Here is a 144,179-nt window from a genome sequence, read left to right on the forward strand (position 1 = left end):
AACAATCCTCAAGGAACTTGGAGGTTTCAACCTAGGCAGCATTGAAAAGATCAGCACATAAGACAAATGGCTGCTTCCTAAAGTAAAAATGAAACAGATATTCACAAGAAGAAGAAGGAGGAGGAGGAGGAAGGGGGAGGGGGAGGAGGAAGGGGAAGGAGGAGGGGGTAGGAGAAGGGGAGAGGAGGAGGAGAAGAAGAAGAGGAAGAGGAAGAAAAACTACTTAAATACATTTAAAATGGAAATCTGAATTTCCTAGTAAACAACAAGAACAAAACAGTTTGATAGGATTTCATGAAATTAGAACCCATTCACATCAAGAGCATCATAGTGAACAGCAAAGCACCTTGCCTTTTTTGGCCTCCCTAAGGAATCTGCTTCAACTTCTCATAGCTAACCATTCTCCTGGAGAGCCTACCTTATCAGCTGCCATGTCCCCATCCTCCGAGGGTCCCACTCTGGCAGGGAAAGACTTGCTCAAGTCCCAACATTGTGATTTTGAGCAGCCCTCCAGCATCACTTCGGTCAACCTCATGAGCTCTTGCATCTATAACACAATCTATGTTTGCACTTGTCAGTTACTTCGCATCGACTAATAAGAGTTCACGTGGATATTTTTAAAAATCCTAGGAGTCTAAATAGCAAAGCCATTCATTTAATTTGTGAAAACCAACACCAATAAATAATGTTATTGAAGAATACTTTTAGGATTGATTCACTAGATAATATCTTTCTTTTAGTAACTCCCTGTGTGACTAAGGACAATGGATGGAAAGGCCTTATAATGGATTCTGATAGCAAGGATTCCCTTGGTAGATAACTATATCTGACAGATGTAACTGTAACTTGATGCATGATTTTCACATGACTGTAAAGAGCATCATGTTCAACAGCAACCACAAAACATGTCAGTACATCATCAGCTCCTTGAGGAATTTACTTCCACCCCTGACATCTAAATACTCCTTTGGAGTGCTTCGCTCACTTTGAGGCTGAGTACTAACTCCAGCAACTTGTCCTGTGGTCTTCCTGAAGTCACTCTGACCGCCAAACCTAAAAAAAAAGAACCATTCAGGGCTCCAAAGAACTCTGTGCATACTTTCCAAGCTCACGGTCTTAGGGAAGAAGGCTATGTGTTTCCTGGGCTTTCCAGTTTAGCCTTCAGACCTACAGACCTCACCAGAACTCAAAAGGTTGCTAACAGTACCGCTAGTGTTCACACCCCAATTCCTCACCGGGAATGAAAGTGGATGATTGGATCAGACCAAAGGGAAAAGATTACCAACTATTACTTATAATCAATGCTAACGAATCAATAAGTAATACATGTGTTCTAGCAGGCAGCCTACTTCTCAGAAGTCTCCTTGAAACTTATTTTGAGAAAGACTAAAGATTTTCTTTTGAGTGGATCGCTTCAGATGAAGCAAAGCTGCATTCGAGATCTAAGGATGTGTGTGCAGCTGTGACTCGTGACAGAAATACTGAGCATACAGCAGAACAGATTTCCAAGCATTTGAAGGGCCGCAAAGTTATTAGGATATTATATATTAGCAATTGTGACTGAGTCATGGCAAATTTTCAGGGCTAGAAAGACAGGAAATGGCACGTGTGATAACAGAGCAAGAAGTCTTCCTGTGAAGAGCAGGACCTGTTGCTTTCTGAACCTTGAAATCACCACAGCTACAACTTTATTAAATACTAAATGTTGAGCCAACTCTGAAGATACCTCAATGTGATATTCTTCTTCTTCTTTTTTCTTTATTTTCTTCTTTTAGTTTTTCCAGACAGGGTTTCTCTGTGTAGCCTTGGTCATCCTGGAACTCACTCTGTAGACCAGATTGGCCTAGAACTCAAGAGATCCACTTGCCTTTGCTTCTCGATGTTGGGATTAAAAGCATGAACTACCACCACTGCCTGGCCAAATTTGAGAATTTTAAAGAACTCTTGAGAGGCCACATGTGCTAGACTAGTACTGATCAGAGCATAGTTCTCACATATGGGCTGAATGTATGACATCTACGAGCTGTGAAAGAGTAGTAAACTCAGTGCTCCAAGGTATGCTAATCATAAAACAGATAGTGACATTCCTCTACCCACCCACTTCCTGAGTTCAAGGAGTATTCATTCAAAGAAAGTCACCCTGACCATTACCGGAACCTGCAATGCAAATGTGCTATTGTTAGGGGCTCTTAGAAACTGTCTTGAGAGTTAACAATTACCAGGTATTCCTTGTGACACCTGTGACTTTGCACTTCCTTGTGACTCTTAACTGGTATCTTTGGTATCTTCCAACAATGCCCTTCCCACCTCCTTGAGTTGTGGTTTCTTCCTTTAAATACCCCCTTATCCAGCTACTCGGGGCGCCACGGTCCTCTACCCCTGCGTGGTATATGACCGTGGGCCCGAGAGCGCTCTTGAATAAAAATCCTCTTGCAGTTTGCAGCAAGACCGTTTCTTGTGGGTGATTTTGGGGTGTCGCCTCTCCTGAGTCAGAACGTGGGGGAGTCCTCACGTTGTGGGTCTTTCAGCTGCAGGCAGCACTGGAATGTTCCTGACTGACAGGTAGCCTTGTAGAATGTGTGGAGGTAAACAGAGCTTGGTTTTCGTGGCTGATTATGTGCTTGTCTGTCTTTGGATGAAAACTAAATATAAATATTGGCAACTGACAATAAGAAGGGATTCCTTTCTCTGGCTTAACTGAACTTATGAAAATATGTTTTCAAAGATTACATCATAGTGAGGACTGGAAAGCTGGCTCAGCAGTTAAAAGCACTGGTAGGGTGGCTCACAACTATCTGTAACCCCAGTTCCATAAATTCCAACTCACACAATGCACACGTAGGCAGGCAGAACATTCACAGCTCTGAGAGGAAAGATTTTCCTCTGAGGGGAAAGGTGGCCTGACAGTCAGAAAAACAACAAAGTCATACTGGCCAACCTCACACAAGAGGCTGACACAGAGAGTAATTACCTCTGCTCAGGGAGACGCAACAGAGAGCTGCATGGGAAAAAGGCTTACACAGGGGTCCTTAGGGGCGGAGTTTTCTAGGTGTATATTTCCAGGGTAGGGATGGGTGGGATGATTTCAAACCCTAAACTTGGCTGGACTCAGGGATTGGTGGGTTTTCAAAACCCAGAAGTGAGTTCAAACTTTTTGTTTGTTTGTTTGTTTGTTTGTTTTTCGAACCAGGGTTTCTCTGTACAGCCCTGGCTGTCCTGGAACTCACTCTTTAGACCAGGCTGGCCTCGAACTCAGAAATAGGCTTGCCTCTGCCTCCTGAGTGCTGGGTTTAAAGGCTTGTGCCACCACGCCCAGCTCGAGTTCAGACTTTTTAAGCCTATGAAAGTAAAATAAATAAATCTAAGGGAAAAAATATATATATATATATATATATTTTAAATCACATCACAGTGACGTTACCTGGGGAATTTGCAGATTATTGTGACCTTTCCCAGCATTCGCCTCTTCCACTGACTCCATCCCTTCCCCACTATTAGCAGATAGGACTTCATGCAAGCATAAACACCTGACTCAGCATTGGTCACAGCACTCTTTAGTCACTGTGTCTCTGAACGGAATGGATGTGACCAAAGCAGGCAGTGGTTTAAGTGCAGGTGGCTGAACGAACTCTTTTTAATTTCAACCTCACAAGGACGATGAGGATGGAGCTGTAGATAACTGCCATCTTGAGAACACATAGTTGACAGTCATTCGAAAGAACCCGAAAAGACGCATAACTGAAAATTGAAGAGACACTGAATCTTAGAGACATCATTAAGCCTGGCACCCTGGCATGCCTGGAGCAAGCTGGTCCCAGGCCACCCAGCTATGGAAGCCTATATGTCCTACTAAGGGCCACCTTGGGTTTACTGGTCTATCTCTTAGGGCTGAATAATCTGCTTAGAGCAGCAGCAGTGGCTTTTGAAGAATGTGTTTCAGGACAAGGACACTAGGCAGCTGCTCTTTGCTCCTTTTCAAAAGAACAGATGAGAATTACAACCTCAGCCCAGCTGAATCACAGGACCTCAGGGCACCACGCGGAGACTACTGTACTAATGGTTCACTGCCCTCAGACTTGATTGGAGAGTACGTACCCTCATTCTCCGGGATCTAATTCTGGGCAGTGAGACCTTGAAAGGGAAGATTTCCAAAGGAGCCATTGATGTTAAATGTGGACTCTCACGGCAAATCAAGCCCGGAAATGCCTGAAAAAGATCTCATGATGATTTTAGTCTGACACTATTCCCAGTCAAAGCAGACGGGCAGCTAGCAGGAAACCTATAACTGTAATTTCGAGGCATTTTTTGTTAACCATGTTACAAGTATGGATTTTAGATTAACGGTTCACTATTTTAGTAACATGGATAGCTTTGTGTTGCACAACGCTGACGGTGTAGAATGTGGATAACTAAGTTTACCTCTAAGAGATTAAGTCTTCTTGCCGGGCGTGGTGGCGCACGCCTTTAATCCCAGCACTCGGGAGGCAGAGGCAGATGGATTTCTGAGTTCGAGGCCAGCCTGGTCTACGAAAGTGAGTTCCAGGACAGCCAGGGCTACACAGAGAAACCCTGTCTCGAAAAACCAAAAAAAAAAAAAAAAAAAAAAAAAAAAAAGAGATTAAGTCTTCTTAGAGTCTCACAAAGTTGATCCTCGCTGGTAGGTTGGGAAACTTGTTGTATCTTCTGACTTCTTCCAGGGTATCGAGGAATGTGGGGGGCACTGTGATGACCAGATCTGACCAGAGGCTCCTAGAACTTTCAATAGCTTTCTAACTTCTCCCCTATGCTTGCCACAATGCATAATCTCCATACTCACAAAAAAGTCTCTTGGGTCCATCCAGCAGGTAACTGGCCACACCCGAAGGCGATGCCTTAAGACAGCTCATTTAATTAAACCAGGAGCTTGAGACATCGGGAGGAGGACATGTAGGGGCAAAGGCTCCTCTTTGGAGAATGTTAAGTTGGGCCAAGGAGATCAATAAGTGAGGAAGAGGCATGTCAAACCTTTGGGGCTACCATGCGGAGGCATTTCATATTTTGTCACTAGACCTAAGTGGCAAACCAGTCCTTTGACATGCACATTAGTCATTCTGTGCTCACAGACGATGTGTCCCTTGTGATCTTGTCACAGGATTCAACTGCAATACATCAGCAGCCTTCACTGTGGCCATTGGGTTAGAGCAGGAAGACTAGATGTGGTACCCTATCCCCTGCACAAACGAAGGGTCTTTCATAATAAGAGAGTGCTAGTGGCTGGAGAGCCGGCTTAGTTGTAAAATGCTTGTTGCACAAGCATGAGGGCCTGATTGTGCTCCTCAGCACTCACAGAAGAAGCAGGGCCTTAGAATTCCAGCACCGAGGAGGCAAAGACAAAGTAGTCCCTGGGATTCACTGGCTAGCCTGCCTAATAAGAGGTCCCATCAGAGACCCTGTCTCAAGGACACAAGGCAGATGGCTCCTAGGGAATGACTCCCAATTTTGACCTCGGGCCACCACACATATGCATAAAACACTAGTATATAACACACACATGTACACACAGAGAGAGAGAGAGAGAGAGAGAGAGAGAGACAGACAGACAGACAGACAGACAGACAAAGAGATGAGTGGACATGAGGCAATGAACAGAATATTAACAACTGAAGGACAATTAAACCATGACCTAAAGAAGACAACAACAAACCCAAACCAAACAAGTAAATGAACAATAACCAAAGGCAGGTTTTTGAATCCTGTCCTGGCCCCGAGAGTCAGTGTTCTCCCTTGTTTCATTAAACAACTGTGGATGAGCTACCACACGGGGCAGGGGAGAGGGGGGAGGGGGGAGGGGGGAGGGGGGACAGGACACGAAACCACAGGGTATAAACCTACAGGAGAGCAAATCCATTTCCACCTTCCTCCTTAAGGGCAGCCAGTGACTACCACCACGATGTCCAGCGCAAGCATATCCAGTTTTCGTTGTGATTTTCCCCTGGTTTGGTCTTGACGGCTTTCACTAAAAAGTGGCTATACTCCTCCCACCCCGCACCCCCACCCCCAGGACTCCAGGGGAAATGCTTCCGGACATCCGCACCTTCTACTGGACGGTTCCCCGTGCTAGCTGAACTTAGCATTGACTATGCCCTAGCCTACCTGAGACTGAACTCAAACCCAAAGCTATGCTCAAGGCAGGCAAGTACTGAATCACTGATTCCAGGTTTACGAAGCTTGTTCGCGCTGGCGCGCGCACACCTTTGCAAAAGATATCTTGTCTGAGCAAATGCAGATACCATACCAGCCACTCTTGGAGGGTTCCGGCCAGGAGAATTTGGATTTGGGTGTGTTAGGCCATACAGGCAGGGAATCACAAAACTATACACGAAAAGACAAGAACGGTATCACTCACAGGTCCAGAGGAGAAGAGGGGTACCGAGAAGGAGCTCAGTGAATGGGGAGCTTAGATGGGAGCCATGTCTGTCCCTGTCCTTGGTCGCGTCCATGAGCTTCACTCCCCGGGTTCCCCTCCTTGCCACGCCCAAGCTTTCCAATTGGACAGCAATTCCAATCGGAAGGGAGGAATTGGTTAATAGGGCTCTGGTACAGCTATTGGGCCTGCCGCAGGTCACAGCTGTGGGGTGTGCTGGCGTGGGGCTGCCCTAAGAAACAAGCAGACCCTGTTCCAAATCTGCATTCAGGGAGAGTATGTTTTAAGGGCGCCAGGTGTGGCTGGGTTTCAAACATCTCCTGTCAGGTCTAAAAACAGACGCTGAGGCAGCAGCTATATTAAACAAATTTATGATACTCGCCTACCATAAAGTTTAAAGTCTCATCTTTCAAGGGAACACATTTGCATTGACTGGTGTTCGGTGCCAGCAGAGGTGGGCACGGGGAGGTGGGCATGCATTCCCTTTTATACAAAAGACCAACAATTTCCAAAGTTTACAGGGAGCTAGGGAGGTAGCCAGGAAGCCACCCAGGAGAGGCATACACGTTTATGGAAAAAAAGTACCTGCCTGCAAAACATCTTGGTTAAAAATGTGGCCTTTGAATTCCTGTGTGAATCAGGTTTTGTTGACATTTTTAAAATGTGTATGTGTATGATGGTGGTGGTGGTATGTGCACATGTGTGCTGGTTATGTGTATATGGTGGTATGCACATGTACGTGTTAGTTGTTAATGTGTGATGGTCTGTGCAAGTGTGTGCTGATTGTGTGTGTGTGTGTGTGTGTGTGTGTGTGTGTGTGTGTGTAGTGGTGGTGGTGGTGATATGTGCATGTGCATGCTGGTAGAAGCCAAAATGGACCCTATAGAGGAAGAATCTCAGGTAGTTGTGTGTTGCTTGATGTGTGTGCTGGGAACTGAACTCTGGTCTTCTCCAAGAACAGCAACAGCAATCACTGTTAAGCCCAGAGTTATCTCTCTAACCTCTCACCCCACTTTTGCTGTTACATGGTGTGAACATCACTGTATTTTAGCTCTGGGGGAAGTATGATTAGGAGAAATTATGACTATGCTGCTCTTCCTAGTTTATTAATCTCTCTCTCTCCCACTCTCTCTCTCTGTATACACACACACACACACACACACACACACACACACAATTTTTTGTGATGATGGGAATCAAACCCAAGACCTTGCAGATACTAGGCAAATACTCTAGCTCTCAGCTATGCCTTGCCCCTTTAATTGCATTCTATTTCAATAATAACATGATGGCAAATGGCTCCCACGAGCATTGGACATTTCCTCTCTGAATTTTCAACATGGTCCAGTCAAAAATAGATTTAAAAAAATGAGGTAAGAATTGATAAAATGTATTTTATGCTAATTTCCAAACTTTGAGCCAATCACAAACATTGAGCATATCATAAATAATCCTATTATCTACATCTATTTGTAACTTCCAACGTATCACCCCTAAATGCTTTTAAGTATGCATTTCCTACATATGAGCGCATTCTCTTATACAACCACAGTACAAGTGTCAACAACCAGGAAACTACCTCAGATCCATTGTTAGCATTGACTCCTCAGCCTCTGAGAGTTGAGTCTCCTAACTGTGGACCCACGGCTAAATCAGACACTGGTTTCCCCATCACTGGTCCCTTTGGTCTGAAATCTTTGGTTCTTGTGAGGTCATCCTGTAGGACTTGTGAGGTCATCCTGTAGGACTTTGGTTCTTGTGAGGTCATCCTGTAGGACTTGCCTTGGGTTGGGCTTTTCCTGAGGTTTCCTCAGTTATAGTGGGGCGGTATGTCTCAAGGTGGAACTGTCACGAGTCCTAAGTGCCAGGCTGCCCACTGCATGGCTCAGGATTTCAGAGTGACTCAGACTGTGACGTTTCTTCACTGTGACCATGTGAGCAAGGGGTGTCTTAGTTACCTTTCTATTCCTTTGCAGAGACACCATGACCAGGAGAGCTTATAACGTTTAGCTGGGGGCTGGCTTACAGTTTCAGGGGGAGACAGGCAAGGCACCTTCTCTGCCCCTTGTAAGCAGAAAGATAGCTAACTGGGAATGGTGTGGCATTTTGAAATCTCAAAGTCCACCCTCCAGGAGACGCACCACGCCCAGCCAGGCCACACTTCCTAATCCTTGCAGAACAATCATTCAAATATATTCACCTACGGGGGCCATTCTCGTTCAAACCACACAGGAGGTGTCTGCCAGGTGTTCTCCCTTATCCATCTTTATCCTTGTGGGCTTAGTAAGCGTGGGGAATTTTTAATTTTATATTAATATCTCATTCAAGCTCAATTATCCACTTATTTATATCTGAATAGATTATTATTTTGTTATAATGGTTTATTGTTACTTTTTAGCTCCACCTACAAAGCGCTCCCACCTTTGCCAGCAGGAACTCCCTCTAGGGTACTATTTCATCCTTTGGTCATTTCCTTTCCTGATCCAAGATGTTTTGGATTCAGTTTCACCCAAACCTGTAATCATCATTTTTTTTTTCAGTAAACTGATTTCTTTCAGTGCAAGCTGGTTCTCACAGGCTATAACTGTCACAGACTCCAGGCAACTCAGCAAATGGAGGCAGAAACTGCCTGTGTGTCTGTGTGTGGGGGCATGCATACCCAGTCTATATTTGCATATATGTTACCGGAGATCATGAATTCACACTGATCCCCTTCCAGCTCAACAGCCCAAGGCTAGTTTACCCCCTCTCCACGTTTGCAGTACCCGCGACTGATAATGAAAAATAATAATCACTATTCTACATCATTAATACATTCACTCACTTCATCAAGCCCCCTGCACTGGGCCAGCCTTCCAGCCTCTGCCACTCCCAGACACTCCCCTGCACTCCCTTCCAAACAGCTATGGCTTTTGGCGCTGGGCTGCCCTGGGTGGGGTCTGCTTCTTACCCTCACATGGCTCTAATGACCTGTGGTGGGATGTCCTCCGTGGGGCTTGGATGGTGAGCTCATCTCATATGTATGGGGTTAACCTTCTTTCCTTACCTCCTGGATGCTGGGTCCAGCCTTGGACTCCCTTGGCACTGGTATACAAACCCACCCTGTTTAGTGGCTTTCTGTCGGCACTAACTTGTTCAGTAAGGAAGGAGAGGTAGTCTTGTTTATCTTTTAAGGTAAATTTAAAATTTAAAAATAGATTTGGTGTTGAATACGAGTCACATTTTTTGTAAAGTCAGAAAGGGAGAGAAGGGGCTTTCTGGTCAATGGCCCTGTGCTGTTTTGTACTCCTGGTTCTGGGCAAGCGATTAAGGGATTGTCAACACCTTTAAAGGAATATACTGCAATCTAGTAGAAGTGGCTTTCCTTAATGGGTGAGGGAATCAATGGTCTGAAGAAGGACTTTTATTGGCCTAGCCTCGGCACAATAGAGTGACTTTATCAGCCTGGCCCCTCAAAACCAACTGCACCATCCCATTGTGAATGACAGCACATGTCCTTCCCCATGGCTTCCTAGTGCCTGACTCCCTTGGCAGCCTGAGCAACCTGACCCTCAAAGATATTTCTCCTCTACTGCATAAAAGATAACCTCGTAGGAGGCTTCATCATTTATTTTCAGAGCTTTGAAAATAAATTTGTGCTTGCGTTTAGAGTACTATTTAAATTGAGGCCCTGCTGCTTAGGAGAGTGGATTTAAATATTATTCATGAGTTCTGTGAGAATCTGGGTGATGATTTTATCCTGGGCAGAAATTTCGAATGATTAGAAAGGAAAACATGAGATTTAAAAAGGAAGTATGTTTACTCACGGGCTCAGGGAGTGAAAGAAGTTTGTGTTAGTGGGCTGTGAGCTTCATTTTGGCAGAGCTTGGCTCACTAAAACCAGGTAGGGACTTCACTTAGGGACAGGCTCCTCTTTCAGTCAAACCTATCACAGCCTCATGATCTTGCTCCCCAACCCCAAGAAACAGTAACCAAGAAAGACCTGTGGAACACCTGAGAGTTTAGAAACATTCTTACTTTTTTAAAAAGATTAGTGAAATTCTTGACTTTAAAAAACAAACAAACAGGTCTTGAGACCAAGTAAAATACACAACTGTTGTTGGGAGATCATTTAGAGCCCCTAGTTTCTGCTGAGTGAAATTCTGGAGGCCCAGGGAATTCCCCGAGGTCAGGAGCCCTGTCTTTCTCTGTCTCTCTAAGTGCCTGGGTTGCTACCTGGCCTCTAGACTGGACAAGCAGAAGTTTCTGCTGTTGGTTTGACATCAGAGGGGGTTACCAGGCATGGAAACAACAGAGAATGTAGGAAAACGGGAGCCTTTCATCAGGCCCAGCACCTCTCACTGGCTTCACCCTCATCAAGGAAGTAAAAAGTGACTTTTCAAGCCAACCAGCCCTGAGAATGGCAGGACTCAAAGGGGTGGGAGTGGGGACACACCAGGAATTCTGACAGGTCACTCTGTGTCTATTAGGAGGTCTTAGAACAAAAACTACTCGTGAAAATTTCTAGAAAAGAAAAGAAGAAGGAAAAGCCACTGTGTTGAGAGCCTTTGAAATACAAACACACAAGACATAATTGCAGTAGACTAACTGCGCTGCAAGAAATAAGAAAGAGCATAAAAATCCCTCTGTGGTTTTCTTTCTCATGACTTTGGTAGAAAATCAAGCAATCTTTTCCCAAACTGTAGCGTGTATGAGAATCTCCCAGGATCCCTGCTTAGAATGCAGGCTTCACAGCTCCATTCCCATTTCAACCGCAGCATCAGTACTAGAGTAGCGGGAGGACGGAGGCACTTCTGGAAAAGGCAAGGGTTGCTTTGCAGAAGAGTAGGGTGAACGCAGAGCTTACCCGGATAGCCATGGCCGCTTAAAGATAGGCCACGCGTAGGCCACGCTTCTTCTGGAAGGATAAAAACCCCACAGAACGAAGTTACCTGCAGCTTGAGGTGAGCAGCACATGTTATGTATAATCCAAGCCTGCTGTGAAATCCGGTTATTTTATCCCCGTCTTCTGCTGAGATGCCCAATTTGACAAGCTATAACTGCCGGACCTGTGTTAACTATGTGTCTGCGCCTCTCCTCAGGGTATTCAACCCGTCCAGCTCTCTGTGTCTCTCTGGTCTTCCGGGACACAGCTGTGTGAAGCTCCCTATTGTTTGGTTCCAATGATTTTATCATCATACCGCTTCTGGTTTTGCTGGATATCCCTGGAAGCCCTGTTTCATCTATGACTGCTCTCCTCTTGTAACCTTCCTCTGAAGCTCCGTGGACCAGCCTCTAGGGTAGAGCTGGTCAGGGTGGGAAAGCCGTGGGACTTCATCACTCCGAATATTGGACTGTGTGCGAGTTCGTGCGTGTTGGTGTGTGTGCCTGTGTGTGTGCGCGTGCGTGCGTGAGTACGCATGCATGTTCAAGAATCCATGCTTGTGAAAAAAAACATGCATAAACAAGAGTAGGTCTGAGCTTAGAGCAGAGTGAGGAAGTTAATGTTTGATTTCCTCTGGGGACTAGGGACTGAGGTACATATTTTACATATCAAAGCAGACCTGGCCTCCAGGATATCCCAGCATCCCTCAGTCCCTACCCAGCATACCCTGCTCCCAGCCCTGAACTTTCCATCCCAGGGGCTGGGCTGCCCTTCTCTCAGAGGCTCTTCCCTATATAATCCAGACATTTTGGTCTCTCTTCTTTTTACTCCTTCTTTTCTCTTTGCACGAGTGCCCCACCCCCACCCCAAGGCGACTTCCTTGGGGCCACTGAGCTCGCTGGAGAGTAGCTTTCAATAAACCAGCCTTTAATATATTCGAACCGGCCTTGAACTGGCTCATTCCACCAGCGGAGAAATAACCTATCGGTTAAGGGAAGTAGGATCTGAGGACTTTTGAAGGAAAAGATGGAAATGACAGCAGCTGCTATTATCAAGTGCCTACTACTGACACCCTGGGGGAGTCTGAATAAGTTAACACCTCTCTGTCCTTGCCCGTGCAGTAGCTTTGCTGTTGACCAAACCTGATGGCCTTGGTGGAAGTGACATGGAAATAAGACAGAAGACAGGCATCTCCGGAAGTAGAATTGTTCTGTTAATCAGAACAGTTGCAGAGAACAGGGACTTTAGGGATGGGAGATTCCACGTGCAGGTCAGTCCCCTGCAGTATCCCAGTGGTAGACACCAAAGGAGGTGGGGGGTGGGAGTGGGGGAGTTGGGATGCTGACCAGAAGCTTCGGGGGCCCTGAGTTCTCAGTCCAGATTTTCTCAGCCCACCTGTGGCCCTTCAGACAGGACTTCCTAGGCCAAAAATTTGTTGATCTATTTGATCTAATGATCTATTTGTTTCCAAAACACATGACCATGTGAGGTATTATGGAGACCTGGGACAAATAAAGAGTATTTATGGCCTCATCAGCACACAGGAGGAGTGAGCATGCTGGCCAGGCACCAGCGCTAGCCCGTCAGGGTCCTGGAGACATCCACCCTTGCTTTTCACTATGTGCACTGTTCCTGGTTAATTTCCTATTAGTTCACCTTGGAATATGTAAGCCTTCTTGACTCTGTAGTTCTGGGATGACTTGATGCTGGTTACAGTATCGCTCATAGCCCTTATAGTACCCTGTGATCTTTGAGTAATGGCTTCCACAACTCTTATCAAAGGCATGTGGTGCTTCAGTGATAATGGCCACCTCTGCAAGTCTTATCCAGACCGCGCTGGAAACTTTGTGCAATCTCTCATACGCCTCACTAAGAGAATTCATGCTAAGACTCTGAACACACACACACACACACACATACACACACACACACACACGCCTAGCTTCCAGCCACAGCCTCACTTCAACTTCTGGTCTGTGCTCTCTTCTAGCATGTGATTCTTTCCCTCGTGGGCTGCCCCTGCCTTCCGCATGTGTCATCAGCACCGTGGAGAGCTGGACTAGAGAAGAGTCATCCTTGATGTATAAGAAGTCCTAGCTAAGAAAGCCTATGAGGGGGCAGGAGAGGAAAGACAGACAGACAGACAGGGTCTGCTGGTAAGGGAGTGACAGGTTTGTGTAGCCTAGGATGGGTCAGGCTCATACACTGGCCTTCTTCCAACAGGGGTGGAATCACAGTTGTTTAGGGGTCGTGTGTCAGCTTCTCAGAGCTAGCACTGGGAGTGTTACCACAGGGCACAGAGAAGAGCGCCTTCTGTCTCTGGAATGCTACACACTTGAAGTGGGACTTGTGTGACATGGGTCTCCACACAACTCCAGCTGAGCCTGAGACTGCTCTGTGTCTGACATGAGAGTCAGTTCCACTCAGTGTGATTCTGGATCTTGCCATTATGTGATGGATGGATGCTGCTGGTCAGCAGTGGAATTCACTCTCTAGACTAGACCCTGGCTGGGGGGGACCTAGAGAACAACCCTGTGGACACGAGCCCTGGCCCTTTGTGGGTGGATGGCAAGAACACCCTGCCGGGGAGACAGATCCTGGGACTTGCTCTAGCTCTCACACCGACCCCCTGATGGGTCCCTGGCCCTGGACAGAGACTAATTATTGTAAGGAAACGATTCCAAGGCCCAAGAACTCTGTGGCTGGGTCTTAACAGTGCGCTTTCCCCTCAGCCATTCAGGCTAAATGGCAAGGCCGGAGGCACGAACTCACTCACGAGACAGCAAAGGATCTGAGACAAGCTTTCCAGAGGACACCGCCAGCCACTCCCCAGAAGACAAGGGGTAAGAGAGAGGCTGTTGTCCCAGCTGAGGAACGCCTGCCTCATGGAAACAAACCTGAAAGGCAGAGAAGTGTCCTACCCTGACCTGACTAGGTGCCAGCTTCTAAAGACACTGTTCACGTGAACACAATCCTTGCCACCCTGAGAGAGCCCTTCTATCCCCACTGTACTGGAGAGGCAGGCAGCTCATGGCTCATGGAGGCTGGTATGAGGCATAGTGAGAATTTAAGCTCAGCAAGTCTGGCTAGTGAGTGAAGGGCAGGAGGAAAGAAGGACTGAGATGTGTCAATGTTGCTCTTCGCAGACTTGCAGAACAACTCTCTTTCTACTTGAAAAAAAAAAAAACAAAAACGGAAAAAAAAAACCCGAAAAAACTAAAAACCCTCTTCAAGGATGGGGTGGGTGAAGCTCAGAGAGGCAGTTACTCAATTTACAAGGCAAACCATGCCTTTCCTGGCCTTTTAAAGAACCCAGTAGGGTTCTTACTTCAGGAAGGTGAAACGTGTGTCTCTCTCTCTCTCTCTCACTCACTCTCTCTCTCTCTCTCTCTCTCTCTCTCTCTCACACACACACACACACACACACACACACACACACCAATTCCCACAAGGAAGTGGAGCAAGAGGTTCCCTAAGGCTTTAGGTACTTATTGTTGTCCTACTTTGTCTCAGAACAGGCTGTAGGTAAGAGCAAACTGGGACTCTGGGGCCTTCTTTCTCTGATCTAACCATAGCTGCTTCTTGGCTCATCAAGAGGAATGCAGTGGACAGAGTGGACTTTTGACACAGCGGAAAAGATCCGTCAGAGGCTGTAGACCAAGTCCTAGCTCCAGAATGGAGCTACAGCTGTGATCTTAGGCGAGCCACTATTTCCCCCCTAAAGCGAGCTAATAATAAAGCAGTGTTTTGTGTCTTTTTGTTGTTGTGGTTTTGTTTTTGTTTCAACTAGTTCTAAGGACAAAGCAGTTCAGGAGTAGACAAATACCTTCAGCCACGTTGCTTTGGTACTACACTCACGGCCTCCCATGGTATCTGTTACTGGATATCAGCAGGCTCTGGGTATCCGATAACCAAGGACTAAGCTGCCTGGGACAGAGATCAATTGGGGCAGGGCAAGAATGGATTTCTTAGGCAGGAGGCAAATACAAGGAAAGTTACAAGCACTAGATGGACTCCTTCCTTGAGGGCTACATGACTGGCGGTGAGTGCCTTTTGGAGATCATCAGATGGCCTACTTCTAAAACTTTCTGTTAACATTAACTAAGATGAAATACGTAAATAAAAACAACTCCAAACCATTCTCATAGTCCATACCCAGGGTCAGCTATTGTTTTTCAACTTTCCTGATCTTTATAGTCAAATAGCTAATTAAAGAGGGGTTCAGCCATCCTTTCCGATAATGGCTTGCTCCTGTGTCACGGTATTTCCACAGTGACATGGCTTCCTTCTCTCTCACCACTGCTGGTCTTTAAAAGTACCCTGGCATAGTGGCTTTTTGAGACCTCTGCAGCATGCATTAGCAGAGTGGGGTGCTGGGGAGCAACTGGTCAGGAATTTGTTTCTGGATGTCTTCCCAGCAACAAGCACGGGTAGCTGTGTTTTGTATTGTCTTTTCAAAGACGGCCATTTTAGAAGCAGTCTTAAGCATACATTGTTCCCCTTGGGTCAGAAGACAGACCTGTGTCCTGCTCTAGATAAGGAAGATAACGCCATGCTCTAAGGCAGGTTTGCCAGTAGCTTGCCAGAAGAGTGGGGTTCCCTAAGCAGACTTCCCTGGTTGTGACACAAACTATTGACTGTACGGCACTGACTGTCAACAACCTTTGCATTGTCCCCGAGTCCAGATGGGCAAAAGCAACTGATGCACTTAGATTGCTTAGGCTAGGGGAAGTTAAGTCAATGTTCCAGGTGTCTCACATAGTCTGCGGGACTCCAGGACCTTTAGTAGCTCCCGACAGGGTGTAGGGGAGACTTTGCTGAAGTAGAAGGGCTGTGGCTGTACTGTGTCGAACCTATCTTTCAGCTTTGTGGTGTGCTGCCACAGGACCAGACTTGACAGTTCTGAGTGATGCACAAGCTGATGCAGGGAGGAGCTGTCCTAGCATAACTACGCACTGTACAGCACTTCATTCCTCTGGGGCTCAGTGTGTGTTCATGTAACTTCTTCAGAGGCTGTGAGAGCCACAGGAAGGAAGTCTAGCAATTTCATTGGTGTTTACTCCTTGTGAAGCCTTTAGGGAAGGCCGTCTGCAGTGAACTGCTGTGTTTGGGGTCACCAAAACTTACGCTTCATTTCCCGCCAGAGTGTTCTGCCAGCCGTGCTTCAGAGCCGTCTGGTTTATGTTCCATTTGGGGTGAGACTGTGGTGGAGGCTTATGTGAGAATGTCTTAGAGCAAAGGGAAGTGGGAAAGAACTTCCTAGAGACCCCCAGCCCAGCAATGGTTCTTTTAGCTTCAGGTACTCTCTGGTAGCTAACGGCCCCTGTAGGAAACAGCAACTCAAGCTTTCTCCTTCCTTCGGTTGATTCTAGCTTCAGTAACCACACAGCATCCTCTAAGGCCCTGAGCGTCAGGTACTAAGACGGAATTCTTACAGATGAAATTCCACACATGGGGGCAAGAGCTGGGGCTAATTGCAGTGAGCTCCCTGCAATGGACTAAGCATTTGGTAGCTATATAGTAAATGGCTCAGGTAAGGTTATGTAGATAACGACTTGTTGGCTTTGGTGGTATTAATTGGCAGATCCAGGTAAGATGACAATTTGACATGGTCTGTACATTATTTTCACACATTACTTTAACAGTCTAGACCCATTGTTTCAGTACATCTATTCATTTAGATGTGGGTTGCAACCAAGTCCCATTTTTGCTTTCCCTCAACATGATCAAAACTGAGACAAGAATTTGCTTTCCAGACAAAACTGACTTTGAAAGCTCTTCACTCCCAACTTTATCTGCTTTAAGTGTAAATTTAAACTAAATTACACCTCTGGTATTCAGGAAAAACCAAACCTAAACTGAAATACTGGGTTTGGAGGTCCTGGGCCCAGCTGAAGAACAAGATTGCAGTGAGCAAGCTCTGGGTTTCCCTTCAAGGTCCTGCCTCAATGAATATGATGGAAGAGCAACTGAAGGTGACATGTCCCTGTGAAGTTACACATACAAGCCCCCCCCCCAAACACACACACACACACACACACACACACACACACACACACACACACACACAAGGTGGACCGTTTCTGCAAAGATCCTGAGTCATGCAGACAGTTGTTCAATACACTGTGGTGTGTATTCCCATACTCAACTGTCCAGTCATCTCTCTGGGCCCACATTTTTTTGACTTAAAAGTTTTCCTGTCAAAATTTCTCAACCCCTGGGGTGATGATGGCACATTTACAGTTTTATATGTACAGTGTTCGTCAAATGCCAAAGGCATTCATTCCTAAAAGCAATGATGGAAACCAAACACTTAATATTCCCCTTTGGACAGTACGTAACAAAAAATTATTTCAAACTTACTCATGAGCAACTGCACAGAGCCTAATTAGATTTATCACTTTGTAACAAAATTAGAAGCAGAGTAATTATATGATTTGTCAATGTATTATTTCAGACAAAGTTTGAACAGGGGAAAAGGTAGGTTCCAGAAACTGGGATGAACTTGACATTGAAGTCTTATCAGACCTAGAACAGCCTACTTAGCAACAGATGGCAAATGAGCAACAGGAAAACAGAGCTTGCACAGTTTTGTTACGAAGGAAGCAGTTCCAGGATTTCCTTTCCTTTCTTTCCTTAATACACTAGCAGATTTAACCATTTTCAAAGACATATCTGTAAAACCTGGCAAGAGATAAAACGGGGGCCCACAGGGTGGCTGGCAGTTACGTGAACTGGAAGTACTAGCCGGGTGGTGGTGACGCACGCCTTTAATCCCAGTACTTGGGAGGCAGAGGCAGGTGGATTTCTGAGTTTGAGGCCAGCCTGGTCTACAGAGTGAGTTCCAAGACAGCCATACTAACCCATCAACCCAGAGAGCTGTCTATAGTGCTACCCTAGGGCTTTGTATGCAGTCTATCCTCAACACTTACTTATCAGTGACTTCAAAAACAAATTCCCCACCAAACATGGAAAGTCTGCTTCATCAACGCTGGAGCTAACAGTGTCTGGGAGGATGTTTATACATTAAAATCATTGTGGATGGGTGTGCTCTTCAGTTAGGCTATGAAGAAACTCTGTCAGTAAGTCAGTAAGTTAGGAATAGGTATGGGCTCAAGGACGATGCCCGTGGGGTTCTTCAGCCAGCAGCTTGCCGAAGAGTGAGGATAGCAACTAACTGCACCTACCCTTCAGAATGATTTTGAAGTTGGAAAAAATGCCTCTAAGCCCTCTACTTTAGTTAGATTACCGAAGTCCTGTTTACCTTATGAGGCAAACACTTTAAGAGAATGACTAAAAGAGCCAGCCTTAGACTGGTCTGACCAGATATACTGTACCATTTAAAACCGTGGAGCCTGAAGGAGGCTATGAAGGTGGGAATACAAGAGACAGAATTTTTTATTCTAATCTTATATGTATGCTATCTATACAGAATCTGAATGACACTTTTTATAGTGAAATCCTGCCTTTGCAGGAGGAAAAGGTGGCCGTAGCATCAATGGCTAGACAAAGAAGATGCCAGCCACTTCAGAAGTAGTTTTGCATTGCTGCGGGGGGCATAGGAACACTATTGCTATTCTTAACTCTAAGACTATTTTTCTCACATGTTTTATTAGGAAAATTAGAATTCTAATCCTTCTAAACAAAATCAGCTTTTGTTTAATTTAATAATGTGAGTATAACCTATTACGTAACTGACTCAGAAACATGCCTTTGAGGCCTTTGTGACCCATGAAAGATCATTCTTGATGGGCATAATTGATAGCAGTCCCACGTTAGGTTAGGAGACAGTCAACTGAAGTGAGGCATCACAGAACATCAAGCGTTTCCATAGTCTGAGTCAGCCCAGGAGCCAGGCTCCGCAGAGGACTGTGGGATTGCTGAGAATGTCGGGCAGGAAAGGGCAGCTCTTAAGTCAGAGCCCCTGCAACAGCTCAAGCTTGCCAGCCGCCTCTCTAAGTGACCATGTGGTCCCTTAGGAAAGACCCCACCCTGTCAGCTCAAGCTGCGGTTCTTTAAGAGTTCTGTCCTTTGTTACTGACTCTAAATCCTTCAGGGTTATGTTATAGAAGTGATAGGGTCACACAATTAAATATTAGAAATGAACACCGAGTATATCCTGTTTATTGTTTATGATTTACACGGAAAATGCCAGGCTGGGATTGTAGACCAATAAACCAATCATCACAGTTAGACCTGGGCTTTTGAAAACCTTGCATTCCGTTTTAACAGTTCATATATATTTAACAGCTTATATATAAATCCATATCACAAATAATCTTAAAAGTTAGTTAGCTTAGAGATAACAACTAAGAAACACAAAAGAAATCCACATGAGTTGAACTTTAAATATCAGCATTCACATACGAGAAATAAGAAAATGTTCAAAAAATTAAAATTAATAGGCCAAGTAACAACATAAAATAGAGAAATAAGATAAATGACATTTTATCAATATTTTCACTATTTCTAATTTACCTTCATATATTCTTAACTTTTCAAAAGGATCCAAGATAAGATCAAATAATATACTGGGGTCTGAACTTGTCAGGTTTGTTACCATGAAAGTCCTAAAACTTCATTTTCTTTTCTAAAAAAATTGAAACAAGTCTCATTCAGCTTTCTCCCCACAGCAGCTGTGTATGCGTAGTAAGGAGCCAACAGTGAGGGACGGTAACAGATGGGAAGCAAAAAGTACAACAGCTTTCTTACGTTCAACTCTCTGGTTGAGTTTGGAACCAAACCCCTTTAACAACTGGCAGATAATAGCTACATCTTAATAGGCAAAGAAGAAATATTTTCTTTGGGACAGCTGCTATCTAGAAGAAAAACCAAGGTCCCATAATAGTGACTAAACATAACATGTGGCTTGTTACACAGCAATCTGCAGCAGTGTAAGTTTAATCAGTAAGTGCCATAACTAGTCAACAGTACATAAAAGAAAACAAACAAACAAACCACACAATTCACAAATATCCACAGTATACACATAGGAACTAATGTTACTCTGGTATGACTTCTGACACTAACTGATCAATGAAATACGGTATGGAAAGATCACAGAGTAGAAAACAAGCAGAGATTAGTTTATACAACGCTGACTATATACATCAGGAGGAAACATGCTAGCTAGAGCAACATTAAGGCCTCAATTTAAGCATCCAAAGTCACAGAAGCCCCAGAAAACCTCTAAATTACAAATTCACCACATTACTTGCATGCAATGTTCACTTGTGTTTTACCCATAAAAGGATACACAGTATTTGCTGTAAATACCAGCCACATTTACAATATATGCAAAAATCAGAAAGCAAGTGTTATGTTTCTTATATTTAAGCCTCAAATGTGCCAAAAGTGAAAATTCATTTATTTTTAAGACTGGAAAAAAAGAAAGAATATAAAATGCTCAGAGATATTACACAGAGCTATTAAATGAAACTGCATTTCGGAAGCTACATAAACATTCCCGACACTATGAGCAGAGGAGCAGGTGGGTGCACACTCGCTCTATGCCGTCTAAGCCATTGTTCCCCAGTGCTGATGTCTGGTTTCACTCGTGAGCGACCCGTTACACCGATGTCTATACACACTTGCCCACTCCTGTGATCACCTAAAAGCTGTGCACCTCTTATGGGGGTGATATAGTTATGAACATGACCATGTGCAAACCTTCAGACCTTCTAAAGTAGAACCCAAACTACTTTAAGCTAACTATATCCAACTTCTTAAACAAACATGTCAAGAGTGTCCTGGACCTTCAAGTATTTAACAAGTAGAAGCAGACTGGATCGGGGCTTAGACAGTGCTTCATAAGGCCAAACCATGAACTGTGCCATGCATGGAGCACATCCGATTATTCACATGTTTTACTCGCCGTTAAACACATCCAGTGCTCACTGAAGAGTTTATTACGTGACCATTTCAGGAGGTTTACATCCAAGATGTATTTTTATTATTATTTTTTTATTTTTTGGTGTTCTGGTCAAAACTTTAGTCTTTGTTTGGCATTCTGAAAAGCTCCAATCTTAACCTTCTCAGTATTGTTATAAACCAAGAGGTTTCGATGTAGCAAAAGCAAAGGGACCAGTGAGAAAGCATGCTTTAGAATTCAGTTTATTTTCAATGAAACCAAGTTGTACTACTACTGTTGTGACCACAGTCTTCACATCTCATGTGGGAAGGGAGCGTAAGGATGATCTCTTAGTGGCAGCACTTTAGACAAAAGGGAAAGGTGTGCCACAGAGATGACTGCTGACGTCACAATCAACACCATGGTCAACCGAAGAAAAGGGATGCACGGCTTCAACACTCAGCTGGAAATGTTTAGTGTGTTCTGCAAACCTAAGTTCAGTTTAGAAAGGGTAATATTCTCTTCCTAAACTATGGCATATACTATATAGAGCATTTTAAATATATTTATATATAATTATTTGCACATCAGATTTAGAAGGAATTTGCAGATTTACTGTGTAGGATTTTGATCTCATTTCCACGTGATGGTTTATGGGGCTTCTTCAGCATTGTCATTTGCAGGCGAGGCATCAGGGTCAGGGTCAGAGGAAGCAGCTGCAGATGCGTCAATAACTGCAGGTGGGAAGTGACGGCGGCACACAGGGCATGTTCCGGACTGGAGAGAGGGAACAAACCAACCAACCAACCAGTCAGTCAGTCAGTCAGAAATCATAGTATCATTATCCTCGAAGCAAGTCAAGTGTCTCTTAAGAAAAGATTTGTTTTAACTTGTGTGTGTGTGTGTGTGTGTGTGTGTGTGTGTGTGTGTGTGTACATCAGGTCAGGTACCCATGGAGCCACAGTGTGTTAAGATTTACCAAGAGCTAGATACAGCAACTGTAATTCATTTGACCTGGCTGTTATGAACCACACTCAGCATCTCTGTAAAAGGCACATGCATTTTTAACTGCAGTTATCTTTCCCCCCAAATCAAATATTTACAAACAAAAAACACACCTCAAACCCACTGACGTAGGACAACACTTTAAAGCCTTCTGTTTAACGCCATCTCAACATTTTAATGCCAGACTCAAATTTCTTTTAGAGAAAACTGTGTATGTTTGCACCATGGCTTCTCACATTCTCTTATATAAAAAGTGTGTTATGATCATGTTTGTACCTTGAATCAACTCACTTTTTGTTCACAGAATATTTATTTATAACTTCCATGCTTGGCATGGCTGCTGTGGTCAAAGAGGAGTGGAGAGTCAGTGTGTGACCCTCATGGAGGTCACAGTGTAACTTCCTAACAGCTTGAATCGAACTGTTACTTTATCTACTAGGCGCATGGGAATACCACACAATTGGCTCACCAAAGTATACTGCCACCAGTCCCTTCCTTGTTATATACATGTAGTAACATGTAGCTACATACATGTTAGTATAGACAGATGTGATAAAACACTTGGACTTCAGACCTTACTGTATTTACCAGGGAATCCATTTCTACAAAAAGACCAAGCTATGTGCTATGTAAATAACAAGCCAACCACAGACCTGGAAGAGAAGGTAAGGAAGGGTCTTAGGACCAACGGAGGACAACAGAGATCTAGCATCTAACAGATGACAGATCATTTCCTTGCAAATCTAACCTTTGTCCCAGTAGATCTCCCTGATAGAAGGGTGGTGAAGCTATCACACTGTTGAAAGTGACAAAGAGTTTTATCTTAGGAACCTTTTCCCCAGGAGTAGCTTCATGCTAAGTTTTTCCTCAGGTGACGAAAACTAGATTGTTAGCCCACGCTATTTCAAAAAGCCAATGACATCAAGTCCATAACTTGCCACAATGAGTGGCTTCTAACAGCAGTATCATACAAACAAGTGTAGTTTTGGCCTAGGATGTACCAGCTCTGTCACCTTAACCCATGTAACAACCACTGCAATAGGGAACAGAACGTCAGTACATCTGGTGGTAACCACAATTGTACAAAACACAGAGTCCTTCCTAAGTCTCTATAACTAACTGAGAGTGTAAAGAAAGCTTGTTATATTGAAAAGGTAGGGTTTCAACTTATCTAGTTATGTGTCTCATCTCACAGATGGTATAGAGGAGAGCCAGGCTTCAGGAGCAAATGCACAGAAAAGCTTATCTGAGGGCATGGCTTAGGGGCCTGAGAACAGAAGGCCTTGAAAGCCAAGACAGAAATCCACTCACTATTCTTCAAGTTAAAGAAAATCACCTCAGTCTATCTTGTTTAAGGAAAGGGAAATCACTGGACCAGAGCCACAGTTTGCTAGAATGAGATGAGAAATGAAGCAGGTACTACCACAGGCAAGGAGGCGAAGGTTGAAGGGCTGGCGGGTGTGCAGGGGTGGACATGAGTCATAGGCTCAGGTACACACTGTGCAGATTTGTAGCCTCTATTTCTGCTGTCCTTCTAATTTCAGAAATATCTTCTAACTAGCATCACCTCTGCTACCGTGCACTAGAATTACAAGTTCTTTCCTACATAATTCTGATCTTAACTTCTGCTAACTTACTGTTACTTCTCCACACCAGGTGCTTATACTATGATATATAATATATACACACACACATTAAATATAATACGGACTATTTCAACTTTATATAAAATGTGAGGTAGATATTCTATTGTTTGAAATAGCCACCTATGCTATCATCAACATAACAGCAAATAAACAGGCTAAGAGAAAGCATCGGCCACAGTGCGGGAAGTCTTGAGACTCGATGCACACATGGTCTGCACTCATCCATTAGCAATCCTTGTGTTAACATGCAATTCACTCAAGTTTCTGACATGTCTTTGTAATTTGTACCATAAATTAAGGTTTATTTGCCATTTCTTTCTTTAACAAGTCATCTCTAACTTTTACTAATAGAGCTGCTGTTATTTATGCTTTTAACACTTACTAGGCACTGGCTGCCTCCTAGGTTATCACACTAGCTCTCACAACACTGTGATATACATATCACCATAGGAATAGATGTTAAAAAACACCTTAAAATTAAAACTGAAAAGCCAGCAGTAATCACGTAGAACACTCAACTTCAACGTAAAAGAGCACTGAATTTCATGGACATTTTTGTGTTCCATTTATCCAACTCAGAGCAAGTGTTCTACAGAATGAAGAAATTTAGTGCTATCACAATAAAAAATTCTAACCAAAATGAGTTGGGGGGGGGTAGGAGGGGAGGTGCAGAAGCACATAAATAAAATGTTTTTAAAGTTTGAACAGAAAAAAAAAGTACTTAGAAATATATTTTTAAAAATCTATTAGGTATTAGAAGAAAACCTGTACAATCACTTTGGAGGAAAAAAAAATAAAGAAAACCAATCCCACAAATGCCAACAACTGGGGACAGCATAGATGTGTGCACTGGTGGGTGGGGTACAGGTACTGGAGACAGGGCAAAGAAGCAGCTGAGGGAGGCAGAGGAATAATAGAAAATATTTCAGCAAACTAGAAAGTCCACAACCCAGGATGCAATGGCAACAGATGCTGGAAGGAACAGTGACCATCTCTACACTGGATTACAGGGACTTTAAACACAGGTTAAGAACATAGTGACAGTACAAGGCAACAGATGAGAAGAGAGGAGGGAAGAAGTGTGGGGGCAGGGCAGGGCTGTTCCAGGGAAGACAGAGCTACAACTGCAAGACAATGCCAGGAAAGCAACTTGGGGCTTCTACTAAGTTAGACGGTGAGCACTCCTCATGTGACAACAGAGATCATGGGATGTTAGTGAAACTCTTTATTTATTAAGTAACTCAAATACACTTAAAATTACTGGTAAGTCATTAAGGTAGGTCTATAAAAACTAGAGAAGGGGGTCACTTGATTATTGTATTTGTCTCATACATTATTTCTAGTAACATCTGTGCATACTTGCAAAATACCGTTTTATTATCACAATACACTTTGAGTGGTATAAAAGAGCCTTTTGAGATACTTCTGAAAACAATTTCAGGGCCCCGTAAATGAAAATACATTAAATAGCTGTTGTCTAGATATGTGTCTAGATGAAATAAGCTTAAAGGTCACTATTATTATTACTTGTATTAAGTATTGTGAAACTATTATGCATTAAGTTTTAAGAAGTCCTCTTGAAACTCACCTTCTGTAGCCAGATGGAGACACAGGGCTTATGAAAGAAGTGATGGCAAGGCAGCTCTGTGGCAATGTCATCCTTGATGTACTCGCTGCAGCAGATGGGACAGCACTGCTCCTGGCCGATGGCTAAGAACAACAAACAGTGCACATGTGTCAAGCATAGCATTCAACAGGAATAAGACTGATCCCATGTGACAGCCATGGAAGATGAAAGAGGCAGAGGTTGATCAGTTAACTGGCAAGTACGACTAGCAAAATAATTTGGAATTTCATCAGCATTCCTCTTTTAAAAAGACAGCTGGTTAACACTTAATCTTTGTGATTTTATTACACATTTTCTACTAGGTGAAAGTTTGTCAGCTTCTGGCTTAAAAATATATTTTGTAATATAATTTTATATTTTATATATATTTATATAAATAAATATATATACTTATATATATTACTTAACTACTTCATCTCCTAAGAGCCCAATGACACATCAAAGTCTACTACATGCCATGCATTCCACCTTGAGAACTTAGACATTACCGGTGTGGTCCTCTAGAACCAGAGTCTCTGGAAGCCCATCAATGCTTTCCTTACTGGCAGGTGGATTGGCCACCTCAACGTCTACTGCAAGGGACTCTAAATGTGCCAGCGCAGTCTGAAAAGGAAAAAGTATAGTTCTTTGTTAGAAGAAACTGTAAAATAGTAATGGGAAACCATCTTTAAGATGTCTCATCAACCTATATTTATCACATTCCCACATTCTTTTCTTGTTAGTCCCTTGCCTATTTAACCACCAAGATCATTAAGCCAAATACGTCTCCTTTACGTGTGCGCACGTACATAAGCACACACATACACGTCTGTAGAAAGCCCGTAAGCTTGGTTTTAGTTTTAGTAATAAGCTCCTTGCTCATTATAACTGCATTTTTCAAATGAATGGTCAGATCTCCTCTGTGGGATCAGCAATGTCAGAAAAAGGAGCGCCTTGGTGCTTACACTGACAGCTGTGTAACAAACTGACCCCTGTGGCTTTATTTACTTGCACGGGATCAGCACCGGCACACACTAGTTCACAAGTTACCCAGCCACCTTTATTTAGGGGCTAAGTCCCTGTAAGTGACTATCCAGGGAAGGCTGGGAGAAGCAAGTGGGCACAGCACATTTGTATGACTCATCCTCTCCCTTTCATCGACAGGCAGGCTGTCTCCTGCTGCGGCGGCTCTCACTGTGCGTTCTTACTGCACATGCTGCTGTTTCCTTTGCCTGGCGCTCTCTGTCCATCCTCTAAGTCCCATTCTTCCAGAAAACCTAGGCCAGTAATCCCAAGTCACAATGGAATCTTCTTTCTGATCTGCTCTCAATCAAGACAACTAATACTACACAGTTTATTACTTGTTAGCAGGCATATCCTAATCACATTGTAAGATCACAAAGCTATAACACTCCATCAATCTAGCTTAATACTTTATTTTTGAGATGGCTATCAAAAATGGGCCTCCTTTCTGGTATGAATTCAAAAATGTCGTAGCTAATACAGAAACAGTATGGTAACTTCTTAAACAATTAAAACTAGATTACTTAGCCAGGTGGTGGTGGCATACTCTTTTTAATCCTAGCACTTGGGAGACAGAGGCAGGTGGATCTCTGTGAGTTCAAGGCCAGCCTGGTCTACAGAGTGAGTTCCAGGATGGCCAATGATACACACTAAAAACACTGTCTCAAAAAAACCAAATAAATAACTAAATGAAAATAAATAAATAAAAACAGTTACTATGCAATCCAGCAATTCAACTTCTCAAAACAGCTGAAAGCACAGACTAGCACAGATGTATCTGGCTTATAATGGTCATACAGTGGGAAAGACGGAGCAAACCAAATGTGCACTGATAAAACACACACTCACATACACACACTCACATACACACACTCAAATACTCTGCACACATATATTCATAAAGATAAAAAAATATTTTTTTTGCTGAATACATTTCTCTAGGTATAAACCCAAAAAGTAAGCAGGCAGAGGAAAGGCCTCCCCCTATTTCATTAAGGAATGTCATGCCCAGTAAAATTTTGTGTTTAAGTGTTAGCTAAAATTTTTAATTTATCTGTACTGTAATCATAAATGAGAAAACTGTAACTCAGTTTAAACCAATTTTCTGCATTAATTTTGTATAATTACATCTTTATTGTGTGCCTATGTATGTGTGTGTGTGTGTGCAGGGGTATGGCTAGCAGAGCACATCTTCCCGAGCTGGTTCTCGCCCACAACGTGTTGGGTCCCTGGGGTTGAATTCTGCCTGCCAGACTTGTAGAAAGCACCTTTTCCCATTGAGCCATCTTTTCAGCCTTGAATTAAAATTTTTAAAAAACATTTTCTTTGCAAAGATGCTCAAGAAGTTATTACTTAAGACTATGTAGAAAGTTCTAATATCAGCTATAAAAAATTAAAGATGTTTGCTATTTTATTTTGTGCTCACTCAAACGTGAGATGCTAATATGAGTCTAATACATATTGCAAAGATCTGCACCAAAAGCTACTATGGGTCTAGTACTGGAAAAGAAATAGAAATAAAAGCAAGTACTGACAAAAGAGATGTGTTGCTTAGTACACACATAAATGAAAGCATGCAGGATTTGTTTTTGTTTTGAAAAGAATTCCAGTGTTGAGGTTCAACAGTATAAGGGGAGACCTAAATGAAAATATCTGGGTTTTTAATTGTGGATAAATACATTTCAAAATAAGTTTGTATGTTTTAGTTTAAGAAAATAAAAAGAAGGTAAGAAGAGGTAACAAATGTGTCCCACTGCTGAAAGTGTGCAATGTGTGAAAGGAAGCCAATCTAACTGCAAAAGTCTGTGCTCTGTGGACACCAGAGCCTCTCTGTGTCTGTGTGCGTTCATGTGTAAACAATCACAGTGGGAGTTATCCGTTAGAAAGATACCTCCATAGCCTGGGCTAAGCGCTCTTCTAGTGCCATGTAGGTAAGGAACTGAGGATCCACATAAGAAATAGCTTCAGCAACTCCAAGTCCGTCTGCAAAACCATCAAACAGGCTGAAAAAAAAAAAAAAAAAAAAAAACCAAAAGACCCATAAGTATCATTTCGGAAATCTTACAGTGAAGATAATTTTGTACTACCATATTGGTAGGCTGTACAAATTTTGCAAGCAGAAAACTTTTGAAATATTTGCATGTGAATTCTATGGACCAAAGAACATGAAGAACAACAGAAAAGCTAAGTATTAAATATAAAGAGTTAATATAGCCTATTGGCTGACCAGTCTGTGATCTCAGTGCATACAGTGTGCGATCCTCCCTGTCTGCTACTGACTCAGAAGCCTGCTTTACAGCAGTATTTTTACTCATTCAATCCTGTCCCTGTATTTTCCTCTCTGTTAATTTTAGTTTTCAATCTGGGTGAAGATGAAAATATGAGAACAAAAATTATTGTATTTGAATTCTATCACTAAATAAGAGCTCTCCCCAAGCCCCTGCACACTCTGAACTGCTTAATTTCTTTGGGTTTTACAGGATTTTATTTTCTCAAGCCTTCCCCAATCTCTCTTCTTCCCCTTGGCTAACAATCAGAGCACCTTCATTTATTAATAGCCAGAAAACTATTTTTCACCAAACTGTTCATTTTTATGACTTCTGGTGCTAAAGAACTATAAGCCCATCAAGAAAAAAAAGGTTTGAGTCTGGTGTAAAGCTATTTCCTTTATCCTTAAGTCAGATTACAAATTTTCCCTGGCCTTAGAATTAAGTATTTCAAAATTAGGACGTCCAGGCATGGTAGTACATGCCTTTATTTATCCTAGCATTGTGGAGGCAGAGGCAGTGGATTCCAGTGGGTTCCTGGCTACCTAAAATTACATACATTCTGTCTTAAAAAACAAAACAAAGCACCAAGTATGCCATTGGCCATTTGCTCTCTAATCTTGCTGCCTTGGGAATTAATTCAATTTCACTTCTTCTATGGTTTCCTCTGCAGGTAATTCCCACATTCTTATGTAGTTCCAATCTCTCTGCAGCTCCTGACTCACATTCCAGTTGCCTATGGGGTGCTCTGTGTAGATGGACTCACATCACTGCCTAAAATGGTTTGTCTAAAGGCTAACTTCTGCTGACTTCGATATCTTCTCAGCATTTGAGTATCAGAGTCAGAAACTGTCATACAAGGTAGCTTAAAACAGTTAACCAGTTGGCTACTATTGAATTACAAATAAAGTGCACAGGAGATATATTAAGGAAATTTAGTTTAGGAGTACTGGAAATCAACAAACATCACATAGAATACAGGAGCATTCTTACCCATCCAGACATTTTAAAATGAAAGGAATCACCAGTCTACTCTTGCAATACAACATTTTATCTAACAGTGAACAAGAATGCAAAGAGAGTGGCTTGTGATCAGTCAAACAGGATTTAATTAAATCACAGTTAAATTGAGAAATGCATTTTATGACTCTGACTAGCTCTTCATCTATAAAATAAATTAAATAGGCACACAAATAGCATACTGCAGATACCCAAGGAACTGAAGAAATAGTCCTTCCATGAATACTGCTCTGCAACAGGTCAGATTACAACTCTGAAACAACACAAACATGTCTACTTCCTACAGAAAATCCATCCAAAATGGCTGAGGTAAATTACTTCCATATCATTCTTCAGTAGCATAAACAAACCTGGACACTCAGGACATGATATCTAGTTGTAATTGGGCCACTAAAGAATAATCAGTGTTAAAAATTCATGTTTCAGAGGCAGAGGCAGGCGGATGGATTTCTGAGTTCAAGGCCAGCCTGGTCTACAGAGTGAGTTCCAGGACAGCCAGGGTTATACAGAAAAACCCTATCGCGAAAAACAAACAAACGAACAAATAAATTCATGTTTCAGATATGAATTACTAATGGATGCTAAACTAGCAGACAGAAGTTTGACAGTTGGAGAATAAACAGGGTACTTACAGTCTCAAAGTAGCCACTGGCTAAAAAGAGGAAATGTAATCGGACACTTCAAAGCTGTCTGCCATGTTTGTCTTCTGGTATGTACTTAGGACAAAATGTATCATTTTTTTTTGTTCTTTCTGCTAAAAATTAGTAACGCTATGTATGATATTGGAATTACAATGTGAAGGATAGTCCATAAATAAATGGCCTAAACTTTTAAAATATTTGTCAGAATTAAAAAACAAAGATTAACTGAAGAGATGGCCAGATTACAAAAACATGTTAGCTGAGTGTAATGACGATCCTGGATTAGATCAGATAAACATTTCCTATAAAGTCAGTCATGAGATAACAACGAACACTAGAGTAAGCCCTGGGGGTTAAAATATTAGTACTATACCAATACTATTTGTATGATTTAGCGATTACATATCATCTAAGAAAATGCTCACACTTTTCAGCAATTCATTCTAGAGTTTTTATAGGTAAAAAATAATTTCTGTGGACTTATTTATAAAATGGCCAGAAGAATTCATACCATAAATACAGAGAGAAAAGGAAAGGGAGAATGGTGTAAACACTGTTTTAAAATATTAACATTTAAGAGATCTTAGTGAAGGATATATGGGAATATCTGCATCATTTTTGCTGTCATTTCTGTAAGTCTGAAATTATTTCAGGTATTGACATTCAAAACCAGGGCCTTAATTTTTTTCTCTTAAAATCAATGCTACAAAGACGTGAAAGTCAAAGAAGGGTGAGAAAGAGGGAAACAGCCCATCTCTGGGGACAGTGACATCTGCGATGGGGGGGGGGGGGAACCTCAGCTCGCCTAGCAGAAGCAGCTCCTATAGTCTCCTCAGCGGTAACTAAGCACACAGCAGCAAGGCACTGACCTCCAGTCCACATCCAAGTCTTCACTCACGCTCGAGTCGTCCTCAAGGTTGTTGTTCCCATCCAACATGAAAGCTTCCGGCTGTGCAAACTCATTGGCAGGCTCATTCCCTTCATCGCTGCTGCTCTCATTGACCTCATTGTACTGTAACCAAGGGATCTCTCCCTCTTCCAAGGATGTCTGTTCCCTGACACAAACATTCAAAAGCAAGTAATAAAACAATGTTGCTTTAAACATATCATGCAGCATTTTGTTGCCATTCTACTTAGTATGTGTAACTTGCATTCTTGTTGTTTTAAGTCCTTGGTACTCAGGATTCAAAATGGCTGTTTTCCTTATCTGCATTTCAATGGAAAACAAAAGGGCAGGTGAGATAACAGTGGGTCATAGCTCCTGCTGCCACACTTAAGGACTTTGAGTTCAAGCCCTGAATGCACATGGTAGAGACAACCAATTCTTACAAGTAGTCCTTTCTCTCTCCCCATCCTCCCCACCCTCCTCCTCTCCCTCCCCCACCGTCACACATACACACACAAAACCTTTTTTAAAAGGTTTTATGTGTATGCTCGCATGTGTGTGTGTCCGGGTGTATGCGAGTACCCAGATTGTGCATGCCTGTACACACAACACAGAAGCCAAAAGAAGACATTAAGGATCCTCCTCTGTAATGCTCCACCAGTTCCGATGAGGCAGGGTCTCTCTGGGACTTGAACTTGGGACTTCCATTTTCTCTGTAAGCCAGCAGCCCCAGCTATGGTCTACCTCTGTCCTCTTTACCCTTCCTTTTTATTTATTTTTGAATAAATAATTTAATGATGCACCTTAGGATCTTTTGAACCAATCTGGAGATGAATAGCCATGTATACCTTGTTGATGATGTTAGTCATGTGACAGAGAAAGCACACGTGCGTGGGGGGGTGGGGGGAGGAGAGACAGAGAGGACAGAGAGGGAGAGTGCGCTCATGAGCGCGAGCTTGTTTCAACCTCAACTTGGATAGCTTCTCATGTTCAATAGTAAAGTTAGTGAAATATGTAAGAAGCAACTCCTGTGGCCTCCGGTCATTTTCTTTTTTCTTTTTAATATATTTTTATTAGATATTTTCTTCATTTACATTTCAAATGCTATCCCCGAAAATTCCCTATCCCCTCTCTCCTCCCCCTGCTCACCAACCCACCCACTCCTGCTTCCTGGCCCTGGCATTCCCCTATACTAGGGCATAGAATCTTCACAAGACCAAGGGCCTCTCCTCCCATTGATGGCCTACTAGGCCATCCTCTGTTACATATGCAGCTAGAGACACGAGTCCCACCATGTGCTTTCTTTGATTGGTGGTTTAGTTCCAGGGAGCTCTGGGGGGGGGGGGGTACTGGTTAGTTCATACTGTTGCTCCTCCTATAGGGCTGCAGACCACTTCAGCTGCTTGGGTACTTTCTCAGGCTCCTTCATTGGGAATCCTGTATTTGCCAGGAACTGGCATAGCCTCACAGGAGACTATAAGAAGCTCTATCAGGGTCCTGTCAGCAAAATCTTGTTGGCATCTGCAATAGTGCCTGGGTTTGGTGGTTGTTTATGGGATGGATCCCCAGGTAGGGCAATCTCTGGATGGTCCTTCCTTCAGTCTCAGCTCTGAATTTTGTCTCTGTAAACCCATCCATGAGTATTTTGTTCCCCCTTCTAAGAAGGATCGAAGTATCCACACTTTGGTCTTCCTTCTTCTTGAGTTTCATGTGTTTTGCAAATTCTCTTTACCTGTCCTAACGGGGCCACTCCCTGGGTCAAGCCAAGCCAACCACCACTCCTGACTTGTTACCCTAGATGCAGGGATCTCAACTCTGATCTTCAGATTGTTCAGCAAGTGATTACAACCATGGGCCATGTCTCCAGCCTCTACTTATACATTTTATTCTTTATTTTGCAAACATTAACATAACTCTTCTAGTTCTTTTCTGGTTAGTGTTTGCCTAAAATACCATACTGCCATTTTGGTTTTTATATATATCTATACTTTAAATGTGTCTTCTTTAGCTTTTTAATTCTACTGATAAACCTTTTCTTATAAAAGCAAAGATCAGTCTCTCTCTCTCTCTCTCTCTCTCTCTCTCTCTCTCTCTCCACACACACACACACACACACACACACACGTAACTGCAAGAACTATTTCTACAGCCTACCTTTTCACTCTTTTGTCTTTTCTTTTTGGGTGGATTTTAATGTTTTGATTCAAGTTTTAATTCCTTTTCCCTCTGGTACTGGGGACAAAATTTCATGTCTTGTGTATACCATGAAACACTCTGACACTAAACTATATTTCCAGTTCCTAATACATATGGCATTATTTTCCTCATTGCAATAGTTATCCTTAGAAAATTACTATACACATGCAACATAATAAAGTCAACTGATACTATAGCCTTCACCCAGCCATTTAAAAACTAATGGTGTCCAATGTTGAATTATATCCCTACTATACTTAACAACAGAACAAATTACCAGGTAAGTTACATAATGGATGATTTTGATGAAAACAGCTAATATCCCTCAAATGTATTTTATTTATTCTTATGCAATGGTATACAATCTCAAGCAAGAATGTTCTCTTAAACTTAAAACTATATTCAGTTGCCTACGTGTCATTGACAGTGCATAACTGATAACTAAGTTTCACAAATAAGTTCCTATATTCTAGTTCTCCTTGTCCATCTATTTGGTGATCAAAATGAAAACCTATGTTATTGGTGATTCCTCATTCTCCCTCAATATAATAACTTATTTTATTACTTAAAACTTCAAAATATTCTCAAACTTAAGACTATTTGTTTTTTAAAAGGAGAGCGCCTGAGCTGATAATCAACCCCAGGTTTTTATGCATACTGCCAAGAACTCTACCACAAAGTCATAGCCTCAGATATAAAGCTTGCTTTCTAAAACTCACAAGTATCACTAATCAGAACAATTCACTCTTTTTTCTAAAGTTATTTTTTATTTTAAAAAATCTTAAAAAAATTTATTGTGTGTGTATGTGCTGGGACAGGCACGTCATCACATCTTACAGAAATCAGAGTGAACTTGCAAGAGGACTTGATTATTGTTTCCCAGCATATGGCTTTTGAAACTAAAAATTGAAAGAATTTAGTTGTCATCAAAAAATGTTTAAATAATCAAAGATATTCACTTATAAAGTAGCTAGATAGTGTTTCATCACTCAATGCTAACAACATTTACCAGAATAAATAATTTATTTTAACAACAGAGGGAGAGTACAGAAAAGAAAGAAAAATATTATGTTTTTAAAGGAAAGCAAATTGATACTGATATCAATATCTACAAATCATGCTAACTTAGAGATTAATATCTTTAACAGAGAAGTTCTATACAAAATAATACAAACAATCCATCAGTAAACCGTGACCACAGAGTCAGGCTTTGTATATTTTTAAAAAGTAGCATGATTATCATTAAGAAGTTTAAGAAATAAAATTCCCTATGATCAACAGGCCAAAATGATTTTGTTACAATTTTTATATTGAAAAGATTTAAAATTCAATATTCTTGGTAGAATCCCATAAAATAAATTAAAAAGCTGTTATTCCTTAATTGATTTAAACAATGTTTTCCTCTAAAATTAGGAATAAAATGATGGTGTCTACTCTCTCCTCTTATTCAATTTCGTGCTTTTCTAAGCCTTACCTAGTTTAATATGGCCAAAGAAAGAAATAGAAAGGAAGAGGTCTATTAGTCCCTGTTTGGAGACAGTATGTTTCTATTCTTAAAGGACCTAGATTTCTACCAGAAAGAGAGCAGATTCACTAAGCACCTGAAACAAAGTAGCAGAATAGAATAAATAAACAAAAAAATCAGTAATTTCTATATGGCAGTAAATGATCTTGCTGAGAAATAATCAAGGGGAAAAATGACATTCACAACAGTTTCTAAAACGACAGACACAGACACATACATGGGGCTAGGAGAAAGAAAGATTCTAGCCTGTTCTACCGATGAAATATTACAAGGACAGCCAAGCTGAGAGCCACAGGCCCTTTCTACATTTTGGAAACAAAATTCTGTCAATTCATTTACATATTGCCTATGGCTGCATTTATGCTTCAATAGGATAGATGAGTAGCTACAACAGACACTGGCATACATAACCAACAATATTTATCTAGCTTTTCACAACTTAAGTTGACAACTCCTAGATAGGAATATTTCCATTCAAGTTATAAAGTCACAGATATTTACCATAGGTCACCAATGTCCTGGAAATACTATCCAATTGAGCTAGATAAAAATATTAAAACTTCAACAGCCTCCATTTCTTTGCATCAATCACTTGAATTTCCAAGACATGCTAAGTGTAATTTACCACAGATTTACCTTTTACAGCCGATTGTTCTCCCAAGTCTCTTCAGTGTGTGGCAATGGGCAACATTAATTCAGTTATTCTTAACTCAGCTGAAATGACCTTTCAAATAAGCAGTTTTCAACCTATGAGTTACAATACCTATCTCCAAAAATATTTATATTATAGTTTATAGGAGCAAAATTATAGTTATGAATTAGTAACAAAAATAATTTTATGGTTGGGTGTCACTATAACAAGAGGAACTGTATTAAAGACTTGTAACTCTAGGAAGTCTGCAAACTACTTTTGAAATACTCAAATTTCCTTTATAAAGCAATAAAAACATACATCCTATCCTCATAAAAATACTAGAATTGCTAGCATGGAAGCGTGTCCCCTACAAAGTAGCAATGCGCCATGCAGAGCCTATGTGTTCAACATGGGCTCCTACATATAATCAAGGGCATACCCTACATTTGGATGTGGTGATGCCGTTCTTGCATAATGCACACTTAAGTAAATGAGTCTCTCTGTTTAACATACCCCTCCTGAAGAGACAACTCTTGGTTTTCTTCCTCGGGGCCACTACTATCACTCTGCAGCTCAGGGTCATTCTCATCCTTTCCTGGCAGAGTTTCCCAGCTGTCATCGCTTGAGGACTGGTCTTTTTCTGTGCCAGAAAATCGGTGAGGCAGAGAAGCAGACCATTCCCCATCACTGCACTCTGAACTGCAAATCAGAACAGACATAAACTACCATCATACACTAAGTTATTTTTGTCAGATGGAGTCATTATGGGCTAGGTAGGACTGCTGATGCCTACGTTGAGTCAGGTGCTCATTCAATTAAAAAATAAAACATAAGTAAATAGATAACAAAAATAAATATTCAATGGAATGTAAAACTGTCAAATGATCATGGCTCATAGCAGGTTATGAAGTATATCATTTCATTTTTTCTTTATATTAGAATATACAATTAATGGTATTTAAATAAGAGTTTGGATATAGGGACCTGGGTAGGACAGGGGAGTGGAAAGGAAAACAAGGGGTAGGATCAGGTATGGAGGGAGACAGAAGAGAAGCCCAGAGGGCCTGGAGAATGAATAGAAATATGCAGCAGTGTGCGTGCATGTGTGTGTGTGTGTGAACCTCTAGAAAGTCCCAGAGACCTGGGATATGAGAGGCTTTTAGGACCCAACGGGGATGACCTTAGCTGAAATGCCCAACAGTGGCGAGACGGAACCTAAAAGGACCATCTCTAGTAGATAGACATGGCCCCCATCTGAGGCATGGGGCCAACCATCCACCTTCAAAATTCTTGACCCAGAATTGTTCCTGTCTAAAAGAAATAGATACAAAAATGGAGCAGAGACTGAAGGAAAGGCCATCTAGAGACCGGCCCAATTTGGGATCCATCCCATGTGCAGGCACCAAACCCTGACTCTATTACAGATGCCACGCTGTGCTTACAGAAAAGAGCCTGGCATGGCTGTCTCCACAGAGATTCTGCTAGCAGCTAAGACAGATACAGATAGAGCCAACCATTGGACTGAGTCAGGGAACCCCCGTGGAAAAGTTAGGGTAAGGACTGAAGGAGCTGAAGGAGACTGGAATCCCATAGGAAAAACAACAGTCTCAACTAACCCAGACCCCTGGGAACTCCCAGGGACTAACCAAAGAACATACTTGGGCTGGTCTGTCCCTCCCACCCCCATACACATACAGCAAGAGGACTACTGCCTTGTTTGGCCTCAGCAGGAAAGGATGGGCTTAATCCTGCAGAAACTTGCTGTTCCAGGGAAGGGGGATGCTAGCAGGGTGAGATGGGAGTAGGTGGATGGGTGGGCAGCACCCTCTCAGAAGCAGAGTGGAGGGAGGATGGGTGAAGAACTCATGGAGAGGGGACCAGGAAGGAGGGCAACATTTAGAATGTAAAATAAATAAAATAATTAATTAAATAAAATAAATACAATTTGGGAATCAAAAACAATGTCTGAAATGAATATGTATTACTCACCTGATGTAAATGAAACAGTTTTCTAATTCTATACTGACCCTTTCTAAAAAAAGGACTCTGGGCCTGTATTATTAATACTCAGTAATTCTTTATAAAGGAGAAACTTTTTTTTTTTCCGAGACAGGGTTTCTCTGTATAGCCCTGGCTGTCCTGGAACTCACTTTATAGACCAGGCTGTCCTGGAACTCAGAAATCCACCTGCCTCTGCCTCCCAAGTGCTGGGATTAAAGGCGTGCGCCACCACGCCCGGCAAGGAGAAACTTTGAAGCAGCCAGCAATGATCGTCTTCTTTCCTTACACAGACTATCACTGTCCTCTGGGTGTTGTACTTCAATGCATTCTCTCTCCATCAAAATGTCATAACAACAACCTGGCCCCTTCAGGACTGGACCAGACTTCATTTCTTTGAAGGTAATTGTCAAAAAATTGCCTTTGAGCAAGGACTAGGCACTTGGCTTACTTGGTCCAAATCTCTGTACTGCAGCTACTTCTTTAACACTGCATTTATTTTTCTTAAGCATTAAGTAAAATTTGTGAGACACACTGGATTTGGGCTTAGCAAAGCAGAACAACCAAGAGCTTTCCCCATCAAGCTCTGGTGGCTGTAGATAGCCTAGCCAGGTAACTAAGCTGGGACTTGTGAAGACTAACGAGCTAAGATGTAGTTAGTAAGCTGTTCTCTATGCCTCACATCCTGCACTAGTTCTGGGATATGCCCAATTCATGAATCATTTTGATCTTGTTTTACTAAAACAAACAGTATTACAAAATTTAATTGATCTAAGGTATTTTCCTAGTTACATACAAATAAAATCAGTTTCCTTAATAACTTACTGGCAGTTTCCAAGAAGACAGAAGAGCTAAATGTTTACTAGCTCTTAGTGGATACTAAGGACTATTCAACCATACAGCTTTAAATGTAGAATTTTGTTGGTATTATTTGACTTGAAAAGGCTAGCAAAAGGTATTTCTAAGGATGTTCCAAAAACCATTTGCATATTTGTGACAAGTGACTGAAACACATGAATGATTTCTAGTACTACTTCAATCTGAATGTTACTAATTATGACATTTATGTTACATAGTTATGACTAATATTTATTAATAATTTGTAACCCTAAAATCCTAACTGGTCTAGAAAGTCAGAGGAGCACACAACCATGTTGACTTTCTACTACTAAAACTTTCAGACCTGCAATAGCCAATTTCTTTATTGGAGAAACAAAGTAACATTTATAATACCAAATTTCTAAGAACAAGCTTTAAAGCCAGACAGAATTGAATCCTGAATAATATCTTTAGAATCCATGAAAATTTTTCTGTGATTAATTTCATCTATAAAATGACATTATTAATGTTCATGTTTCAAGCCTACAATATTTAGACTAAAAATTGGAGACAAAATATATAATACAATTTTTGAAAAAAGGTGAATAGTTGAATAGGCAAACATTTAACTTCTTTTATAGAATGGGCTCTATCATTTTAGATATGTCAGCAGGTTGCTTACTGGCTAACCACAATTTTCCTCTTTTCTGTGCCAAAGAAAAGCTACACTGTAGCAGCTCAATTATTCTGGTGACCTCAGTCTCCTGGGAAATCCAACTTTAGTCTTTTTTTTCACACTAAAGATCAAAAATTATACCCTAGACCATTACCCAAACTAGGTCACCTGCTTCCTCATGAGCAAGAAAAGAAGGTGTTTTTTTTTCCCCAGTTTTAAATAGTTATAATTTAAGTAATTATATATATTCCTAGTTAAGAAAAAAAAAAACTACCCTACTGTGATCCTTTAAAACCTGTGTTCAGAGCAGAGGTCCAAACAAAGGCTACCACTGTTACAGATTACAGTTCTACCTGAACACCACTCGTACTTACAGGTATAAGGCTAAAAAGATAAACCGGCTACTTCTTTGGGGAGTCAGGAAATAAGAGGTTGCTTCTAGATGGTATTTTATGCTACTTCTACCTGAGATTTACAAATAAAGTATTGCATTTGATTGGACTATTATAATAAACATTTACAATAAAAAAGGAGCAAGAAAGGTCACAGAACTAAATAAAGGTAGGGTAGGAGGTAGACATGGGTCTGGGAGGAGTTGGGAGTGATTATTATCAAAAGACATATGACAGTCTCAATCATTAAAAAACACTTTTAAATACTTCATTTGGTTGTCAATGCATGTATAAAGAGGGTGACATTAAGTTACTGTTTGATTTAATAGAACTATAAATGTTATCTAAGAACCATGCCATTGATAAACCACATGAAGATTGAAGAGGTATGGGATCTTTTTCTTTGTTGTTTTTAAATTTTTTTCCATAGAGTTTCTCTGTGCAACAGCAGCCCTGGCTGTCCTCAAAGTCACAGAGACCTGCCTGCCTCAGCCTCCTGAGTGCTGGGATTACTAAATTACTCTTGCAAACAGGATAGGAAAGTCTGTGAAAATGTCTAAGCATGTGGTGTAAGGTCTTTGTAGATGTCTGCTGTTTTCTTTGCTAAGGTAGTGCCTGCCACATCAGAAATGCTCATCCTGTTTGCTACTTAGACAAGTTATATGAAAAAAGTAATCTCAGTCTTTCAACAATGAATCTGTATATTCTGTTTTGTTCTTCGTAAGGCTGGTGGTCACCATGGGAACAGAGAGAATTATTATATATTTATAGAACACCTGTAACTGCATCTGAAACCTTTTAATATATCAAATTAAGATTAAAAAAAAAAGAACTAATTTGCATTTTATTCTCCCAACAATATCAAAAGAAACAGGTTTTAGTTAGCATCTGTGTGGTTATGGGGATTAAATTTAGGGTCATACACATGGGAAGCAAGCCTCTACCACTGTGCTGTATCTCCAACCCATTTCTATTTTTTATGTTGAGGAGGGTCTTGCTAATAAGTTTAGCCTTGAACTGACTCTGTAACTCAGGTAAGCCTACAACTTTTTCAGTCCTCCTGCTTTGCTCTCCTGTGTAGCTGGGATTCCACGATTTGTCTCTGAAGGTTTCCCTATATCTCACTGTCTCTTTTGCTTTGCTTTGTTTAACCTTTTAGGCAAGGTTAAGTCCTAGTGACAGGAGAGACTGAAAGAAGCCTCAAGTGCTCTAAGAAACAGTCAGAGGCCAGCACAGCACTCTTCAAAACAAGCCCAAGGTTTACAAAGTGCTATAGTACTGCTGAAGGAGTCTCCTCCCATCCCTTATCCTTCTACTCCCCCCTTCCTTCCATATCCAATCCTTGTCCTCACTACAGTTCTCAGGGTATATTTCAAAAGAATAAGTGCTAACCTCAGTTTTTTGGTCTGATCCAAGTCTGGTAATTATACACTGACTGTTAAAATTTCCCTTGCAGTCTAATTCAATGATGTAGCACTCATTTTCTGTCAAACAGCCCAGAGCAATGCTACTGGCTGGGATGTTTGCCTGATAGACTGCAGCATTCTATTATGATTAAACCATCACTTAAGACTTTTTTCGAGGAAGACAGTGACCAAATCTTCTACTTATAAAGAATGTATAATCACTACTAAAAGTTCTAGATACATTTGTTTTATGTGCACTTAGCTTTTACCTGGTGTGTGCACAGGCATGCCTGGAGTCTGCAGAGGTCAGAAGACGGTGTCAGATTCCCTAGAATCGGCACTACAGATGGTTATAACTCACCATGTGAGTGCTGGGAACTGAACCTGGGTTCTCTGCAAGAGCGAAGGTGCTCTTACTTGATGGCCCACTTATTATTTTAAGTAGCTAAATTAAAATATCTAATAGTATTCAAATGAATTTTCATTGTATTCTTGATAAATGTTCTATAGATGTTACCTTTATAATACAGACATAACAAAATATCTCTAATAAATCATTGATAAGTTATATAAAAGAGAGAATTAACTTTTAATTCATTTTCAGACTCAAATACAAAGGTTCTACATACTTCCATTTTAGAGACACTTTAGAAAGTGGTCACTGCTTCTCAGTTCCCCCAGTGTTCTACTATCAGAGCGGTACAGGGGAAAACGTGTAGTTGAGCATGGTCAAAAGCAAGCTAGAGTCCATGGCGCTCCTTTTTGGCATTGGGCAGTTACCAGATTAAAAGGCATCCTGGTAAGTAACACTTAGCAAAATTAAATGAGATGAGTAAGAAACAGAAGCAAGAAATAGGATCAGTAACAAGAAGATTCATTCATACTATTGCAATAATTCAATCCTAAAATACATTTTAAGGTTTTACAAAATACAAATGGTGTCAAAGGTCATTATTCTTCAGAAATTATTCTGAAAAAAATTTAATACAAGATTTCATGAATGTCAGGCTGGCCTTGAACTTACTGCACATCCAAGGTAAACCATCAACCCCTGATATATCCTATATCCCTATATAGGATCTCCTATATCCCTCCAAAGTGCTAAGACTATGGTGTGTGCCTCCATGCCCAGCTTCTGTTATTCTTAAACAACATAGACCTATTCTCGTATTTCACTGTGTTACCCCCATCGCTCTGGCACACCCAACAAGTTCTACCAGCCAGTACACTGCAACCAGGCTCAAAGACAAGCTTTTAGTAAAGCTGCATATTTCTCCTCATGTCCACTGTATTTACAAAACTACCATTGTTCATAATATTGACATCACTTCTAAACATACTAAGAACACACTTGGGGGAACCCCAATTATTGAAAAGCAGGAGCCATGAGAACTATACTTTTGTTTTAGGGCTGATTTAAAAACAAAAACAAAACAATTTTTAACATTTTCATTTGAAAAGCCAGCAATAGCCGGGCATGGTGGCGCACACCTTTAATACTAGCACTGGGGAGGCAGAGGCAGGGAGATTTCTGAGTTCGAGGCCAGCCTGGTCTACAAAGTGAGTTCCAGGACAGCCAAGGCTACACAGAGAAATCCTGTCTCGAAAAACAAAACAAAAAACATAAAACAAACAAACAAACAAAAAACAAAACAAAACAACAACAACAAAAAAGTCAGCAATATTAAAGGTCTTTATTTTTGTTTTGCTCTAGGGGTCCACAATGGTGAAGACACTAGTGAAGTAATTTTTTTTTTCAAGAAATGTGTAACAGGAAAAACCAGTAACAACCCTCCACTTGCCAAAGAAAAACTGCTAAAGACTCTTTTTTTCTTTTCAATAGTGATCTAGAAGTAGACAGAGACTCACAGTCAAACCCAACGATCTTAGAGCTGAATGTTTAGGACTTAAATCTTTTCTCCCAAGTTCAGAAGCAATGGCTGACAACACCCAATAGAATCCAGGTCAGCAAATACTTTTCAAACATGTAAATGTCGCTGGAGCAAAATATGATTACTTGGAAAATATGTCTTATTTTAGTTTGGATCCATAATATCTATCAAAAAAGTTAATTTCAGATCAAGTTTTGTGGCCAATTTATGATTTTAGAACTTTGAAGATTTTACATAAAGATCATGGCCTCCATGGCAAATATCTTAATTCTATTTAACTGACAGTTGGTCTTACAAATCAATTTGAACCTTGTGACTTACCTCCTAAAATTCTATCATTTTCTGCTCCCCTAAAAAATGTTTATCCTACAGCTTGCTCAGAGCAGTGTTGAATTTAACTATTAGAGTTCTTTATGTTGGATGTCTTCTAGCAATTCCTAACTCACAGAGATCAGGGACTTATCCAACTTATTTTGTAGCTCATGTCAATCTATTTAATAGCTACTTATAACAATGTCATCTGATCAAATATTTAATGTATTTGATAAATTAAATATATAGGCATCCTCCTAGCTAATCTCCTTTTCTGTAATAAAATCCCTGTCAAATACAGCATACTAAAAACTTGGGAATGGCTTCACAAAGGTCTATATATAGTGCATGAGGAATTATCTCTGCATTAGTTCTGAGTGAGAAGGTGACACTGAGTTTGTATATTGCCCATTTCCTTGACCAATTTCAATTGAGCACACATTTTCATAGTGATAGTGCAGTCTCTAAACCTTAGTGGTTGTTTTCCCCATTTTTCCTTTTCTCTTATCTGATCTCTTTTTCATTAATGTACTGAACTCTGAGAGTAAAATTTAAAAAAAAATAACTTTTCTCTTGATTTAAAAAGTAAAACAAGGGCTGGAGAGATGGCTCAGAGGTTAAGAGCACTGACTGCTCTTCCAGAGGTCCTAAGTTCAATTCCCAGCAACCACATGGTGGCTCACAACCATCTGTAATGGGATCTGATGTCCTCTTCTGGTGTGTCTGAAGACAGCAACAGTGTCTCACATATAAAATAAATCTTTAAAAAGAAAGTAAAGCAAGCAAGCAAACAAACAGTCATATAAAAACGTGTGCCTTCCCTTAACATTTGAAAGCTTCAAAACAGTTATCAAAATCGTATTTAAATTGCTCCCTATAATAGGTTACATCTTACAATGGCTTAATTCATAATTATAAGGACAATCAAGTATTTATCCTTTTATGGTGCGAGATAAAATATTTTCATATTCAAATCAGAAAATTCTCTATACATTCCTAGTTGAAAGTTTTTTTGTTCTTTTTTTTTTTTTTTAACAGCTCATAAAATATACAATGGAACACTGTTAGGTTTGTAAGTAGCTTAAAAAGATAACATAAAAATCTGAACTCTGTCAATAAAAACTGAGCAGCTATACAAAATATAACTCTCTATTCCCCACCTCTACCCATTTTTGCTGTTTTATAGTTTGGGGAAAGTTGAAGAAATATGTGTTTGAAAAGGAATTAGAAAGTCCTGACAATAACATAGTACAATGATAGAGAATATATCCTTTTGCAGTTCAAGGAATCAAGTCCCAGTTGTAACACTTATACATAGGACATTATACTAGTTAACTTTATATACCTATTTCATCTATGAATGGAGGAAAAAATAGTACCTACCATACCAAACTTAATGAGAATTTTTGTTTTGAGATATGGTTTCCCTATGTAGGTCAGGCTAGCTTTGAGTTCATGATCTTCCTACTTCAGCCACAAGCAAGAGGGGACTATAGCCTATAACTTATAAATAACAAGTATAGTGATAGGAAGAGAAAATAAGGATCCAATATAGAAAGAAATGGGTGACATTAAGTACTAAACTTAATGCAGTATTGTCAATCAACAGTGATCTTAATCACGTTCTAAACACAGATGGTTTAAAGAAATTTAAAAAATGTCATAAATTATTATTATTGTAACAATTATATTTAATTGTTAATTAAAATAATCAGACTTTACTCTTTATAATAATCATTATGTATCTAAAAGTCTAACATCTGTAAACTATTACAATGCCTAAAAGAAACCAAAATAATTTGCAGTTTGAATGTATGGTGAGTACTCAGAATATCTCATCATCAAGATGTATAATTTCTTGATCACATATGATAGTCCATCAAACATCTTATTAGCAATAAAGTACTTTTTTAACAGACACACAGACCATTGAAATAAAACAGATAACCTAGAAACAAACCCATCAACTAGGCCACCTGATTTTGACAAAGAAGCCAGAAGCATACACTGGAAAAAAGGCAGTCTCTTTAACAAACAGTGCTGGAGACATTGAATATCTACCTGTAGAACAGTGTTGTTTCCCTTCCCCCACCCTTTCCAAAAACCATCATAAATCACTTTAAGATACAGGAATAGGGAAGGACTTTTTGAAAAGGTTTCCAGTAGCTCAAGAAATGAAACCAAGAGCATAGCCGGGCATGGTGGTGCATGTCTTTAATCCCAGCACTTGGGAAGCAGAGGCAGGCAGATTTCTGAGTTCGAGGCCAGCCTGGTCTACAGAGTGAGTTCCAGGACAGCCAGAACTTTACAGAGAAAACACTGTCTCAAAATGCCCCTCCCCCCAAAAAAGAAATGAAACCAAGAGCTGATGAGTAGGACTTCATGGAATTATAAACCTTCTGCATGACAAAGCAATTAACAGAGTAAAGAGCCTATAAAATGGGAAGAAATTTTTTACTAGCTATACATCCAACAGGGGATTAATGCAAAAAACAAGCATATACAAACAATAATTTTAATGGCCAAATGAATTGAATAGCCAGCTCTCAAAAGTACAATGGCCAAAGGGTTCCGCATCCTTAGCTTTTGGGGAAACACAAATGGAAACCACCATGCCCGGCTAGTCTATTTCATCCAGTCAGAATGGCTGTAAGCAAGAAAACAATCAACTGAGGCTGGGGAGCATGCACAAGAGGAGAAATCCTTTTTTAATACTGCTAATAGTGATACGACTTAGTGTATCCACTATGGAAATCTGTATTGAAGATTCCTTAACAGACTGAAAATAGAACTACCATATAACCAAGTTATATCACAAAGGATCTAAGTCAGCATATGGCAGATATACTGGCTGGTTGTGTGTCAACTTGACACAGCTGGAGTTACCACAGAGAAAGGAGCTTCAGTTGAGGAAATGCCTCCCTGAGATCCAGCTGTAAGGCATTTTCTCAATTAGTGATCAAGGGAAAGGCCCCTTGTGGGTGGTGCCATCTCTGGGCTGGTAGTCTTGGTTCTATAAGAGAGCAGGCTGAGCAAGCCAGGGGAAGCAAGCCAGTAAAGAACATCCCTCCATGGCCTCTGCATCAGCTCCTGCTTCCTGATCTGCTTGAGTTCCAGTCCTGACTTCCTTGGTGATGAACAGCTATGTGGAAGTGTAAGCCAAATAAACCCTTTCCTCCCCAACTTGCTTCTTGGTCTTGATGTTTGTGCAGGAATAGAAACCCTGACTAAGACAGCAGACAACCTCAACATTTCATGTTTATTTCAGCACTATTTTATTTAAATCTTAAAATCCCATTTACTTTATATGTGCATGTATGCCTGGGTAGGTATGCAGATGTAAGAGTGCATGTGTACAGGTTAGAAACCAACGATGGGAATCAGTTCTCTCCTCCACCCTGTGAAACCCAGGGATTGAACTCAGGTTATCGGGCCCAGCTCGGCAGTAAGCACCTTTACCCACAGAGCCATCTCACTGGCTCTATCTCAACACAATTCACAAGAGCCAAGTTGAGGAATCAGCCCAGATGTCCATCAGCTTATGAACAGATAAGGAAAATGTGAACATACAATATGGTTTTGCTCACTCATGAAGACAAATGTATGCCTTTCTAGAAAATCGGATGGAACTGGGGGTTATCCTGTAAAGCAAAATAAGTCGAACTTGGAAAGACAACTATTGCATGCTCTCTCTTCCGCAGAATATAGCTTTAATAATATAAGATATGAAAGTGGAAGGGGAACTATCCGAGAAAAGTGATCAGCAAGATGGGAAAGAACTGGTAAAACGTGGCAATAGGGTATTGAATATGCTCAAAGTGCAAGATATACATGTATCCTTTGTATAATGAATATATAATAGTTTAAAAAAACTTGGCTCAGTACCTAAGTCAACCAAATACTACATGGAGCTTACCTGTCTTCATCTTTGTCAAAGAGTTGGTAATACTCTCCGCAGGCATTCCAAAAGGCATTGTCCCGAGATTCTTGCCGTCCTGAAGCTGTAGCTCCATTTTCTGATGTTACACGATTCCGTTCTGTCTCCCTTTGTGTAACTCTTGAGTAAGTTGGAGTTAGGAACATGCAGTCGTGGTCTCCATCATAATCGTCACACTTTATTATAGGGTCATCTGAACTGCACTCCTCCACTTCCAAAGCCTCTCTCCATCTCTGAACGCTTCTCTGCTTAGCCTCGTGCCTATTAAAACCAATTTCTTGGTCCACCTGGCTTGAACTTATCACTTTTCTAACTTTGGGCCTTACTACCTGTTCAGGAGAACTTCCATGGTGGTTGGCTCTATCACTAGTATTTTGCTCAACATGGCCTGGAGCACAGTCTGCATCTTCAGTTGAATTTTCTGTCTGTCTTCCCTGATCAGTATCGTCTTGTCGCCTCTTTCTAACAACGCCATCTTCAGAAGACCTCTGAAATTCCTGCCCATTCTGATGGACAAGCTCAGCATCGGCAGTAGAACTTTTCTCTAAAGGTGCTGAATCTAGCTCTTCAAACGCCTCACTTATTTCACCGTTGAGAGAGGGGACTGATGGTGACAGGTCAGCGTAGATCTCTGCCTCTCCATTTTCCAGCTCAAAGACTGCACGGCCTAACCCCTTCTGATGTCTACCACCTTCCACAGCTTCAGCGCCAAGTTGAAGAGAGCCATTCTCATCATGCTTGCTGTCTGGATCATAAGAGTCAGTATGAACCAACATAATTCCATTCTGGACACTTGAGACATTACAAACTGCTGGAGTATGCTCTGTCTCAGTGCGATTATGAAGGTTTGTATTGCTTTCTAAGGTCTCCCTGACTTCCTCACTATGACATACTGTGGCAATGGATGGACTGCTCTCAGTGCTTTGATTCAGTGCTGGACCACAAGTAGAAATTTCTGTTTCACTTTTTTCAACTGTAGGTTCATTTGGTAAAGCAGGATGGACTTGATCCAATGAACTGGAACCTTCATAAAAAAGGATAGAAGAAAACATTTTGGAGGGATTAATTTAGATAAAATTGTATATAATATCTGTTCCATGGAAATCGCATTACTATCTAATTGACAATACACCAAGCACTTCTATATTCTTTAACTTTGCTGCAGTCAGACTGCTTAGATTATGAACTCAGCTCTGATCCCGGAGAGCCTCTCATTACCCTATCCCTTGTGTTTCTGTTGTAGAGTTTGTTTTTAACTTAAATGTCACTATCAAAAATCTTCTCTATGACAAAAAAAAAAAAAAGCTTTCTATATACAGTAAGAAACAGAAGCAGCCAGAGAATAACCTGTCTCCAACTGTTCTCATCTATCTCTTAATTATAAACTAAAAACAAAAAAAGAATCATGACAGATATAATTTTAATAAAAGGTAATAGAGCTATGAGAAATGAGATTCTAATCATACTTTGATGTTAATTAAAAACTTACATTTTAGTTTCTAGACATTCATATTTCTATGCCAAAAATGTATTATTATAATACATTTACAATTTAGGTATTAGAGATACAACTGAAAAATAAAGTGAATATACTGATTCCATTTGTCATCCTTTGTTATAATTCTGACCCCTGAAGAAAATCAAATCTATAACTACTTTAAACTTGACTATCTTTATCATTAATTTCACAAAGATCAGTATTGAGATTTGCTATAATAAAGTAAATAAACCATAGAAATACCTGAAATTTAATCTTATAACAGATAATCCTTCCTCTATGAATGACTTAGATAGCAATTCAGATTCTGACATATAAATGACAAGGAAAATATGCTACTATATCCAGTTTGCTTAGAACCAAAAAAAAAAAAAATTTGAAACCAGAAGACTTTATATAATATACATAACAATGTAACTATTTACAGAATATCTGTATATAACATTTCAAACTACTGAATAGTTAAGGAGGTTTAATTGAATAACTATTACAAGATACCTTGATGTTTATTTATATTGTACAAAATGATGAAAAAATAAGATAGCTCAGTTATCTAGAGGAAGTTAAAAGAAAAGTTAATTAAATGTAGTATGCAGGAAAAACACACTCGGTTCACATAAAAAAGACTTGACATGGCCTAGTTTCCATAAACAAATGGATTTTTAAAAATTCTCAATAAATATTGAGAACAAAATTCTAAAGTTCCTAGGTCTTGTAATTCAGCAAGGCTTGTGGGTAGAAAAAATAATGTTTAGTTACATTCTGCTGTAAAGGTAAATACAGGTGAAATTTAAAAACAAACAGAAAGACTTGGGACAAGAGTTAGCTGGTAGATGTGGCTATGTAATTACCACTATGACAACTAGTTGTATTTCAGTGACTAGTCTTACTGAATCCTCTTCTGTAGTTAATGTACATGTTACTTCTATTAAATTCAATAAAAAATTCAAAATACAACATATACTGTATTTATAGGGAAAACATATAAAGTTTACAGTAAATAACCTTTAAGTGGCTACATGTTACATACCTGAGGTGTTCTCCTTTGGAACATCGTCTAGTTCCAACACTTCATAGTCATCACCAGCCCGACCCAAGCTTCTTTCATGCCTGGTCATACATGGCTTAAAACTGACATACGCATGTCTTCTTCCATATCTCCTGCCTGTGATAGTCTGATATCCTCCTGCTGGTTTAGGCCAAGCAGCCTTGCTGGATTCTTGATCCATTACTGAAAGTATAAATTAAATTAAGAGGGCCAGCAATGACCTTTACTATGGCAACAAGTTGGGGGGACAAGTGCTTCAACAAATATGCTATTATTCACTAAACTATATACCACTGAATAGGCTTTTGTTTAAATGGTGTATGGATGACAAGGAACAACTAAACAGTTATGTACTGAAGCCTAGGGCAAGAATTCTCTAAAAGGGAACAATCACAGAAGAAATCAAACATATGCTATTCCATCTTTAAAATTACAAATGGATGTTATATATAAAGCTTAGAACAGACACCAGCATTTAAACAACATGAATATTAATTCATATTTTACTAAAGAGTATAGTATTATACACATATTGCTTAGTGTGGGTCAAAAATGGGGCCCCGTGTCTGGTCCAGGGCTCTAGCCACTGGGCAAGGTGGGATGAGGGAAGTCTGACTACGTGGCAAACTCCACACTGCCAGTGGGTGGACATTGGGATGTGAGAAGCCGCAGGACCCCACTATGGGTGTAGGGAAGGTGGAGTCCAGGGTCCCCGTGGACCTGCCAGAATTGGCTCAGGGTCTCCAGGCCTGCATGGAGGCTGAGGATGACAGGTTCTAGCTTCTGCCACTGTCTGCTGTGGAAGAGCTGAGAACAGAATGTGGGCCCGTGGGTGGACTCTGGCCCAGGCCAAAGAATAAGGGCAGAGAGGCCTCCCAGCAGGAGGTTAGGGGAAGACCTGCTCCATTGCTCTAGCACTTCGGATCACAATGAGAAGAGGCAGTCTATGGTTTTAAGGTGTTTATTATAGAAAGTCAGAGAGAGGGAGAAGAGTAGAGAAGCAGAGGCTGGCATGGTCATGTTGGGGGAGGGGAGGCGGAAAGAGGGGGAGCAAGAGGGCTAAGAGAGAGGCAAGAGAGTAAGAGAGGAAGGAGGGGGCAAACAGCCCCTTTTATAGTGGGCTGGGCCTACCTGGCTATTGCCAGGTAACTTGGGGAGGAGCATACCTGCCTCTTGCCAGGTAACTATGGGGGTAGAGTCCAGACAGAATACTAGGAGCTTGTGGGGCATTGCTTATGTGACTAATGGCCACACACCTCTCTGTGTGTGGGGGGGGGGGCCCCGCTGTGGGAGGCTGTAGCTGAGACAGGAGCCAGGGACCCAAGGGGAGTGGCCGAATACCTGCAGGCCCTCTTAGGTGGAAGCCACAGCCTACTGGGTCACTGGGGTTCAAGGCCTGTGCTTGACTGGGGACCAGGCTGTCTGCACAGCTCACCACCCCACAGCTTCATCAATTATTTATTATGAATTGTTACAAAAAAGGAAAAAAGTAATCACTTTCCTCAATAATATAAGGATCAACATCTTTTACTACTATTCTAAAAGAATAGCCTCCAATAAATGAAATGTAAGGTAGAAATGAGAGGGTGTTTTATTAAGTTAGAAATTAATCTATACAAATATTAAATAGCTACAGATGTCTTAAAATGAGTCATTACATAAGATCATTATCAGAGGATAACATGTCACATTCAATTTCTACCTCCCAAGTGCTGGAATTAAAACTATGACCCACTTTGCGTGGTTTTACATATTTAAAGTATCGCAGAAATAACAAAGGAATCCTGAACATAGACGCATAAGCTTCCTTACCTGATGGCTCTTTTTCAGTGTACTGTGACATATATGGCAGCGTCTATGATTCCAGTTCAGTAGAATTATGGATGTAATTTGTTTTTTTCTTGCACAGTGAATAAGCTGAGAATAATTCCTATAAAGAAACAATGCATTAACAAAGTATTAGTAATAAAAGAATAAATAAAAATGGCAAAACTAATATTAGTGAAGAATATTGACCTTTTACTTACTTGGAAAAGTATAACTTGCTTTGACCAAAGCAACAGCAAGCAAACAAACACCCCAAGCAATCATGCTGTAAGCAAGTTCTGAAAGAACTTGTAAGTAAGTAATCCAATACATTACTGATGAACCGACTCAGCAGTAGCTAGTTACTTTTTGTATAACTAGATACAAACCTAGACAGATCTGACAAAATGAAAGCCCAGTTATGGAATCCTCCAGAATGGGCTGGCCTGTGGGAATACTTAGGAACATTTTCTTGACTAGTGACTGATGAGAGCATAGTCCACTTTGGTAATGCCACCTCTGAGCAGAAGTCCTGGACTGCAAACTGAGAAAGCACTCTAGTAAGTAGCAGTCTACCATGGTCTCCAGTTCAGTTCCTGCCTGGAGTTCCTGCCTTGCTTTCCTTCAATGATGGACTGTAACCTGTACTCCAAACCAACCCTTTCCCTCCACAAGTTGCTTGTGGTCATTGTTTTTATCACAGTCACTGAGATAAACTTAAAAGAGTGACTTAAGTATGTTAGTGTCTACTATGCTACTTTGGCTTTCCTATAAATTCATTTAGCTCTCATTAGCAAAATTCTCGTTAAGCCTAAAAATACAATCTTCACCTTAAAAATGTTTAATGGGAAACTGAAATATTTAAAGTATACAAATAATTATAACTAAACCAGTAAAGACTACAACTTATCATTCAACAAGGTTTTTTTAAGTTTAACATATTTTTTGTTTAAATCCTTTTAATATTTAAGCACCAAAACTAACACCAATTTTCTATCATCAACACAAAATTATTAGGTAAGCATTCTACAACTAGGCTATTATACCTGACTATTGTTACTTACATCAGAGAGCACATATCTACATTCATTCATAAAAATCACATATTGTGGAATATGCCATTTTCTAATGCATCTGGATCAAATCAAAGGCATATGTAGAAATCATAATTTTACCATGCTGCCAAAACCCACAGGTTCATTCGCATTACCACTGCTTTCATAAGACAGTGACATAACCTGACCTCAGCAATCACTGTGTAGTACATATGTAGTACACGGCAATCTTTAAAAACCCTCACAGCTTTAAGTTTACATCACAAATTTCTTTGATCCAGTCTTCTTAGGACAGCCTATATTCAAACATGTTCCAAACAGTATTTTCAGATCTGAGAATATAAGAATTATAAAATGAATGGATTTATCTGTGGACCTAAGACTACAGTGCTAAACACAAATAAAATAAGGAATACATACATACTATATTCCTTTATTTTAGATAAAGAAGAACTGTCTTAGGGTTTTACTGCTGTGGACAAGGCAAGTCTTATAAAGGACAACATTTAGTTGGGGCTTCAGAGGTTCAGTCCACTATCATCAAGGTAGGGGCATGGCAGAACCCAGGCAGGCATGGTGCAGGAGGAGCTGAGAGGTCTACACCTTCATCTGAAGGCTGCTGGCAGAATACTGACTTCCAGGCAGCTAGGGTGGGGATCTCAAGCCCACGCCCACAGTGACACACCTACTCCAACAAGGCCACACCTCCCAATAGTGCCACTCCCTGGGCCAAGCATATACAAACTATCACAGAACAAAGAGTTATTAGAGGAGGAATTTTATTGAGAAGGAATCATTGACTCAAAGATCAGAAAAGATGAGGGAAACACTGGGAAAGAACATTCTAGGTATAAAAAAAGGTTATATAATGCAACTCCCCACAGAGTCTCCCACAGGCTAATGGGAGAAATGTGGGCTTTTACTCTGAGACTGAAAACCAGTGAACAGTCCTGAGCAAAGAGACTTCATCTGACTTCTGTTTTAACCTGGCTACTTTGTCAAATATCTTAAATGCGCAGGGGAGAAAAAGGCCACTGTCAGGAAGCCTGGGTGTAATGTCAACAACAGAAGATCTGAGTGCTTTAGACTAGGGTAAAGATGAGCAGTGAGAAAGAGGTCTGACATACTGTAAACTAGAGGCGACATTACGGATACAAGACAGAAAAGAAGGCACAGGGTTCATTTTGAAATCTGAGCAGCTAGTGTTTGACACTAAGTGACAAAGAAAAAGCTGCAAATTTGGACAAAATACCTTGTTTAGTTTTGAATGTGTTAAACAAAAGAGAAGTACTACACATTAAATTGTGTTAAATCTAAGACTGGACTTAACTGGAGAATTTTGAGCAATCAGTATAATTTTGAGGTTTTTACAGCACTAAGAGGACAAGCCTCAAATGTGAAGACAAACCAACAGGAGAGGCCAGTGAAGAGAAAGGGACTGAGCAGTGTAGATGTGGAGAAGAAATAATTTCAAGTGTGCTTTTCAGAATACAGTCCAAGAATGAACATCAATACACCCACAAAACCTTCAACCCACAAACTCTCCTGCCTACAAGATATGCAGAGATAAAGATGGAGCAGCCAACCAATGAGTGGCCCAACCTGAGACCCATCCCATGGGAGAGAGCCAACCCCTGACACTATTAATACTGTCTGCTATGCTTGTATAACTGTCTCCTGAGAGGCTTCACCCAACAGCAGAAAGAAACAGATCCAGAGATCTACAGTCAAACATCAGGTGGAGCTCAGGGAATCTTGTGGAAGAGCCAGGTGTAGAATTAAATGAGCCAGAGCAGTCAAGGAAACCACAAGACCTAGAGTCAACTAACCTGGGCCCATAGAGGCTCACAGAGACTGAACCACCAACCAAAGAGCTTGAATGACTGGACCGAAGGCTCCCCACACATTTGTACTATGTGCAGCTTGGTCATCATGTGAGTTTCCTAACAACTGGAGTGAGGGCTGTCTGTGACTCTTGCCTGCCATTGGATCCCCTTCCACTGGCTGGACTGTCTACTTGGGCCTCATTGGGAGAGGCTGTGCTTAGTCCAGCTAAGACTTGATGTCCCAGGGCAGGACAGTAACCAAGTGGAGCTTGCCCTTCTCTGAGAAGAGGGGGTAATGAAGTGGGGCGGGATTTGTGAGGATGAGACTGGGGAGGAAGGGGCTGTGACCAGGATGTGAAGTGAATAAATTAATGAAAAAAAAAAGGTGGAGCTATGTGAGATTTTTGAGTACATTGAGAAAACTCCAAGAAACCAGGACAAGAGTCTCATGATCTCCGTTTCTTCAAATGACAGAAGTGGTTTTGGACTGTGCTTTCATGCTCCTCTCAGGCGTAGCAAATAAGAGTGAGTTTATTTCAGATTATTAATACCACTGGATACTGTTATTTGTTCATATGCTTCAGTGAAAAAAACCATGTTTTTGTGGCATTCAGCTTACTCTCCCAGTGTAGCTTACCCTTGTGATTATATACTTTACGCATGTGACTCCTCCTAGGCCAGTTTAAAAATAGTCTGCTGCTTTGAATAAGGAGCATTACATAACTATGAACTTTCAAATTTCATTTGTAGATTAATATGGAAGGATAGGAAATTATTATCCAGCTGATAAGCTATGGCATTTTTATATGAACTGAATTTGTGATTATAAAAACTATCCAACCATCTGATATTCTGTAGACAGATACTTTATTGATGGCTCATCTTATGATATAGGTGGGATTTGTGATCTAGATATTCTTTTTCCTCAGTCCAACACATGGAACTAATAGTTTTTACTCACCTACTGCAGCTAATTCATAAACCCTTAAATATTGTTTCAGGTTCTGCTTATGTTGTAGGATATTAGCAGTAATAAACTTCTCTGGTTTTACTGCAGAGGGAAATAAGCAAGCTGATGAACTAACCTGCCCTGTGTTTACTTTTCCAGACATAAAAAACAATGGAAAGGGGTTTGCATGTCACTGCAGATTGATCCACTGAAACATCATCGATTCCTCTTTGGCCCTCTTAGGCTCCTCTGGCCCCAGCCCATCAATGATGACAGCGGAGGGTAAGGAGACAGTAAAAGTCACCAGAAAGACAGCAGAACTCCATCTAGCTCAAGGACAAAAGGAGAGTATCGACCATATCAGAAGTCAAGATTGTCCACCTGGAGCCAAGTTAAGGCTCATCTCATCAAGGAAGAGATTATTCTATGACATACAGAGCCCTATGCATCCTGAGGACTGTTTTCTGATGATGCTAGCTGCTTTGACCTGTGCATCTGCAGTGAGTGCCTCTGAACATGTGTATTATGTTCCTCACCCTCCTCTGTTTCAATAGGATAGATCTAGCTCCTTTTATCTTTACTAGTGACTCTGTGTTTATGACTGGACCTTGGGACTGTAATAGACTCATTTATTCATCTGAAGAAGGACTGCACTTAATTTTTACTTGAGATTTTAATCTCTTTCTATATGTATAGGACATTTTAACATTTACATTCCTATTAAAGGGCAAATATGGCCTTATGTTCTACAAGAGACCAGATATACTAATCACAAAGGTCTCTTTGAAAGGTATTCTCCTAGATCTTTCTTACCAATATAGTAAGTAATCAATAGGACTGGACACAGTCAGATCCCTGTCCTTGCCAGCAGAGCACTACATGCAACGCTCTCACTGTTCTGTTATTATGTTTGTAATTTGCTTGCTTATAGGATAATCATGCATCAAATGCAATTAGATTTATCTACAACATCTCAAATCAAAGCCCCTCTCAATAGACTGCATTTTTAAAAAATCAAAAAGGGAGAGCTAAAGGAACAAGGTCAAGAATGGAAGGAGTCAGGTGAGATTTCTGAGAGCCAGTGAGATAACTCCAAGGAACCAAGATAAAGAGGCTGTGACCTCAGTTTCTTCAAAACAAAGGAATTGTTTCTGATTCATGCTTTTGTGACCCTTCTAGGTATACCACATAAAGAATGAATTTATTTCAAATTACTCACTATTAACTGGCTATTGTTATTTGTTTATATGTCTCTATGGAAAAACATGTTTTTGCCATCTATGGCTTGCCTGTCATATGTGGCTTACCCACCAAGTATACAATCACTTGTTCTTGTGATTGTATACTTTACTCATGTGACTCCTCTTAACCCTCTGAGTATAAATAAATAGTCTGGTGCTCTGAATAAAGTGAGCTACTGCATAAGACTTTAGGCAACCTCATTTGTTGGCACCATTTCCCCAGGTCCACCCCCTTTAGAGTGAACATGTGCCAAACAGTAAACTATGATGAGACCTACAACTGGTAGGTGGTAAGAAGACACTAGAGGTATTGATAAAGCAGCTCTGCTGTCTTCAAAACCTTGATAGGAATGTGGATGCAAGGAAAGGAATGAGAAACAACAGGAATCATAGAAAGTACCATGCGTAACAAATCTCCCTTTAAAGAGCCTCTTAAACTGGATGTGGTACTGCACACCTTAGGCCCCAGGCAGATCACCGAGTTTGAGACCAGCCTCGTCTACACATCCAATACCAAAGTCAGCAAGAACCATCCAGTTAGACCCTGACTAAAGCAAGAACCATCCACTTAGACCCTGACTAAAGCAAGCAAGCAAACAAACAACACCAAAAACAAACAAACACAATTCTTGGAAGCCTTTCAACATCTTGATCTAAATGTGAAGATTCATTACCAATTACTGTTGTGGTACCTTTTGACCGCACACTGAATCATATTCCCAAATAATTATTTCAGAGAATTTACGGAGAAGGCAAACTTTAATTTTTTTTGCATGTTATTAAACAACCTCATTAGTCTAGCACAATTTAGGATAGTAAAAAAAACAAACCACTTTGGTAAACCTTGAAGGTACTGTTTTCTGAAATATTTATCACTGAAAGGGAAACATCATGCCAATTTACTACTGCTTCAGTAGGAAAACCACATTTTTCTATGTGAGTTATTTGGGATCCTGTCTTAATAAGCTGGTATCTTGTAATTCCTACAGTATGTACTATTTAAGTGTTTTTTCTTCCTAATAACAGGTGGACTATTTTAATTAAGACTTTTATCAGTATCACAAAGATGTCTTTTTCTTTCCTATTTTTCTATATTTGACCAACATGGATGGATTCATCTTTTGTTTTTAAAACATCTATATTTTCATTCTATAGACAGATTTCAATCACTTTCCTAGCTTCCCTTTACTCTCTATAGCAATTCACAATTATTTTCTTCTTCCCCTTCTCTTTATTATTTTTAATAACATTTCTTGTATTATATAGATGACAATGTCTCTGTATATACCAATTTTCTCCAATGCCATTATAATCAACCATCTATGGCAGTTTTATCTGTTTCCATACCCCTCTGGACTATGAAAACAAGAAGGCACACAGTAAAGTTTATAGTAATGGGTCAAGATTAAATTATTAATTTGCCAGTTTGGGGTTTGTTCCTAAAATGAACAGAAGTATTTGGTCTGTGAACTTTCTAAAGGTATTTTTCTCCAGAATTAGTATGACTGTATTCTACTTGTGATAACTATCCATTTCAAATGCTTTGAGTTTTTAAATACAGTTCTAGTTAAAACTATAAACAGGGTCAAGTCTGAAATCTTGAGCTACCCATTGGTAGCTCAGATATTACTGATTTATTGAAGACATTATGACACTAGTTCCAGAAAAGCTATACAAACTTAAAACTAAATAAACCAGAAAGACAAGCATGGGCATAGGACAAAAAATGCCTACAGTAAACTTACAATGGCCTGGTTTTATTTTTATTTGAATACACTGTGTCTATTATATTAGCTAACAGACTATGATGAGTATTCTTGGCTGTTAACTACATTTGTAATTAACTAAAATGCAAGTGGCTAGGTACACTTGTGAGGGATTTTTTTTTTTCTTAATCATTGGAAGTGGGAGAACCAATTTTTAATCTATATCTTTTTTGAGGTGGGAAGATCCACCTGTAATCTGGGCCACACCTTCTGATGGCAACCTCTTGCTCTTGCTGACAAGTCCTTCACTGGCATTAGAGTCTACTTCTTTGAGATTCTGGTATACACTAATGACTAGCTGAGGCACTGAGCCTTGTGGACTGAACAGCTACGGGATTCTTGGGCCTTCTGTTGGTAGACAGCTATTATTGGACTAACTGGACCATTGTCTATAAGCCATTAATCAATCAATCAATCTCTCTCTCCATATATGTGTGTATATGTGTGTGTGTATGTGTTCATATTCATTCTTTAAGTTCTGTCCCTATAGAAAACCCTGAATAATAAAAATACTACGCATAATATTTAAATTCTAAATAACAATGAAAGGAGCTGAATAAATGAGCTCTTTTCATTGATGGAAATATGATAACAGAAAGAAGGCTAGGAGTTGGGAATAAATTGAGTCAAACTCAGATGCTCAAACAAGTAATTGTTCTTGATATTAGCAACCCCTCTTGTGACTTGTCTCTAAAGACATGGTAACTGCGATTGTGTGATCTACAAGCTCGGGTAAAAGGAACTACAGTCTTCTTGTGCTCTCTCAGCTCATTCTAGGAGAAGCAGGTGACCCATTAGAAGATCACTCAACTAGCCCAATGCAAAGAGCCACAAGATGAAATACTGATCATTCTTTTTCCTGCCAAGAGTTACTGAGGTCTTCTCTCACACGAGAATAACTTCGAAGTCAAGCCCTCATGACTGACTTTCCGAGAAGCCTTGAAGAAAAACCACTTATCAGTCAGGCTGCTCTTCAGAGACAGTATCTGCTGTTTACTGCAGGGCAACACAGGACTAGTTATCCTTCTATAGATAACATCATAAATGATGTAAGAAGTGTTTAGATACTGAATTTTCTCATATTAGAAAAAATTTTCTATACATCTCATGAAAATATGCTTTTTATTTTAAACAAAAAGACGTGAAAAAGGGCAGATCAATATTAAATATACTGTCTTTTGTTTTTTTGGCAACTTCAGAATTGTTGATATTTTTATCGAAGTAAGAACACTTACTTTTAGAATTAATTTACATGATGTTTTAGCAGAGAAAGAGTGAAATGAGTTTACAACAATGTTACTGACTTTTTTTTTACCTGTCTTGGAAATCACTGTAACTTAGCTTACACTGTTATCTTCCCATTTTCAGCAGCTAAGCACATAATTTATAAACTTCTAGTGAGGTAGAGTTTTAATGATGAGAACTGGAGGTAATAGTTTTTAACTAGGAAGATTTTTAGTTGGCCTAGAGATGATATACTTTGTGATTGGGTTATGTTTATAATATATTTTTTTCTGCACGAATTCTAAGTTTGTTTCTCTTTAGCAATGAACAAAAATTTTCTTAGAGAAGAGTATTTAAACATCTATAACTATTTCTGCTTAGCAGCGGTAATAATATACCTAGTGGCTGATTGCTTTTTGATGTTCCTATGAATTGCAAATCTGATTAATCTCTGAGTTTGAGCACTTGGGCTTTTTAAAGATTATTATTACACACACACACACACACACACATATATATGTATGTATGTGTGTGTGTGTATATATATATATATATATATGTGTGTGTGTGTGTGTGTGTGCGCGTGTGCGTGTGTGCGTGTCCCCTATTGCTAAAGACACCATGCATTTTGCATGGCTCAGAGACTCCTGGGCTACATCTGACCTGAATGAACGCATCCTCCATGAAGACTAACTAGCTTCATGCTACCACAAGATACCATGCAAACTTCCAAAGGAGGGAAGCTAACAGTTCTACCAGCTCTGACACCTATGAATCACAGCAATGACCAGCATGGTATGATGACAGGATGACCTGAGGGTTCAGTAGTAGTGGCATGACCTTAACCAACAGTAACTCAACAAGAGGGAGACATTCCTGGAATTGAAAACCTAGCCAACTACGTAGAGCTAGAAAAGTTATGGACCTTGGCAGAGAACCACAATTGCCACTTTACTAAACTTGCATAGTCCCTAACCACACTCTAAATATTTGTCCTTATACCCACTGTCTTAGTTAGGGTTTTACTGCTATGAACAGACACCATGACCAAGGCAAGTCTTATAAGGATAACATTTAATTAGGGCTGGCTTACAGGTTCAGAGGTTCAATCAATTAGCAAGAGCATGGCAACATCTTCATCTGAAGGCTGCTAGTGGAAGATGGCTTCAAGGCAGCTAGGGTGAGGGTCTTAAGCCCACACCCACAGTGTCACACCTACTCCAACAAGGCCACACCTCCTAATAGTGCCACTCTCTGGGCCAAGCATATACAAACCATCACACCCACAGATAAGTATAGTCCTCACCCCTCACCATGAAAATTCTTTGCAATGTATGAAGACCCATTACAGTAAACTACAAGCAATCAAAATGCAGAGTTGTGGAGCCCAGTCCTAACTGATATACCTACAATACAAACTCTTGCATTTATGACTCAGGGAACATTGTGGGGAAAGGGTGCAGAAAGACTTAAAGGTGATTCTAAGAGTTACTTGAATTTTTATTTTAGTTTCACAGTGCAATTCAAAGTTACCTTTGAATATAGTATTTAATAAAAGTCAAGGCTTGATTTTTTTTTTTTTTTGATTGATACACAGTTGGCATAGCACAAGGTATAAAAATCTTGTAAGCTGCCACGTGGATGCTGGGAATTGAACCTGGTCCTTTGGAAGAGCAGCCAGTGCTCTAAATCACTGAGTCATCTCTCTAGCCCTCTTTCTACTGTCTTTTTGTCTATGCATGTTCTAATCCAATACTATCTTACTATAATGTCATAGCAAGTTGTGATCCTTAGAGCTACTGGCATTTGAAATAAAAATTCAAAGTTGACTATATCAAAAAATAATAATCTGGGGTTTCTGACAGCAAATGTATTTCATTTACTTACCAAGAATGAAGAAATTGACATTTTTAACCATCTGGAACCTCCTACTGTGTAAACATGAAATAGTTATCCACACAAGTGTTTTAAATGTTTCTGAATGCCTTTGTAATTTTCAGCATTCACGTCTTTTCCACTTTTCCACATTAGATATCAGAAACATTTAGTTATTTTATGTATCTGGACAGTCTTAATTTTCCCCCTATAATACATATACCTTTTTTCTTGTTTTTTAAAGGTTAGAGTCTTGTTATGAAGTCCTGTCTAGCCTGTACTTCCTATGTAGACCAGGCTGGCCAGAGCTACACACTTCTGCTACCAACTGCTACCATTCCCAGCTACTCTACATATACTTTTATAATTCAGAATTGGTAATTCTTTTTAGCAACTGTTAGACAAATCCCAATTAATTTTGGAGGCATTAATCCTATGGCTAATCGCCTTGCCTTTTAAAAATCACTTAGTAGTTTGCTAGTAAATATATTTGGGATTTGTTGTTTACCAATTTTATTTTATTTGGCAGAGGGTGATAAATAGGGCTCCAACGCTATATTGAACAGAGAGAAAAGGCAGTGGACAAGATTCAAGTTTTTCATTATGTTAACTACAGGAATTATTGTTAACACAGTAACAAATTAAAGGTTTTTCTCTTCTCTTGGTTTGTTAACAGTATTCAACATAAATATTGAACTTTGTGATATGATTCCTTCTTATGTGAAGGTATGAAGGACTTTATTATTCAGCTAAAGCAATGGACCATTTAAAAATTCAAAACTGCATTCTTCATACAAATCTATGCTGGTTATATCTATTTTTAGATTACATTTCATTATTTCTATATCCATGTTGTGAAGAAATAATGACCTACAACTTGTCTATTGTCACATCTAGCTTTCTTATCACAATTATGATAAAAAATTATAATAGGTACTGAGATATTTATTTGCTAATTCTTAGGAAAAGACTCTCTAAATATAACATTTTATTTTACTTAAGTGGCTTCCCAGTGAAAACATGTAAGCTTGGAATATTCTTTGTGAAAAAGACTTCCTATTTCCTCACGTGAGTTTGGGCAAATTGTGTTTTTCAAGAACTTCAACTTTGTCCAGGTGTGGTTTTGCATGCCTTTAATCCCTGTACTAAATCCTAGCACTCTGAAGCAGAGGCAGAGTGCCAACCTGGTCACCATAGCAAGTTCCAGGACAGTCAAAGCTAGATAATAGAGAGACTCTGTCTCAAGAAACTAAAAAGAATTATGACCTTTCACTAAGTTGAAAATGTTAACAGAATAAAGTTGCTTATAATTTCTTTTGGAAAATTTACTGTCAATAGCGAATTTCCTTTTCTCATCCCTGGTTTTATTAATTTGTTTTTTTTTTTCCTTTTCCCTTATCAATTTACTGTGGTTTTCATTTTTTAAGGAGCCTTATTAATCTGGTTCTAAAATCTCTGCTTCACTAATTCCTGATTTTATATTACTTCCATATTTTTAGGGTTTGACTCATCTTTCCTTTAAAAGCCTTGACTATTATCATTCAACAGTCTCCGACTTATATAACACTATAAACTACAGCATCCCTTCTGCTGTGTTCTAGGTATCCTGACCTATACAATTTTACTTTTCAGTTAAAAAAGTTTTCTAATTTTCACAGTAACTTTTAAAATATTTTTATGTTCTTTTACAATCCCATACAGGTATTTAAGGCATTTTGATCATTTGCACTCCTGCCCCCTCCCTCCAACTCTTGCCAGAACCACCAACTCCTCGCAGAACCACCCACCTTCCTCCAACTGCTCTTCATTAAAAACAAGCAAACAAAACCCACTGATTTCAGTAAGTTGTGTCAGCATGTACATGGGTACAGGGCCATGCACTCCAGCATGTAAACCTAGCTGGGACTCATGCCTGAAAAACACAAAACAAACAAAACCAACCCCAACAACCACCACCCAGACGCTCCTTCCCCAGCAGCCATTAATTGCTAATATCTCCTCAGGCAGGAGTGGATCTCAGAAACACCTCTCGCATCCACCCAGGAATTTTAACTAGTATGATCTTGTGCTGGTCTTGCACTGACAACCACAGCTCACTCTGCGCTCATGAGTTAACGTCACTAGACTAGTTGTTGTTGTTGTTGTTGTTTTCCTTTTGTAATGTGCAGTACAACAACAACAAATCCTTCTAATCAAAGAACATAAAAATATCTTAGCTTTGGCTGGGAAAAAGAAGGGTGACTTGCCTACAAATTCAGTTGTAAGGTCAACTTCATCTAGCTCAGGATCTGCAATTCATATGATCTGCTGAATCCTCAAATCACAAGCTGAGAATACTGCTAGCCTCAGGACAGTAAGCCAAGCACCTCACAGAAACAGGTGACATTTCCTCTCTAGTGAAAGAAAGTCACTTTCTTTTCTTTCAACCAGGTCGGAATTTTCACATATAATTTCACCCCACCCCCAGACATACAAGAGACTACCTAAGGAATAAAGGTAGCAAGTACTACAGAATGGGACAGGGCTGGGGAATGACTAGAAGGACCACATATTTAAGAGTCTGTATAAAAGCTAACACTTAAATAAAATAAAATAAATAAAATAAATTAATAATAAATTAAATAAAATAAAAGCTAACACTTAAATAAAGCTAAATAGAAATCAGAAAGAAAAAAGACAGAACTTTAAAAGCTAGAACACACTAGTAAAAAAGTTCAGAAGTAGCTGAAAAGAAAGTCAACACAATAGAAGCCAGACAATAAGAAAATATTCAGGATATAATACATAGAAACACATAAGGAACAGAAGCATAAAGAAAAGGCATTTAATGTAGAATAAGAAACCAGAAATAAAATATAAACAATATTCCAAAAGAGAACATATGAATGTTAATAATCCAGAGTCAACTGAGAGTCAAAGACGAAAGTGAATTCTCACCCTCACATAGCCTAAGACTCTCAAAGCAGGATAAATAGATATAATTCCCATATCTAGGGCAGTGAAAACTACGGAAAATCCAGAGTGAAGGCCACAAAGAGGTGTGGAGGTTTTTGGGCCTAGAGTTTGGTTCACAGCACACTCATCAGGCAGATCACAACCACCTGTAACTCCAGGAGATCTGACCCTCTCGTCTGACATTTGACTGATCTTTTAAAGGGATATTCTATATCACTGAGGAAATTCACACAAGCTTAGAGAGATGACTCAGTAGATAACAGCACTTGCTACCAGGCCTGGCAACCTTAGAACCAACACGGTAGTAAAGAAAGCCAACTCCCCCAGTTCATCCTCTGACCTCCAAAGAGGAACCGGGGCTCACAGTTCCTGGCCCACAGAACTTAAAAATTTCTACCATGCATTCAAGGGCGATAACTAAATCACTCTCCAAAAAGCACAAAATAATTTAATAAAGTTTCAAAAACATGGAGCTGACTTTATGAGCGCAGAACAATCAGGGGTTGAGTCAGGGGTGAGAGTGGGTGGATCTGAAGGGGGGGTACAGCTGTAATTCCAGCACTTGGGAGGTAAAGTCAGAAAGATCAAGAGTTCAAGGCTGTATTAGATTCTGCCTCAAATAAACTTTTTTTTTAAGTTAAAAAATGTTTTTTTAAAAAAATCAACAACCAAAATTACCAAAATGAAAAATTACAGATCTGCTATAGCAATAAAGATACAAAGAAATTTAAACAAGATAACAAGCCAAGTAATTATAGCAAATGCTATAAAGTAAGCTCTTCCAAAAGTCATTATTAGATATGATGAATTACATGTTTGCTGTCATCTTTGTTGGAAATAAAGAACACACTCGGGAAAAAACTTGACTTTCAATAAGAAAACTAAAAATTAAAATCATTTGCTCAAGACAAGCTATAACAAATGTACACTGAATGGTGGAATTACTGTATTTTTAAAAGTACCTGATCTCCATTCCTAATTAACAGTAGATAAGTTCTAGTTTTCTGGACCAAACTTAATACTTACACAGTTAAAATTCAATTATCTCTTACAGAATGGGAATGAACTTAGTATGATAAACTGTACCATTTGCTGTCAACTTAGTTGGAAACAGAGAAAACACTCAGGGAAAAAAACTGACTTTAAGAAACTAAATTTCTCAATGCAAAGTTTACTAGTCAAGAAGCTACAACAAAATTGCATTGAAGGGTGAAAATACTGTTTTTTTATAGCAAACAATCTCCATTTCTAATTAACAGTATACAAAGTTCTAGTTGAAAGGTTAGGTGTCAACTCAGGTAACGTTTTCTCTTGAGCTTCATTTTATGTATCCTTGTGTGTATACAGAGTCTCTTCACGGGACCTGGAGCTCACTGATAGGGTAGAGTAGATGGCTAGCCAACCCTGGGTGGCCATCTGCCTCTGCTCTAGCTGTTTCTATCCTTCAGTGCAGGAATCACAAGCACATGGCCACATGAGGCTAGTTTTTACGTGGGTGCTAGGGACTGGAGCACAGGCCTCCTGCTTGAGAAACAAGCACTTTTTACTACACTAAGCCATCTTGCCAAGAGCCAAAGTGATGCTTAAAGAGAGCTCAGGAGTTCACGTTCCTGATTTCAAGAATTATTACAAAGTAAATGCCACTATAATCTAGTATTTTCAAAATTTCAGGCATAGAGATCAAGGGGACAGTCCAGAAACACATCACATTTGTGGTCTTAGTATACTAACTTTTAACTGAATAAGAAAAGGAATGTTCTTGACAAATGGAACTAGAACGACATAGCCAATGGATAAGAAAACAAGCCTTAAACCTTTTCTCACATCATAAAACAAAAATATAACTCAGAATATGTAACGCATCGTGATGTAAAAGCCAAAACTATTAAATACATAGCCAAAAACATGAGGAAACTTGTACAGCTTTGCAATTGGTAAAGAATCCTCAGAGCACAGAAGCACAGGAAAAAGAAAAGGGGAAAAAAAAGAAGCTCATTAGCCAAATTAATTCCCATTAAAAGCTCTTTTTAAGGAATTATTTGTGTTGCCACATGAGTGAAGGTACCTGTGGAGCCAGAAGACAACATTAGATTCCATGGAGCTAGAGTTACAGGCATTTGTGAGCAGACCAATGTGGGTGCTGAGAACTGAAACTGGGTCCTCTGGAAGAGCAGCAGGTGCTCTTACCTGCAGAGCCATCTCTTCAGCTCCTCCTCTTGTTTATAGTTTGGAAATAAAGAAAACATAAAAACCTTCATATTGAAATGTGTGTTTCATGTCTGTCAGTGTAGCCATATAAACAACATATTTAAAAAGCTTTAAAATTCATTAGGATAACCTGAGTTTTAAAATGGCTGAAAGATCTGAAGAAAGCATTTACAAATGAAGACACAGACCAGCTTATCAGCATCATGAGTCATCCAGTAAATATAAGTTAAAATTCACTGCGTCCCAGGAATGATCCCAGAAGCCAGAAGCCTGAGGCAGGAGGATTAAGAGTTCAAGGCTAGCTTGAACTACATAGTTTGAGTTCATTACAGCCTCAGCTACAAAACAGATTTCTTTTCGAAAAGACCAAGATAACAAACATGTGAACAAAAAATAAAAGCCAGTGTGATATAGTAAAACTACTATACATATACTAGAAGGGTGTAAGGGTGTGGGTAAGGCAAACTGCTGTGTGTCACTGGCAGACAAGGAACATGAGACAATGATTAAACATTCATTTTCTATATAAGTCAATAAATACTACATCTAGAGATTTTCCAGGTTAAAAAATGTTTCAATTCACATAAGAACTCAGAATAAATGTTCACAGCACCTTTATTAATAACAACCCCAAATCAGCAACAACCCAAATACATTGATTAAATGACTAAAACAGTAGTAAATCAACAACTATCATGAACTACTTCACAAAAAACAGAAGCTAGTTTTACACACACACACACACACACACACACAAATGGTCTTCAAAAGCATGATGCTGGGAAATAGCAGATACAAAAGAAATAATTACATTTATATGAAATAGTAGACCAAGGGAAAACAATGTATACTGTGAGAAAGGTAAGTGGTTTCCCGGGGCTCAGGGTCAAAGTCTGGTTGACCTCAAAGGAATAGAAGTTTTCAGAGAGGTGAAAATATTGTCCTATGTTATATATTATATGTACACACACACACACACACACACAATGTGTGTGCATATATATATATATAGAGAGAGAGAGACATAAAAGTATACTTTTATGAAAACACAATGAGATGTACATCTTAAGTAAGTACATTTCATTAATTCTAATTTACTCTCTAATTTAAAAAAGTTGACTTTTTGAAAAGATAATCTCTTTTAAGGAACTAGTATATAAGAACCACTAGTGACACCCAAATGGAACCATATATATAGTTGAAAAGATGTCAAAAAATAAAAAAAGAAAGAAGGAAAAGAAAAAAAACTTAACCTCCACTACTTTTTTATAAATATTAAGAATGACAGCAAGAGGAGCCAGAGAGGCAGCAGGTAGGTCAGGGTGCTTGCCACAAAGCCTGACACTATGCAATCCTGAAGCCCATGACAGAAGAACCAACTCCCATACGTTGTCCTTTCATCTCCATAAGCATGCTGTAACAACACACATGTGCACACACACGCTCAGTAAATGTTTTTAAAAATAAGAACAAAAACATTATCTGGGCAAGCTAAAAACAGAAGGGCATATTTTAACCTAATATTGACTATTAAAAAGCTTTGTGAAAAATCATATTTAATGCTAACCTCAGAAGCATTTACCTTAAAGAAAAAGTGACATATTTTAACTATTAGCCCTAGTCTTAGTAGCATTAGCCCTACTACTCAACAATATGTAGCACCTAAGGGGCAATGCAATGTCAGAATGTCATAAAAACTGGAAAGGAAACCAAAAAAATACTTTCAGATAATTGTCAAGTAAATACAAATATTAGCTCCATGAAAAACGGGGGGGGGGGGGGGTGGCAAGGATCAAAAGCTTTTTTTTATTGCCAGAGACAGGAAAACAAAGTTACCTTAAAGTTTTCATCTACTACAGCAATACAACTATAAAGGAGCTGGGAATATTGAAAAGGAATGATATATATGAGGGGTAACTAAAGCTTTAATATAAAGCAAGATGTGAATAAAATGGTGAGAACAGTTTGGGGAGGGGCTTAAGACTGTAAAACAGTTCTAAGAATTTATGTGTAATCTTATTCAAAATAGGGTTTTTAAATTTTAACTCACAAGTGGTCTGAAGACCACCTAGAAGAAACACTCAGGAAATAGTAATAATATCTTTAAAAAGAGTAATAATAAGGGTTAGATGGCTGTCAGATTTAAATACTCATACCCTTTACTTCTGCAACTGTACGTCTGGATCTGTGCTCCAGAAATGATCACACAGGTTTTTCCCCCTTATTAAAACAGTGTCTGAGTCTTGGGATAGAGGCAATATACTAGAAGGCAAAGTGGGGGCTGCTCTTTTTACATTACAGTCTTCCACACCGTGAAATGTTCTAAAATAAACGATTCAGAGCTTACAGTTCAGCATCAATCAATCAATACGTGAGTTAGTTACCTTTAGTATAAAGCATAACTTTCAACTGCAAGCACTGAAACGGCTTTCAGTAGGAATACTTAATTAAAGTCCATCAAATTAAAGAAATAGGATGTACCCTTAGATAGAAAAAGTATTAGGGAGGCCTACATAAAACGGGAGTCTATGTCCAAGATATATAATTAGAAGAAGCAAGCTTTACACAAATGTGCTCAGCATAGCCCTCACCCCCATCCCTGAAGGAGACAACTCTGCATGTGTGTGTATCTTTCAAGATGCGTTTGTGAAAGCACTTGGAAAGATGACCACCAAACCGAAATACTGGTGGGGCACTGAAGGATGAAAATAGTCACATATTAGTATTTATTTAATACTTCTCTCTTTATACTGCTGAATTTTACACGGAGGGTGCATGTCTGTAATAGAAGAATAAAATTATTTCATATAAAAAGACATGAAATCCAGAAGACAATCACAAACATGTTACGTTTATTTCTGTTATTTTTTTACGTTCCTGTATACACTCATCAAATGACCTGTTAAGTCTTCAGCAATGACTGCCATCTTAAAAGAAATAATAGCAAATATTTCGTGATAAAAATAGAGTAAGGCCTCTTTAAAAAAAAAAAAAAGAATCGTATACTTGACAGAATGAGGATCGTCAAAGCAGTTGTCTATGTAGACATACAATTTTTTTTTTTGTTTTATTTTATTCAACTTGGTCTGGGCAGCTTTCAACTCACCATTTTTAATGTGCGCAAAAAATGATAAACCTGGAGGCATCTTGGGGTGGGGGTGGAGGTGCGGGTGGGGGCGGGGAGGGGAGCCCTGAAGGTGCCTCTGACAGGCGTGCTGGGGCCTAACGCTGACCAAGAAGACGGTAGGCCACTGGCACTGCCTGACAGGGTGCCTGGGCCTCGGTGACAATCGGGGAGGACGCAAATCCGGGAGGCAGGGATGGAAGGCGTGCCGTGCCGGGCCGGGCAGGGGCCCCGCAGGCCTAGTGCGCCACGGTCCTCCGCGGCGGGCCTGAGGGTGGGCGGCACTGGCGGGCCGCGAGGGGCAAGGCGCCGGGTCCTTGACCAGGGCACCAAGGACAGCAGACAGCCGGCGGGAGCGAGCGGGCGGCGGGCGCGGCGGCTCGGGCTAGAGCGCGGCCCCGGGCGGGATGGCCGGAGGCCTCTCAGTCGCCAACCCCACCCACCATGGCCGGCCACGGCTCGGTCCGTTCCTCGGAGACCCCCGAAGCCGAGGCGCCTGGGCAGCGGCTCCCTCACCCAGATCCGCTCTGACAGAATCAGCCAGAATGGAGAGAGAAAAAAATAAAAATTGCCCTCACCGAGATGTGCAGCGGCTCCAGAGCGAGAACAGCGCTCGATCCTCCACCCGCCACCACCGCCTTCTTCTCCGCCTCCGACTCCTCCCCCGCCGAACGCGCAGCGGCTGCAGCGGCGGCGGCGGCGGCGGCGGCGGAAGCAGAGGTGGTGACGGCGGCGGCGGCGGCGGCGCGTCCCGCCCCTTGCGCTGCGAAGGAGGCGGAGGAAGGGAGCGCTTTAGCCCCGCCCCCTGAGGGCGCAGCCAATAGACTTCACGGCCCTCTGCAGGGGGAAAAGCACGCATCCAATCGCAGTCCTAGAAGTAGGCCTACGTCATGGTTGGACGTGGCAGAAAAAGGGAAAATAACTGGGGCTGTCTCTCTGCCTGGCGCCTGCAAGCTCTCTCCCAGGCCCTTCGCGGATTGGCCGAGGAGAGTGGAGACGCGCTTGGCTCCGCCCCCTCTCTGGCCCTGCGCCCGCCCCTGCAGCACTGCGACGTTTGGGCGGGGGCGGGGCGCCGAGGCCCGATCCACTGTCAGGCCTTTTGTGGTTTGGCTGGGAGAAAAGGGCGGGGTCTCCCGAAGGGAAGGGGGTGTGGAGAGCTGAGCGCAGGACTGGCGCAGTTACACTTCTCCCTCCATTCCCGCATGCCCCCCAGCAAAATGGAGGTGCAGAATTCGGTTCCCAAGGCTGTGAGAAGTTACCCAGTATTTGCAATTTGAAGTACAAGAAAAGAAAATCCGAAACCAGTTGCAATTCTGATAGCAGCGAGGGAAAGAAACGTACGAAGAGCTTGTTTGCTGTGGTTCTCTGTGGTGCGTGGTACCCGCCCACCACTGGTCAGACCCTCGCCCTGCTCTCTGATTCTGTTTGTATAAAGCAGCTATAGGTGAGATGTAGATTTGGCCTGACCAGAGTTTAGCAGCTGACAGCTAAGTTATATCGGGTGTCAGGCTCGGAGTTATCAGCTCTCGTCTCATGCAACCAAAATAAATACAACAGCTGGAGTCCCTGGACACCTTGCTTAATTTAAACCCAGTCACAGTTTAAGTTCGTTATGTCAGTGATGCACATGTCCCCTTTTCTCATCCTGAAGCCTGCCTGCTTCTCTGATTACAGCCTAGCTCTCTTCTCTTAACTCCCCGCCCCCACCCCCAGCTTCATCACCCAGAGCTCAAAAGCCCAGGATATATTTATCACGTGGCCTCCCTACCCACACAGATTAAGAGCCCCACTTCTTGTGATGTCCTTTAGCTGTAAAATCTGCCAGTGAACTGAAACTACTTTTTCTACCATCGATGTAAAGAAATGATTCGACATTTCCCATAAAAACACGAGAAATTGCTAGACATTTTGTGAAACCAAGTTTAATTCCCAGAATACCCCAGTAGCATATATTTTACCCGCCCCCCAAATTACTCTTTTACATGTCTCCAAGTCCTTGCTCTCTTGAAAGAGAATGTATATTTTAACTAATTTTCCTTTAGAGTCTTGAAGATTGGTTCAGTTGAACACACTAACAGGTTGGCAGGTGCAGGACTTCTCAAATCTCAATCATTTCCATACCATGTCTGGGTATACTAGAATGAACTACAATCCAGAAGGGAGGGCGCATCTGTGAGAGGTTTTTCTGGTTAGTATGATGTGGGTGAATCCACTTCTAGTCTGGATCTTTGAGTTGGGAAGACATACTCCTGGTTAGATCTTGAGATGGGAAGACACAGGCTTTTGATCCAGATCTTGAGGTAGATAGAAAGGCATACCTTAAATCCAGATCTTGAAACAGGAAGACACACATACCTTTAATCTTGGCCATACCTTCTACTGGGCGTATATAAGGATGGGGAAGAAGAAAGGTTTTTGCTCTTTGCCTGCTTGCTTTTGCCTTAGTAGCACATCCATTCCTTCACTGGCCTTGGAGCCTTCTTCCTCAGGATTCCAGCATCAACAGAAGACCAGCTCAGACACCCAATCTGTGGGACTGAGCAACTACTAGATTCTTGGACTTTCTGTTCACAGATAGCATAGCTATTGTTAGATTAGTTGGACTGCAGTCTATAAGTCATTTCAATAAATACCCTTTATAGATACATATACATTACACACACACACACACACATATGAAAGAAAGATTCGTTCTATAAGCTCTGTGACTCCAGAGAACCCTAACTGATCAGAACTAAACCCTGAATCATGAACTCCTCCTTAAGAGGGTACAATATCAAACATTATCAAATATTATATGCCTATATAATAAAGACACAGTACTCAAGTGACATTTTGCTGTGATGTCATGAAAGGATAGAAAAATAGACCCAAAATAGCAATCCACTTTCTCACCGTGTGAGTCATTGCCTCTGATCTTGCCATCGTGCCCCAAGTACAGTCATGCAAGGCATCGCAAGTGATTTATGTTGCAGTCTGAGAAGTTCTGGGATGGAGCCTTAGAACATGAACTCTAAGCTCAGATGGAGAGATTCTCACACGAGCTCCTGCATGTATAAATGTTGCAACCCTCTTACCTCTCTGGCCTGGATTTACTATTTTTAATATGTGAAAGTAAGAGTACCTGCTTATACATTGTTGGTACAGATTAAATAACCTACTCCATGAGACACATATCATGCCCAGAATGAAGTACTAAATCCCTATGAGTTTATATACTATATTATTGTATGTACATGAGATAATAGTACATATTAATGTAAATGCACTGTTGAGTGCATTGTTGATTGCGAAGTTGAGAAGCATTCCCTAACACAGGAGGGTTGCAGGAACCACATAGTGTAGTGTGCTCTTTATTTTTTCGTTAATGTTGATTTATTTTATGTATATGAGTACATTGTCCCTGTCTTCATACACACCAGAAGAGGGCATTAGATCCCATTACAGATGGTTGTGAGCTACCATGTGATTGCTGGGAATTGAACTCCAGTTCTCTGGAAGAACAATCAGTGTTCTTAATAGCTGAGCCATCTCTCTAGCTCTGTAGTGTGCTCTTAAAAAATGCTCATCAAAACAACAACATCTGTATTGCCTGATGTGGTGGTTTGAATAAGCTTGGCTCATGGCAAGTGGCACTATTAGGAGGGTGTGTGGCCTTGTTGGAGGAAGTATGTCACTGTGGAGATGAGCTTTGAGGCTTAAACTCCACCCAGTGCAGATGAGACTTCTCCTGTCTGCCTTTGGATCAAGACATTGACTTTGGCTCCTCCGGCACCAAGTCAACCTGTATGATTCCATGCTTCCCACCTTGATGATAATGAACTGAACCTTTAAACCTATAAGCCAGCCCCAATTAAATGTTTGCCTTTATAAGAGCTGCCTTGGTCATGGTGTCTCTTCACAGCAACAAAACCCAAACTAAGACACCTGAGAACAGTTTCAGGCCTGAATCAGAAACCCCTATGATGAGCAGCTGTATTTTAACCAATCTTCCCCGGCGATCTTGATACACATATACTTTAATAACCCTGGGCATAAGCTGAAAGAGGACCTGTGCTCTAATCATAGTCTCAGAGGGAAGCCAGCAAACATGGTGGGAGTGTGTGTAAAAGAAAATGTTCTTTTCTATGTAAGCCAGCATTTCTAAACTGCTGTTATGACCCCGTCAGGGATTGAACCACCCTTTCACAGGAACCCTCTAAGACCATTGGAAAACACACATATTATATTACAATTCATGAAAGTAGCAAAATTGCAGATAAAAAGTAGCAATGAAAATAACTATGGTTGAGGGTCACCACAACATGAGGAACTGTCTTGAAGGGTCACAGTGTTAGGAAGGCTGAGAACAGCTGCCAAAAGTCCTGGGAATCCTAGAAAACAATTTTCCCAGAGTGTTGGAAAGTACAACATCGAAAAGGGTTGTTTAGCAAGCCAATGGCCAGACCTACAGCTCAGCAAAGCTTAGAGACAAACAGACTTGCTCTCTTCCTTGAGCTGTTGTCTTCTGCTTGCTCTTTGTCTGCCTTAACTGACCAGCCAGGCAGTAACTTGAGCAGAGTTTCTACAGGGCTCTTAGGTTCTGTGTTAGTCAGTGTTCTCAAGAGTCACAGAACCTTTTGAGAGTGTTCCTAAACTTTATCTAGCATCCTTCTGTTGACTTGTTTTTTCAATCACTCTATTTTTCATCTCTATGTTTTCTTTTCACAACATTCTTGCTCTTTAGGACTATTAACACTATTTTTAAATTCTCCTAAGATTCAACTTAGAGGTTTCCTTCTCATTTGGGGGGCTTCTTCTTTCTCTAGAATGAATTTATCTCTTTCAGTTCCATTGATAGCGTCTATCTATTTTAGGATTTCTCTTTCGTCATGTACAGGATGATACATGGTTTGGGTTTGGATCTGAAAAGAATACATTTATTGCAAATGTATTCACTGTGGTTCTTTAGAATAGCTAACAATTTTACTGGTGAAACCCTAAATATTATATTGCCAAAAGTATGAACTGGGGCATTAAACTTATTTAAAGAGTTTTTTTAACCTTTCTTTGTCTGAGAGGAAAGACATTTGTAAAATATTCTTACATATAATATCACATGGCAATTTAATATCACATGGCAATATAATATCACATGGTGCTCTGCTGTTCAATCAGCCACCTCATTCGGCTGTGGAGCACTTGAGATGCTGCAGTCCTACAAAGAGACATGGAAATACAAAGTACAAAACACATTTTAAAAGATTTAATATCCCCGAACATATATACCATTAATAATTTCTGTACTAAGTATTAACGTGTATATGTTAGGTTTTAAGTTTAATTCCATCTTCCCTTCTGCTATCTCTGTTGAGCTACTGGGAAACTGAGAATGATACATGTGATTCCCCCACTCTGATGGCCCTGTTCCAGGTCTAGGTCTTACTTCTGACTGATGTCACACCCAAACCAACCCTTCTAAAGCTCTTACCTGGCTCTGGCATCAGCCCACGTCTCCTTATTCGCCACTTCCACTGCAACTCCTTCCAAGTAGTCTTGAGTTTGTCCTTTCTTGTCTGAATCCACCAGTAATACTCAAAACGATTTTCTAGAAAAATGTGTTGCTATCTCCGGGTTGATAGCCTCCTTCCCATGGTCTTTGTGAGTTAGGATTTGTGCTTCTAAAATTCTCTAACAGTATTCTAATGTATTTGGGAGGAATAAGAGATAACATGCCATTTTGAAGAAACATAAATGAGTGACTAGATTAGTGAAGCCTAGCAGGCTCACTCTGGGTCTTATGCCCATGTGTGACTTGGGCACTGCCTAGAAGAGAGCAGTGTATACAGAAAACGTTCTTTCAACTCATGATGAATCTCATAGTTTTAAGAGGAAGAGGTCAAACTGAAAGGGAATACCCACATTTCCTTATGTTGAGAACAGTAACAGGTTTTTGTTTGTTTGTTTTAGGAAATGGCTGGTTAAAGAACACAAAACGTAACTGAAAGGCTTATTTTCTAAAAGATAGCTCCCAGAAGCCTGGAGAGGAAGACTTGAGAAACTGGCAGGAGCAAAAAGAGGCTGACCGTCTAGCTTGATAGCTTGAGGCATGTAGCATAGCCAAGCTGGTGAGGACATTGCAGATACTCCACAGAGTGTGGCACGGGACGACACAGCCTGCTCTGGTACAGGCTCCCAATGGCTTGGCTGCTCAAAACTGGCTGTTGCTTCTGCCAAAACAAAGCCTCCTCTGACCAGGCCTCTTCATCTCACCTGCTCCAGAGCCAAGGGCCCTGGAAGGGGCATCTGATTGCCAGAGTCCAAGTCATGTGCCAGCAGAGAGAGGGACGGCAGGTAGCTGGTACTTTCTGATACTATAGTAGGAAGGTCTGCCTTTGCATAAGATTTATAGGGTAGGGAATTCATCATATAGAAAAGAAGATTCCAAAAGAAATGACAAAAATCCACTGCAGGGCACTGAGCCACTATCAGAACAGCACTTAGCATTAACTTCTTTAAATGTGACTGTTTGGGACACTTACTGTATCCATTTTAATTATAGCAATTGCAAAACACAGAGACGCATAAGCTATGGAGTCCATAACAGTTTCTGAACTGAGTAGTGGAAAGATTAAGATACAAGAATTTAGAAGAGTTGACTGTCTTAGTTAGAGTTTCCCTTTGTTGCAATGAAACATCAGTACCACAAACACACTGGGGAGGAAAGGGTTTATTTGGCTTCCACTTCCACATCATAGTACCTCGCTGGAAGAAGTTGGGATAGGAATTCAAACAGGACAGCAACCTGGAGGTAGGAGCTGAAGCAGAGGCCATGGAGGGAGGGGCGCTGCTTACTGGCTTGCTCCTCATGGCTGGCTCAGCTTGCTTTCTTATAGAACCCAGGGCCACCAGCCCAGGAATGGCCTCACCCACAATGGGCTGGGCCCTCCATCATCAATCACAAACTAAGAAAATATTCTAAAGGCTGATCTTATGGAGGCATTTTCTTAATTGAGGTCCCTCCTTTCAGATAACTCTATCATGTGTCAAGTTGACATAAAACTAGCCAGGACATTGATATTGATTTATGCTTTTTATTTAATGAAAAGCTCTTCCCCGAGATTATTTAATACTTAATAGTATTTGCAGAGTTCATTGAAATAGAGTTTCATTCTAACTGTAAATTGTTAAAAGGGAAATGTTAGCAATTTTCTCCTTGTGAGATTTCTTCTCACTGGGCAGTAGTGGCACACACCTTTAGCCCCAGTACTTGGGAAGCAGAGACAGGTGGATTTCTGCGTAAGAGGCCAGTCTGGTTTACAAAGTGAGTTCCAGGACAGCCAGAGCTATTCAGCGAAACCCTGTCTCGAAAAACCAAAAAAAAAAAAAAAACCATAAAAACAAACAAACAAAAACCCAAAACCAAAAAAACCCAAAAAACAGATTCTCACAACAGATCTATATACACACATGCATCATCTGTTTTTCAGATGACATAACTGAATAGTACTGAAATATTATCAATGTGCTGAACCCCTCAGCCATTCTTTATATAAATTATATAGGAAACTAAATGGAAAACAAAATTTTCTTCTACTATATTAACATTTTTGATGCTTTTTGTGACTAAACGTGTAGTCTTTTTCCCTTACACTGGATGATTCTCCAATACCAGCTGGGTAGTTTTACAATTCAAGGCTGGCATTTTTTTTTTCTTTTTCTTTTTCTTTTTCTTTTTTTTTTTTTTTTTTTTTTTTTGAGACAGGGTTTCTCTCTGTGTTGCCCTGGCTGTCCTGGAACTCTGTAGACTAGGCTGGCCTCGAAGGCATTTTCTACCTGGTATTACTGTCAGACCTCATGACCAGCCCTGCAGTCCCACCAGACTGCCCCCAGACTGAGGTGCCAATCACATCTGGTGAGTTGCCAAGTCACTTCACCTCTTGCTTGTCTTGATTACAAGACAGGATTTCTACAACTAAGACAGCTCAGAGAACTCAGGGAAGCCTATTCACCAGTATAGTCTAAGGAGTATGATAAAGGATACAGTTAAAAGCTACATGAACAAGCCAGGCGGTGGTGGCACACGCCTTTAATCCCAACACTTGGGAGGCAGAGGCAGGCGAAATTCTGAGTTCGAGGCCAGCCTGGTCTACAGAGTGAGTTCCAGGACAGCCAGGGCTACACAGAGAAACCCTGTCTCGAAAAAACAAACAAACAAAAAAGCTACATGAACAAGTACTTCAATGGAAAATTTTGAACTTCTGACTCAGTGGGATTTTGTGAAGGACTCCTCTCTTTTCTTGGAGAAGGGCATGGGGCTGAAAACTCTAAACTTCCAGTTGTGATTGTTCTTTCTGGACCAGCCCCTACCCTCAAACTATCGAGGACTCGTGGCGAGCATCTCATTAGAACAAGAGAAAACCCTGTCATTGAGGAAATTCACAGAGATTGAAGAGCTTTGAGTCAGGAAAAAGGGTTGAAGTCCAAATAGCAGAATAAAAACGTCCCTGTTAATTTCCACTGGGCAAGAATAAGACCACTAACACAGTTCTGAGCCAAATTTGAAGCAAGCTTAAATCCTGGCAGGATAATGCACTCTGGGTAAATCCATTCCTGGGTTACCAGAAAATGACTACAAGTCACATTTTGCAGAGGTTAATAAAGGCAAACCAATAGGGCCCTCCCCTGGGCAAGCATACATCAGGACGTATTTCCTTCCTGCCTACCTCCCGTCTATGTATGATCAAGCACGTCCAGTGCAGTTGGGCAGACAGACTTGTTAAGAGGAGTAAAAAAAACGTGTGGCTCATTACCGCCCATAAACAACAGCCTCTTGCATTTCAGGAAGTATCTGTCCTTGGGCAGGGGGCTTACATGGACCTGTTAGGCACAGCAATTAAAACTTAAAACATAATGTTGGCTCCCACACTACCACCAATATAACTTAGAGAATAACAAGGATATTAGGATCCTGTGTGATTAAAAACAGGGTAAAAATTAAATTCTATTTTGCATTGTATTGCATTATTATATAATTTGACTCCAAGACTCACAGATTTTTGTCATCTTTCTCAGAAATGCCTTGCCAATGCTACTGTTAGATACAGTCCTTAGACTAGTAGTAGTAGTGAGCCTATTTCTTCAAGGAGCTGAAACTCTTACTCATATTTGAAAAAAAAGGGGGGGTTGAGTATAAAGATATATGTAGGGCTAGTGCGATGGCTCAGTAGGTAAGAGTACTGACTGCTCTTCCAAAGGTCCTGAGCTCAAATCCCAGCAACCACATGGTGGCTCACAACCATTTGTAATGAGATCTGATGCCCTCTTCTGGTGTGTCTAAAGACAGCTATAGTGTACTTACATATAATAATTAATAAATCTTTGGGCAGGAGTGAGTGGGGCCAGAGAGGGCAGGGCTGGAGCGAGCAGAGGTCCTGAGTCCAATTTCCAGCAACCACATGATGGCTCACAACCATCTATACAGCTACAGTGTACTCATATACTTAAAATAAATAAATAAATCTTTAAAAACATATATATGTAAATCTATAATATAATACATAAGCTATATAGTTTTTATTGATTATTTATGAAAGAAATAACTCTAATCTTAGACAAACAAGAGTTGATTATCTGCTGACACTTTGAGTAAAGGGCTCATATTCCTAGAGAAAAAAAATATAGTTTTTACTTTATTCATCTATATGTTTCATGAGAATAAGAAACATGTTTACTTTCTTGACTTGGTATCAGCGTTCACACTCGCCCACGCACACACATGCACAGGCATATGTACACAGACAGACATGTACACACATATATGCACACACACACGCATACATACAAATATACACACACATGTACACACTCACACACAGTTTGAAAATCTGCAAGATTTGAACAGCACTAATTCTACCTACAAATAAACCATCACGTTGTGCTTTCAACTACTGACGTTGGTTTGAGGGATTGGCATTGCTGAGGATTATGAGTGGTGCTAAAGGAAAACATGGTACTGCCTATTTTTGCTAAAATATTTTAAACTAACTTTCCCAGGCCTTTGGGGAGCCAGTGTTGACTGTAGTCTATATTGCCAAAATTTGGAAATGTCAGCTCAGACATGGGAATAAGTAGTCACAAATTGCTTTTGTCGACTACCCTTCAATTTTGTTTTGGAGAGATGTGCGTCTAGATTAGGACACTCAGAAGACGTCTGTATTAGTCAGGGTTTTACTGCTGTGAACAGACACCATGACCAAGGCAAGTCTTATAAAAAACAACATTTAATTGGGGCTGGCTTACAGGTTCAGAGGTTCAGTCCATTATCATCAAGGTGGGAGCATGGCAGCATCCAGTCAGGCATGGCGCAGGCAGAGATGAGAGTTCTCCCTCTTCATCCAAAGACTGCTAGTGGAAGACTGACTTCCAAGCAACTGGGGTGAGAGTTTTAAGCCCACACCCACAGTGACACACCTATTCCAACCAGGTCACACCTATTCCATCAAGGCCACACCTCCAGATGGTGCCATTCCCTGGTTCGAGAATATACAAACCATCACAAAGTCCTTTACTTTGGACTGTGGGTCCATCATTATACAGACACTATTCAGCTCTCTTCAGCTACACATCTCGCTTTCCTTTAGCCCAGATGGTAGAATGACTCATCTCTTCCACTGGCCAGCAAAACACGTGAGAGAGAAGAGAGCCTGAGATAAAACAGATAAAAAGGATGATGTTTCAGAAGCAAGGGGGAAATATGGCCAGGCAGTGATGACGGTACATTGCTCCTGCTTCTTAGTGCTTTGCATATCTCTCCAGATTCACAGCCTGGGTTTCATGTGGCCTCCAAGATTCCCGAGGAGTCGAGGAGTCGTTCTGACCAGGAATTCTTTTTATCTTTGTGGTGTATACGTCACTTGAAAATGATTTTGACCTTCAAATGGCTTCAGTAATTTCTCTTTGTGAAGCCTAAGGATCTCCTTTTGACTCTCTCTCTCTCTCTCTCTCTTTCTCTCTCTCTCTCTCTCTCTCTCTCTCTCTCTCTCTCTCTCTCTCTCTCTCTTTCCTTGAAAATCACCCAGCAATTTTATGTGGACTATCTTTTAGTTAAGAACTCTGCTTGGTTGAATAGATAATTCCTTCACTGAACAGCTGGAGGAAATGCCTGCTGGGTGGGAAGAACAAAGAGAGAGAATAGTGCGATCTGCCAGACACAAATAAAAGCTGTGAATAGGGACCTCTTTTCTTTTTTTTTTTTAATTTAATTTTTTTAATTAGGTATTTTCCTCATTTACATTTCCAATGCTATCCCAAAAGTCCCCCATACCCTCCCCCCCCCACTCCCCTACCCACCCACTCCCACTTTTTGGTCCTGGCATTCCCCTGTACTGGGGCATATAAAGTTTGCAAGTTCAATGGGCCTCTCTTTCCAGTGATGACCGACTAGGCCATCTTTTGATACATATGCAGCTAGAGACAAGAGCTCCGGGTTACTGGTTAGTTCATATTGTTGTTCCACCTATAGGGTTGCAGATCCCTTTAGCTCCTTGGGTATTTTCTCTAGCTCCTCCATTGGGGACCTTGTGATCCATCCAATAGCTGACTGTGAGCATCCACTTCTGTTTTTGCTACGCCCCGGCGTACTCTCACAAGAGACAGCTATATCAGGGTCCTATCAGCAAAATCTTGCTAATGTATGCAATGGTGTCAGCGTTTGGAGGCTGATTATGAAATGGATCCCTGGATATGGCAGTCTCTAGATGGTCCATCCTTTTGTTTCAGCTCCAAACTTTGTCTCTGTAACTCCTTCCATGGGTGTTTTGTTCCCAGTTCTAAGAAGGGGTAAAGTGTTCACACTTTGGTCTTCGTTCTTCTTGAGTTTCATGTGTTTTGCAAATTGTAACTTATATCTTAGGTATTCTAAGTTTCTGGGCTAATATCCACTTATCAGTGAGTACATATCATTTGAGTTCTTTTGTGATTGGATTACCTCACTCAGGATAATGCCCTCCAGGTCCAACCATTTGCCTAGGAATTTCATAAATTCATTCTTTTTAATAGCTGAGTAGTACTCCATTGTGTAAATGTACCACATTTTTTATATCCATTCCTCTGTTGAGGGGCATCTGGGTTCTTTCCAGCTTCTGGCTATTATAAAAAAGGCTGCTATGAACATAGTGGAGCATGTTTCTTTCTTACTAGTTGGAATGTCTTCTGGATATATGCCCAGGAGAGGTATTGCAGGTTCCTCCGGTAGTACCATAGGACCCCTTTTCTTGTGTGACTGTTTCGTAGTTGTCATTATGTGAGGTTATCCAGAGACTAGTGAAGATCTTTCCTTACCCCAGCTGTGGGGACCGAACCCAGGTCCTTCACACGCTAGTGAAGCCTATCATTGAGCCTCAGCCACCTCTAGCCCCAGCACCAAACAACCTAAAACCTCACTTTGTTCCCCAGAGATCTAAAAGCTGGTTTCTAGTAAAACAAACCAGTCTGCCACTAACTAGAAGTTGAATTTGTACTACACGTGAGAGTAGAGATAACTAGATAACATGTGTGGTGTAAATACACCCCTGAGATTAACTCCCGGTGCCATTTGCTAAGGAAGCCATTACTCTGAGTGCCCCGGATAAGTCTAGAATTGTTAGCACTTATCCTGAGACACCCACTAGTACCAATGGCTTTGACGTTGACTTAGACCCTTCCACCTGGTCATTCAGGGATACAAGCTGGAATGCACTCTCTTTCCCCGCTGATGCCCTATAAAGCTAGTTATGGCTCCACACCAGCAAAGCTAAATTTGTCCATAAAGTATCCAGTGCATTAGGTTTCTACTGCAATTTAATTAACATTGCTTCTGTTACCCAAACTATCTTTGTCTGGTACAGTGGAGGTCTCTAGGGTTTGTCTGCTTAAGATACATAATAAAATACTTGTGTTGTCCATTGATGAAGAACCCCTTCCTATTGCCAACAGTCTCAGATGGCTTCTTCAGTTAAGTTTCTCATTCTGTCCCTGGCTAAGAAATGTGTACATTACTCAGCGTAAACAAGTGACAGTCTCCCTTTCTCCTTGGAGTTTTAATATTGAGCAGCATAAGAAAAAAAACATTTTTTGGAGCTGATTCATCATGATGGTTGAGTTTGTTAAAAGAGATTTGCTAGTTATATCTTACTTTCTAGATGTTTTTATTTCATTTCATTTTTTTTACATAAAACATCTTTTTCTATAATTCATAAGCTTAACTTGCCCCCAGCCATTCAATTCCCAATATACTTAATTTAGACAGTGTCAGTTACATGTAAGCAAAGAAAGCGGGAGGATCCCATGTTAGGCAAAATAACTGTTCCCCCAAACACATATACACTGTAATCTCATATCTGTAAATACACTATGCTGTGTGTCAAAAGAGAATTAAAGTCACAGTTGAAATGAAAACAATTAGTTATCTGACTTTAAGACTCTGCCCTGGATTATTATCCATGACACCTCAGTGTACTCACATGGCACTCAAATGAGAAAGAGAACAGTCAGTCAGTCAAAATCAGTGTTATGATGTCATGTTAAAAACATGGCTATGCATGGCTGGCTTTGATGATAGGAAGGTGGGCCCTGAGCCAAGGAACATGGCTGCTGGGGGCGGGGGCGGTGGGGGGTGTGGGGGTGGGGTGTGGGGGAGGTAGGGAGGGTGTGGGAGTGGGGGGAGAGTCTAAGAAATAGAGTCACCTGTACAGTTCTAGGAAGGAATGTAGCGCCGCTGACAACTTGATATTAACACAGTGCACAGATGTTGGATTTCTGACCTGCAGAACTGTGAATCAGGGCTGGGAATATAGCCTAGTGGTAGAGTGTATGTCTCGCATGCCTGAGGCCCCGGATTCAATCCCAAAAATCATAAATGAGCTCTGGAGGATAATCAGTGTACATTGCTTCAATCCACTGAGTTTACGATAATGTGTCAAATCTGCAACATATTATTAGTACAGTTTAAGAAAACATGACTGCATAAATCCTACACATCTTTCAAAATACATTTCATCTCTCCACAGAGGCTTTCAAATTTAATTATATTTTTTATTTATGTGCGTGTGTGTGTGTGTGTGTGTGTATGTGTGTGTGTGAGAGAGAGAGAGAGAGAGAGAGAGAGAGAGAGAGGGAATATACACTGTTTATGTGTGGTTAAAGAGGCCAAAAGTAGGCATTGGGTGCTCCTGGATCTAGAGTTAAAGGCGTTAATGAGCCACCCTACATGTATGCTAGGAGTCAAAGTCAGTGCTCTGGAAGAGCAGCAAGTGCTCTTAAGTGCCCTCCTCTTTATAAATCCTGGAAATGCTCAGAGCTTTTAGAGAAATTTACTGTGACTATGTTTCCTACTAGTTTTGTTAACTTTGTGATAAAAAATTTAAATAAATTTCTGTTAGATTTGTGATATTTTTCTAGTATTTTAAACTAATTAAAATGAGTTGATACTAACTACCTTATGGTTTTCTTGATGTTAAGGTTTTTCCAGATCATAACTTGAATTATTCTAATTCAATTATTTACATTTAAATTATTTACATGTAAATAAAATATAATTTTCCCCACATTTCAGACATAGGTCAGACATATGTCAGACATACATCTCTATGTCTCTCTCTCACTCTCTCTCTCTCTCTCTCTATATATATATATATATATATGTGTGTGTGTGTGTGTGTGTGTGTGTATAGTTCCATACAAGTCATTCATGAAGTTACTTTAATTCACTAGGAGTTACAGTTTTAAAACTTTACCTGTATGGAATTTACAAACCGAGTGCATTTCTTCTAATTTTAACATTTAGAAGTGGATAAGGTAAAAAGCAGTAACAAAACCCTTCAAAACAAAATAGCTTAAAAGCCAATTAGGAGTGTCCTTTCTTATACAGTAGCCCAGAGGCAAATAGTGCAGGGCTTGTCTTCCAACGTCCTGTGTGTTTTTAATCGGAGGAATAAAAACGTCTCTCTCTTCTATGTCTTCTATTTATTCCCCAGCACAACAAGGAGAGGGTCAACGTAACATCATCTCATCTGATCCTTCACCGGCGTGACCCGCACAGGACGTGCTTCTCTTCAGTTCAGATCTCACCAGTCAAACCTAATCACAAAATCACGCACAGCTGCAAGGAGGCTAGAGCACGTGATCTCTGGCAAGGAGGCAAAATAATCAGCGGAGACGTGGGCGGGAGGGGAGGTAGTGGGGTGGGGGAGGCAGGCGTGGGGCAATTGATGAGAGAAAGCCGAAGCCCTCGGATCTCAGGAAAACAGGCATCATGGTCAGAAATGCAACCCGGACAGGGAAAAAAAAAAAAATCTGAACATTACAAGCCAACCGAACTGGTTAAAATTTACAAAGCCTTCCACTTAGCATTATCAGAACACGTTTCTTTTGAAGTACCTGAGCATTTACTACGATAGTCCAGATCCTCAGCCATACAGTAACTTTAACAAGGTACGAGAACTGAAATCATGCAAAATGCATTCTCTGACCTTAAGAGAATTAAGCTAAAGACCGGCAAAGGAAAAAATATTAAGAAAATGCTCAACCACTTGAAATTTATAAGATGCTTCTAAATGATCCACCAGTCAAGGAATAACGCTCAGGGCCAATAAAAGTATTGATCTAACTAACAATGAACATGGAAGGTTTCAAGACCTATGAGACACAGCTAATGCGCTACTGAATGACAATTTATACTTATAAATACTTACATGAGAAAGGAAGTAGTAAGGGAGGCTAAAGAGACAGTTCAGCACTTTAGAGCACTTCTGCTCTTTTACTGGATGCAGTTCAGTTCCCAGCACCCTCCTTAGGCAACTCACTACCTCAGTATCTTCACGTGACTTATGTGGGTACACCCCCCCACACACACATAGGCAGACATAAGCACATATGAATAAATAATGTAATAAACCTATTTAAAAAAGAAACATTGAGTTAAAAAACAAAAATCTCAAGCTTCTATCTAAAAAAAATAAAAAAATTAAAATTAAAAAAAAAAAAACAAAACTAAAAACCTGAGCGAGAGAACAAAGAAATGAGAGGTTTAAGATTTACAAAATAGATAAATGGTAAGCATAAAAGCAATAAATAAAATCCGTTTTCAAAATCCGTTTTGCAAAGACCATTTTGGCCAGCTAGGGATCATGTGTATGACAACGGTCCCATAAAATTGTAATTGGGGCTGAACAACTCCTACAGTCTAGGAACACTGCAGCTGAGGTAAAGTCAGAGCCCAGTCACTGCCAGGGGTTACTCTGGTGAAAACTAGCCAACTATTCTGCAGTGTGTGAGGAGCTAGCTTCTGTAGTGCAGTTACACAAAGCACACAACAGCTGGTAAAGAGTGACTAGGTTACTGCTGTATATAGTTACCATATTCCCAACCTCTATTTGATAGTCTGTGCCTCTCCTGATAAAATCTCTACAGTAGTAGGCTGTATAACGTTGATGGCAGCCTCATAATTTTGTATTTGTCATGCCTCTCTCTTTTTTTTTAAATTTTTTATTAGGCATTTTCCTCATTTACATTTCCAATGCTATCCCAAAAGTCCCCCATACCCTCCCCCCATTCCCCTACACACCCACTCCCACTTCTTGGCCCTGGTGTTCCCCTGTACTGAGGCATATGAAGTTTGCACGACCAATGGGCCTCTCTTTCCACTGATGGCCGGCTAGGCCATCTTCTGATATATATGCAGCTAGAGACACGAGCTCCAGGGGTTACTGGTTAGTTCATATTGTTGTTCCACCTATAGGGTTGCAGATCCCTTTAGCTCCTTTGATACTTTCTCTAGGTCCTCCATTGGCAGCCCTGTGATCCATCCAATAGCTGACTGTGAGCATCCACTTCTGTGTTTGCTAGGTCCCAGCATAGTCTCACAAGAGACAGCTATATCAGGGTCCTTTCAGCAAAATCTTGCTAGTGTATACAATGGTGTCTGTGTTTGGTGGCTGATTATGGGATGGATCCCTGGATATGGTAGTCTCTACATGGTCCATCCTTTCGTCTCAGCTCCAAACTTTGTCTCTTAACTCCTTCCATGGGTGTTTTGTTCCCAATTCTAAGAAGGGGTAAAGTGTCCACACTTTGGTCTTCGTTCTTCTTGAGTTTCATGTGCTTTGTATCATGGGTATTCTAAGTTTCTGGGCTAATATCCACTTATCAGTGAGTACATATCATGTGAGTTCTTTTGTGATTGGGTTACCTCACTCAGGATGATGCCCTCCAGGTCCATCCATTTGCCTAGGAATTTCATAAATTCATTCTTTTTAATAGCTGAGTAGTACTCCATTGTGTAAATGTACCACATTTTCTGTATCCATTCCTCTGTTGAGAGGCATCAGGGTTCTTTCCAGCTTCTGGATATTATAAATAAGGCTGCTATGAACATAGTGGAGCATGTGTCCTTCTTACTAGTTGGAACATCTTCTGGATATATGCCCAGGAGAGGTATTGCTGGATCCACCAATAGTACTATGTCCAATTTTCTGAGGAACCGCCAGACTGATTTCCAGAGTGGTTGTACAAGCTTGCAATCCCACCAGCAATGGAGGAGTGTTCCTCTTTCTCCACATCCTCACCAACATCTGCTGTCACCTGAATTTTTGATTTTAGCCATTCTGACTGGTGTGAGATGGAATCTCAGGGCTGTTTTGATTTGCATTTCCCTGATGATTAAGGATGCTGAACATTTTTTCAGGTGCTTCTCAGCCATTCGGTATTCCTCGAGTGAGAATTCATTGTTTAGCTCGGAGCACCATTTTTTAATGGGGTTATCTGATTTTCTGGAGTCCACCTTCTTCAGTTGTTTATATATATTAGATATTAGTCTCCTATCTGATTTAGGATAGGTAAAGATCCTTCCCCAGTCTGTTGGTGGCCTTTTTGTCTTATTGACAGTGTCCTTTGCCTTACCGAACCTTTGCAGTTTCATGAGGTCCCATTTGTCAATTCTCAATATTACAGCACAAGCCATTGCTGTTCTATTCATGAATTTTTCCTCTGTGCCTATATCTTCGAGGCTTTTCCCCACTTTTTCCTCAATAAGTTTCAGTGTCTCTGGTTTTATGTGGAGTTCCTTGATCCACTTAGATTTGACCTTAGTACAAGGAGATAGGAATGGATCAATTCTCATTCTTCTATATGATAACCGCTAGTTGTGCCAGCACCATTTGTTGAAAATGCTGTCTTTTTTTCCACTGGATGGTTTTAGCTCCCTTGTCAAAGATCAAGTGGCCATAGGTGTGTGGGTTCATTTCTGGGTCTTCAATTCTATCCTACTGGTCTACTTGTCTGTTGCTATACAAGTACCATGCAGTTTTTATCATAATTGCTCTATAGTACAGCTTTAGGTCAGGCGTGGTGATTCCACCAGAGGTTCTTTTATCCTTGAGAAGAGTTTTTGCTATTCTAGGTTTTTTGTTATTCCAGATGAATTTTCAAATTGCCCTTTCTAATTTGTTGAAGAATTGAGTTGGAAATTTAATGGGGATTGCATTGAATCTGTAGATTGCTTTTGGCAAGATAGCCATTTTTACTGTATTGTTCCTGCCAATCCATGAGCATGGGAGATCTTTCCATCTTCTGGAATCTTCTTTAATTTCTTTCTTCAGAAACTTAAAGTTCTTATCATACAGATGTTTTAGTTCCTTAGTTAGAGTCATGCCAAGGTATTTTATATTATTTGTGACTATTGAGAAGGGTGTTGTATCCCTAACTTCTTTCTCAGCCTGTTTATTCTTTGTGTAGAGAAAGGCCATTGACTCGTTTGAGTTAATTTTATATCCTGCCCCTTCGCTGGAGCTGCTTATCAGGTTTAGGAGTTCTCTGGTGGAATTTTTAGGGTCACTTATACATAGTATCATATCATCTGCAAAAAGTGATATTTTGACTTCTTCCTTTCCAATTTGTATCCCCCTGATCTCCTTTTGTTGTTGAATTGCTCTGGCTAGGACTTCAAGTACAATGTTGAATAGGTATGGAGAAAGTGGGCAGCCTTGTCTAGTCCCTGATTTTAGTGCGATTCCTTCCAGCTTCTCATCATTTACTGTGATGTTGGCTACTGGTTTGCTGTAGATTGATTTTATCATGTTTAGGTATGGGCCTTGAAATCCTGATCTTTCCAAGACTTTTATCATGAATGGATGTTGGATCTTGTCAAATGCTTTCTCCACATCTAACGAGATGATCATGTGGTTTTTGTCTTTGAGTTTGTCTATATAATGGATTATGTTGATGGATTTTCGTATATTAAACCATCCCTGCATCCGTGGAATAAAACCTACTGGGTCAGGATGGATGATTGTTTTAATGTGTTCTTGGATTCGGATAGCAAGAATTTTATTGAGTATTTTTGCATCGATATTCATAAGGGAAATTGGTCTTAAGTTCTCTATCTTTGTTGGATCTTTCTGTGGTTTAGGTATCAGAGTAATTGTGGCTTCATAGAATGAATTGGGTAGAGTACCTTCTGCTTCTATTCTGTGGAATAGTTTGTGTAGAACTGGAATTAGATCTTCTTTGAAGGTCTGATAAAACTCTGCACTAAACCCATCTGGTCCTGGGCTTTTTTGTTTGGGAGACTATTAATGACTGCGTCTATTTCTTTAGGGGATATGGGACTGTTTAGATCATTAACTTTATCCTGATTTAACTTTGGTATCTGGTATCTGTCAAGAAATTTGTCCATTTCATCCCGGTTTTCCAGTTTTGTTGAGTATAGCCTTTTGTAGAAGGATCTGATGGTGTTTTGGATTTCTTCAGGATCTGTTGTTATGTTTCCCTTTTCATTTCTGATTTTGTTAATTAGGATGCTGTCCTTGTGCCCTCTAGTGAGTCTGGCTAAGGGTTTATCTATCTTGTTGATTTTCTCAAAGAACCAACTCCTCGTTTGGTTGATTCTTTGAGTAGTTCTTCTTGTTCCCACTTGGTTGATTTCTCCCCTGAGTTTGATTATTTCCTGCCATCTACTCCTCTTGGGTGAATTTGCTTCCTTTTGTTCTAGAGCTTTTAGGTGTGTTGTCAAGGTGCTAGTGTGTGCTCTCTCTAGTTTCTTTTTGGAGGCACTCAGAGCTATGAGTTTCCCTCTTAAAAATGCTTTCATTGTGTCCCATAAGTTTAGGTATGTTGTGGCTTCATTTTCATTAAACTCTAAAAAGTCTTTAATTTCTTTCTTTATTCCTTCCTTGACCATGGTATCATTGAGAAGAGTGTTGTTCACTTTCCACGTGAATGTTGGCTTTCTATTATTTATGTTGTTATTGAAGATCAGCCTTAGACCATGGTGGTCTGATAGGATGCAAGGGACAATTTCCATATTTTTGTATCTGTTGAGGCCTGTTTTGTGACCAATTATATGGTCAATTTTGGAGAAGGTACCATGAGGTGCTGAGAAGAAGGTATATCCTTTTATTTTAGGATAAAATGTTCTGTAGATATCTGTTAGATCCATTTGTTTCATAACTTCTGTTAGTTTCACTGTGTCCCTATTTAGTTTCTGTTTCCACGATCTGTCAATTGATGAAAGTGTTGAAGTCTCTCACTGTTATTGTGTGAGGTGCAATGTGTGCTTTGAGCCTTACTAAAGTTTCTTGCTGCACTTGCATTTGGAGTATAGATATTCAGAATTGAGAGTTCCTCTTGGAGGATTTTACCTTTGATGAGTATGAAGTGTCCCTCCTTGTCTTTTTTGATAACTTTGGGTTGGAAGTCGATTTTATTCGATATTAGAATGGCTACTCCAGCTTGTTTCTTCAGACCATTTGCTTGAAATTTGTTTTCCAGGCTTTCACTTTGAGGTAGTGTCTGTCTTTTTCCCTGAGATGGGTTTCCTGTAAGCAGCAAAATGTTGGGTCTTGTTTGTGTAGCCAGTTTGTTAGTCTATATCTTTTTATTGGGGAGTTGAGTCCATTGATATTAAGAGATATTAAGGAAAAGTAATTGCTGCTTCCTATTATTTTTGTTGTTAGAGTTGGCATTCTGTTCTTGTGGCTGTCTTCTTTTTGGTTTGTTGAAGGATTACTTTCTTGTTTTTTTCTAGGGCATGGTTTCTGTCCTTGTATTGGCTTTTTTCTGTTATTGTCCTTTGAAGGGCTGAATTCGTGGAAAGATAATGTGTGAATTTGGTTTTGTCGTGGAATACTATGGTTTCTCCATCTATGGTAATTGAGAGTTTGGCTGGGTATAGTAGCCTGGGTTGGCATTTGTGTTCTCTTAGTGTCTGTAGAACATCTGTCCAGGAACTTCTGGCTTTCATAGTCTCTGGTGACAAGTCTGGTGTAATTCTGATAGGCCTGCCTTTATATGTTACTTGACCTTTTTCCCTTACTGCTTTTAATATTCTGTCTTTATTTAGTGCATTTGTTGTTCTGATTATTATATGTCGGGAGGAATTTCTTTTCTGGTCCAGTCTATTTGGAGTTCTGTAGGCTTCCTATATGTTTATGGGCATCTCTTTCTTTACATTTGTGAAGTTTTCTTCTATTATTTTGTTGAAGATATTTGCTAGCCCTTTAAGTTGAAAATCTTCATTCTCATCTACTCCTATTATCCGTAGCTTTGGGCTTCTCATTGTGTCCTGGATTTCTTGGATGTTTTGAGTTAGGATCTTTTTGCATTTTGCATTTTCTTTGATTGTTGTGCTGATGTTCTTTATGGAATCTTCTGCACCCGAGATTCTCTCTTCCATCTCTTGTATTCTGTTGCTGGTGCTTGCATGTATGGTTCCAGATTTCTTTCCTAGGGCTTCTATCTCTAGCGTTGTCTCATTTTGGGTTTTCTTTATTGTGTCCACTTTCCTTTTTAGGCCTAGTATGGTTTTGTTCATTTCCATCACCTGTTTGGATGTGTTTTCCTGTGTTTCTTTAAGGAATTCTACCTGTTTGGTTGTGTTTTCATGTTTTTCTTTAAGGACTTGTAATACTTTAGCAGTGTTCTCCTGTATTTCTTTAAGGGAGTTATTAAAGTCCTTCTTGATATCCTCTACCATCATCATGAGATATGCCTTTAAATTTGGGTCTAGCTTTTCGGGTGTGTTGGGGTACCCAGGACTGGCTGAGGTGGGAGTGCTGGGTTCTGATGATGGTGAGTGGTCTTGGCTACTGTTAGTAAGATTCTTACGTCTGCCTTTCGTCATCTGGTAATCTCTGGAGTCAGTTGCTATAGTTGTCTCTGGTTAGAGCTTGTTCCTCTTGTGATTCTGTTAGTCTATATCAGCAGACTTGGGAGACTAGCTCTCTCCTGAGTTTCAGTGGTCAGAGCACTCTCTGCAGGCAAGTTCTCCTCTTGCAGGGAAAGTGCCCAGATATCTGGCGTTCAAACCTGCCTCCTGGCAGCAGTTGTGTTCCACTCACCAGAGGTCCTAAGATCCCGTTGAGAGTGCTTTGGAAACCTTGTGGGTGTCCACCGACTCCAGGCCCAAGGTGACCCGGTGCTGGGGCCGACTGCCTCTCTCTTTTTTAATTGATTAGAAACAGCTAATTCTTCAACTTGGGGAGAGCCTAGACAAGAATCGTTTAGCCCACTTGTAGTGCCAAAAAGTAAGGAAGCATTGGCTCCCACAGTCACAACCTTTGATGAGGGCGTGTCAATAAACATAGGAGTTGATTTAACGGAGCCCCTGATACCTGATGTTGCAAGAATTTGAGTGAAAACTAAGTAATTTTTGGTTTATTGCCAAAAGTATAAGATAAATATCCATGTGTCTATAGTGATATAAAGAAATGACCGAATATGATTACTGGGGAATGGGGGCCGGGGTGGCGGGGGAAGATATATCTTTATAGAAGAATTTCAAGTAGCCTATGTAACTACTCCTTCTCCAAGGACACAGAGAAAAATTTCCATCTCATAAACTCCAGTTTGCACAGCCACGCCCTTTGAGACGGTAAGGTACGGAATGTGGTAAGAATGCAGTGGTTTTGTAGTGGAGCAATGTGTTCAAGAACAGGCCAGTACTCAGGAGTCATTGGTTGGTAGAATGCTCACTTGAGGTGAAGTAGTGAAAATGGCTTTCCATCAGTGTGGTTCTCATTCCTCACTCTTACAGTGGAAAGACCATCAGGAAAGGCCGACAGCAGAGCTTTTGAGGACTGTGAAGGGCCCCAAGAGCAAGTGGGTCTGAAAAACTGTAGTCCAAGGAACTCAGGTGGCACACAGCTGAAGTGTTTTCTTGTTCCCTGGTTTATCTTCACGGGACAGAAAGGAAGTCGTGTAAAAATGATTGAAATTTGGATGAACTACAGGCCTTATTCAAAGTAACACACTGTCTTATAGTAATAACAAATCTACCACAAAAGAATATAAGGCGTTAATAGGAACTCTTTGGGTATCAAGCTTTCTGTAAGCCTAAAATTGTTCTAAAATGTAAAATGTAAAATGTAATCTTTAAAAGTTGAACGAAATACAAAAATAGAGGATTAAAAAAATAACTATAAACATGGAAAAAAACAGGGACAGAAAATAGGTATTAAAATTGCTCTTCAGTTTACGGAAAAGTATTTGATTTTATGTTTAGAGAAATGTCAAGACAAAACTTTGTCTTTCCAAACTATCTTTCCCTTTTTGCAGACAGGAGTCTCTTCTGTTGAAAACCTGCCCTTCCACCACATTTTAGTAGATGATCTGATCATACACACAAAGGGGTGTATTGTAAGTGCTTGGTTCTTTTTTTCCCCCCTTTGGCTTAATCACTTTTTTAATTACGTATTTTCCTCAATGACATTTCCAATGCTATCCCAAAAGTCCCCCATACCCCCCCCCACTTCCCTACCCACCCATTCTTGTTTTTTTTTGGCCCTGGGGTTCCCCTGTACTGGGGCATATAAAGTTTGTGTGTCTGATGGGTCTCTCTTTCCAGTGATGGCCGACTAAGCCATCTTTTGATACATATGCAGCTAGAGTCAAGAGCTCCGGGGTACTGGTTAGTTCATAATGTTGTTGCACCTACAGGGCTGCAGATCTCTTTAGCTCCTTGGATACTTTCTCTAGCTCCTCCATTGGGGGCCCTGAGATCCATCCAATAGCTGACTGTGAGCATCCACTTATGTGTTTGCTAGGCCCCTGCCTAGTCTCACAAGAGACAGCTATATCTGGGTCCTTTCAGCAAAATCTTGCTAGTGTATGCAGTGGTGTCAGCGTTTGGAGGCTGATTATGGGGTGGATCCCTAGATAAGGCAGTCTAGCACCTTGTGGTTGGCCTGTAACAAAATCTGCACTTGAGAAAATTTCTACTACTAGATGACTTGGAGCTGAAGGTTGGCCCACTCATTTGACTGGGAAATTGGAAAGAAGGTAATAGTCACTGCAGAGAGGGTAGCGGAGGCAGTTATGCTAGCAGGAGTGTATGATGCATACACACACACACACACACACACACACACACGTGCACGCACACACGCACACTTGTGAACACATATTTAGACTTACATTATGATTCTGAAGGCTTGGTAAATTATTGTTTTTCCATTAATTTATTTATTCACTTTACATCCCAATCGCAGCCTTCCAGTCTTCCCTCACATAGCCCCTCCCCCAAGCCCCTCCCTTTTTCCTCTGATAAGGGGGAGCTGCCCCACTCCCGACCTCTCTCCAACCCCCATTCGTACCAACCCAGCCTGTAATATCAAGTCACCAAAGAAGTAGGCGCATCCTCTCCCACTGAGGCCAGACATTATAGCCCAGTTAGGGGAACAGGATCCCTAGGCTGGCAGTAGAATCCCCCACTCCATTTGTTGGGGGACCCTCATGAAGATCAGGCTTCACGTCTGCTACATATGTGCAGGGAGCCTAGGTTCAGCCCATGTATGCTCTTTTGTTCATGGTTCAGTCTCTGGGAACTCCCAGTGGTCCAGGTTAGTTGACTCTGTTGGCTTTATAGAGTCCCTATCCCTTCTGGGTTCCTCAATCCTTCCCCAAACTCTTCCATAAGACTTCCTGAGCTCAGTCTAATGCTTACCTGTATGTACCTACATTTTTTCAGTCAGCTGCTGGGTGGAGCCTCCCAGAGGACAGTTATGCTAGGCTCCTGTCTACAAGCATAACAGAGTATCATATAATAGTGTCAGAGATTGATTCTTGCCCATGGGATGGGTCTCAATTTGGGCCAGTCATTGGTTGGCCATTTCCTCAGTCTCTGCCCCATCTTTGGCCCTGCACTTCTTATAGGCAGGGCAGATTTGGGGTTGAAGGTTTTGTGGGTAGGTTGGTGTCCTTCTCCTTTCTCCTTGGAGTCCTATCTGGCTACAAGAGGTGGCCACTTCAGGCTACACATCCCCTACTGCTGGGAGTCTCAGCTAGAGTCACCCTCATAGACTCTCTGGAGCCTACCCCATCCCAGATCTCTGGCACATCCTAGAGATGCCTCCCTCCAATTTCCATTCACTCTCCTGGTCTTCTCTACCTGGCACTAACCTACCCCCATTCCCATTCCTGTCACCATCCCTTCCCCCACCCAGTTCTGTCCCTCCCTCCAACTCTGATACTATTCTATTGCCCTCTTCTGAGTGAGATTCAATCATCCTCCCTTGGGCTGTCCTTGTTATTTGGCTTTTTTGGTCTGTGGATTGCAGTGTGGGTATCCTGTACTTTATGGCTTATATCCACTTATCAGTAAATACACCCCATACATGTCCTTTGGAGTCTGGGTTACCTCACTCAGGATGATGTTTTCTGGTTCCAACTATTTCCCTGCAAATTTCATGATGTTCTTGTTTTTTATAGCTGAGTACCATTCCATTGTGTAAATGAACAACATTTTTTTTTATCCATTTTTTGGTTGAAGGATATCTGGTTTGTTTCCAGTTTATGGTTACTATGAATAAAGCTGCTATGAACACAGTGGAGCATGTGTCCTTGTGGTATGATGGAGCATTTTTTGGGTAAATGCCCAGGAGTGGTATATCAGAGTCTTGAGGTAGAGTTTTTCATCTAGATTTTCCAATTTTGTGGAGTATAGGCTTTTGAAATATGATGTAATGATTCTTTGGATTTCCTTGGTGACTATTGTCATGTCCCCCTTTTCATTTCTGATTTTGTTAATTTGGATATTGTCTCTCTGCCTTTTAGTTTGACTAAAGGTTTGTCTATCTTCTTGATTTTCTCAAGAACCAGCTCTTGGTTTGTTGATTCTTTGAATTTTTTCTCTTTGTTTCAAATTTATTGATTTCAGTTCCAAGTTTGATTCTTTCCTGCCATCTAATCCTCTTGGGTCTGTTTGTTTCTTTTTGTTTTAGAGTTTTCAGGTATGCAGTTAAGTTGCTAGTATGAGATCTCTCCAATTTCTTTATGAAGTCACTTAGTGCTAGGAACTTTCCTCTAAGCACTGCTTTCATTGTGTCCCATAAGTTTGGGCATGTTGTGCCTTCATTTTCATTGAATTCTAAAAAGTCTTTAATTTATTTCTTCTTTGACCAGTGGTCACTGAGTACAGAGTTGTTCAGTTTCCATGAGTGGGCTTTCTGTTGATCTGACAGGATGCAGGGGGTTATTTCAATCTTCTTGTATTTGTTGAGGCTTGCTTTGTGACCAGGTAGATGGTAAATTTTAGAGAAGATTCTGTGAGGTGCTGAGAAGGTATATTCTTTTGTGTTTGGATGAAATGTTCTGTAGATATTTGTTAAGTCTACTTGAGTCATAAAGTCTGTTAGTTTCATTATTCTTTTGTTTAGTTTATGTTTTGATGACTTGTCCATTGGGGTAAGAGTGGGTTGTTGAAGTCTCCAACTATTATTGTGTGGGGTTTGGTGTATGCTGTAAGTTTTTTTTCAAATGTAGATGCCTTTGTATTTGGGGCATAGATGTTCAGAATTGAGATATCATCTTGGTGGATTTTCCTTCCCCCATCTCTCTTGATTTCCCCACTACTTTTGGTTGAAAGTCTACTTTATTAGATATTAGAATGTCTATTCCGATTTGCTTCTTGGGTCCATTTGCTTGGAAAACTTTTTCCTAGCCTTTATTCTGAAGTAATATCTATCTTTGTTGCTGGGGTATATTTCTTATATGCAGCAGAATGATGGATCCTGTTTATGTATCCACTCTGTTAGCCTATGCTATATTTGTCTTTGTATTGAGGAATTGAGGTCTTTGATGCTGAGAGATATTAATGACCAATGATTATTAACTCCTGTTATTTTTATGGTGATGGTGGTGGTGTATATATGTATGGTTCTTTTCTTTTGGTGTACTGGTGCAAAATTATCTATTTCTTGTGTTTTCTTGGGTGCAGTTACACTTCTTGTGTTGGAGTTTTTTTGTTCTTTTTGTAGTATCCTCTGTAGGGCTAGATTAGTGGAAAGTTATTGTTTAAATTTGGTTTTGTCAAGGAATATCTTGTTTTCTCCATCTACAGTGATTGAAAGTTGTACTGGGAATAGTAGACTGGGCTGGCATCTGTGGCCTCTTAGGATCTGCAAGACATCTGCTCACTCACTTCTGGCTTTTAGAGTCTCTGTTGAAAAGTCAGGTGTAATTCTGAAAGGTCTGCCTTTGTTACTTGGCCTTTTCCCATCGCAGCTTTTAATGTTCTTTCTTTGTTCTGTACATTAAGTGTTTTGATTATTAGGTGGCAAGAGGACTTTTCATTTTCTAGGTCAATCTATTTAGTGCTCTGTAAGCTCCTTGTATGTTTATAGGCATCTGTTTCCTCAGGTTAGGGAAATTTTCTTCTTTGATTTTGTTGAAGATACTTTCTGGGTCTTTAAACTGGGAATCTTCTTCTTCTATTACAATCATTCTTTGGTTTGTTTTTTTCATAGTGTCCCAAGTTTCCTGGATCTTTTAGGCTAGGAACTTTTAGGATTAGCATTTTCTTTGACCAATGTATGAATTTCTCCTATTGTACCTTCTAACACCTAAGGCCTTTCTCTTGTCTGTTATAGTCTGTTGGTGATTCTTGTGTCTATAGTTCCTGTTCTCTTCTCTAGGTTTTCCATCTCCAGGATTTCCCCAGCTTGTGTTTTCTTTATTGTTTTTATTTCCATTTTCAGGTCTTGAATTGTTTTGCTCATTTCTTTCACTGGTTTGATTGTGTTTTCCTATATTTCTTTAAGGGATTTATTCATTTCCTCTTTAAAAGCCTCTATCATCTTCATAAGATTAGATTTAAGGTCATCTTCTTATGCTTCTGATGTGGTGGGATATCCAGGGCTTGTTGTAGCAGGCTAGCTGGATTCTTGTGGTACCATATCACCCTGGCTTTTGGTAGTTGTATTCTCGTGCTGGCCCTTTAGCTATCTGGTTGTACTTGGTGTTGGCATGTCAGGTAGTCCCTGATGGCAGCGGGCCTCTGCGATTGCAGATAGAGCAATGAGCTTCCAGAGATGCAGGCAGATCTGGTGGTCCCTGATGGCAGCAAGACTCTGGGATTGCAGGTGGAGCTGTGGTCCCAGGGAATGGCGTGCTGAGGGGACAGGGTGGAAGTCACTCCTGATGGTAACTTGTCTCTTATTTAGGACAATCTGTCTATCTCATATCTGGTAATTGTGATCCTTTTACAGTTGGAATCTAATAAAGCAATTTCCTTTGTTTTTAACTTCCTGGGGCCCACCTGTATACATAGTTCTCAAAATAGTCTGTACCTAGTTTCTGGTAACAAGCATTTTTCAATTTGTTGCCATGTGGAGAAACACTTGAAAGAAACTGACAGATGATAGCTGTACAGGTTTCTCTTTATTATGAAAGGCAATAGACAGGTGCGAACATGTTGGCTTGCCAAGTTAAATTAACTAGACAGGATACATCCATAAAGCGATCAAAGCAGAAACTTGTTCTTTGCCTCCATGTGCACAAAACTTTTGGAGAGTTCACCGTATTTTCTGTGATTTGGTTGACTTTTAATATTTGATGTAGGCTTTTCATAATAACTGTGTAGTAATTATCCACACCAGATGAAGATAAATTCGTTTGAGAATAAGTAGCTCATGCTCTAATCCCTTTTGTGAAGCCTTCAGCCATATCTGAGAGCAAACTCTAGATATCTGCAAGGCCAGAAGAGTCATATTATTGCCAGCTAAGACGTGACCAGATCCTAAGGCCCGCACATCCCTTTCCTTTCTTGATCTTGTCCGATAAGGTTTGATAAGGTTCAACTATGAGTCAAGCAGGCCAAGTTTAAAGTCATGAAATGTCACCAGCTCAATGAAAGTTTACGTTTTGACCATCTGTCACATTAACTTCATTCTCACCTGGCCCTTATTCTATTCAAGTTCATTAAAGCTCACTGCATGCTTCTATATGAAGGAGCTTGTCTGCCACAAGCCTCTGCCAAGAAGAATATCCTGCAGTTTATTATTCTTATTCTGACTCTGAAGAAGAACTTAGGCTACAGTGGAAACCAGGCTCTGCGTATGGATAATTGTGACTAGCTGTGTTTACACCCAGTGACAGCTGAGCAGCCATGCTGGGGAGGCCTGAGGGGAGACAGAGGCACATTCATGTTGATGCAGCAAAGGGCCTAAAACTCATGAGAAGTTCATTCAAGACCTGCTCTCTTCATTCACATTGAAGGAAGTTTTAGCCTTCCCTGTCCTTACAGCTCACAAATACTATCATGATGTTTTCTGTCAGGTTTCTCTCTCAATGCTTATCTTATCCTTGTATTAAACACACACACACATGCACACACACACACACAGAGAGAGAGAGAGACAGACAGACAGACAGACAGACAGACAGAGAGACAGAGAGAGACAGAGAGAGACAGACAGACAGGCAGACACATACAGAGAACAAGAAATGTGTGGAGGTATAGAAATATACCAAACCCAGAAATCCTTACCGTATACCTCTCAATTTAGTTCAAACAAAAGGATAAAAACAGAACAAGAAGGTTGTGGGTCTATGAGAAGGCTCAGTGGCGGTGGGGGTGGGGGGAGACATTCACCCCTGAACTTGATGGCTTGAGTTCAAAGCTTGGGTCACACACATTAGAGGGAGAGACCTGACTTACACAAGATTTCCTTTGACCCCCACATGCTTCCTATGAAGCTTTACTTCTCCTTCCAATTAAATAGTAGAAAACCAAAAGCTTGAAAAGAATAGTTATGTCATACAATTGCAAGCAGTAAGGCATGCCTGACAGATACATTAAATGGTATATGGGAAATGGATCTTATCAGATGTCTATCATATAACAGATGCACAGAACACATTCATGGAAATTGATCAGACACATTCCCATCATCCAAAGAATAGAAATAACACAAACAGCACTTTCTAAACACAAAGCAATGGTTAAAAATTAAGAAGTACCTCTTAAAGGCTAGCACACACGTTCATTTGTTACCTTCTAGTCCTGAGGATTGAATCAGGGGCTACGTTCATGCAAATAGTCTGCCACTGATCTATGCCCCCAGCCTTTACATTTTTAACAATTATACTTTGTTAAATAGATCTTAGATCAGAGGAATAATTAAAATAATATCTTTTCCATTAGGATAACAATAATATATGTATCCATGTTCATGTATTCAGTAGAAAAAAAAAACCTGCTTTCCAGTTTTCAACTATCAAGATAAACTAGGGAAAGCCAAATGTTTTCAGATGTCAGTGAAGGAAAGTGTGTTTATTCTGTTTCTCATATTTATATACCTGGCTTAAAAGGGCTCTAAGGTTAGCTACCAAAACTCTGTCCTTTGGCTTCCATCCACCTTCATTTATTACTCTTTTGTTAATATGTGAGTAAATCCAGAGTGGACCAAGTAGAATGGTGTCCTTTTCTTGTCTCCAAGTAAAACAGAGTCCTTGAACTTGCCCCTGTTCTCTTTCAGTGCTCAGAACTGTTCCAGAGGAATTCTCTCCCCTGGTCTTACCTTTCTCCCTTTTGCTTTCCCAACCAACAAAGCAAAGCCATGCTTCTCTTGGCTCCTGGAAGTCTTGGGATTGACTTGAATGCAACTACAAGCCGTGACTTGTGACTTGCTGTTCAGTGAGTACTAGGAAAGGTGGACAGAACAGCGAGCTGGAATTGAGGCCAGAGTGGAGCTCTGTGTAGACGCTGTGTGATTTGGCTCCATTCTCTCTTCATTAAGAGTCCACATGGTTCACAGGGGACTACCCACAGAGCTCTGTGATAGATTAGCAGTTCCCAGATCAGGACAGTGCAATATATGGCCTTGCTAATTAGACCATCCTAACTAGATTCAGAAATTATAGCAGGACAGTATAGAAAAACTCTCTTGACCTGGAGCCTCCCTTTCTGGATATATACCATGTTTTCTGCCCAGCAAGTCAAAGGAAAAAAAATCTGAGGCTTCAGAGAAGTTTTTCCCCTGTCTGACTCATCAAGGTGAGCACAGAGGCTGCTCCCAATCCCTACCCAAAGGGAAACCCAGATGAACCAGGTGATGTCACCAGTCACCTTGCCATCTGCACTCTTGGGGACTCAACAACCGGAGGAGGAAAGCTCTGGACAAACCACCAGTGAGGACAGCGCCTAAATAGCTTTCCTTTCAGGGGTGGCCATGTTTTGTGGGGTTAAGTTCCAGGCCCTGGAGTGACCTGGGTACCAGCTGCATTCCAACTTGCTTACAGCAGCACAAACAAAACTCTCATTGTTGTTGGTAACATTGTTTATTATTTGTTTAGACTGATCCTGTTGGAAGCGTGGCGGCAGCCAAGATTTTCTAGCCTTCCTAACAGAACTGTAGCCTACAAAGGAGCCTTTTGTAACCTTTAAAAAAATAACTCTCAGTTAATGGGTCTAGTCACAAGAAAGAACTCTGACTGTAATGGAGAGCCGGAGATTACAGAGGAATTGCTTGAAAATCCTTTTTTTTTTTTTTTTTTTTTAATTTCAAAACTGAAGGAAAGTTGCCTGGACAATCAAGAGTTAGACAGACACTGACATTTACCAGAAAATGAGTAGTAGGTGCCCTTTCCCCCATTATTTTGGATTGTGATAGCTGCCATTGCAATATGAGGTGCCATGATTAATAAGCTCTCTATAGACCATAAATGTGCATGCACGTCTATACATTCTATTATTATACGCTCTTTTCACAGTGTACTCCTGTCATTACCATGGCAATAATCAGACCTGTAGACTACCCAGTAATTCTCCTTGGTTAGCCTTGATGTAAAGGGCATAGAGGTTTATACAATTGCTTGCTAACTCAAGTATGCTTGTCTTTTATTTTTCTTCAATTTGATTAAAAAAAAAATGAAGTGTGGAAGGTGATTTAAAAGTGACTTGAATGCCTACCTAAGTAATTAGGACTCAATCGTGCCATGGACCTTTTATAATCCCATAGAACAGGAATTCTCAGTATAAAGAACAAAGAGTTCAATATAAAACTCTCCCTTTAAATGAGCTCCTATATCCTGATTCAGCAGGTCCATGTCCAAATGATTTTAAGGAAATAATTATAGCTACCTGCAGAGGTTTAGCCATATATGAATACTTATCATACATAAGTAGAAATCCTCCCAAATAGTGAAATAGTCCTTGGTAATCATGATAGAGCATAGTTATATAGGACTTTCAAGTTGAGTGTAATGAAATTTTTCTATATATTAACTTTAAAATATTAAATTGATGGTATTTTTTCTCATTTCATCATTAAGGAAATTAAGCCTAGGAGAAGTAAATGCCTTGCCAAGATCCCTGCTTCAGTTCCAAGCCTGCTCTGACCAAGCCTTGCAAGTTATGCCAAGTAAATGCTGTCACAGGCTCTTCATTAGAAGTGAATCAGCAAAGCTGGCCAGCCTTCCCAGGGAAGGAATTGGATTGCATTCCTGATGGCAAGAGACACAAAGAATCTGTTGGTGTATTTTAAAAACCACTGCAGTCACTCAGCGATAGGAGATTTAAACCCAGGAAGCCTGTCTGACTATACCACAAGGGGGTTACTATTTAGAATATACACAAGTCCTTCAATGTTATATATGTTAAACATGTGACTGTCTTTCTTTTTGTAGCAGCAGTTTTAACTATGTGTAAGGTGCAATTCTATAAAAAGGTTCTGTTAAGGACAGTTTGAGGTGGGCTAGACTTCTGTCAACTTAGCTGCATCCCAAACTCTTAGGTACCTCAGGGAAAGCCCTGGGTCTATTAAGAGTCATATTAGAACGAACCTAGACATAGGAAGTCATACGGACATTACATGTGTTAATATGTAATCATGTTTTCAGTATGCAGTGCTGGTGAGAAAACAGGTAAAACACATTGTGTGTGCTGTGCTTCCTTTTTTATTATAAAAAGAGACTCTCCACACATCCAGAAATAGAAGCACATAAAGAAACATGAAATGTGAATGACTTACTGAGAGGCACAGTGGTGGCAAGGTGTTATACATATTTAAATTTATCTATTTATCTAATAAATTATTTAATTTATTAATTTAATAAAAAAAATTTAGGAGATCGCCATCTTGTATCCCGGGTCTCTCAGAGACCAGTCCTCGCAGGAGAGCACATGGGCCACAGAAGCAACAGAGCTTCTGGGACAGGGTCCCTTAGGGTCTTCATCTTCAGGCAGGAGGCAGAGCTGAGCTCCAGACCTCAGTGCACCTTCCCTGTAAGAGGAGAGCTTGCCTGCAGGGAGTGATCTGACCACTGAGACTCAGGAGAGAGTTGAACTCCCAGGAGTGCTGACAGAGGCTAACAGAATCACAGGAGAAACAAGCTCCAGTCAGAGATAGCTAGAACATCTAACACCAGAGATAACCAGATGGCAAAAGGCAAATGCAAGAATCTTCCTAACAGAAACCAAGACCACTTGGTATCATTGGAGCCCAGTACTCCCACCACAGCGAGTCCTGGATACCCTAACACACCCAAAAAGCAAGATTCGGATTTAAAATCATATCTCATGGTGCTGGTAGAGGATTTTAAGAAGGGCATTAGTAACTCACTTAAAGAAATAAAGGAAAACACAGCTAAACAGGTACAAGTACTTAAAGAGGAAGCATAAAAATCCCTTAAAGAATTACAGGAAAACACAACCAAACAGGTGATGGAATTGAACAAAACCACCCAAGATCTAAAAATGGAAGTAGAAACAATAAAGAAAACCCAAAGAGAGACAACTCTAGAGATAGAAATCCTAGGAAAGAAATCAGGAACCATAGATGTGAGCATCAGCAACAGAATAAAAGAGATGGAAGAGAGAATCTCAGGTGCAGAAGATTCCATAGAGAACATCGGTACAACAATCAAAGGAAATACAAAACGCAAAAAGATCCTAACTCAAAACATCCAGGAAATCCAGGACACAATGAGAAAACCAAACCTAAGGGTAATTGGTATAGATGAGAATGAAGACTTACAACTTAAAGAGCCAGTAAATATCTTCAACAAAATTATAGAAGAAAACTTCCCAAACCTAAAGAAAGAGATGCCCTTGTCATACAAGAAGCCTACAGAACTCCAAATAGATTGGACCAGAAAAGAAATTCCTCTGACACATAATAATCAGAACAACAAATGCACTAAATAAAGATAGAATTTTAGAAGCAGTAAGGGAAAAAGGTCAAGTAACATATAAAGGCAGGCCTATTAGAATTACACCAGACTTCTCACCAGAGACTATGAAAGCCAGAAGATCCTGGACAGATGTTATACACACACTAAGAGAACACAAATGCCAGCCTAGGCTACTATACCCTGCAAAAATCTCAATTACCATAGATGGAGAAACCAAAGTATTCCATGACAAAACAAAATTCACACAATATCTTTCCACAAATCCAGCCCTTTAAAGGGAAAACTCTAACACAAGGAGGGAAATTATGTCCTAGAAAAAGCAAGGAAGTAATCCTTCAGCAAACCTAAAAGAAGACAGCCGCAAGAACAGAATCCCAACTCTAACAACAAAAATAACAGGAAGCAACATTACTTTTCCTTAATATCTCTTAATATCAATGGACTCAATTCCCCAATAAAAAGACATAGACTAACAGACTGGTTATGTAAACAGGACCCAGTATTTTGCTGCATACAGGAAACCTACATCAAGGACAAAGACAGACACTACCTCAGAGTAAAAGGCTGGATAACAACTTTCCAAGCAAATGGTCCGAACAAACAAGCTGGAGTGCCATTCTAATATTGAATAAAATCGACTTCCAACCCAAAGTCATCAAAAAAGACAGGAGGGGCACTTTATACTCATCACAGGTAAAATCTTCCAAGATGACCTCTCAGTTCTGAATATCTATGCTCCAAATGCAAGGGCATCCACATTCATTAAAGAAACTGTAGTAAAGTTCAAAGCACACATTACACCACACACAATAATAGTGGAAGACTTCAACACTCCACTCTCATCAAAGGACAGATCCTGCAAACAGAAACTAAATGGAGACACATTGAAACTAACAGAAGTTATGAAACAAAGGGATTTAACAGATACAATTTGCAAAACACATGAAATTCAAGAAGAAGGAAGACCAAAGTGTGGATACTTCATTCCTTCTTACAGTGGGGAACAAAATACCCATGGAAGGAGTTACAGAGACAAAGTTTGGAGCTGAGACTGAAGGAAGGACCATCCAGAGACTGCCCGACCCTGGGGTCCATCCCATAAACAACCGCCAAACCCAGACACTTTTGTATATGCCAGCAAGATTTTGCTGAAAGGACCCTGATATGGCTGTCTCTTGTGAGGCTATGTCAGTGTCTGTCAAATACAGAAGTGGATGCTCACAGTCATCTATTGGATGGAATACAAAGTCCCAATGAAGGAGCTAGAGAAAGTACCCAAGGAGCTAAAGGGGTCTACAACCCTATAGGAGGAACAACAATATGAAATAACCAGTACCCCCAGAGCTTGTGTCTCTAGTTGCATATGTAGCAGAGGATGACCTAGTAGGCCATCAATGGGATTAGAGGCTCTTAGTCTTGCAAAGATTATATGCCCCAGTACAGGAGAATGCCAGGGCCAGGAAGCAGGAGTGGGAGGGTTGGGGAGCAGGGCAGGGGGAGGGTATAGGGGGCTCTTGGGATAGCAAATAAAATGTAAATGAAGAAAATATATAATAAAAAAAACAAGAAAAAAAATAAGGAAAATAAGTTAATTTTATCATATTAATTTTAATGTTTAAAATTTAATTTTATTAACATGCATATTAATATTTAATTGTGATAATATAATTAAACAATAATATTGATATGCATATCAAACTTCTCAATACTGATTTGAACTTACAAATCTTTTCTATTCCTTCTATTAATTAAAACTCCCCAAACCATGCCATATATATATATATATATATATATTTTTAATCTTTAAAAACCACAGCATGGAAGCATCATTTATTTGCTAGAGACCCCTGTTCCTCCCATTTTAACCCTTGTTTTGCCTCTTACACGAACATTAAGGCAGGATTCGCTGCATCTAATCCAGTTCAGTGGTGAGCAAAATTAGCCCACATGTCGATAGCATTCTTCTATCACGAGTGCTAAAAGGGAAATACTGATGGACTTTCATTAGCACCAGTGAAGATTTTCCCTCTCTGATTAAACAGTTCCTTTTTTCTATTCAAGGTCACCAAAACAGACTGAGAGACTCAAAAATCCCGTTTTCCATTCAAATAAGCCAGATAGGACCCGCACGTTTATAGAAAACTACAATGAAAAACATCACAGCATTGCAGCCTTGAAATGGATCTTGGAGGCTGAGCACAGGGACTCTTGCGGCTGGTGAGGTTGGAAGTTGCCGCGATTACAGAGCGCAGAACAAAAAGAAGGGGTGCTTGCTCTTCTCGTGGTCCGAGGGCACACGGTTCTTTTCCGCTCACACTCATTAGTTAGTCTGTACTTCCTTTGAGAAGACCATTTTGAAAATGTTCTCCCTCCCCCTTTCCCCCTCCTCCCCCTCCCCCTCCCTCCCAGCCTGGAGATTCTTTTCATGGGAACATGGCTTTGGTAGGTCACTACTGTCGTTCTTTGGTACAGCATGCCAGGGTCACTGTACCCTTTTCTGGAAGAGCTCCATGCTCCTAGTGTGAATATGTAATGCCTATAAATCTCCTACAAGGAAGCTATACTTGTATTTCTTATCGAGGTCATGGTTTTCTTTGGGGGTAAGAATAAAAGGGATGAGATGCCTTTTATTTATATAGGACTTTCCCACAGTCTTGGATTTAAAACTATGGGTAGAATTTCATCTGCTCTCCAGTGGTCAACTAAGAGACATCCACCCTGTGGCTCAGGACAGATAGATGGCCATTCTCACTGTCAGGCAGAGAACTAAAGCCCTTCACTATTTGTTTGTCACTGAACTATACAGGCGATAACAGGAATGTGAAATGTTCTGCGTGTTGGTGGCAGGGCCTCTCTCTCATTGGAGTAAAACGGGTTGTAAGTATTTAAGACCCCAAATAAGAACCGGGTCTGAGTTTGGCAAGTCTCCACAACTCTATGACAATACTCGGCTGTTGACAAGCAGCTTTACTTCAATAGGCTTCTCGTACGAGCTGTGTGATTAGCAAAAATGAGGATAATGATGTCCAGGCTGATGGGTGATGAAGCAGGGGCAATGGTTCACGGGCGGGGAGAGGAGTCAGTGGTCCCCGTTCTTAGTTCATTGCAGAAGTACAGGGCTCTTGCAGACAGGGAATGATCAGTTTAGAAGAATCCAACCCAAAATTTCACAAAAACTACTCCGATAAGGGCAAAAAAAGCTGTTGCCCAGTCAACACACTGTCCTCTCGGGAACTGGTAGATTTCTTGATTAAAATCTGCTCTCTGGCTTCTTTGCATTCAGGTTTCTGGATGTGACTGTGACTCTCAGCTGGGAGAACAAGGAGTCTAAGCAAATGAAAATGTTTATTCTTAGACGTGTATCCACAAGGAAGGTGTTAATGTCCAGGCTGCTTAATAGCATCGTCAGAGAGCAGCTCCCATCTAAAGTGTCTTTACTGTGGTCAATGGGTTTAAAATGCAATAAAGACAAAAAATGAAGATCTTCCATCGGTGCAGCAAATGAGCATCTAGTTCTGCTGCAGACACTTAGCCGGATAGAGAGAGAGAGAGAGAGAGAGAGAGAGAGAGAGAGAGAGAGAGAGAGAGAGAGAGAGAACTCACAGATGGCCAGGCTTCAGTGCTGCTGGGACAACCTTCCCTATCCTGGAAGTCACCTAGGCAGATGTAGGTCATTGGCGGCTATTTCTTCAGGCATGTGACAACTCTCGCTCTTATTCTTGTTTCTCATTGCTGATAGACTCAGTTCCTCTAGGTCTCCCTCATTTCGTTATCTGTAAATCTGTAATCTGCCTGGCTGACTTAGCAGAATTGTCCCTAGGATCAGGCAGCATCCACCTTCGATATTCATTCGTAGTTTGGGGCCACCAGTGTTTCTCAGACAGCGAGGCAGTGACTTCCGCTGAAAGATTCTGCTTCTCTTCCATCGATTCGTCCCTCGGTCTGTGCTCTTCCCTTCTTGTGGAAATCCCCCTCCTGTCTCTCTCTTTGTCTGTTCCTCTTTGTCCTGCAAACTTCTCTCTTCCAAAAAGTCTTGGCCCACAAATTTTATCACTACCAGTCAAGACCTTTATTGATAACAGAACAGAACAGATAAGATCGATTGGGAAGACCAAGTGAGGCTCCCGTCTCAAGACACAAAGTAGCTTTAAATCACAAACGTTACCAAATATATACTGTGGTGGATTGAATAAAAATGCCCCCCCAGGAGTCCATAGGGAGTGTCCCTATTAGGAAGTATGGCCTTGTTGGAGGAAGTGTGTCCCAGTTCACTTCCTGCTGCCTGTGAATCAAGATCAGATCCTTCTCCAGCACCATGTCTGCCTGCTTGCTGCCATGCTTCCCTCCATGATGATAATGGACTACACTTCTGAGCTGTAAGCCAGCCCCAGTTAAGTGTTTTCCTTTATAAGAGTTGCTGTGGTCATGCTGTCTCTTCATAGCAATAGAGCCCTAAGACATCACTCATACATTTTGAACAATGTTGTCTCCAGACACTGCTATGTATTCATATTGATAGACTAAACCACATTTGAAGTAAGAAAGAGTGACTGGTTTTCAAGAGGAATTTGATGGAGCCCTTAAGAAAGTAACATTTTAACAAATAATTCTCTTTAGTTCTTTATTTTCACAAATGGAAGACTACCTTTTAAACATTCTTATTCTTGAAAAAAATCCTGTGACAAGTGTGAAATTTTGGTTCTTCCTTGCATATTAATTTATTATTTTTGATGCCACTCAAGGGCTGTTCTTAAAGGTTTTGGGGTGTTTCTTTCCCCTTTGTTTCTTTAAAGTTTCGAAGTCCTTCATTGGAAAAGCTCAGTCCTGAGGGCCTGCGTAGACGCTTCCCAGGCAGAATTTCCTTTCAGGCCCGTTTGCGGCTCCAGTAGAGATGGTTCTATTATCACTTTTGTCAGAGAAGCCTAAAACGAATTCTACTTCATTTTTAAAGAAAAAGAGAAAATCCAAAAACAGGATTTTAAAAATGAACTCCCCAAAGATTGGTTAAAAAAAAAAGCCTCTTTACTTTTTGTGAAGTATATAAAAATATTATACAGTCTTATAAATCTTTAAGCCTTCTAAAATGATTTTCCAAGAGCATGGACCATTTTAGCCTTTCTGAGATACATGTTCGCTGGGTAGGCAATGGTCAAGTTTCATAAAAAGAATCTGAAGAGGATAAGTATTATGTTTCAATTTAATAATTTCAAAGATCAAAGAAAAGATGTAGTCTATCTCTGGAACAGCCTCGGAGCCCATTAGGCTGCAAGGGTCTTTAAGAAAGTCCTGCACCAAATTAGGTCTCTATTATGAGAACACAGACAATTTGTAAGAGCATCATAACTTCTTCTTCTTCTTTTTTTTTTAAAGAAACATTTTTAAAAACATTCTTTTTCAGCTAACCCCACCAGACCAAATAAATGTTTTTGTTCTTTATATTGAAAGGTTGCTTTTGGATTGCCTTTGGCCAGGGTGGGTTATCCTGCAGGAATAAAGTAACCCAGAAACAATTATGACTCTGAACAACAAAGTTGATAAAATTAATAATACAAGAAGAATTCTGCCTATGATTTGGTGACTCGGGGATTTAGGCAGTTGCCCAGGTTTTGATGTGTCATGTTGTGGCATAGGCCCCTGTAGTTCAGCTAGCTGAGTGACTGTTGGTCAAAGTCAGATCCCTACGTCTAACCCATTTACACGGTGAGCTGTGAAAGGCTGGTTTCTGTTGAAGTTAGGCCTGGTTCTGCCTCCCCAGCTCCCCGGAGTAAGACTCAGTCTTAAAATATATTTACAAATACCTTAGCCATATAGCTAGGCTCTTCTCCTACTAGATCATAATTAAAATAACCCAATCATTTTACCCTACATTCTGCCATGGTTCCCTGTGCTCAGGTACCATGAATCTGTCTCCTCATACCTTGCCAGTGTATCTCCTGCTTTGCTCTCTCCCAGAATCCCTTAATCTCCCGGATGTCCCACCTCCAGTTTCCTGCCTAAGCCCACAGGCTATAGGCTTTTTAATTGACAGGTGATGCATCCATACAACACACAATATATTCTCTCTACAGGTTTCTGTTGGGTTTAGGAAAAGAACCTGAAACAGTATAAGGACACTGATGATGCTCACTCTCAAGTGAGATCATCTGGAGGATTTTCTCAAGACCCAACTAAACTTGTAAGAGTAGAACCTCTGTGGTTGAGACTCTGGTCATCACTGAGTCTTTCCAGTTCTGGTACTTACTCACACAGCACTGTACACCTCCTTGTAGAATTTATGAATAACAGGGCCTATTGCTGCCTTCAAAATTTAATGCTACAATTTGTTTTATCTCTATTGGACTTTACAAATGATGAAGGACTGGGGGTGAAAGAATGTACCTCTCAGTCGTAGCTCTGTGAGAGTGTAAGTAAGTCTTCCATTGTAATTATAGTTTTGATGCTTCAAGTATTATTATATCGTCAAACACAGTTTGCATGTCTCTATAGTAAAGACGGTCTTACAACTTTCACTATATTAGCGTTTGATGGATTTGGAGCTTACACTAACAAAATAATTAAATGATATCTAATAAAGCTCCCTATAAATGTCACAAAGATAAATGAGTTATTTTTATAACTTAAAAAATGTATCTCTTCTGGAAACACTTTTAACCTAACTGAGGATCAATCCCCAACCTCCATTCTACAGTGTTTGTCTAGTTTGAACTGCACTGGAGTGAGTTTCTTTCCAAACTTTAAGACGCAGTCAGAGAAGCCTGAAATATTTGCTTTGCTTTACGAATGTAAAAACAACTGGAGTGCATTAGGGAGTCCATGGCTGTATATCCAACACACAGACTTTTCCTTGGCATAAAGAGCATTTGGAGGGAGCTGTATAGCTGTCAGTTGAGGTCCGTGGGTTGACCTACTGGGTATGGCGTCAGGGTTATATATGGCAGCCGGCTTGGCAGGCCTGACACTGGCATGGTATTTATGGATTCCAACTTTGCTCCGAGATTCTCTACAGTCTCAGGCAAGTGACAGCTGAACCTGAGAAGCAACCTTACTATTAGAGGGGATGCAAAGTCTTGCTTTAGTCCAAATAATAAATAGACAAAGAGATAAAGCTTTTTAAAAAGTAAAAAAAAAACAAAAAACAAAAAACATTTGCTTCATATCCCTCCCTCCTCTCTCTTCCTTCACGTCCCTCAAGTCTCTCACGTCCCTCGAATTCCTCATGTTGCTTTTACAACATAGAGGGTAGAAGTTGAGGATGAACAACAAAAAGTTAAAAGAAGCCCATTCTTTTTTTGAACCTGAAAATGTTTGTTTTCATATAATATATTCTGATCAGGGTTTCACCTCCTCTGCCCCTCCCAGTCCCTCCTCACCCCCATCCTCATCTATCCAATTTCTTTCTCCCTCTCTCTTTAGAAGACAAAAGACAAATAAAATAAGCAAACAAAGCAGCATTTAACACATATACACACACAGACACACACATTAAACACACACACACAGACACACACATTAAACACACTCACATACACACAGACACACACATTAAACACATACAGACAGACACACATTAAACACACACAGGTACACACAGCACATACACACAGATATACACACAGAAACACACATTAAATACACACAGACATACACATATACACACAGACATACACATTAAACACACACAGAGACACATTAAACACACACATACACACAGACACACATTAAATACACACACATATACACAGACATATACATATACACACAGACACACACATTAAATACATACACACACACACACACACACACACACACACCCGATAGATACACAAAATCAGAAATCATAACATACAAGCAAAAACCCAGTAAGGCACAAAATGCCCAAACAAAGAAACATAAGACAAAAAATATCTCCAAAAATACAATTGAGTTTGATTTCTGTTGGCCTCCTACTGCTTAGTATGGGACTTGCCCTTTAGTGTGGTTTATATACCCTGTGAGAGTCCAATGGAGAAAATTAATTTTTCTTTTGTGAATGGTTGTCAATTGGAGATAGATTCTTCCTTAGGGATGAGAACCCATGTCCACTTCCCCTCCGAGTCCTGAGACCCTGTCTGGCTTAGACCTGTTACAGGCCTTTTTTTTTTTTTTTTTTTTTTTTTTGGTTTTTCGAGACAGGGTTTCTCTGTATAGTCTTGGCTGTCCTGGAACTCACTTTGTAGACCAGGCTGGCCTCGAACTCAGAAATCTGCCTGTCTCTGCCTCCCAAGTGCTGGGATTAAAGGTGTGCGCCACCACGCCCAGCTTGTTACAGGCCTTTTGCATGTTGCCATAGTATTCTCCTCTCAAAATCTCTACAAAGTAGCTCACTTTTAAGCTATTCTTCATTCACAGCAGTGGTTCTCAACCTTCCTAACACTGTGGCCCTTTCATATAGTTCCTCATGTTGTGATGACCCCTCACCACAATGTTATTTCCATTGATACTTCATAACTATAATTTTGCTACTGTTATGAATTACAATGTAAACATCTGATGTATGGCCCCTGGTGGGGAGTGTCACGACCCATAGTTTGAGAAACTCTGAAAAGCACTGGTAAGCACTGTAGGCATTGGTCTCTGCGATGCCCTGAGACAGAAGCCAAACCATGACAAATCTACTGACTAGAAGAACAGGAAAATCAGTTCAGTAACAGACTGACAATGTGACAACAAAGATTTGGGAGAAGCCTAAAGTGTCACAGAACTTCAAGCTGGCAGCCAGGGTCTATGATCTCTTTGGAGATGTAAAACCTCTAAAGAAAACATTATTTATTTGTTAAAATTGTGCGTGTGTATGTGTGTGTGTGTGTGTGTGTGTGTGTGTGTGTGTGTGTGCATTTCTTGGGAATGGGAACTTTGAATAAACATATGTGAGATTGAATAAAAGTCAAAATAGTTTTACCCTCAGTTTGAAATATTTCTTTTTCATTGACAATTTGTTTTTCAACGTTCTGCCAAGGTAGAAGTCTAGAGGGACGGAAGACTCCAGGAGATGCCAGATGTGGTCGTGACAAACAACAGTCCAGTTCCCAACGTTTGCAAATACTTAGATGATCAGACACCAAGCAAATGCAGAGAGATACCCAAGGGCATCTGCATGATTGGTGTGGGCAATATGGGATTTAGGGAAGGGCAAGGTGACCGACAAAAGAAAATACAATGAAGCTCAATTGCCGTCTTAAATCTCATGCCTGGAGAGAGTTCGAGTTCTCAAGAAAACTGGGATTAATAGTGAAGAAGACTGCAAATGTAATAGATACATAAGTTGTTTTCATAAAAAAAAAAAAAAAAGCCAGGGACAAGCCTAAACAACTCACATAGTTTGTGAGCAGTTATTAAATTAAACAAAGGCATGGTGTACATTATCATAAAGCTACGGATAAGAAGAACTCCCTCCATTATAACACTAAAAGTATATCAAGAAAAGGCAAGAAATGTACAGGCCAGAAGCTCAATAATGCTGGCCTTTTGTAAATAAAGGGAGAAGAATGTGTGTACTTATTTGCATATGCATAAGATATCCTTGGGGGGAAAATACATGAAGGTAGAACAGATTTGCCTGTGGTGAAAAGAGGCTTGGAAGTAAGATTCAGGAGTAAGGACCCGAGATTTCACTGTATACCTTTCTATGTTTTGAACTGTAGAACCATAGGATAAAATGGCCTTTTAAAAAGAGTAAAAAAAGCAAACACATTGAAGGCGAGACAGGTTCTCTGTAGAGAGTGGCCTCACACACACACACCCCACCTGATCCTCAGAGAGTCCATGGCTGTCCCCCATCCTGCTCTCACTGAACTGACAGCTTGTGTTATAAGGACACACCACCAGCAGCAGCAGAGGCTGTTCTGCAGGCCTGGTCACCCACAGTGACACCTGCTGGTGATCCCCAGCACTGTCAGGGCAGTGGTTTTCAGTGCTGGATTAACAAGTGGGCCATGAAATCAGTTTAAAGCAGCCCATGTAGCATTCACAAGAAATGATGACTACAAAACATGGGCGTATAAAACAAGTAGCGAAAACACACAAGGGACAGCACCGCTGTATAGACCTTATTATTTCTAACATGTAAGTGTTTTTGAAATAACAGGCCTGTTGGTCTGTGCTTTAAAATATTTGAGGAGCTAAGAAGGTTTGCATTCCTGGAAGTGTTGGCCATACAAGTGAGAGGTTATGAGTTTGCGTCCTCAGCATCCATACCAAAAGCCAGGTGAGACAAGACGGTGTGTGCTTTTAATCCCAGTGCTGGGGTGACAGAAAGCAACGCGCTTTTCCTGTTTGGCTGATTGGCCCTCTGGAGTGGGAGTGCCTGTCTCAAAAAATAAGATGGTGAGCAATAGGAGGAGGCACTTAACACTGACCTCTGGTGGTATGTACACATATACACACATATGCACACACATATGCACACACACATACACACACACACACACACACACACACACACACACTTAGAAAGTTTAAATGCTTAGTGGTGATCTTTCTGAGCCAATCTAATCTCCTTGAGTCAATGGCTCAAGAAGAAGAAGATCCCAGGGTGGCCAGGATTTTGTCACTGGGGGTGGGATTCTCATCTCCAGAGGCTGACATCTCTACTTTGATTCTGCAATCAGTGGGCACACAGTCTATGTCATGCAGGATTCAGGATGTAGTCCAGTATACATGAAACATATCTAGTATCCCTGAATACCCACATCAAGTGCAGTGCTGTGAAGTAGACGGAGCACACCAGACTGCACATGCAGTGCCTGAGAGAACAGAGCCGCCTGGAGTCCTTCACCCCACCTGATCCTCAGAGAGTCCATGGCTGTCCCCCATCCTGCTCTCACTGAACTGACAGCTTGTGTTATAAGGACACACCACCAGCGTCCCTCTGCCTACATCTCTTTCTGCTCCAGTTTAGCATTTTGTAAGATCCTACCCAGGGCTGCATCTTCCATGACACTTTTGTAATGCCCTCAATAGAAGATGGTTTCTCACAGAATACTTATACTGTCTTACTGGAATCATAGTCCCTTCGTGGCAAGAGAATGAGGCTCTGGTTGAAACTAGACCTGAGTCAAGAGGGGAACTGAGCTTAACTAATTTGGAAGGTCACTAGTCAGTCAATCCCACAGTTGTAAGTTTTCAGAAGTCTCTCTTTTTATTATTCTCCCTTCTTCTCCTCCTCTTCTTCCTCCTCCATGCTGGCTTATTCTTCATTGCCTTCTTTCTTCATGGGGGCAAAAGCATCAGCCAAGAGCTCGATGATTATATCCTGAAAATTTTAGATCAATCTAGGGAAACCTTTCACAGGAAGGTCTTAGAATGTATGTGGCTAGTCTAACATGGATCGTCTGCTCAATGCTCAACCTGGTCATTATAGCCTCTAGCTTAGAATCCCCACATGCTCTCCTCTGAAACTGATCTAGTCATGAATGGCATATATTCAAGGGCATGTGTTCTACCAGATGTGTACATATGGTAGCAGGGTGATGCCTGATGGACAGGCCCTGATAGTGAGAATTGGATATAAAATGACTACTCCCTGGTTGTGTTTCCTTGCACAGTTCCCACGTGAGAACGAGTGACTTGTGATAAATGTGTCAGACACACCAATGGGCTAGTGTCCTCTTTCTTAAATCACTCCATTCAGCTGACTCCACACTTTGTCATGGTGTGTCTCCTCTCCAAATTCTGTGTAGATCTCCCACTAATCAGTACTACAGAGAACTGAGTTTATACAAGTCACAATAATCATAAAAACATTGAATTCATTGTTCTTGCCCCATAGATCTTTGTAAGCATTTAAATCCCAGTAGAAATCCATAATTTATTTAAAAAACAAAGCAAACCCAAAGTACACTTTGAGGTGTTCCTCCCTGAATGTGCTATTTCTCAAGAAACAGTGTGTATTTTCAGAGAAACATCCCTGCACATCTGGTGTGATCCTCTAGTTTCTCTCTGAGCCCAAAAAGAAAAAGTAATATAATAAAAAAAAAAATAGAGTCATCTTTTTCTCCTTTCTACATTTTGAAATTCAAGGCTCAGAAAACTATTTTCTAACAGATGTCAATTTAACATCTTCTGGCTCCTCGCTGATAGCCAGAAACAACTGTGCTGGCAGCTCCCAAGACGGTTAAAATTGTGTTCACTTTGTAGTTGTCAGTAATATTTTTACTCTAGGGATCCTAGTTCCCTAACATGAAGGAGACACATGAACAGAAGCACAGAACAGGAAGAATAAACAGAAGAATGTATTGCTGTTAGATGAGAGTATGGCAGCCGAAGGTTTCAAACATTTTTTTTTTTTAATCAGAAAGGCAATGGCGACCTTGGGCTCGAACTCAGCAGGCAGTCCCTCGGTCTCCAGAGGATTCTCCACCCAACAGGTGCCCTAGCACACCCAGGATCTTAGGATCACTGGTGAGTGGAACACAATATCTGCTCTAATAGAACTGGAGGTGCCTGGAGCCAGCTGGACCACAGACACAGGAACCCCACCGAACAGTGGCTCGGGTTCCTTCCGGTCGGCACAAGTCTACCTTGGCTTAGAACTCATCGGACAGCCCCATAGTCCACACTTCCAGGCACTCTAGCAAGCCCAGAATCTTAGGATCCAGGGATCCCAGGATCCCAGGAGTCATACCAGGATCTCAGGGTCTCAGAGGAAGCTTGACTGCCAAGAACCCTGACAAACCCAGAATCTCAGCATCACAGGAGCCCAGAATCACAGGATCACAAAGAAAGCTGGACTCCGAGAAGTTCTGACTCAACTAGGATCACAAGAAGGACAGGCTCCAATCAGATATATCGAGCGCAGGGAGCACTTGCGATAATCAGATGGTGGGAAGCAAGTGTAGGAACAGAAGCAACAGAAACCAAAGTTACTTGGCATCATTAGAACCCAATTCTCCCACCATAGCAAGTCCTGGCTACACCATCACACCAGAAAAGCAAGATATGGATCTAAAGTCACTTCTTATGATGATGATGGAAAACTATAAGAAGGACATAAATAACTCCCTTAAAGAAATACAGCAGAACACATCCAAACAGGTGAAAGAATTGGACAAAACCATCCAGGATCTAAAAATGGAAGTCGAAACAATAAAGAAATCACAAAGGGAGACAACTCTGGAAATAGAAAGCCTAGGAAAGAAATCGGGAGTTATAGATGTAAGTATCACCAACAGAACACAAAAGATAGAAGAGAGAATCTCAGGTGCAGAAGATACCATAGAAATCATTGACACAACAATCAAAGAAAATTCGAAATGCAAAAAAGTACGAACCCAAAACATCCAGGAAATCCAGGACACAATGAAAAGAGCAAACCTAAGGAAACTGAACAATACTCTTCTCAATGATACCTTGGTCAAGGAAGAAATAAAGAAAGAAATTAAAGACTTTTAGAGTTTAATGAAAATGAAGCCACAACATATCCAAACTTATGGGACACAATGAAAGCAGTTCTAAGAGGAAAACTCATAGCTCTGAGTTCCTCCAAAAAAGAAACTGGAGAGAGCATACACTAGTAGCTTGACAGCACACCTAGAAGCTCTAGAACAAAAGGAAGCAAATTCACCCAAGAGGAGTAGACAGCAGGAAATAATCAAACTCAGGGCTGAAATCAACCAAATAGAAACAAAAAGAACTATACAGAGAATCAACCACACCAGGAGCTGGTTCTTTGCGAAAATCAACAAGATAGACAAATCCTTAGTCAGACTAACTAGAGGGCACAGGGATAGTATCCTAATTAACAAAATTAGCAATGAAAAGGGAGACATAACAACAGAATCTGAGGAAATCCAAAAAAACCATCAGATCCTGCTACAAAAGGCTATATTCAACAAAACTGGAAAACCTGGATGAAATGGACAATTTTCTAGACAGATGCCAGGTACCAAAGTTAAATCCAGATCAGATTAACAATCTAAACAGTACCATATCCCCTAAAGAAATAGAAAGAGTCATTAATAGTCTCCCAACCAAAAAAAAAAAAAAAAAAAAAAAGCCCAGGACCTGATGGGTTTAATGATGAGTTCTATCAGATCTTCAAAGAGGACCTAATTCCAATACTCCTCAAACTATTCCACAAAGTAGAAACAGAAGGTACTCTACTCAATTCATTCTATGAAGCCACAATTACTCTGATACCTAAATCACACAAAGACCCAACAAACAGAGAGAACTTCAGACAATTTCCCTTATGAATATTGACGCAAAAATATTCAATAAAATTCTCGAGAACCAAATCCAAGAATACATCAAAATGATCATCCATCATGATCAAGTAGGCTTCATCCCAGGGATGCAGGGATGGTTCAATATATGGAGATCCATCAACAAAATCCACTATATAAACAAACTCAAAGACAAAAATCACATGATCGTCTCATTAGATGCTGAGAAAGCATTTGACAAAATCCAACACCTGTTCATGATAAAAGTCTTGGAAAGATCAGGAATTCAAGGCCCATACCTAAACATAATAAAGGCAATATACAGCAAACCAGTAGCCAACATCAAACTAAATAGAGAGAAACTAGAAGCAATCCCACTAAAATCAGGGACTAGACAAGGCTGCCCACTTTCTCCCTACTTATTCAATGTAGTACTTGAAGTCCTAGCCAGAGCAATTAGACAACAAAAGGAGATCAAAGGAATACAAATTGGAAAGGAAGAAGTCCAAATATCACTATTTGCAGATGATATGATAGTATATATAAGTGACCCAAAAAAAATCCACCAGAGAACTAAACCTGATAAACAACTTCAGTGCAGTAGTTGGATACAAAATTAACTCAAACAAATCAGTGGCCTTTCTCTACACAAAGGATAAATTAGGCTGAGAAAGAAATTAGGGAAACAACACCCTTCAGAATAGTCACAGATAATATAAAATACCTTGGTGTGACTCTAAGTCAAAAGTTAAAGAAGTGAAAGATCTGTATGTTGAGAACTGCAAGTCTCTGAAGAAAGAGATAGAAGAAGATCTCAGAAGATGGAAAGATCTCCCATGGTCATTGATTGACAGGATTAATATATTCAAAATGGGTATTTTGCCGAAAGCAATCTACAGATTCAATGCAATCCCCATCAAAATTCCAGCTCAATTCTTCACTGAGTTAGAAAGCGCAATTTGCAAATCCATCTGGAATAACAAAAAATCTAGGATAGCAAAACTATTCTCAATGATAAAAGAACCTCTGGAGGAATTACCATCCCCGACCTCAAGCTGTACCACAGAGCAATTGTCATTAAAAACTGCATGGTACTGGTATAGTGACAGACAGGTAGTTCAATGGAATAGAATTGAAGACCCAGAAATGAATGACACCTATGGTCACTCAATCTTTGACAAAGCTAAAACAATCCAGTGGAAAGAAGACAGTATTTTCAACAAATGATGGTGGCTCAACTGTCAGTTAACATGTAGAAGAATGCTACACTGATCCATTCTTATCTCCTTGTAGAAAGCTTAAGTCTAAATGGATCAAGGAACTCCACATAAAACCAGAGACACTGAAAATTATAGAGGAGAAAGTAGGGAAGAGCCTTGAACATATGGGCACAGGGGAAAAAATCCTGAACAGAACAGCAATGGCTTGTACTGTAAGATCAAGAATCGACAAATGGGACCTCATAAAATTGCAAAGCTTCTGTAAGGCAAAGGACACTGTCAATAAATCAAAATGGCAACCAATAGATTGGGAAAAGATCTTTACCAATCTTAAGTCCAATAGGGGACTAATATCCAATATACATAAAGAATTCAAGAAGTTGGACTCTAGAAAACCAAATAACCCTATTAAAATGGGGTACAGAGCTAAACAAAGAATTCTCAACTGAGGAATACCGAATGGCTGAGAAGCACCTAAAAAATGTTCAACATCCTTAATCATCAGGGAAATGCAAATCAAAACAACCCTGAGATTTCACCTCACACCAGTCAGAATGGCTAAGATCAAAAATTCAGGTGACAGCAGATGCTGGCGAGGATGTGGAGAAAGAGGAACACTCCTCCATTGTTGGTGGGATTGCAAGCTGGTACAACCACCCTGGAAATCAGTTTAGCGGTTCCTCAGAAAATTGTATATAGTTCTACTAGAAGATTCAGCAATACCACTTCTGGGCAGATACCCAGAAGATGCTCCAACTTGTAATAAGGACACATGCTCCACTATGTTCATAGCAGCCTTATTTATAATAGCCAGAAGCTGGAAAGAACCCAGATGTCCCTCAACAGAGGAATGGATACAGAAAATGTGGTACATTTACACAATGGAGTACTGCTCAGTTATTAAAAACAATGAATTCATGTAATTCTTAGGCAAATGGATGGATCTGGAAGATATCATCCTAAGTGAGGTAACCCAATCACAAAAGAACATACATGATTATGATATGCACTCACTGGTAAATGAATATTATCCCAGAAGTTCCGAATACACAAGATACAATTTGCAAAACACATGAAACTCAAGAAGAAGGAAGACCAAATTGTGGACCCCTGGATCCTTCTTAGAAAGAAGAACAAAATACCCATGGAAGCAGTTACAGAGACAAAGGTTGGAGCAGAGACTGAAGGCATGACCATCCAGAAACTGCCCCACCTGGGGATCCATCCCATAAACAACCACCAAACCCAGATACTATTGCAGATGCCAACAAGAGCTGCTGACAGGAGACTGATACAGCTGTCTCATGTGAGGCTCTGCCAGTGTCTGACTAATAGAGAAGTAGATGCTCACAGTCATCCATTAGACGGAGCACAGGGTCCCCAATGATGGAGCTAGAGAAAGTACCCAAGGAGCTGAAGGGGTTTTCTGTCCCCTAGGAGGAACAACAGTATGAACTATCCAGTACTCCCAGAGCTCCCTGGGACTAAACCACCTATCAAAGAAAACACACAGAGACTCGTGGCTCTAGCTGTAGATGTAGCTGAGGATGGCCAATTCGGTCATCAATGGGAGGAGAGGCCCTTGGTCCTGTGAAGGCTCTATGCCCCAGTATAGGGGAATGCCTGGGCCAGGAAGTGGGAGTGGGTGAGTTGGGGAGCAGGGGGAGGGGATAGGGGATTTTCTGAGGGGAAACTAGGAAAGGGGATAACATTTGAAATGTAAATAAAGGAAATATCTAATAATAAATAAATAAATACCCAATAAAATTGTGAAGAAGAAGAAGAGGAAGAGGAAGAGGAAGAGGAAGAGGAAGAGGAAGAAGAAGAAGAAGAAGAAGAAGAAGAAGAAGAAGAAGAAGAAGAAGAAGAAGAAGAAGAAGAAGAAGAAGAAGAAGAAGGAAGAAGAAAAGCAATGGCACATGTCACAGACTCACTCGCTGCTCCTGGCAAAATCTGTGTCACTATTCCTCATCTGAGTTTCCCTGTGACTCGATACCAGGAACATTTGGCAGGAGCATTAAAATGCTTTAGCTGCATGTAAGACGACCCAGCCATGTTCAAAGTGTTTCCCACATTCCTTCTCCATTTTAAACCTTGATAGAATTGAACGTGCATCAGTTTCTGTTAGGGGGTTCCTAACGGGATGGTGTTTTGACATTTATTTTCGAAAGAAGGAGTCTGAATGTTTGTCCTAGGATAGATTAGAATTTTTTGTCTGCTTTAGGGTAACCTAATGCTCAATAAACAGTTGCCAACGTAACAATTTTCAGACCAAGCAATTTGAAACCTCCAGGAGTTTGGCGGTGTTTCTTTCCTTCCTCATCCTGGTGAATTTAAAGCTTGCTTTACTGGGCGACAATAAGTCCTGGGCAACAACACACTGAAGTATCGCTTTGCGTTTCGCTTGTGAGGGTCAGGACTTTGCACGCCAAGATTGACATTTCCCTAACCTCAAACCCAAGGCTGGATATCGAGTGGATAGAACTAATCCCGGCCCACAAATCTGCCATCAAATAGTTACTCTTGGGTATCTCGGGTGACCCTACACAACTTACAAGGATCATCACGTTGACCTCTATAAAGAAAGACATCATGAATTCAGGTCACACACGTAAACAAAAAGTTGTTCTCCACGTATATAACATACTTTGATCATGTTCATGGAGCACCGTCTCTTGTTCCTCTCCCCGTCCTGCTGATCTCTGGCCTCTTCTCACATAGCGCCCCCTGTAGGAGAACTGTGAAGGCAGGGTTTTCTAAAGTAGGAACTCCTGTACTGGCCACAAAGCATCACTGTGATGCTGGCCACACATGCAAATTTTTCAGCACGGGCGATATTTGCGCACCTAAGTGTGCATTATGGAAAGAGATTGTTTCGAGTTGAAACCCCAAGTTGACTCCTTACCGAATTACTTAATCTCTGCTTCTTTATTTGAAAAACAGCTCCCGTTCAGGACCGGCGTGGTAAATTCAGTACAATAATGATGTGTGCAGAAAGGTCAGCGAGTATCAGGAACTTGCGCTTAGTCACTAAAGTGGTCTCATAATCTTTATTTCCGTCTCTCCTGAGACCAGCACGGAGAGCAGACTCAGTTAAGTACAACTTAAACTTTTTGAAGCTTTGTAAATGAAAGCTAAATTCCTCAGCAGGTTGTTAATTATCATAGAAGGATGGGAAGGGCCTTCCTATGGTTGTCACGTCATTGGCAGCAGGACCTAGTAACATCTAGATTTTTAGCCTGTTAGGGGTGGCCCTGAGAAAAGCCATGTCATGAAGCCCTCAGGTGACAACACACGTTCGTGTGTTGAGAGAAGGGACATACTTCATATTTCAAATCACGTTTTCCCCCTGTACAAATTTCATTTTCCCAATTTGTGAAATAAAAGCCCTAGAGGGGCACACATATATATTTGTGTGACATTTTGTACAGAAGCTGTATGTCACAGAGACTGAACACAAGTGTCAGTTTAATTCTCGGGGTGAATCAACTGTAGATTTCTGAACGAGCCCCTCCCGTTTCTCTTCCCTTTCTGCCTCCCCTCCCACTATCTCTGCTCCCTCTCTTCAGATGTGACAGGCATTGAACACACAAAGAATATTTTCAGTTAATGGGATAGCAGATGAAAGGGATTCAAATAGGTTTTTTGCTTTGACCTATTGTGAAAAGAGGTGAAAGCTATTCCCTGAGAAGTTAAACGCTGCAAAAATATATTGACTTTCGGTTCACCAGAGAGTTGCTAGGGGTTATGTCCAGAAAACTTTCTGACACACTAACAGAAGTTAAATAATTCCAATTTCAACTTTCAGAGTCTATTTACTGAAGCTTTTATTAAAAGCAGTTGTTGTGTTTCTCCTTAGCGGAGCAGACAGAGGGCAAAACACAAACCTCCCTAGCAACTAGTTGTCAGAAGGTATTTACCAAGGACCATTAGGCAGCACGAGTCTCAGTCAGAGCAGGGGTTGTGTGTCTACCCGGCTATTTATATTCTATAAATATTGAGAGTCTTTATATGTAAACAGAGGAGCAGCCAATTATTCCAGAGCTAGTTTTCTCCAAGAGTATTGGTTAAAATGATAAATCCCTTGGGAGTTTTGCTTCTTTGGGGAGGAAATGTAAGGCCTTTGAGGCCTGTCATGTGGCTACCTGGCACGGCACAGTAAACATTTAAGTTAAACCTGTATGTGTGCATGATCACAGCAAATACTCTTTAACAGATATATCATATCACACACAAACACATATACCCATATTGGCGTCTATGAAGTTAAATATAATTATTCTCATCTAAACTTTACTAATTTGGGATCATATCTTTACATCTTTTAGTTATTTGAAAACGTCTGCATATAGTGTGCTTTGAGTGTTTGAGTGTTACCTCCCTTCCCATTCCTTCTCAAACCCTCTGCCATTTTCTGCACCCATCCTCATGTAGACATTTTTAAAACCCACTGAGCCCAGTGCTGCTGCCTGTATGTGCGTGGGTATAAGGCAACAGAACGGAGCAGCACTGCCTCCCAGGAACTCCATCTTGGAAGAAAACTAACTCTCCCTCCTCGAGCAGCCATCAGTTGCCAATTGTGTCTCAGCTGGAGGGTGGAGTCTACGAACCCCTCCCCTCATGGGTGCTGTAATGATGGCTGGCATGCCCTTGCACAGGTCTTTTGCATGCAATCATTGTTAGTATGTACTCATATGTGCGACAGTCCCGCCATTTCTGGTGAAAACCCTGCTGTAAATGTCCTCTGGCTTTGGTAGTCTTTCTGTTTCCTCTTCCCTGATGGGATCTTACCTGATCATTAGCATGGCCGCTCTTGGAACTTGATGAATAAAATCCAAAGCTGTCTTAAACTCAGAAGTGAGGTAGTTCTGATGCTGCAGTTTCATACACTTTAAGGCAATTTACTTCCCGGGCAAGAATAAAAGGCCAACGGTGATCTATATTTTTTGCATAACTCATATTTTTATGACAGTAATTATATTATCTAAGCAATTTAAAAGTGAATCTAATATTTTCTCAGCATAAAAGTTTTCACCATCTGCTAGATGTATTCTCAGATAAATTTGCAATTAACTGTAGATTTGATTAGATTTTAGATTTTTATAAAGTTATGCATGACATCACAAGTAATACATAGATCAATAATTCAGACTAAACCTAAATTATAATTGCCATTTTTTTCAGGCAATACTCTTCCTCCATCCACCTTCCTATACTATTCCCATAGAATGTTCTGCCTTATCCCCACTTTCTATTGCTTTCTTTCCTACAAAATGTATCATTCTCTGTTTATTTAAGCCTGAAGTGCTGTTTGCTTGCCTTCTCCATCCTTCTCTTCTTCGCAGTCACTGGTTTCCACATAACAACCACTCAGAACAGACTGGATTAGTACAACCATCCTTTAAATCCTTCGTTAATTGCTCATATATCTTCAGTTGGAGCAGCTTCACTTTAGTACATGTGGTGTCAGCTGGCGTGCCTCAAAATGGTTTGGTCCTATCTGCCCAGACACTGCTGGCTCTTGGGTGGTTACTTACCTGGGCTGTGCACAGGGGACCTCAGTTCCTTCCATGGAAATGGTTCCATGTGGTTTCCTAGGCTTCTACAGAAGCTGGGTGTCACAGGGCAGTGTCCTAAGAGTCTCAGAAGGAAGCTTCAAGAGACAACTTTACGTTAAGTCTCATTGATTAAGTTACCAAAGCAATTGAGATTCAAGCCAAGAGGAAGGTATCTTTCAGGGAGCAAGGAACAAAACACTTGAGAGAAATTTCAATCTGTTGTATTAGTTCTCCCTGTTACTCAAACAAAAAGTCAACATCAGCCAATTTAACCAAGAAAGGAATGTATTTTGTTCTCAGGTTTAGAGTGTGAAAATCTTATTTTTTTATTTTTTATTTTTTTAGTTATTATGGTTATGCTCAATTTATGTGTGAGAGGAGAACCTCTTTTTTTTTAAAGATGAATCTTTTTAAAAAAGAGTTATTTATTTATTTTATGTATATGAGTACACTGCAGCAGTCTTCAGACACCCCAGAAGAGGGATTCTGATCTCATTATGGGTGGTTGCTGGGATTTGAACTCAGGACCTCTGGAAGAGGAGTCAGTGCTCTTAACCACTGAGCCATCTCTCCAGCCCCCAAGTCTGAAAGTCTCAATGACCCTACACAGACTGTGGTTAAAGACCCTTGCTGTACTGCCTCATGGTGGGTGCCAGCATTGCACTTACCTGTGGGAGGAAGAGATCACATATTGAAACAGTGAACCAGGAGGCAAGGGCTCTCCGGTCCCTTTCAAGTGTGAGCCCTCATTGACCTAAGGACCTTCTATCAGGCACCACCTTGTAAATGTCCATCACTTCACGGTACTACACTGAGCACCAAGATTATCTGAGAGCAAATTACATTATCTGCTATGCTCCATGTGTTCAAATCTTGCCCAGGTCAATCACAGCATCTCTAAAACATCTCTATACTTTTATATACCCAATGTTCTCAGAAAGAGAAGATTGACAGGACTAGTGGGTTTGAAGGAGATGGTGTTGGTCAAGCTCCATGTAGTCACAGAGGCAGTTTCGAATCAACTGAGGCACTGAGGAAAGTTTAAAGGACAAAGTGTTCCATGAGAGGACACTGCCAGCATCATCCTCTCTTTTCCTATACTTTTCCATGACCCCTTGGCACTCCCTTCTACCTTTTAGAGTGACTCTGAATGACTATATATCAGAATATATAAAGAATAAAAGTAGGCACAATTGGAGATGCTTTGGGCATTTTTAAAAATAAAATATCTGGAGCAAGAAAACTCAATTACTCTCTCTTTGAAATTCTAAAATTCTAAAAGAAAATTAAGATGTAGGGTTTATTAAATTTTCTTGTGTTAAATGTTTTAAATTGATTTTTATACATCCTAAGGCCATTTGTCCATTTCATAACCAATGCTGTTGAAAGCCTCATACCCGCTTTCCTAAGGTACAGAGTATAGGTTTTTACTGATTAGAGTTATTATGGAAACATATCATTGTTGAACCTTCACTTTTATGTCAAGTTAAATGGGAACAGTCCTAATTTATTTGCTTTTGTATACTTAGACTGTGACCTTTAGCTATGATCCTTGTTTGGGGGAGAGGAAGAACTGGTCTATGTCACCACAAATCCCTTTATGGTGTGGTATACAGAATGTATTGTGGATACAAATAGCAATGCCTGGACTGTTCCAGGAAATGAAAACAAGACAAATCAGCATCTGAGTGGACAGGGAAACGCATCCTTACAGCATCCAACCACAGACCTTGGGACAAGATGAATGATATTCCTAATGCAATTAGGGAGGAGAGCACTAAGTGGACTTAGACAGCTGCACTCTGGTTTATGTCTGCTTATGACTCTATAGGTAATGAACTATTTTCCTTAATCACACAACAAGAAGAATCTAAAAAGGACAAGAAGGACTCCAATTTGGTTGAAAGTGAATCCTCAATAAATGGCATATATTAAAGCCAATTAAATACTTTAAATGGTATAAATAGAGGATTATTTAAGTGGATGATGTTTTTGAGATGGACTTTTGGCATGAGTTGAATATGTAATTTCTTGGCTGAGGATCTTGCAGCCTACAATTCCAGTAAAAGGCGATTGGAACATGCTTACTGATTTTACAAAAGTTCATACTCATTTTGGCAAATTTTAAGATCTGAAAATTCTAAACATTTACTTAATGTTCTATATTTACAATACTATACTAAGTGAAAAAATGTTTAGCTATATTTGACAAAATTCTAGACCAGTAATGAAAAGACTGCATGTAAATAATTTTACTGGTAACCCTTTGAGTACATCCAGGGGACAAGCTAGATTAATCATTACTCACAATGTAATGTATCATACGAACAAGATGAGGGAACCCATTTTGTGTTCTTCTAAACCTCAGCTGGTTAATCAACTTCAGCTAGTAAATAATTTCCCAGAGAAAACCTTTAAGGAACAGGGAATATCTTCTTTACACAGCACCTTATCCTTAGTAGTTTTTGTACCTGCTCTATTTTTCTTGCAAATTTCTAAAATAAGAAATAAGATTGGTCGTTATACTTTGAAATTCTTTCCTGATCAGATCAAACAGTATGTGAATTCTACAGTTTTCTTTCTTTCTCTTTTTCTTTTGAAAGAACCTAGTGGGGAAACCCCCACTCAATTCCCATTCGGCGTGCACCCAAGAATCACGAACAGACAGCCATCTTGATGTAAAAGCATGAGGTAGTTTAATGTCGGAGCTCCAGGTAACATATCTCATACAGGAGACAGTTGTTTCGACGGAGGCTTGGAAGCTAGGGGTTTTTATAGAAAAGGGGTGGGGCTGGGGGAGGAATTGGCGCGGTTTCACATGATTGGTCCATTTAAACATTAGTAGACTGTCAGAAGGGCGGGAGATAGGGAGGCGCAGGGCCAGTCCCGCATGTCATTCTCTTTATCTTTATTGCTAAGCAGCCTCAGGAATGTCTTAACGACAGACCTGCCGGGGCATGTCCTGGCCTGTTCTGCTATGTTCTCAGCCCCAGGTTTCAAAGCTCACAAACAACTCTTTGGGCTATTTGACATACATTACATGAATCACAGGTCTCAAGTTTTATTTCCTTTCACTTTCTCTCTCTCTCTTCCTTCTTTCCTTCCCTCCTTTCCCTTTCTTTCTTTCTTTCTTTCTTCCTTCCTTCCTTCCTTCCTTCCTTCCTTCCTTCCTTCCTTTCTCTCTCTCTCTCTCTCCCTCTCTCTCTCTCTCTTTCTTTCTTTCTTTCTTTCTTTCTTTCTTTTGTATTTTTTATTGGATATTTTCTTTATTTACATTTCAATTGTTTTCCCCTTTTCATGTCTCCCCTTTGGAAACCTTCTATCCCATCTCCCCTCCCTGCCTCTATGAGGGTGCTCCCCCACCCATCCACCCACTCCAGTCTTCCCACCCTGGCATTCCCCTACATTGGGGCATCGAATACCCTCAGACCCAGGCGCCTCTCCTTCCACTGACAAGGCCACTCTCTGCCACATATGTGGCTGAAGGCATCGGTCCCTCCATGTATACTCTTTGGTTGGTGGTCCAGTCCCCAGGAGCTCCAGAGGGGTCTGACCAGTTGACACTGTTGCTCCCTCCCCATGGGGCTACAAATCCCTTCAGTTCCTAATTCTATAGATTCCAAGAACATTTATACACAGTAGATAGCCTAGCTGAAGAAATTTGAGAGAAAAGAATATTGGTAAGTGGCCTAGAGACCATTCTTGTGATATTTTGATGAAGAATATGGCTACTTTCTGCCCTTGTCCATAATAATATGCCTAAGGCTAAACTAACAAGTTTTGCATTAGCAGAGGAGACTTCAAGACAGCTTAGTATTGATTGTGCTGTGTGGCGATTTGTGGTCATTCTTATGCAGATCTATAATGAAAGGGAGCAAGCTGAGCAAGGAAAAATACAGAATGTTCAGTTTGAGAAGAACAGGAACACCAGGAAGTGTAATCAGTCTAAGTCCAGTGCTCAGGGAGATGGAAGTTGAAAGAAAAGCCTGAGGCTAAATGGAATAAAGGGAGTGGTGACTTCAGGGAAAGACTCCACCCAGCTAAGCCTCCAACTTGTGAAAAAGACTTAAAGAAAAGCTTAAGGGGCTGGAGAGATGGCTCAGTGGTTAAGAGTCAGTAGACTGTTCTTCTAGAGGTCCTGAGTTCAATTCCCAGCAATCACATGGTAGCTCACAACCATCTGCAATGGGATCTGATGCCCTCTTCTGGTGTGTCTGAAGAGAGTGACAGTGTATTCACATACATAAAATAAATAAATCTTAAAAAAGCAAAGCAAAGCAAAGCAAAGCTTAAGCCATGGAAAAAGATTGTCAGCAAGAGAAAGCTAGTATAAAGGTAATTAAATGAGAGCCACGTTCCAGCCCCAGTGAAGTGAGTCACCCTATGCAGATACTGGGAACCAAAATCAGGTTCTCTGAAAGAGCAGTATGCACTCACACCACAGACAGCTCTCCTGCCCCCACCTAACACCCCAGTGTGTGTGGGGGGGGACCTTAAAAGTTAATTTGGCTTGGTGAAGACAGACTGTGAAAATAACTTTAACAGTCTGACCCTCATTCCTATACTGCTATGGTTATGATTTTTTTCCCTTCTCTTCTTAGTACATAATCAACTCTGATTATTTATATATTAGAGGCATATATATATATATATATATATATATGTGTGTGTGTGTGTGTGTGTGTGTGTGAGTGTGTGTGTGTGTATTATATAAAGGCAGTGTTGTGAAAGAGAAGGAAGCAGGATACAGAGGCCTGTGGTTGGCTAGTCATTGCCATGCAAAGAGGAGGATGCTAATTTCTGGTTTTGTCCTGTGTAGGATTGCTAAGGATGAGTGGTGTGCTAATCAGACAGAAAACAGGAGATGTGTGTTAATAAAATCCCTACCAACTGTATGGGACTTTGGGAACACAGTCTTCATAGTCTGCATGCCTCTGAAGGAACCATTGTTTCTTGAGTAGGGATGATGATTCTAGTTTCTATAAGAAAGTTCTAGAAGCGTCTTAGTCAGGGTTTCTATTCCTGCACAAACATCATGACCAAGAAGCAAGTTGGGGAGTAAAGGATTTATTCAGCTTACATTTCCACACTGCTGTTCATCACCAAAAGAAGTAAGGACTGGAACTCAAGCAGGTCAGGGAGCAGGAGCTGATGCAGAGGCCATGGAGGGGTGCTGCTTACTGGCTTGCTTCCCCTGGCTTGCTCAGCTTGCTTTCTTATAGAGCCCAGGACTACCAGCCCAGGGATGGCACCACCCAAAATGGGCCCTCCCACCCTTGATTGAGAAAATGCCCCACAGCTGGATCTCATGGAGGCATTTCCTCAAGGGAGGCTGCTTTCTCTGCGATAACTCCAGCCTGTGTCAAGTTGACACACGAAACCAGTCAGTACAAGAAGTTAAGAAACAAAATCTCCAGAACCAAAGCAAAACGAAATCGCTGCTAGATTCCCTGTGGTATTTTCTAGAACCATTTCATCCTAAATCCATACCTAAGACAGCCTTCTGAAAGGGACGGTGCAGGAGCCAAACTCTGCAATTAGTGGGGACAGTAGGAAGGTGGCGGTGGCTGAATGGGCTTGTCTCTTTACAAGTAAAACCAGGTTACAGCAAGATCTTCCTTTCAAGTGGCGGCAGCCCATGAGACTGAGACGTGTGCTGAATACCTGCCTCTCAGCTTTTCATATCTTAGATCATGAACTCTCTGACGATCCACTTCATATGTTTTGTAATGAAACAAAACAAAACAAAACCAACAGACAAACAAAAACCATCCTCCTGCTTCTTCCCATTTTCCTCAGAAATAACCTCTGTCATAAATGATATCATCATTTCCCATAATTTCCCTACAAATTAGAACATTTTTGGTACTTCTTGAATACTTGAATACATGGAAGTTTTAAATATTAACATGTGGAAATGTATACCTTTGTGTGTGTGTGTGTGTGTGTGTGTGTGTTTTGTAGTCTCTAGAACATTTCTCCCTAATCTGGGATGAAACAAACTTATGCTTTCTTCCCATATCTTTGAATAGTTTCAAATATTTTAGTTCTTAGTTGTCTTGGAATATATGTTTCATTCAGGTGAGATAAAAATTTAATTTAGATTAAATTTGTTTTGTTACATGAATAACCTCGCGCTGCTATTCTACAATTTTTTGGATTTATATACTATACAGTTTAATTTTTATAAAGTAATTGAAGACAATTGTAAATCTTGAATTATCATGCACTGACTTTGTATCATCTCATTTATCTAATTACTAGAGACCTATATAATATTTAGTTTTTTATTCATGAGCATTGTACACATCTTCATCTTATAGGACTTTTGTATTATTGAATAATACTTAACAATTTTCTACATAAGTCATGCATATCTTTTGTTAGAATTACCCCTATGTAGTTTACAAATCTGGTAATGGCACCATGTCATAAATTATGATTTCCAATTAGTTATTGTGAATATATAGTGAAAATGTTATTGATTTCATTTGCTTATTATTACCAATTTGCAATATTTAATAACATACATTTCAATAAAAAATAGACACGGCATTGGCTCAAATTAAGATAATGTCATGATTATCTAGGTATAAATACAACTTACAACATAACAGTGTTAACAAATAAGTTACTGTTCTTTTACTTTAAGGTCATTACATATTGGACTTAGTTTGGCAAAGACTTAATGACCCCATCTAGTGGCAGCGTAAAGTGATTTGGATAGGGCAGATCTACATTATATTATAGAACTGTTTACTTAATAGAAAATCTTGATAGCAATCAATACTGTTGCTGTAAGTACCAAAAGAAGATCAAGAATTAATTTGAGACTTCAAAATCCATTATTTCTTCAGCTTTCATGCTGTGGGTTTTAGAATTCAAATGAGGTTATTCCTATGGGACTGAGTATGTACGACCGACCTCCCATGTTGGAACCAAATTGTATATGAGGAAATTTAATTTTCAAAATTGTTATCCAGGGAATTATAATAGGCCAGCAAACACAATGTTTCAAAAATCAAGGTTATCAGCAGCTGGCCTGAGCCAGTCTGTGTGACCTCTATAATAATGTATTCCTGAGTCCATACCAGGAGGACCACTGCATACACAAAGACCCTTAGACTCAGACCCATTTTATATCTTACTATAGCTATTTTTTTGTGCAAGGCATGAAATCTTGTGTGTAGTTCAACTCACTTTCAAAAGAATCCATGTTGGAATATCTTTTAAATCATTTGGAAATAAAGTTCAGCCCCAAACACACTCAAGGTGGATGATAAAGCTAAATGTAAAAATAGCTTAGTGTTTATGTATATGAGTGCTTTGCTTGTGTGTATGTCTGTGCCCTACATGAATGCCTGGTGCACTCAGAGATCAGAAGTGGGTATTGGATTCCCTGGAACTAAAGGTATAGATGGTTTGTGAGCCACCATGTGGATGCTGTGACTAGAACCTGGGTCCTCTGCAAGTACAGGAAATTCTCTTAACCATTTAGGTACCTCTTCAGCTCCTACCATACATGTGGGGAGATTTTTTTCTGTTTTTGTGTGGGGAAATTTTTCTAACGACCAACAGTAATTTTGAGCTTAAAGGTAGACTAAACATTTCTATAGAACTTTTTAAAAGTGAACTGCAACAATAGTATTATATTTTGGCAAACATTTTTAAATGATAATGCCTACCTTTAGTATGATTATGAATGAAGATGTTAATAATTGGTATTCTGTATTGCTGCTTGCAAATATATTTGAAATATACTCTCTCAGGGGAAGCCTGGCAATGCTAATAAAAGCACACACACTCTCTCTCTCTCTCTCTCTCTCTCTATATATATATATATATATATATATATATACATATATATATACATATATATATAATAGCTTACTATAGCATACAAGATTTCATGCCTTACACAGAAAATAGCTATAATAAGATCTAATACATATATATATATATATATATATATATATATATATATGTGTGTGTGTGTGTGTGTGTGTGTGTGTGTGTGTCTCCAGAAATTCTACTATGTAAGGAACTACAGGAATCCAATGACGACAACAAAACAGTTATAAGAATGTTCTTCACATCAGTATCTAAAATATTCTAAAATTAGCAAAAAATGTAACCGTTCCTTCACTGACGGGCAAACTGAGAAAGTAATAAGAGTTTACATTCATAGCAGAGTTCTGTGCCACTATTAACACTGATGTAACAGAGTATTTGAAGGCATTTAAAGTACTTTGTTTAAAATTTTAATGAACTTCATTATAAAAACCTTGGAAATGAAAAAAAAAAACATTTTGCATTGAAATTTCTGTAGAGCTCCACAGCTTCTGGATGCCCACCCTAACTGAGCAGTGGTTCATAGAGAGGTATAGACTTTGGCTCTGGTTAGTGTTTTGGTGACTTTAAAAATAGTTTTCATATATTCAACAATATTGTGCAATCACATAACAAAAACTCTCAGAATAATATTAAGTAAAAAGCAAATTGTGAGTTGTAAATCATATAAGTCACAAAGTTTACTTTTGATTTTATGTGACATGAAAACATCTGACTGGGAGTATCTCTGTGAACATCATGATGTGGGCTGAATATTACTGTGCCCTGCATTGTGTGTTGAAGATTTAGCTTCTGATAAAATGATGCTATCCAGAGGTGGGACTTTAGCTGATGACTAGGGTTAGTCGATGAAGTCATGGAAGTGGGGTCTTCATGGTGGGATTAATGTTCATAAGAAGGTTCATAGAGAGGGCTTCTGTGTGTGTCTCTCTGTCTCTCTCTGTCTTTTCACTGTCTTTACCTGATTCTCTCCCTTCACTTTCTCTGTCTTCTCTCTGTCTCTCTGTCTCTGCCTCTGTCTCTGACTTTCTCTCTGTCTCTGTCTCTGTCTCTGTCTCTCTCTCTCTCTCTCTCTCTCTCTCTCTCTCTCTCTCTCTCTCTCTCTCTGCCTCCATCTGGGTCTGGGTCTGCCTCTCCCCTTCCATCCATCTCCTCACACATGCACGCTCGCTCTGGCTTGATTTGGGGAATCCTGGTTCTAGAACTGTGGAAGGCATCTCCAATTAGTCCCTCAGTCTGTGGTATGATGTTTCAGCTACCTAAACAAACCAATAAAACAATGTTTACTCTTTTGTTATTTAAGCCTGGTCTCTAAATATTCTCTGACAGACATATTGCATTCAGAACGTGAGAATGTACAGTGAGCATAGTTGAGGACGTTCGACTATGATATCAGAAAAACTACAGTATATGGATGATTCTGTGAGAAAGCCACCATTCGTTAAAGCAGTCATGTAAATCTTGCCTATGGTTACCTCAATGGATTATTAATTTTCTCTATACACTATTTGACCCATGGTTAAATTTAACAAGATAGAGTGAATACTTCATAGTGTGGAATGTCTAAGGTTGATAAGGCTTCTGAAGATGATACTGACAAGCAGGTTTGCTTGTCCCTACCTGACTGTAATTACTATTGGAAAACATGGACCATCTTATTATATGTCCAGTTATAGTGAATAATCAGCACTCTGCCTTAGAATTGCATGCATAATAATGAAGGCATTGTATTGCACTTTCTTGCCCAAGACGTTTTATAATTATCTATGTGTCCCCTTTCTGCTTTCAAATTTCTGAGAAAGAACTTTAAGCTTAAAGTAGCTTTTCTAAGGTTACAGTCCCGTCTAACTATACCAGAAGTGATGTTCTATGTCATGACAGTACGTGATGATTAACATATACATGTGCGTGCGTGTACAAATATCCACACGCCTCTTGTCACCTTAAGTCTCCTGGGCTCAACATTCCCAGGGGCGTGTTGGTGACATGAAGAATAGAGAGGAGGGCTTCATGTTTCATGGTGGGATTGGGAAATGCGGGGCTGTCACCTGCAGGCTGAGAAGCATGCGCCGCAGAGTGTCTCTCTCTTCAGAGACAGAAAGTCACAGGGTCTACGGAACATTCAAAATGCCTGACCCTCTGATGTCTGTTTATCACCCAAACTACCCGATGTCTTCGGACACGCTCCTTACATTGGATATAGTATATAAGCATATATAATGATATACTTATAATCACAGGCCACCACCTTGCCAGAGTGGTGGAAGCCAGACAATTTGCATTCCCAGAATTCCTACACTAAGGTGCAGGTGCATGACTTCACTTCCTCTGACTACACTGTCCTTGGGAGACAGACTTAAGGGAGCACAGCAGGAGGCAATGCAACTAAGGATGTCAGTCTTTTGATGAGCCAGGTTTACTATCTCTTGATGAGTTCCTTTCCTGGGGGACAGAGTGATAATGTTTCTGCCACCCAGTCTCAAATCGTTTCCTACCACAAACTAGCACCCACAGTGTCTGCTAGAGGAGCCAACTGCTCAGGTTTACAGATAATAGTTACTATTAGTTCTGTTCCCCTTCGGATTTTCAAAAAAGAAGAGAGAGAGAGAGAGAGAGAGAGAGAGAGAGAGAGAGAGAGAGAGGAGCAGGAGGAGGAGCAGGAGGAGGAGGAGGGAGAGAGAGGGAGGGAGGGGGAGAGAGAGGAGAGAGAGAGAAGGAGGGAGGGGGAAGAAGGGAGGGGGAGGGAGGGAGGGGGAGAGAGAGGAGAGAGAGAGAAGGAGGGAGGGGGAAGAAGGGAGGGGGAGGGAGGGAGGGGGAGAGAGAGGAGAGAGAGAAGGAGGGAGGGGGGAAGAAGGGAGGGGGAGGGAGGGAGAGGGAGAGAGAGAGAGAGAGAGAGAGAGAGAGAGGGAGAGAGGGAGGGAGTTTATTGTGAAATTCTGTAGTTACAATGTTACAATCAAGAAGTCTTACCAATCTACCAATGCGGTAAGAGCTCTTCCTCCTCAGAACAAAACAAAGCGTAACCTATGAAACCTCAGGGCCGCTCTTTCACCTGGGTGGCCACCCTCCTATTTAGAGACACTGAAGGGGGAAATGTCATGTGGACCAGTGCTGCTTGTTCACTTCCAGAGCTCCAGTGATGGAAAAGAAAAGAACTCTCCATACAAACAATGGCTCTGCTCTGAAGTTATCAGCAAAATTCATTCTTCCTGTTTCCTTAGTTTCACATAACTGGAGGATTCAGGCGGAACCCAGGAAGCAGCCGCTTTCCTTACTAACACGCGTTTGATCTTTGCAAATCCTTGACACTCACTTACTGGGTCCTTAACTACATCCTTCCCATGTGGAAACGTCCCGAACATCTACTTCATGCTGCGTGTGAGGCTGACTTTCACAAAAGCTCAGAAAGCAGCCGAAGCACCGCCTCACCATGAATACCAGCAAGGGAGTGTTTTTATGAGCTTTCTTGACAAGTGCCTGTTCAGGATGAGAGAAGGAAGGCCAAGATACATTTTCACTTTCAGGGATAATAGAGAAGCATCAGGCTCGAATGGCTGGAATTGGAACTTAAAGAGATTATGACTGCAATAATAACCATTGCGTCATATATCATGCTGTTTATATCCTCAAAGTAACTTTTATTTTTCACTTGATAGAATACTATGCCACCATAAACATTTATATGTTATGAAAGTTATTATTTTTTTTAGCTTAAATTTATTGGACAGTTAGTATATGCCAGCGCTAAGGCTTTGCATCCTGTACTCATTAATTACTCTTGACGGCAGGAGCCGATATTGTCAACTGTATTTAGAGATGAAGTGATTCCTAGGGAGGTTAATTAATTGTCCAAGGAAATACAACTACTAAATCACAGAGGTGGAACCTGATCCCAGGCTAAACATGAAAATCCCTTCAGTGAATTATGAAGGCCATGAGTCATCTTGCTAACAGTTTTATGTGAAGAGTCAAAGGAACAAAAAGGACGCTTATATAACGAAGCAGCTCTATGAAAACCGTGCATGCGTATGTGTGTGTGTGTGTGTATGTGTGCGTGTGTGCATGTGTGCAGACAAAAGCTTGAAAGGGAACAGTTCACATGCTTCTTGCTTTTGTGTCCAAGAAGACAACCAGGTGATTGGGAGGAAATCTGGAGGGAAGATGAGATGGGTGGATCGGGTGTGCATGTATGTACATGTACATGCAATCATTTTAAACAAGTTAGGAAACTTTAAGTGTATTCACTAAACACAGTGTCAGAATATTGGCTCTGTTCTCTACATCATCAGACAGTGGGGATCTCCCTGACCCAGTTGTAATAAATCTCTTTGTTTTTTTTTTGTAATAAAAAGAGAGATGTGGTAACAAATACAATAGAATAACAGAGTCCAGATTTCAGTCACCCCAGAAGTACAGAGCAAAGGCTGGGGAAATAGGAAGTTAGTCCTTCCTCCTTCGACTTCAGGGCTGGGTCCTCCTGCCTTCAGTGCTGGGTCCTCAGGCCTCCACGGGGCAGGTCTGACTGAGTCCTTAAGGGCATTGTAGAAACAGCATTAAAAGATCATGATCTGAAGTCATGGCAGGAAAGGCAACAGTTTACTCGGTCCAGGAAGGAAGCACCTGGAATCCTACAGATTATCTTCTTCCATGAGTTTCGAAATTAACAGGCTCTTTTGGAAGACGATTGCTTTGGGAATCTCCACTTGTGAGACACGCCAAACGTTAGTTGGTCATCAGTGCAGTGGCTGGCTCCTTTTTACTTTCCAAAGAGCAAACGGTGGGAAAAAGAAGTGCAAATGAAGGTTACATACAGGGAGCAAAGGGATGTTGGTTCTGGGAGGGGATTTCCCAGGACATGTCTGTGACGTGACCCATAAGGACATGCATATATGAGCAAGAGGGTAGAAAGCCATCTGTATGAGTACTTGAGTAAATATCTAGATGGATTTTTAAAAAAAAGTTCAAAGTAAGGTTTTTTTTTTTTTTCCTAGTGATACCTACTGATGCTACTCAAGACTGTTTAGTTTACCCCTCTTGAAAGTCAGGGTGACATGCTAGATTCTGCTGTCACTACAGACATATGATCTTTCATCTGGATAGCGCATCCTTTTTCAGAATGATAGCTTTGGGCTGGAGAGATAGCTCAGCAATTAAGAGTGCATCCTGCCCTTGCAGAGGACCAAAGTTCAGTTCCCAATACCCACACAGGGTAGCTAGCAAGCATCTCTAACCAGCTCGACCTGATTTGAAGCTCTCTCTGGACTCGTGCATTCACACAGGACAGACCTCCACATAGTCACATAATTAAAATAAATCTTTAAAAAAAAAACCTACTTTTATTCAAAGGAGCAACAGCCAAACGTTTTAAAGAGCTCGTATGTAATAGGAAAAATGTCTTATTTCATGATTTGAGAATGAAAACTTTAGCATTATACAGCAGTTCAGTGGAGGTTTGTTGGTAGGGATAAAAAAAAAATAAAAAATGAAGCAGGAGCACTGGCCACTGGCTGTTCTTCCAGACATAATAGTGAGCTGTTTCCAAAATCAGGATAGGGAGACACAAAGTGACATTTTTCTCTCTCAGTTCCTTCTTTCCTTCAGAGATCATGAGTTGTCCTATGAAGAGACCTGCAACCAACCTTTAGATCTCATAGCAGGGACATTCTCAGAAGTCATCTAAGGCAGAGATGAACAGTTAAAAGATACAGCAAAGCCACAAAGTAGGGAGTCAGAGCTCATATGCCTTAACTGTTCTGAACTCTCAATGAAAAGTTCACTTTGGAGTCTAGGAACTTTTATGGAGTGTCTATTTTCTGTTGGTACAGAATTTTGTTTCTTCAGATTCACATCAGATTCATACTGCATCCTGTGTAGTGCTCCTGTGTAGTGCTCCTGTGTAGTGCATCCTGTGTAGTGCTCCTGTGTAGTGCATCCTGTGTAGTGCTCCTGTGTAGTGCTCCTGTGTAGTGCATCCTGTGTAGTGCTCCTGTGTAGTGCTCCTGTGTAGTGCATCCTGTGTAGTGCTCCTGTGTAGTGCATCCTGTGTAGTGCATCCTGTGTAGTGCTCCTGAGTAGTGCTCCTGTGTAGTGCTCCTGTGTAGTGCTCCTGGTGAAGGCATGTGGATGGTTCTGTGTCCTGGGAAAGTGAGCAGAGCAGATCCTGGGAACTCCATATGAACTCTGGGGTTTTTGACAGACATAAAAGTGCTTCAGGATTTTTTCCCCAGGGGTGGGGTGTTTACCTTCATAACCACTACTTAGAGCAGATGTGATTTCATTTTTGGTGAAATAAAAAATTTCATACACTATTTCTATCATGCTTTGTCCTCCAACTCCTCCCAGATCATCCTTACTTCCCTACTCACCCAACTTTGCTCTTTTTTCTTTCTTTCTTTTAAAACAATCAAACAAACAAGAAACAATAACAACAAAAACAAAACAAGAAACATAAAAGCCCCCAAACACAAATCACAACAAATAAACAAAGACTAATAAGACAAAAAAGAAAAACAAAACAAAGCAAATTTAGAAACAAGTCCATAAAAATACCATTGAATCCATTTTGGGTGTTGGTCTTATATACCCAGGAGTGTGGTTGAAACTCCAATGTAGAAAACAGATTTTCCCTTGGCCAGCATGTGCCAGTTGCCTATAGCATCTTGGTTAGGGGTGGGATCCAGTGTCCACTTCCCCTACCAGCACAGCTAGAACTTTTGATGTCAATGCAAATGACCTCATGCGAACTCTTTCCTATGAATTCTTGTTTACTTTATATAATCTACTCTATTGGCATTATTATTATTCTCACGCTAGAGATGAGCACACAGAGGCAAGGCCAGCTTATGTCTTGAGCTATATAGCTCTTAAATGAGAGAACCAAGGCATGAGCAGACTGGTCTGATGGCAATGCCTGATCTTTGAGCTACAGTGGGCGTGGTTAGAAGCTGTTCTGAACTGTTGACTCTACCTTTTAGCATTCAGGCCATTTGGAGGCAGAGGTGTTTTCTTAATCACGCATAAATCCTGACCCTCTGTGGTTGACTCTGGCATTGACACTAAATGTAGCCAAAACTTCAGTTCTCTTGACCGGATCACATACGTAGTCTGCAAAAGAGAATAGCAATTCTTTCATTAAAAAGTGAACCCATGGATAAAGTGGCTTCCTTGTGAAGACCCAACTTTGTTGTACGTGGACAGTCATTTGAGATTGTCCCGTGTGATCATCCCATGTTCTCTCCACTGCTCTTGCCTTTATGATGGAGTGCTTTAATTTGTTCCTCGAAGAGCCCGGTTGCTCTGCCGCTTTGCGTTATTTATAGCACACGCTGTCCACTTTCTTGCGCTATTTTATTTCATAAGGCACATCGGGTACCAGTTTACATGAAGGATGTTATTTGAAATGAAGTTACATTGCAAACTATATTATCATAATTTCCTCGTGCTTTGGTCCTACCTCGTCTTATCCAGTGGCTCGATGTTTGATGCAGTGCTGAAATTTAAGTGGAGAGGGTGTCCAGAATTGATGCTCGTTACTTATTTAATCGGCTGCTGGAGCAATCCACTGTTGGGTTCTGTTTTCAATATATTGCACTGACATCCATCTTACTCTTTTCCGGGGGTGGAAATTGGAACTGTGTGTGTAACTCCAAGTCCAGCATAAGCAGGAAGCTGTTTGGCCTCTAGAGTGGCACTGCAGGGAAGGCTGAGCAGAACTGCAGTTATGGATGGTTGACATTGCTCTGTTCAGCCAGTCACAGACTAATTGTTTTGGTCCTATTGTTTCTGAGATCTGTTCATTCTGTTCTTCTGCTGTTTATTTATTTTGGAGAGCTTTAATACTTTTGGATACAAAGAAAATGAAATGGAACTGGTTATTTGAGTGACCAATGCTGGTGGGTCTTGTTGGAGAGACATAGCAAGGCTGACACTGGTTGCTGAATTGCGTACCTGGTGTGGGTTTGTGTACTTCAGTCAATTAGCCTTCAGGTTCAGAGTAAAAGTTACCTGCTTGATTTTTTTTCCAGGAGAACTGCAGTGACCGTATGATCATCACATGACTATCATCCACCAAAGAACTCACTCGCATAGGGGGTTTGGTAAGAGAGAGATATGCTAATAGCAGCTGGCATATGAAATTTGCTTCCTTGTTCCAATCTCTTGAGTTTCTAAAGCCATCTTGCAGTGTAAGGCTTAAGGTTACCTCCCGTTTCAGCTCCCAGAACATTCTGACTCTGGTAGCACCTTGGTGGTGGATGTTATATAATACGCCCCAGACTATAGCATATCCTTGTTGAGAGAAGAGATGGCTCTTGATCCATGCTTTGCTCTTCCTGCTTTATTTGGCACACTTTCCTGTAGAAAGTCTATATTATGAAATGCTCTAATCATCAGTTAGTAAAGGATTATATTAACTTTCTCGCAAGCACTATTAGAAAAGCATATAACTGATTTATATGTGTTAATCCAGGAGAATATGGTTGATATATAAACAAAAAGAAATTCTTCTAGTCATCCTTGATGTTAGGGCGGATAGAACTGAAAAAGATTCAGAACACTTCAAGCTCACCCCAGACTTCATAGGAAGGCCCCATGGCTTAGAGACCTTAAGGAGATCTGAATTTCACAGCTATTGTTAATAGGATCTTGGGCAAATGGTTTTACATTTTTTTTGAATTAAAATATGTTGACAATTTCTCTGAATCTTAAATGAGATGATGTATGCAAAAGTACTCTGTGGAGTTTAATGTTCCATTTGTGCTCACACAGGAATCTCTCTTCTCTGCCTCTGTCTCTGTTTCTCTCTCTCTGTCTCTCTGTCTCTCTGTCTCTGTCTCTCTCTCTCTCACACACACACACACACAGTCATATGAAATGAGAGTTTCTCGATATGTCATGCCACATGATGTTTTGCTGAGGCAAGACCCATGGGAGGACACACAGTGTTTGGAGAGAGTATAAATAAACAGGACTCAATGGACAGTGATGGGGTGCTTGCATAGCCAGCTTTGCAATGCTTAGTTGGTCTCAAGTCTTCATCTTTGCTTCATTGAGAGAGTCATGGCAGAGAACTTCTGGCATCCTGGCTGATTCTGGTCACTCCTGCTGAAAATTTGGTGGAGGCCTGGTTGTTTCTGCTGGATGGTACCACTGATGTTGATTTGTGTTTGCTATCCTGACACTACTAAACTAAATTTCTGGTATCTTGACAAACAGAGATTGAAATTGCCTCAAAAGACTATTTCTAAACAGGTCCACATCCCCTTGTCCTATTTACCATCTTTTCTCTCCTACCTTTGCAAAGTGGGCTAGAAGTGGGGCAAGGTGGGGGGGGGGAGGTCAAAGCATTTAAAAACCCTTATTAAAAGTAGGTTTTAAAAATATCTAAGCCTACACACTCACACAGATAGTCACACACACTCACACACAGTGCCAACTTCAGATTCTATTTGTTTGTTTACTTATTTTATTTTTTCCCTCTTATCAAAAAATTCTTTCCTCACATAATATATCCTGATTAGAATTTTCCCTACCTCTATTTCTCCCATCTCCTCCCCAACCATTTTCCCATCTGGGTCTACCCCTTTTTTTTTTTGTATTTCATTAGAAAAGAACAGGTTTCCAAGAGACAATAGTAAAATATAACAAAATAAAGTACAAAAAGCCAAGAAAAATACTATGACATCATAGTGGAACAAGACAAATCCCAAGAAGGAAAAGAGCCTGAGAGAAGGCAAGACCCACTATGTGTCACCCACCATGTGTCACCCATTATGTGTTGATCAGCTTGGCTGCCATCTACTCCATCTCTGAGCTGCGGGTGTGGTTGGAGGAACCACTGCTGCAGAGCGAGACTCAAGAACAAGTCATCACCATCTAGGATGAAAACCTGAAGTACGGTTGTGAGGAAGTCAGTGCCCACCACTGTGGAGAAGCTCCCAGGAGCCCAAGAGACAATGGAGACTCCAAGGGGAGACAAGGAAGTGGCAGAGGAGTCTACAGGCCCACAGTATCCCTAGAAAAACTAGAGGTGGGCTGGTTCATGGGAAGATGCTTTTACAAAGCAGACTCATGAAAATGGAAGGAAAAATGGTGGATCAGAGCAGCTGCATGGAGGAGAATTGGGTAAGTACAGACTACAAGGCTGTGGTCCGTGCTATCGCAGAACTCCTATGGAAGCCCAAGGTCACTGCTGCCATTGTACTGACTATAAAGGATTAGGAAGCTTCTTTTGCAGGGTATGGATGACTGCAGACTCACAGTTGAGAATGAGAGACAGAAAGGCTTCTGTGACAACATTCCCACCCTTCCCCCAACAAAAGAAACAGCCTGGACAGGAAGCCATTGAAGAGAACTCTTAAACATTGTGATAAGGCTACTGACATGTTGCTTTTCATAGTTGATGGATTCTGGCTGGGGTGTGGATGGGGAAGAAATCAGTGGTCTTTAAGGGGCTAGCCATTGAGAGTGCTCCAGTAAGTATATGGGCAACAGAAATTGGACTTTTTTTTCCCTATTTGTTTGGGGGTGGGGAGAGTCATAAAGCCTGGGAGATGTGAACCTGAAGGGACTGGGAAGTGCATAGGATTGGGGTGCATTATGTGAAATTTCCAAATAATGAATAAAAACATTAAGTTAAAAACAATACCCTCCCCCAAAAATCACTAAACAAGAACCCATAATCTATATGTGGAGGACCTGTTGCAGACCTGCATAGACCCTGTGCATGCTGCATCAGTCTCTGTGAGTTCATGTGATCTTTGATCGTGTTGATTTAGAAGGTCTTGTGTTCTTGGTGTTCCCCATACCCTCTGGCTCTTATATAATTTTCCCAGCTCCTCTTCTGCAGGTTCCTTGAGCTCCAAGAAGAGGGATTTGATGGGACTATCCTGTTTAGCACTGAATATTCCAATGTTGGTCAGTTGTGCTCTCTCTCTCTCTCTCTCTCTCTCTCTCTCTCTCTTTCTCTCTCTCTCTCTCTGTGCAATGTCTGGCTGTGGGGTCTTTGTATGTGTTCCTATCTGCTGCAGGAGGAAACTTCTCTGATGATTTCTCAACAAAGCATTGATCTATGAGTATAGCAGACTATCATGAGGAATCGTTTTAACACTATCATCTATCTATATATTACATATATACATTAGACAGAGAGAAGGGGGAGGAGGGAAAAGAGAGACACACAGAGAGAAAGACAGAGAGGAGGGTACGGTAGTATTTGGGTTGTCCCTAGGTCCCTGGGCTATCTAGTTTCAGGCTCTTGGTCACCCAAGCAGTATTGGGTATGGCTTCCTAATTGTGGAGTGGGTCTTAAGTCAAGTCAACTTATGAGTTGGTTACTTCCATAAGCTTTGTGCCAC

General features: G+C 40.6%; 1 protein-coding gene and 1 long non-coding RNA gene across 5 annotated transcripts; one reads left to right on the forward strand and one right to left on the reverse strand.

The window, feature by feature from the left end:
* The first annotated feature begins 8,178 nt into the window (after nt 1-8,178).
* On the forward strand, nt 8,179-15,025 carry Gm34858. Of its 3 annotated transcripts, none has more exons than XR_003952347.1 (4): nt 8,179-8,337; nt 13,258-13,423; nt 14,000-14,110; nt 14,781-15,025. It is a non-coding gene; the product is annotated as a predicted gene, 34858 (long non-coding RNA). The 3 variants fall into 3 exon arrangements; XR_003952345.1 differs by having other exon boundaries at nt 14,843-15,025; XR_003952346.1 differs by lacking the exon at nt 8,179-8,337 and adding an exon at nt 12,593-12,933 and having other exon boundaries at nt 14,843-15,025.
* A 4,336-nt stretch (nt 15,026-19,361) lies between these two features.
* Nucleotides 19,362-70,239, reverse strand: Pja2 (praja ring finger ubiquitin ligase 2). 2 transcript variants are annotated; one of them, NM_001025309.1, is made up of 10 exons: nt 70,152-70,239; nt 51,357-51,474; nt 49,527-49,727; nt 46,978-48,022; nt 36,080-36,265; nt 31,195-31,380; nt 28,289-28,400; nt 25,884-25,998; nt 25,357-25,478; nt 19,362-21,894 (listed from the first exon to the last, which is right to left on the reverse strand). In NM_001025309.1, the coding sequence occupies exons 2-10, from the start codon at nt 51,385-51,387 to the stop codon at nt 21,769-21,771; spliced, it is 2,124 nt and encodes a 707-aa protein (NP_001020480.1). In that variant the 5' UTR covers nt 51,388-51,474; nt 70,152-70,239; the 3' UTR covers nt 19,362-21,768. The 2 variants fall into 2 exon arrangements, with proteins under 2 accessions (NP_001020480.1, NP_659108.1); NM_144859.2 differs by lacking the exon at nt 36,080-36,265.
* Between the last annotated feature and the right edge of the window lie 73,940 nt (nt 70,240-144,179).

This window comes from Mus musculus, chromosome 17, assembly GCF_000001635.26.
Source record: "Mus musculus strain C57BL/6J chromosome 17, GRCm38.p6 C57BL/6J".
NCBI lineage: Eukaryota > Metazoa > Chordata > Mammalia > Rodentia > Muridae > Mus > Mus musculus.

What these genes read in the sequence shown, in the direction of transcription:
- Pja2 (NM_001025309.1), bottom strand. Translation starts at nt 51,387, where the DNA reads ATGTCACAGTACACTGAAAAAGAGCCATCAG. An exon ending in GAGTTGTCTCTTCAGGAGGG is followed by an intron (nt 31,381 to 36,079) that starts GTATGTTAAACA and finishes TGTTTGTGTCAG; the next exon opens with GGAACAGACATCCTTGGAAG. An exon ending in TCTCCATCTGGCTACAGAAG is followed by an intron (nt 21,895 to 25,356) that starts GTGAGTTTCAAG and finishes CCCTCTCTCCAG; the next exon opens with TCCGGAACATGCCCTGTGTG.